Source organism: Salvelinus fontinalis, chromosome 14 (assembly GCF_029448725.1).
Source record: "Salvelinus fontinalis isolate EN_2023a chromosome 14, ASM2944872v1, whole genome shotgun sequence".
NCBI lineage: Eukaryota > Metazoa > Chordata > Actinopteri > Salmoniformes > Salmonidae > Salvelinus > Salvelinus fontinalis.
Genome location: NC_074678.1, coordinates 44,551,272 through 44,673,167, shown reverse-complemented (window position 1 = coordinate 44,673,167; position 121,896 = coordinate 44,551,272). Strand labels below are relative to the sequence as shown.

The 121,896-nt window shown below is 42.3% G+C and overlaps 3 protein-coding genes across 6 annotated transcripts; all 3 read right to left on the bottom strand.

Annotated features, from left to right (window-relative positions):
* Positions 1 to 1,012: 1,012 nt before the first annotated feature.
* wdr18 (WD repeat domain 18) lies at positions 1,013 to 98,040 on the bottom strand. Its single transcript, XM_055861993.1, has 10 exons — positions 97,790 to 98,040; positions 96,495 to 96,605; positions 94,221 to 94,354; positions 78,692 to 78,833; positions 60,924 to 61,067; positions 53,492 to 53,556; positions 52,269 to 52,393; positions 25,584 to 25,750; positions 15,157 to 15,225; positions 1,013 to 3,341 (listed from the first exon to the last, which is right to left on the bottom strand). Exons 1-10 carry the CDS (start codon positions 97,997 to 97,999, stop codon positions 3,213 to 3,215), a joined length of 1,296 nt encoding a protein of 431 aa, XP_055717968.1. The 5' UTR covers positions 98,000 to 98,040; the 3' UTR covers positions 1,013 to 3,212.
* Positions 98,041 to 98,502: 462 nt separating this feature from the next.
* Positions 98,503 to 107,787, bottom strand: LOC129810958 (PWWP domain-containing DNA repair factor 3A-like). Of its 4 annotated transcripts, none has more exons than XM_055861991.1 (16): positions 107,390 to 107,787; positions 106,960 to 107,039; positions 106,680 to 106,750; positions 106,508 to 106,602; positions 105,401 to 105,609; positions 104,772 to 104,853; positions 102,988 to 103,056; positions 102,792 to 102,862; positions 102,579 to 102,658; positions 102,208 to 102,268; positions 101,215 to 101,290; positions 100,993 to 101,043; positions 100,404 to 100,654; positions 100,105 to 100,305; positions 99,781 to 99,869; positions 98,503 to 99,681 (listed from the first exon to the last, which is right to left on the bottom strand). In XM_055861991.1, the coding sequence occupies exons 2-16, from the start codon at positions 107,014 to 107,016 to the stop codon at positions 99,609 to 99,611; spliced, it is 1,536 nt and encodes a 511-aa protein (XP_055717966.1). In that variant the 5' UTR covers positions 107,017 to 107,039; positions 107,390 to 107,787; the 3' UTR covers positions 98,503 to 99,608. The 4 variants fall into 4 exon arrangements, with proteins under 4 accessions (XP_055717966.1, XP_055717964.1, XP_055717965.1 ...); XM_055861989.1 differs by having other exon boundaries at positions 102,988 to 103,125; positions 107,390 to 107,786; XM_055861990.1 differs by having other exon boundaries at positions 102,988 to 103,125; positions 106,508 to 106,578; positions 107,390 to 107,786.
* A 1,791-nt stretch (positions 107,788 to 109,578) lies between these two features.
* Positions 109,579 to 115,577, bottom strand: si:ch211-1a19.3 (uncharacterized). Its single transcript, XM_055861994.1, has 5 exons — positions 114,929 to 115,577; positions 113,849 to 113,945; positions 110,599 to 110,752; positions 110,314 to 110,435; positions 109,579 to 110,092 (listed from the first exon to the last, which is right to left on the bottom strand). Coding segments are annotated over exons 1-5 (699 nt in total). The 5' UTR covers positions 115,253 to 115,577; the 3' UTR covers positions 109,579 to 110,090.
* Positions 115,578 to 121,896: the final 6,319 nt, after the last annotated feature.

Here is a 121,896-nt window from a genome sequence, read left to right as displayed (position 1 = left end):
GTTTTTTCCTATCACATCCATTAAACTCTGTAACTGTTTTAAAGTCACCATTGGCCTCATGGTGAAATCCCTGAGCGGTTTCCTTCCTCTCCGGCAACTGAGAAAGGAAGAACGCCTGTATCTTTGTAGTGACTGGGTGTATGGATACACCATCCAAAGTGTAATTAATAACTTCACCACCCTCAAAGGGATATTCAATGTCTGCTTTTTACATTTTTATTTCTACCCATCTACCAATAGGTCCCCTTCTTAGCTCCCTGGTCTTTGTGTTTGAAATGCCATGTGCAATTGATGGACTTTATAGATAATTGTATGTGTACAGAGCTGAGGTAATCATTAAAAAAGCATGTTAAACACTATTATGGCACAGATTCATGCAAGTTATGTGACTTGTTAAGCAAATGTTTACTTCTGAACTTATTAGGCTTGCCATTACAAAGGGGTTGAATACTTATTGACTCAAGACATTTCAGTTTTAAATGTATTAATTTGTCAAATATATATAATTCCACTGACATTATGGGGTATTGTGTGTAGGCCAGTGACACAAAATCTGGAAAGGGGTGTGAGTACTTTCTGAAGGCACTATAGGTATGGAACTAGGAGTGAATGTATTAAGTCTCATCTCTAATCTTGAGGTAATTTGTTTACTGGCTTTCTTTACTGCTGTGTTAAGTGTCCATTCTCCACTGGGAGTGTCAGGTACTCATAACATTCTGAAGGATGCTTATAGAATTAAGGTAAAAGCCTTCATTTGCAAGAGGAAGGACAAAATACCCTTTTCTTTTAAATGGGGTTCTTTCTTCAGCGAGACGGTTTTCCATTCGATTTTTCTATGCACTTGACAAAAATGTATGTTCTTCCATTTTGATGAAAATAAATTATATTCAATGATTTAATTTTAGCACAAGGCTATTTCCATAGTTGTGTCCTTGTATTAAGCATACAGGAGTAATAGTTTACCAATCTTTCACAGCGGGTCAATTGCAAAAAAGGGCCAAGAAACAACAAATGTGCATATTTTGTTTTTATTTCCCATGATTTCAGAAAGGTAAAAAAACACTTGTGGTGAATACAGAACACATGCTTACAAAAACACAAAAAAAGTACAAATCCAGTTGGTCTGTTTGTCTTTATTAGAGGAACAAAACAATTAATCCCCCACACTGAACACTTCACTCTTTCAACCCTCAGAAGCACCATCTAACTGGCCTGACCCCCCCCCCCCCCTCCCCCCCATCCCCCAACAGTGAGTTAATTGGGTTCAATGTTGGGTTTCGTGTAAGTCGCTCTCCTCTGTGAACAGAGGCAGAAGTTCTAAAGCAGGGATGGGCAACTGATGGGGGTGGGGGCCCCCAAAAAATCTGAACTCACCATGAGAGGCCGCAGTGGCTCGTGGGTCTGTGTACCCACATCCATACCTACACATGCAGTCAGAGCCGGCCCTAGCCTTTTGGGAGCCCTAAGTGGAATTGTGTTCAGGGTCCCTGCGTACCTTGCAATCAAAATATTTAAGCAGGCCCCCCTTGACAGCGGAGACAAAACATTGAAGTTTTAGAGTTAATTTCCTGCAATTCTACCATGGGGCGTAGCAATTATTTCCCAATGTTATGCAATTCTATCAATTTTTCCATGGAGCGGAGCAAAATTGGCAGTTTTACATCTGATTGCCTGCAATTCTACACGTTGCCATGGTTGCTATACAAATGTTCGGAGTTTATAATATGATATCCGAGTTAGAATGACTAACAAAATCAAAGGGGGGCCCCCCGGTTGTTAAATCAACTATGATCAGAACACGTTTATATAGCTGGCTGGACTAATTTACCAATCTGAAAAATGTTAGCTGACATAGGATAATTGTGTGACTGTCAGTGACTGATATAACAAGAGGAAAACTGCTGATGCAAAACCACATTTTGAAATTGCACTTTATGTATGTTCTACTATTCTGACTCTTACCAGTAAATTGAGACCTCAACTGAGATTATTTTTTACAACTACGGGCCTACAAAAGGAGAGTTGCCAATCCCTGTTCTAAAGCCATGGCTCTCTCTGCACAAGAGGGCTGCTGTCCTTATCAGTTCCCTCTTCTCTATCGAAGAGGCACACACATTCTCCTGATCTCATCAAAGCGGGCGAATGAGAAAAAGACGAAAATCAACCACTATTTCTTTGTCGCTGCCTCTAACTTAGTGCCCCAGGTGGAGAATTAGCAGTGATGAGAGGAAGAGCGATTTCTGGAGGATTCTGAAAACAACTGATTCTGCAGTTGTATAGCGTTGCTGGGCACTGCACAAACAAATCCATGTTTGCTACAGGCACGGAAAAACTGTACAGTCTTCAGGCTAGTTCCTCAGGGTTAATCAAACATATTCCTCTACTCTTCCGTATTGTTTTTTTAACACCACCATTTTCTTTGAGATATTCCTGCCTTGAGCTGTTTTTAGCCAAACAGGTTAACACAGAATATGTGCATATTGCTAATGGGAAAACAATTTTGCTTGACAGAAGGTGAAGGGGACCTATGAACCATGGTGGTAATACCTATTTTGCGCCTGAAATTAACACCAGCCTCATCAATGCTAAGCCAAACACACCTGGGTGCACATCATGTCCTTGTTGCACACATTCTTCTACTCTATTAACTGGTTGAATGCTATAGAACGTAGCCAAGCCGAGGTAAAAAAAAGAAAACAAAGGAGAGGATAATGCAGGAATCTGAGGAGGTTAGCCAGATTACAAAAAGGATGAAAGGTCAGAGGGCAATAACTGGATCCTGTTACACCGATTTTTGGCTGATTGAATTTTTGGTGTGAAGGAACGGGGCTGTGAGTTGAGGAGGTCAAGGGACGTCAATATAGCGCTCAATCTGGCTGCACTAGACTACTGCAAGTAGCCTGTGGCTAACATTGAACAAGTCGCACAAACAAGGTGAGCACGTTTTCTTCATGTTAAATTAACTCCTTTATCCAAAATATGGTGAGGGATCATGATACAAGCAATACGGTCCATGGTATAACTTTTACACCCAAAGTCCTGCTGAACATACACTCTCCCTTACAAAACAAACACTATGAATGACACACACTAACTTATATTTCCCTAGCCTACCGGTCTGTAGTGGGGGGGGCTTGCAGTGTCTTCCCTCCCCCTAGTAGGGTCCCTGCTGGTGGGATGGGGGAGCCGTGGCCAGGGGTGGTGGCTCTTCTCTAGCTGGGCTTGGTGAGGAGCTGTGTAGAGAAGTCGTACAGGTCCTTGTTAACCTTCTTCAGCGTTCTCACTTCCTCCTCCAGCTCCGACACGCGCACCTTGGTGTTCTCACCATCACCAAACACACTCTGTAGTTTTAACAGTAAACAGAGAAAGAAGAGAGATGGGGAACAAGAGAGAGAAGGAAAGTGAGAGTGTAAAATTATAGATACATCGGGGTTAAGCAAACACATTTGTAGACACAGAACATTTCAATCTACCACCTCAGGTATCAGGTCCCAGCGGATTCTAAAACGGGGGACATATTTGCTTTTCTCTCATAGACCCACTCATCAAAATCGACAAAAGGATGAAACCTCTCCAATATTTATGGTAATGTAATGTAATGTATTTGGAGTTTAAGGCTCCATAGTGTGCAAATAAGCGGGGGAATTAATTTTCAGTGATGGTACAATCTGGCAAAGAATAAACCTAGCTCCCCAAGGAAAGCCCACTGTCCGTTTCGGGAGTTGGGTTCCGGGGCGGTGGGTCGGCTTGGGGTGAGGAACATCAAATCTCGTTTGAAAAACCTCCCTAATTTCGCAGAGTCAAATATTGACATTTCCCATTGTGTCCAAATTCGCAGCGCAGGCAGCCGTTGGATGACAGCGGTCCATATTTGTCATACTTCCTCCCAAGATTAAAGAGTGGAGAACTATTGGCCGTATTCAGCTTATTTATTAGTTTGCCTGCCTTCTTGGGTATAGATGTACCGGGCTGGGTGCTTTGGTCTTGCCTGTGGGAGCAAGCGAGGGCTGTTCTCCCTTTTTGGATGGAGTAAGACTAATCCACTTAACCATATCAGTACCGAGACCCCAACAAAAATCAGCTTTTCATTTATCTGACTTCCATTTATCTGCATGTCCAGCCCTTATATTTAGCCCCACAATGAAGTGTTTTACCATTTTCTTTTCAAGACAACCAGGGCTACAAGTAAAACATGAAACATGTGACATAAACAGTTGCATTAATGAGTTTTATTGACAAATGTCCACACAAAAAAACAATATTTATATGAATGCTGCAAGTACAGACATTGTTTGCTCAGTTGGAAATTAATATCAAACTAGTCAGTGACAACAGTGTGGAGTTTGTGACAGCGACTATGTGAGCTTATTACAGTATTATAGACACCATGAGAGTCTCAGTTTTCATAGATGGCTTTTAATAGTTTGAAGCTCAAACCATACGGACTCGACAGAGCATTTTGTAGAAAGTCTTGTCCCCGGGCCCCTTCGGGATCCTCACCTTGTCTAACACACACAGCTCTAGTTCAGCCCAAGTTAATCACACAGAGTAATGTTTGGTACCAATGGATGTAGAAGAAACGTATCCAAATGGTACAACCCAAAAGTCTGTAGCTTAAAGACACCGTTTAAAATAGGTTAAGGGCACTAATTTGGTTAAGGGCACTTGGGGGGGAGTCGTCAGCGGCTCACTGAGCCCAGGGATAAGATGCCTCTGGTGACGGCCTCGTCTAGTTAGCAGACAAATCCCTCTGCGAAAAAAACACCAACCTGCTCCTTCCTGGCACACACAATTACACACATGCAAGACCGCACACTGCATCCACATGCTGGTCGAGTGGATGCAGTGACACAGAGGTGCAGAGGTTCCGTGCTGATTCATTGGACTTATTTAGAGTAATAATAACAGATTGAAGTAATATAGCGCCTTTCAATAGGTTCCAAAGTGAATTACATTGTTTAGGGGTAACTCGCCCTGTCCACTGTGTAAAACCCACCTGCGTGATGCATGGAAGCCATTTTGTGCCAGAATGTTCTCCAAACATAGGCTAAAATTACATGGCCATAATAGTGAGTGGGTAGTTTTGAATCCTATACATTTGGGGCCATCCATGTTTTTTTATTAGCTTTAGAACTGGGTTGGACCTCCCAGTGCTGGATCTAGTAGAGGCAGAATCAATCCCAGAGGAGAATCAGGCAAGCAATCCACCATCACCAGCCACAGGCCCATTAAATGAAGGGCCTTGAAGGCAAGGATAAGAGAGGAATGCTGGAGAGCCCAAGGTGGAGCAGGGGGCCCAGAAGGGAGCGGTTGGATAGTGCCCATGATTGGACGGGAAAAGCAGCTGCTGTTGCTGCTGCCACCAGGACAGGGATATACTGAGATCTAATCATAACCAACATACAGTCCCAGAAGAGTAGACCCTGGCTTTAAAAGGCACAATCTGTTATTTGAATTTCCACTCAAAAGTTGCACTTAGTTGCACATGGTGGGGGTGGGTCTTTGCAAAAGTAACCGTTACCAAGTCATTTAAACATGGTTCAACATCAACAAAATGGCCCGCTGGCCCAGGGCCAGTGAAAACATGCGTCGGGCCAGTGGATCTCATCAATGCAGAGCATTTGGCTTGAAAGTTCGACATTTACATGCTCTGTCGCAGTCTGCCATAAGAAAACGGATTGTGCCGCGTCGCAGTCAGCACTGCATTGTTTATATTGGCCGTTCATTTAAGCATCCACCACAATCCCCGCAAGTCATAACTTCTTGACCACCACATGAGTAATCTATACTGACTTCTAGTAATGACTTACATTGAAAAATTATATTACACAGCTTTTTAAACACAGACTACCGGTCAAAAGGTTTAGAACACCTACTCATTCAAGGGTTTTTCTTTATTTTTTATTTTATACAATTTTATACATTGTAGAATAATAGTGAAGACATCAAAACTATGAAATAACACATATGGAATCATGTTGTAACCAAAAAAAGTGTCAAAATATATTTTACATTTGAGATTTTTCAAAGTAGACCACCCTTTGCCTTGACAGCTTTGCACTCTTGGCATTCTCTCAACCAGCTTCACCTGGAATGCTTTTCCAACAGTCTTGAAGGAGTTTCCACATATGCTCAGCACTTGTTGGCTACTTTTCCTTCACTCTGCAGTCCAACTTACCCCAAACCATCTAAATTGGGTTGAGGTCGGGTGATTGTGGAGGCCAGGTCATCTGATGCAGCACTCCATCACTCTCCTACTTGGTAAAGTAGCCCTAACACAGCCTGGAGATGTTGGGTCATTGTCCTGTTGAAAAACAAATGACAGTCCCACTAAGCCCAAACCAGATGGGCTGGCGAATAGCTGCAGAATGCTGTGCTAGCCATGCTGGTTAAGTGTGCCTTGAAATCTAAATAAATCACAGACAGTGTAACCAGCAAAGCACCCCCACACCATAACCTCCTCCTCCATGCTTTATGGTGAGAAATACACATGCAGAGATCATCCGCTCACCCACAACACATCTCACAAAGACATAGCGGTTGGAACCAAAAAATCTCAAATTTGGACTCCAGACCAAAGGACAAACTTCCACCGGTCTAATGTCCATTTCTTGTGTTTCTTGGCCCAAGCAATTCTCTTCTTATTGGTGTCCTTTAGTAGTGGTTTCTTTGCAGCAATTCGCCCATGAAGGCCTGCTTCACACAGTCTCCTCTGAACAGTTGATGTTGAGATGTGTCTGTTACTTGAAACTCAGAAGAATTTATTTGGGCTGCAATTTCTGAGGCTGGTAACTCTAATGAACGTATCCTCTGCAGCAGAGGTAACTCTGGCTCTTCCATTCCTGTTGCGGTCCTCTTGAGAGCCAGTTTCATCATAGCGCTTGATGGTTTTTGCAACTGCACTTGAAGAAACTTTCAAAGTTGAAATTTTCCAAATTGACCGACCTTCATGTCTTAAAGTAATGATGGACTGTCGTTTCTATTTGCTCATTTGAGCTGTTCTTGCCATAATATGGACTTGGTCTTTTACCAAATAGGGCCATTTTGTGTATTTTATTTATTTAACTAGGCAGGTAAGAACAAGTCAGGTAAGAACAATTTCTTATTTACACTGACGGCCTACACCGGCCAAAACCCGGACGACGCTGGGCCAATTATGCGCCGCCCTATGGGACTCCCAATCACGGCCGGTTGTGATACAGCCTGGATTCGAACCAGTGTGTCTGTAGTGACGCCTCTAGCACTGAGATGGATCCCCCCCCTTGTCACAACACAACGGATTGGCTCAAACGCATTAAGAAAATAAATTCCACAAATTAACTTAAGGCAAACCTGTTAATTGAAATGCATTCCAGGTGACTACCTCATGAAGTTGGTTGAGAGAATGCCAAGAGTGTGCAAAGCTGTCATCAAAGCAAAGGGTGTCTATTTGAAGAATCTCAAATATATTTTGATTTGTTTAACACTTTTTTGGTTAATACAAGATTCCATGTGTCATTTAATAGTTTTGATGTCTTCACTATTATTCTACAATGTAGAAAATATAAAAAATAAAAACCCTTGAATGAGTAGGTGTTCTAAAACTTTTGACTGGCAGTGTATATACAACATTATGTGGACAACCATTCAAATGAGTGGATTCCGCTATTTCAGCCACACCCGTTGCTGACAGGAGTATAAAATCAAGCACACAGCCATGCAATCTCCACATTCAAACATTAGCAGTAAAATGGCTTTATTGAAGAGCTCAGTGACTTTCAACGTGGCACCGTAATAGGATGCCACCTTTACAATAAGTCAGTTCGTCAAATTTCTGCCCTGCTAAAGCTGCCCCAGTCAACTGTAAGTGCTGTTATTGTGAAGTTGGAACGTCTAGGAGCAACAATGGCTCAGCCGCAAAGTGGTAGGCCACACAAGCTCACAGAACAATGGCGTCCTCGGTTGCAACACTCACTACTGAGTTCCAAACTGCCTCTGGAAGCAACTTCAGCACAAGAACTGTTCGTCGGGAGCTTCCATGGCTGAGCAGCCACACACAAACCTAAGATCGCTTGGCATTGCGCATGGCGTCGGCTGCAGTGGTGTAAAGCTCGCCGCCATTGGACTCTAGAGCAGTGGAAATGCATTCTCTGGAGCGATGAATCACACTTCACCATTTGGCAGTTCGACGGACGAATTTGGGTTTGGCGGATGCCAGGAGAACGCTCCAAAGCATATGGTAACTGTAAAGTTTGGTGGAGGAGGATTAATAGTCTGGAGCTGTTTTTCATAGTTTGGGCTAGGGCCCCTTAGTTCCAGTGAAGGGAAATGTTAATACTACAGCATAGAATGACATTCTAGACGATTCAGTGCTTCCAACTTTGTGGCAACAGTTTGCGAAGGGCCTTTCCTGTTTCAGGATGACAATGCCCCCATGAACAAAGTGAGGTCCATACAGAAATGGTTTTTCGAGATCAGTGTGGAAGAACTTTACTGGCCTGCAGAGAGCCATGGCCTCAACCTTTGGGATGAATTGGAACACCGACCGCGGACCAGGTCAAATCGCCCAACGTCACTAATGCTCTTGTGGCTGAATGGAAGCAAGTCCCCACAGCAATGTTCCAACATCTAGAGAAAGCCTTCCCAGAAGAGTGGAGGCTGTTATAAAAGCAAAGGGGGGACCAAATCCATATTAATGCCCATGAAGCACCAGTGACTCAGTCTACAAAAAAGTGGTCAGATGAAGCAGATGCTAAACTACAGGACTGTTTTGCTAGCACAGACTGGAATATGTTCCGGGATTCTTCCGATGGCATTGAGGGGTACACCACATCAGTCACTGGCTTCATCAATAAGTCAATCGAAAACGTTGTCCCCACAGTGAGTGTACATACATACATACATACATACATACATACATACATACATACCCCAACCAGAAGCCATGGATTACAGGCAACATTTGCACTGAGCTAAAGGGTAGAGCTGCCACTTTCAGGGAGTAGGACTCCAACCCGGCAGCTTACAAGAAATCCCGCTATGCCCTCCGACGAACCATCAAACAGGCAAAGCACCAATACAGGACTAATATTCGAATCGTACTACACCGACTCCGATGCTCGTCAGATGTGGCAGGGCTTGCAAACTATTACAGACTAGAAAGGGAAGCACAGCCAAGAACTGCCCAGTGACAAGCCTACCAGACAAGCTAAATATGCTCGCTTCGAGGAAAGTAACAAACATGCATGAGAGCATCAGCTGTTCCAGAAAACTGTGTGATCACGCTCTCTGCAGCCGATGTGAGTAAGACCTTTAAACAGGTCAACATTCACAAGGCCGCAGGGCCAGACGAATTACCAGGACTTGTACCAGCTTTGAAAGGCTGGTCATGGCTAAAATCAACACCATTATCCCAGAAACCCTAGACTCACTTCAATTTCCATACCGCACCGACAGATCCACAGAGATGCAATCTCTACTGCACTCCACTCTGCCCTTTCACACCTGGACAAAAGGAACACCTACGTGAGAATGTTATTCATTGACTACAGCTCAGCGTTCAACACCATAGTGCCCTCAAAGCTCATCACTAAGCTAAGGACCATGGGACTAAACACCTCCCATACAACTGGATCCTGGACTTCCTGACGGGCCACCCCCAGTTGGTAAGGGTAGCTAAGAACACATCGCCCACGCTGATCCTCAACACGGGGGCCTCTCAGGGGTGCATGCTCAGTACCCTCCTGTTCACCCATGACTGCACAGCCAGGCACGACTCCAACACCATCATTAAGTTTGCTGACGGACACAACAGTGGTAGGCCTGACTACCGACAACGATGACAGCATATAGGGAGGAGGTCAGAGACCTGTCCGTGTGGTTCAAGGACAACAACCTCTCCCTCAACGTGATCAAGACAAAGGAGATGATTGTGGACTACAGGAAAAGGAGGACCAAGCACGCCCCCATTCTCATCAACGGGGCTGTAGTGGAGCAGGTTGAGAGCTTCAAGTTCCGTGGCGTCCACATCACCAACAAATTAACATGGTCCAAAGCACACCAAGACAGTCGTGAAGAAAGCAAAGAAGATTTGGCATGGGTCCTCAGATCCTCAAAAGATTTTACAGCTGCACCATCGAGAGCATCCTGGCGGGTTGCATCACTGCCTGGTATGGCAACTGCTCGGCCTCCGACTGCAAGGCACTACAGAGTGTAGTGTGTACATCACCGGGGCCAAGCTTCCTGCCATCCAGGATCTCTATAACAGGCGGTGTCAGGCCCTAACGGGCCCTAAAAATTGTCAAAGACTCCAGCCACCCTAATCATAGACGGTTCTCTCTGCTACCGCACACCAAGCGGAAACGGAGCGCCAAGTCTATGTCCAAAAGGCTTTGAAACAGCTTCTACCCCCAAGCCATAAGACTCCTGAACAGCTGATCAAAGGGCTACCCAGACTATTTGCATATTGACCTTTGCTGACGCCATAGCCGGTAGGGTCTCTCCTCTCTTACAGTCAGTACGTTGACGCACTGTGGTGTAAGTACGTATGAGCTGGCAAGTAGTAGCTACAGCTGTATTTTCTTATCGTGGCCTTTGTAGATGTCTGAGAGTAAAGTGCAAGTAACGCTGTGAGGAGTTAAAGGGGCATAATGAAGAGTCTTCTGCTGAGCCTTCTGGCAAGGAGCCTGTAAAAATGTTAACCTGCTGTGACTAGTGTCTTAAAAATGTATTCATATACCCTAGACTTATTCCACATTTGATGTGGTACAGCCTGAATTAAAAATTGATGAATTTTATTTTTTATTTTATTCTTCACACCGCGTGGCCGCCGCCACCCTAACCTGGTGGTCCCAGCGCGCACGACCCACGTGGAGTTCCAGGTCTCCGGTAGCCTCTGGAACTGCCGATCTGCGGCCAACAAGGCAGAGTTCATCTCAGCCTATGCTTCCCTCCAGTCCCTCGACTTCCTGGCACTGACGGAAACATGGCTCACCACAGATAACACTGCTACTCCTACTGCTCTCTCTTCGTCTGCCCACGTGTTCTCGCACACCCCGAGAGCTTCTGGTCAGCGGGGTGGTGGCACCGGGATCCTCATCTCTCCCAAGTGGTCATTCTCTCTTTCTCCCCTTACCCATCTGTCTATCGCCTCCTTTGAATTCCATGCTGTCACAGTTACCAGCCCTTTCAAGCTTAACATCCTTATCATTTATCGCCCTCCAGGTTCCCTCGGAGAGTTCATCAATGAGCTTGATGCCTTGATAAGCTCCTTTCCTGAGGACGGCTCACCTCTCACAGTTCTGGGTGACTTTAACCTCCCCACGTCTACCTTTGACCCATTCCTCTCTGCCTCCTTCTTTCCACTCCTCTCCTCTTTTGACCTCACCCTCTCACCTTCCCCCCCTACTCACAAGGCAGGCAATACGCTTGACCTCATCTTTACTAGATGCTGTTCTTCCACTAACCTCATTGCAACTCCCCTCCAAGTCTCCGACCACTACCTTGTATCCTTTTCCCTCTCGCTCTCATCCAACACTTCCCACACTGCCCCTACTCGGATGGTATCGCGCCGTCCCAACCTTCGCTCTCTCTCCCCCGCTACTCTCTCCTCTTCCATCCTATCATCTCTTCCCTCTGCTCAAACCTTCTCCAACCTATCTCCTGATTCTGCCTCCTCAACCCTCCTCTCCTCCCTTTCTGCATCCTGTGACTCTCTATGTCCCCTATCCTCCAGGCCGGCTCGGTCCTCCCCTCCCGCTCCGTGGCTCGACGACTCATTGCGAGCTCACAGAACAGGGCTCCGGGCAGCCGAGCGGAAATGGAGTAAAACTCGCCTCCCTGCGGACCTGGCATCCTTTCACTCCCTCCTCTCTACATTTTCCTCTTCTGTCTCTGCTGCTAAAGCCACTTTCTACCACTCTAAATTCCAAGCATCTGCCTCTAACCCTAGGAAGCTCTTTGCCACCTTCTCCTCCCTCCTGAATCCTTCCCCCCCCCCCACTCTCCGCAGACGACTTCGTCAACCATTTCGAAAAGAAGGTCGACGACATCCGATCCTCGTTTGCTAAGTCAAACGACACCGCTGTTTCTGCTCACACTGCCCTACCCTGTGCTCTGACCTCTTTCTCCCCTCTCTCTCCAGATGAAATCTCGCGTCTTGTGACGGCCGGCCGCCCAACAACCTGCCCGCTTGACCCTATCCTCTCCTCTCTTCTCCAGACCATTTCCGGAGACCTTCTCCCTTACCTCACCTCGCTCATCAACACATCCTTGACCGCTGGCTACGTCCCTTCCGTCTTCAAGAGAGCGAGAGTTGCACCCCTTCTGAAAAAACCTACACTCGATCCCTCCGATGTCAACAACTACAGACCAGTATCCCTTCTTTCTTTTCTCTCCAAAACTCTTGAACGTGCCGTCCTTGGCCAGCTCTCCTGCTATCTCTCTCAGAATGACCTTCTTGATCCAAATCAGTCAGGTTTCAAGACTAGTCATTCAACTGAGACTGCTCTTCTCTGAAGGAGGCGCTCCGCACTGCTAAAGCTAACTCTCTCTCATCTGCTCTCATCCTTCTAGACCTATCGGCTGCCTTCGATACTGTGAACCATCAGATCCTCCTCTCCACCCTCTCCGAGTTGGGCATCTCCGGCGCGGCCCACGCTTGGATTGCGTCCTACCTGACAGGTCGCTCCTACCAGGTGGCGTGGCGAGAATCTGTCTCCTCACCACGCGCTCTCACCACTGGTGTCCCCCAGGGCTCTGTTCTAGGCCCTCTCCTATTCTCGCTATACACCAAGTCACTTGGCTCTGTCATAACCTCACATGGTCTCTCCTATCATTGCTATGCAGACGACACACAATTAATCTTCTCCTTTCCCCCTTCTGATGACCAGGTGGCGAATCGCATCTCTGCATGTCTGGCAGACATATCAGTGTGGATGACGGATCACCACCTCAAGCTGAACCTCGGCAAGACGGAGCTGCTCTTCCTCCCGGGGAAGGACTGCCCGTTCCATGATCTCGCCATCACGGTTGACAACTCCATTGTGTCCTCCTCCCAGAGCGCTAAGAACCTTGGCGTGATCCTGGACAACACCCTGTCGTTCTCAACTAACATCAAGGCGGTGGCCCGTTCCTGTAGGTTCATGCTCTACAACATCCGCAGAGTACGACCCTGCCTCACACAGGAAGCGGCGCAGGTGCTAATCCAGGCACTTGTCATCTCCCGTCTGGATTACTGCAACTCGCTGTTGGCTGGGCTCCCTGCCTGTGCCATTAAACCCCTACAACTCATCCAGAACGCCGCAGCCCGTCTGGTGTTCAACCTTCCCAAGTTCTCTCACGTCACCCCGCTCCTCCGCTCTCTCCACTGGCTTCCAGTTGAAGCTCGCATACAAGACCATGGTGCTTGCCTACGGAGCTGTGAGGGGAACGGCACCTCAGTACCTTCAGGCTCTGATCAGGCCCTACACTCAAACAAGGGCACTGCGTTCATCCACCTCTGGCCTGCTCGCCTCCCTACCACCGAGGAAGTACAGTTCCCGCTCAGCCCAGTCAAAACTGTTCGCTGCTCTGGCACCCCAATGGTGGAACAAACTCCCTCACGACGCCAGGACAGCGGAGTCAATCACCACCTTCCGGAGACACCTGAAACCCCACCTCTTTAAGGAATACCTAGGATAGGATAAAGCAATCCTTCTGACACACCCCCCACCTTAAAAGATTTAGATGCACTATTGTAAAGTGGCTGTTCCACTGGATGTCATAAGGTGAATGCAACAATTTGTAAGTCGCTCTGGATAAGAGCGTCTGCTAAATGACTTAAATGTAAATGTAAATCTCACCCATCTACACACAATACCCCATAATGACAAGGTGAAAATATGTCTTTAGAATTGTAAAAAAAAAAAAAGATAATTAAATAAAGAAATCACATTTACATAAGTATTCCAACCCGAGTCAATACTTTGTAGCACCACCATTGACAGCGATTACAGCGGTTAGTCTTTCTGGGTAAGTCTCTAAGAGCTTTCCACACCTGGATTGTGCAACATTTGCCCATTATTCTAGTCAAAATTCTTCAAGCTCTTTCAAATCGATTGTTGATCATTGATAGACAACCATTTTCAGGTCTTGCCGTAGATTTATGTAAAAACTGTAACTCAGCCATTCAGAAACATTCACTGAGGGGGCTTGTAGCAAACAGGACGCATGTTTTGGAATATTTCTATTTTGTACAGGATTCCTTCTTTTCACTCTGTCAATTAGGTTCATATTGTGGGGTAACTACAATGGTGTTTATCCATCAGTTTTACCCTATCACATCCATTAAACTCTAACTGTTTTAATGTCACCATTGGCCTCATGGTGAAATCCCTGAGAGGTTTCCTTCCTCTTAAACAACTGAGTTAGGAAGGAGGCCTGTATCTTTGTAGTGACTGGGTGTATTGATACACCATCCAAAGTGTAATTAATAACTTCACCGTGCACAAAGAGATATTCAATGTCTGCTTTTTTTATTTCACCCATCTACCAATAAGTGCCCTTCTTTGAGAGGCATTGGTAAACCTCCCTGGTCTTTGCGGTTGAATCTGTGTTTGCAATTCACTGCTCAACTGAGGGACTTTACAGATAATTGTATGTGTGGTGTACAGAGATGAGGTAGTCCTTCAAAAAATCACATTAAACACTATTTCACACACTGAGTCCATGCAACGTATTATACGACTCAAGCACATGTTTTACTCCTTAACGATTTTAGGCTTGCCATAACAAAGGGGTTGAGTACTTATTCACCAAAGATATTGCAGCTTTTATTTTGTAATTTATTTGGGGGGGAAATACTCTAAAAACAAAATTCAACTTTGATATGGGGTATTGTGTGTAGGCCAGTGACAAAAAAATCTAAATAGTATGCATTTTTTAATTTAGGCTCTAACAGCAAAATGTGGAAAAAGTCAACGGTGTGAACACTTTCTGAAAGCACTGTACATAGCATTTACATACATCTAACACCCTTAGAACATGATGCGGTGTAGAATGCTGAGTCACACGGCCCCCTGAGATGATGTTGACTTGCTCACTAACCTTATGTCGACAAAGACACAGATATTTGAAATAACATCTATGTGGAATTGTATTGTGTAATGATGTGCATTTTGCATTGACCTGCCCACTTACCTTGTCTGTTACGGCACTCATGACGGAGTAGAGTTTGTCTGCTTTCTCCAAATAGGTCTCCTTCTGGGCCTAAAAGAGAGAGAACATACAGTCAAACAAGGTGCACAGGCCATGTCCAAAGTCAAATCCAGAAGTCAATAGTGGCGTGAGTGTGTGACAATGCCAACAAAGGGCCGACAATGACAATACCAGAAAATAACAACAAGGGGCGTGATCCCGCTTCCCAGATTCACAGAGTGGATCACAATTGCAATGTACCGCCCCGTCCGCTGACCCCCAACTGTGTGGGAGTGCTGACTTTATTTTACGGGGCGAGTCAATAAATGCGGATGGACAATATGTTGAAATGGAGGTGGGAATGGTTCAGGTGCGAAGACTACACGCCCACGAGTAGGAGTTATGCATGGCGGTGTAGAGAAGTGGTTCCCGACTCTGGTCTCGGGAGAGCTATCTTGTGGGGAGGTCTTCAGAGGTAGCTAACTACCATAAAAAAAAACAGGCTCGTAAAATTGAGGGAGCATGGGAATAAACAGGCCAGAATACAACAATCATTAAGTCTCAAAGAAAATAATCACCTCATCTAAAAAGACTAACACCTACTGAAACCTATAGTGACCAAATATCTACTGCATCAGTCTTTGAAAAGTGCTGGGGGGGCGTTACACAGGTCAAGCGGCATACCACCACGCATCCCACTGCTGGCTTGCTTCTGAAACTAAGCAGGGTTGGTCCTGGTCTGTCCCTGGATGGGAGAACAGATGCTGCTGAAAGTGGTGTTGGAGGGCCAGTAGGAGGTCATCTTTCCTCTGGTCTAAAGAACAAACAATCCAATGCCCCTGGGCAGTGATTGGGCCGTTAAACGGGTGTCCTGACGCTCTATGGTCACTAAAGATCCCATGGCACTAATCGTAAGAGTAGGGGTGTTGACCCAGGTGTCCTAGCTAAATTCTCAATCTGGCCCTCAAACCATCATGCCCACTTAATTATCCCCAGCATACATTTGGCTCATTCATTCCCCCTCTAACTATTCCCCAGGTAAATGCTGTAAAATGTGTTCTGAGTTAAATAATCCTAAAAAAATGTTTTACAATTGAAAAGTGGCATCCTATTGAACTCAAATAACACAAATTGTGACATGAAGTTAGACCAGACATACCCAGTTCTTCATCAGTCCTTTATTAAATGCTGAGTAACCTGTCCTGTAGCAGCTGGAGCATGTTACAAGGGTAGGACTTTGAATGCCACTGCAGCAAATCAGACTAATTAGAGCTGTGGTGAAGGACTGCAGTTGACATACACCACACTGATGAAATCCTAAAACATCAAATGAGTCCACATACGCGTCACTCCCTTGCAACAGGATCAACTTCATTTGAACAGAAAATGCATGGAACGCTATACATTCTCGATCGATAAAATGTATATTTGTATAATTTAAGTGAAGCAAAGCAGATGAGCCATAGCACATGAATAACATTAACTGTCTCAACCTTGAATGGAACTCATTTACACAGAATCGGGATAAACAATGCAAGATTGTCATCAAACTACAGTGCCTTTAGTTTCTTCATGTGCACTGCTCTGTTTTAGTTAGTCTCAACTGAATAAAAATGATCTATATAAAAGGTCAAAGCAGCAGCTCCGTATCTTACTTACCAAATTATTTGGCATTCATAATTCCAGGCTGTTCTAGATTTAACCATTTTATAAATGAAAATCACAACTTTGTTTAATTTTCGTGCCTTTTAAATTGGGGCCATGAAAAAAGAAATAGTAAATTATAGGTGTTCAATACATTTTTATTTAATAGATTAAATTCTAATTGGAATTTTCAAATAGGTCATGCATTTTAAAGCTTTAACATTTCATAAATGTTGTGATACTGTGATGAAGTTATCCCTATATAGATTGTGTTTCATCCATTATAAAATAAGGGCTTTATACTGTATCTCAGGTCAATGATACTCAGTCGTCTTCAGCCTCCCCTAAGACGGAGAGTTAGGAAAACGTTGCTGTCCTTTTTGATGTCATAGTGTTTTCAGTGTCTTGTCATCTTCAAGCTGCCTACCCCCAAAGAGCAATATCTGTTGGTCCACAGGGACCTGCTCCACATGCTAGACCTTGATCTTGAACTGGGACACGGTCTCAGCCGGCATCACATCGTAGGGTTTCACATTATTCAGGGAAATCTGAATCGTAGCAGGCTTTGTAATCAGCACAGACACATTGGATCCTGTACTGCAGACCATAGTAGCGCAAAGTTTTTGAATCGGCACTGATATCCTGCCCATTACTTTTTAGCTTCTGCGTGGCAATTGGCACTTCAAAATGTTGGTTGATGAGACTTCTGAGATCCGCCACTGTGGTTCCTGTATGCACACTCAGGGAGTGGTTTTCCCCATTTAACAATGTGATGGTGAGGTACATGATAGAGATTGTATAACCTGAAAATGAATTAAAACGGAACATTTATTTGATGGCCCTTATAATATCACAAGTAAATCGGTGCCCAACAATAACGTAATTGTAATAACTATGAATTAACATGGCATTTTATATTATTTAGGCCTACCTGATAGGCATGATTTCTAGCGCAAAATCATTCAATAGGGAATAGCAAAAATATTTTGCTTTTCATTTAATATTGTCCTAAAAGAAAGCCTTTGTTGTTATTTTGCCTGAATAGTTTTGATAAGTCCGTTAATCTACAAGTATTTCAACCAGTTAACGATGACAGCTCTGTCCTCGTTTAGAGCGGAGCAGGTATTATAACAGCTGAGTGCCCCGCCCCTCAAATTAAGATTCGTTCTATCCTTGATTCACCACTTATTTTCCATTCTCAGTTTCCATTCTGCTGCTGGGTACAGAAAGTTGAGCGCAATAAATTGTTTATTTCAAGGATAGACTTTGACCAGAGTTCTAATTATGGAAGGAATAAAATAACCATTTAGAGTAATTTAATTGCACCTAATTTGACTGGGGCAAATTAGTGCACAACATTCCACACAGTAGGCCTATACTTTACCTAGGTGTACCAGACAATAAATGAAAGTAAAACCTAGGGCTACGGTGTCTGGGGAAAAAACATGTGATACAAAGGACAGGAATTCCATGTAGTTGTGCTACGTCAGACACATAGTGGGGTCTGAAATTATTGCCACTCTTGATAAAGATGAGGAAATTCCTCATCAATGGGATTCGATGAGTTTTAGCCTTGGTGTGTTTGGACCATGTTAGTTTGTTGGTGATGTGGACACCAAGGAACTTCCACTACAGCCCCGTTGATGAGAATGGGGGCGTGTTCCGTCCTCCTTTTCTGTAGTCCAGAATCATTTCCTTTGTCTCGATCACGTTGAGGGAGAGGTTGTTATCCTGGCACCACACTTCCAGGTCTCTAACCTCCTCCCTATATGCTGTCTCATTGTTGTCAGTGATCAGAGTTTTTTCTCTCTCTGGTTGTAACATGCTGGAAGAAATGAGGCAAAACGGATTTAAGTTTCCCTGCATTAACCTCTACCGAGCACCTACCCCGGGTCCGGGAGCAACCCCTACCCCCCCCACACTGATTAGCATCGCTAGCATAGCGTCACAATTAAATAGTAGCATCTAAATATCATTAAATCACAAGTCCAAGACACCTAATGAAAGATACAGATCCTGTGAATAAAGCCACCATTTCAGATTTTTATAATGTTTTACAGGGAAGACACAATATGTAAATCTATTAGCTAAACACGTTAGCAAAAGACACAATTTTTTTACTCCAACAGTTTTTTCCTGCGTCAGTAGCTATCACTAATTCGACTAAATAAAAATATATATAGCCACTAACCAAGAAACAACTTCATAAGATGACAGTCTGATAACATATTTATGGTATAGCATAGTTTTTCTTTGAAAAATGTGAATTTTTCAGGTATAAATCACAGTTCTACATTGCAGCTGCAATCTGAAATAGTGCCGACGCAGCCAGAACAATTACAGAGACCAACGTCATATAACTAATTACTTGTCTTAAAACATTTCAGAAAAAATACACAGCGTACAGATATTGAAAGCCCAACATCTGGTGAATCCAAACAATATTTCTGATTTATTAAATGTTTTATAGCGAAAACAAAATGTAGCGCTAAATTAGCATAGCCACGCCAGCCAGAACCAGCTGGGCGCCCCCGACCAGTTCACATGCACGACAGATATATGAAATAACATCGTAAATTGGGTCTTACTATTGCTGATCTTTCATCAGAATGTTGATCAAGGTGTCCTTAGTCCTGATGAGTCGTTCAATCCATTCATAATGGCAACTTTCCCTCTTCATTTAGCATATGTACTGGTCGACTGGCCAAAGTAAAAAAAAGTCACAGAACGGAACACGGCAAAACTCCCGAAAAAATAAAAATAATCTGATTAAACTATATTGAAAAAACATACATTAAGATGATATGGTCACATGTATCAAACAAACTTCGAGACGGAGATAGTTTTCATCCGTAACGGCAGCAAAACAGTAGACAATCGCACCTACAAATCGCGCGATTCAGAGAACCGGAAGTTGTCGGTCACGCCAAAGAAATAGGTCTTATTTCACATCAGTACAAGATAAACAAAAAATTTCTCCTCTGACGTCCTCTTGACACCCAGAGGAAGACGAATGAAGTGTGTTTCGGGTCATAGGTGGCGTGACCATATATAGGCAGAGCGTTGAAGCGAGCATACACATCTTGCATTCTTCTTCTTGGTCAGGGAAAGTGCTGTCAAATGACTTCTGTTTCACTCAGAGACAAAATTGAAACGGTTTTAGAAACTATAGATTGTTTTCTATCCAATGGTATTAATTATATGCATATAGTAAGAGCAATAATTGAATAAGAGGCAGTTTAATCTGTAGAGGAAATTATGCTAATGCGAAAACAGCACCCCCTGTATTTTCAAGAAGTTAAAGTCCATGACCACTAGGGGTGCCGCCTCTACAGGAGCATTTTCTTGTTTGCTTATGGCCTTATACAGCTCATTGAGTGCCGTCTTAGTGCCAGCATCAATTTGTGGTTGTCAAAAGACAGCTACGAATAATATAGATAAACTCTTGATAGTGTGGTCTACAGCTTATCATGAGATTCTCTACCTCAGGCGAGCAAAACCTTGAGACTTCCTTAACATTAGATTTTGTGCACCAGCTGTTATTTACAAAAACACAGACCGCCACCCCTTGTCTTACCGGAGGCAGCTGTTCGATCTTGCCGATGGAACGAAAACCCAGCCAGCTGTATGTTATCCATGTCGTCGCTCGGCCACGACTCGGTGAAACACAAGATATTGCAGTTTTTATGTTCCGTTGGTAGGATAGTCTTGATCGGAGCCCATCCATTTTGTTATCCAATGTTTGCATGTTGGCTAATAGGACTGATGGTAGAGGGGGATTACTCACTTGCCGTCAGATCCGTACAAAGCACCCCGGGCCTTGCCGGGTGTCTGAAGTAAATCTTTCGCGTCCGACTCATTAAAGAAAAAATCTTTGTCCAGTACGAGGTGAGTGATCTCTGTCCTAATATCAAGAACCTATTTTCGGTCATAGGAGACGGTGGCAGAAAGATTATGAATAAAATTAGTTATAAATAACGTGAAAAAATACACAATTGGTTAGGAGCCTATAAAATGGCAGCCATCTCCTCCAGCGCAATGGACGTAAAAATAAATAATAAAATAAAGACGACACTGGCGAGGCCACCTCCAAGGCGATGATGGACATCTTCAACACCAACGGTTCTCCTCAGGTCCATCTTGAGTGACCGAGGTCATGAACGCTGGAACAAGGTACGGGTGTTATAGGTTATATTCTGTCACCAATGGTTTGTTTTATTTATTTTTTGTTTTTTCATGTTACATAATCAGATATATTTCAATATCTTACATTGTCAATAGATATCCCTTTCCTACCCCTTCCTCCAGGTTTGGATAAATGGACCAACCAGACACTCAAGACTGCCATGGGCAAGTCCCTTGACGGGTACCAGGAACAGTAGGAGAACAACCTGAAGGAAATTGTCTTTGCACACAACAGCAGCGTCCAGGCCCCCGAGATTGGACGGGAGCCGCAGCTGTTGACTAGGTAAACAATGCAATTAAATATTCAATTATTGCATATACTGTAGTCTTTCAAATGTGATTGACTTAGTGTTATTGTTTGCCTATTGCTATTTTTGTATCACTTAACCCCCCCCCCCCCCAAGAGGTATCCCATCCACCATAGCGAGAAAGCTCGGATCAATCCGATTTGCTCTGAGTCAGAGGGGGACCAGCTTATAGGCTATACCTTCCAAAACTGTTGAAAAGTACATATCTCTACATCAAATTGTCCCACAGTAAAGTTTAACCTGTGTGTTTACAACACTGTCTCCTACCCTGTTCCCTTAAACTCTGCTCCTGTTCTCCAGGACCTAGGGGTTCTGCCCAACACACTGACGTGGATCCACCGGATGTTCTCCAATACCAACCACCCACCACCTTTTCATTACATCATCTACGGCTACTGTTGTTGTCATGTCATTATCTGCTGAGAACCTTTTTCCTGCTCCATCATACCGGGCACATGTTATGTGAGATACACAGATGAACTGAAAACACTAGCACTGCAAACACTCAGAACAAAGAGAGCAGCAGTGCCTGGACTTTGCAGTCTCCCTCTTCAAGTCCCCCTTCCTGAAGTGACAGGCAGAACATCCCACCCACACAGGTGGTTACCCCCTCTACATTCCAAACACACAAATTCAATCTTTTTGGATATAATTGCAATGTGAGTATACAATCAAAATCTGTGAAAATAAATGAATGACACAACTTTTCCAAAAAAAAAGACCAGTTTATATATTATAATCTTCAATATTTCCAGGTTGGTTTTCACAGCTGTTTCACAAGGTGTTCATTATTTTAAGTTGTAAGCTATCCTTTGATGGTATTTATAAATTCCTAGGACCTACAACAGATACATATATATTCAACCACAATGGTCCACTGAGTCATAATAGAGGACTACTGAAATAATAGCATTTCAGTGTAGGGAAGGGCAGGTTAAAATAAAAACATGCCAGCCGGACATACCAGCGTAAGAATCGAAATGATTTGCATATGAATGGAGTGGAAATGAACGGACTTCGTGATCTGTAAGGTAAGTAACAATGTGCCAAGCAGATTACACGGTTTCTTTGCTATTTCCCAGAAAAGTAGCCACGTTTAAGACATTGATTTCATGCTGTTGTAATCTTAACAAGGTACCCAAAAGTCGTTTGAAGTAATGTTTTCCATTCTATTAGCTAAACAAAACTTGTTTAAACAGCATAATTCCTGCGGAGATCAGCCTCGTTTGCATAGCGGAGATGAAAAGAAGGTCATTTATCAACACCGTTGATATAGAAATGCACGTTAATAGTTTATCGAATCCCACTGTGAAGCAGGGGACACACACACACACTTTTTAATATAAGTTCCCTATATTTTTGAGCATACAATATAGCTCAGTATTTTTATTACTTATTTTATACAGTCAGTTTTGCTCATCTTTATCAAAAGGTGTCAATGAATTCAGACCCGACTGTACATGTGAGCAGCTGGGAGTTCACAGGTAAGCGTAGAGGTAGTTTATTTTGATTATGCTGACCCACAGCGGTCTAGGTCACTGCGGAAACATGCAGATAGCAGGGTTTCTTTCAAAGATGAGTAATTAACGGTGAATGCACTGGAAATTAAAGTGTGTACAGGGGAAACAACATATTTAAATATAACAGTTTGTGGAAGGCCCTTTCCTGTTTCAGCATAACACCCCTGTGCACAAAGCGAGGTCCATACAGAAATGGTTTGTTGAGATCGGTGTAGAAGAACTTGACTGCCCGTCCTCACAAATGATCGTGGCTGAATGGAAGCAAGTCCCTGCAGAAATGTTCCAACATCTAGTGGAAAACCTTCCCAGAAGAGTGGAGGCTGTTATAGCAGCAAAGGGGGGACCAACTCCATATTAATGCCCATGATTTTAGAATGAGATGTTCGAAGTGCATTGTCCACATACTTTTGGTCATGTAGTGTAGGTCAATACCATGCTCCCCGACACAACAGCGTCCCACACACAGTCTCAGCTCCTTCCCACACCCATCAGCTGTTCCTCAATGAGAGGAGATAAAACCCTTCCTATCGCCATTTGTGTTATCTACCCGTTAAATTAATCTTATCCTTGAACGCAGTACTCTGCCCCCACCCCAGAGGAACTGTCCAATTAGCCTTACATGGAGATACCCCCAACCCTGCCCTCCACAGGGAACCACCCCAGCCTCTGTTCCAGAAGAACCCCCCTGGAGAGTGACTGTCCCCCAGCATGGCTTTATCTCCTCTCCCTGACCCTTCACCCCAGGCAGCCAGCTCGCTAATGGGTTCTCTTGCTCCTTCTCTTCTCTGGACCTGGGCCAGACCGGCCTCTGCTTCATCTGAGGGCAAGCCACCGGTACCCACACAGTTTGTGACGATTAGTGCTGAGCATTTAGTGTTTTTTGAGGTCGGTTCGCTTTCGGTTTGATTATGAAAAAAACAATCATGGTTTTCAATGTCTAATAGTTATATATTTTTTACAATAAATGCACTCTGCATTATGTGGCTAACCATGATTTATTCACATTACTCTCCCTCAAAGTTTTTCAATTGTGTATATTACATTTGTTTTATTATTTCATTCCAAGTCATCATCTCATCTCTGTAGAGCTGCTAGCTATGCTGTCTGATAAAATCACAAGTAGTAGTTCTTCAAAGTAAATATGGCATACTTTTATGACTGCTGAATACCAACTATCAATCACTTAGATAATGTATTTTTAGGTAGAGATACCTCGCGAAGCAACTGCTCTCTATCCTGCATTCTTCTCTGTGCTTTTAATTGAACCTTTATTTAACTAGGCCAGTCAGAACAAATTATTACTTACAATGACGGCCTACCCCAGCCAAACCCGGACGATGCTGGGCCAAATTGTGCACCGCTCTATGGGACTCCCAATCACGGCCGGATGTGATGCAGCCTGGATTCGAACCAGATATTGCAGTGACACCTCTTGCACTAAGATGCAGTGTCTTGCGCCACTCGGGAGGTTAGTTTGCCCCACACTAACCTAACGTAGAAGAAACACACAGACGGGACAAGTACTCACGCAATGGATTATGATCATTGTAGTTAGTTCAACGCAGAAAACGTGGTCATTATGTAGAATATTGGCCGGTTGGAAACTACAACTCCCTTTTACATCGCACAGTTCAGGCTTGATCTGATCTATCTCTATAGAAACTGCGCAATGTGCGCACAGTAAAAAAAACTAAATGGAATTTAAATAATTGAACCTGTTGGTCAATTAGTTGTTTAACAACAGAAAAATAACAGAAATTTCAGTTAATCACTCAGCACTTGTGACAGTAGAATGACTTCTCCACTTACTGCAGTGTAGCAGCACATTCGCACAGAAATTCATGTGTAGGCACTCGCGTGCACACATACAAACACACCCACAGACCCATGTACACACGCCAGAAGAAAGCAAAAGAGAAAAACTAAAAAGTAATAATTTGGAATTGTTTGCGGTGTAATTTGCACGCAGCACGGTGCACGATCAGAAAGAGTGTGTTGTGATGACGGGCATGCCCCGGGGGCACGACGGCAATATCGTTTTTTGGAAATCCTATTAGTATTAATATATTTTTTCTAATAATTCTCTGTGTTTCTTTGGCTTTCGGAGCACGGGTGAAAAGCTCATTTCTCGACAGCGACAGTTATAAACCCAGCAGCTCCGAGATTAGCCATTATGGAAATAAGCGACCTATGAGAAAGCGAGGGAAGGGGGGAGAGAGAGAGAAAGAGGGAGAGAGAGAGTGCGATAGGAGGGAAAAAACTGGGCCAGCACAGTGGTAAGCGAAGGGTAGAAACCCTGAGTGGGCAGGTGGTAGGTAATTCAAAGACCCCTCCATTACCATTTCATACAGCCTTGTGTAATGGATTTTGACACTGCCAGGATTACGTGTGCCACTAACAGCTGTCTCGTCACCACATTGCAGCAATTCATTTAGAGTGGGTGGTTAAGGGGAGAAGTAAAGTTACCTACAGTAAGCAAAAACAGATGCTTACTATACATATGCTTAAATTCTAATCCCCTCAAGGCATGGATTCATTGCAAGAGTTATTGACACCAGGTATGTAAATAAACTGCCAGGTCGTGCTCATGATTGTCCTGTGATATCAGTGATGGGACAGCTGCTTATAACTGACAAACATCGAACAAATTCAGATTAAATACCTTACCTTCTCATTCCCTTTTAAAATCATAGCACCGACGATTTAGCCACGGCGGCCCACCGCTACTAAAGAAATATAGGGGAAACACTGATGATAAACCAAAAATTATGACCTGGGTGTGGGGGGCCAGGCGCAGGCACACTCCTCCGGTCTCCACGCCCTCGCCCTGTTCTGAGGGGTTGAGGTGGCGGCTGAAGCGGGGCAGGGGGATGCCCGGGCGGCTGTCAGGCAGGAACATGTTGGCAGGGGCAGGGATGATGAGGGCATTTGTGACTGGACCTGTGAGGGAGAGAGGAGTAAGAGTAAGGAGAGAGAAGGGCACAGGCAGAACTGGCGAAAGGAGGGAGAGCAGGAAAGAAAAAGAGATGAACATGAACACCCTCAGCCCCCCCCCCTTGTAATTATCTAAGTGTGGGAGACGTTTTCTTTATGTGCTCCATCATTCCCTCCCTCCCCCCACCGTGTTCACATCCGCCATAACTGGGGCATGGTCAGAGTTTTACAAGAGACTTTGAACAGTGTCATTGATGCGGAGCGTAACGAGATACCCGGAAAACACGGCTCTCGTTTCCCATTAAAAAGCTTAAGAGAACACTCTCCCACTCTCCGCTTTGAGGAGTTGATTATTTTGTATTTTTTTTAAACGCACCAAGGTCGAGGAGCACCCAGGCTTCTTACAGTGATTGGGCGAAATAGATCCAAGCTTCTGTACGTCCTTTTGATGAGTGTGTGCTGTCAAGCGCTTTGGAAAGCAAGCATGAGCTGTCGTTTTCTACTACGTCCATACAAACAGCAAGCCATCTACATCGTGAACCTTTACATGAAAGTGGAAGTGCTTCTAAGGAATCGAAGCGGCACGCCGCCAACCTGCAAACCTCACTTGCCTGAAGGGAATGAGGAAAGAGGAAAGTGGAGAGGGGGGAATCGAGGACTTGAACTACAAATCTCCACTCGGCCCACAACCCTTCGACTGGCCTTCCTTAAGGCAGAGCTTTGCTTTCTAAAACGGAAATAATAACTTTCTGACAAAGCCCACTTCCTGTCAATATTTTTTTTTACGATGCCAACACTTACATGAGCTTTAGTGCTCTTAAACTCAAACAGACAATCTTTTATATGCCTATTACTGTCAGTCTTCCACAAGCGGCCATCAAATCATCCGAATTGCCCATCTGTCCGCCAGGATAGAAACATCTTCCCCAGGGTATTGGCGGCTAGACGGGGAGGGGGGTTTTCAGCAGGGGCATCCAGGTATCTTCTGCATGCCCCGAATCGAGCGCTAGTTCACAAGAAACGAACGGAGAGAATATAAATTCGATGGGGGCTCTGACACAGACTAATTCCAACTGATGGCCTTAGGTGAGAGCCACCTCAGCACAGAGAGGACCATAATCACAAATCATTGCGCCACTGAGCTCATATGGTGACTCCTTTTTCACATTACCAAAAGAGAAAAAAAGGCCCAGGCTAAAATAGAGTTGCAATACACTATGTCAGAATGGATCTAAATGTATGATAAACCTAGGCTGGGTTTATCTATTATCAAACACAACAGCTACGTTTTAACTTAGAAATAGGCAGGTCTGAAGCCGAAAAAGGACATTAACATGAGCCCCACAAGGCCTACTTCATTCATGCTCTACCAAGGTTTTCCAGCACACAACTTTGACCTACTACAGTAGCTATGTTGGTGTACTGTACTTCAAACTATGTGTAGGCAGGTTGCTTAGGATTCAAACCTTTTCAAACATCCTAATTCATACTCTTAGAGGTGCTCCCACAATAATGTGATTTATACCACATACAATATAGAGCTGGGCGATATGGATAAAAATCAAAATCTTGATAAATTGCCTGAATTGATGGGATAACGATAAATAGAACGATACGTTTATAACATTGTGCACAAGTTTTTTAAATTTAGTATCCTTTTAACTAGTCCTACAATTTTGATGGTTGCAGCCATCAATGGTCCCATTAACAATCACCCATATTAGCAAACTTATTTAATTAGAAATTTCACATTGCTTTAGTATAGGCTACTTATCGTAATGAACAACTTCAGCAAAATGCTTGCGATAAGTGAGGTCGGTGTCTATAATTTTTGGTTTATCATCAGTGTTTCCCCTATATTTATTTAGTAGCGGTGGGCCGGCGCACATTTTTTTTTAAATAAAAAAAAATTGGGATGGTAAACTTAAACGACTAAAGCCAGATATAAAGTACGTAGAAAAGATAATGGAGCTATATCTTCTCTAAATAAGATCATCTTTGAGAACTAACAAGCACCAAAATAAAACCCTTTTGTTGCTTGAGTCACTCAGATGGCATAAGAACACAGCATAAGTCATGTCAAAATGTGAAGAATTGCAGGAAATTTTCTTTAAAACAGCAACATTTTATCTCAGAGGAGGGCATTTCATATTTTAGATCGGAGACCGCACCATTGGCCATGCCCACTACAACGGTATGATACATCAGGTATGATATGGCAGACATACTTGCTGTCTTGTAACCTTAATACATTTTTATAATAGCATAAAGAACATGTGAATTTGATATTAAGCCGAACTTTAAAATCCCAGTTTAAAAGGAAAACACAACTCAGACCAAACTGATAAATAAATAGATCTGAGTTTCGTATATACAGTAGTAGTCCATGTTACTCAATAACACTATAATATTCAGAGCGACTTACAGAAAATGCTTCACCCTGTAGGGTCGGGGATTCGAACCAGCGAGCTTTTGGCTACTGGCCCAACGCTCTAACCACTAGGCTACTTGACTGGTCCTTGAAGGCATAGATATCTTTCTTATATCTCGTCCGTCCTAGCTGGCTGGAGGCCAGCATTCATTAGTCGAGATTAGTAATTTCACAACGTTTGTTTTTCATTAGGTCATCAACATCCATTTGGAACATCCCTCATCTCACTATTAGGTTGACATTAACCAGCTCTGTATCGCACAGTGGAGTACGCTCTACGCACATCCATTTTGTCTCCTGTGCATCGTAAGAGAAGGTAATCAGGGTAATCTGTCAAGTTACGTGAATAAGTCTTTGGGTGTTGTAGCCCAGGAGTAAATCATACTTGACTTGAGTGAAAATGGTCAAAACATTGTTAGCCATTCTAACTTTATGCGAAGACTTGACTTTTTGGCAGCATTAAATCAGTCTGCAGCTATCCATCCTACATCACATTCTCATGTAATTCCCGGAGGCTAGAGAGAGGGGCAGTGAAAGAAAGAGTGTGTCAGAGATCGAAAAGAAAAATGGAATCATTCAAATGAACGTAGGATATAGCATCAAACGTCATTGCATATGCAAACGCGAATTAACTTCCTGTCTCTTGAGACGCTAAACACAGACCCAAAAAGTGCCGACTGGAACAAATTGCCAGTTGTGCGTTGGCGTAGTTGGCTGAGCTTCACTGTAAAATGGTTGCAGTCAAGAAGACAAATACCTCAATAAAAACAAAAGGTTCCCTCAGTGCGCCCATGCAATCTAATTAACTGGCCCCGCTTAGTTAGCATCATAGACTGAAAAATAAACACCAGTGGAAAAGAGAAAGTATTCATGAGTAGAATATGGACATCTTGAGGGAGCGTGTACTGCACACAAGCTGCCACTGTAATTCTATCGAGGGCAGATAAAACACCCAATGGAAAGCGCTCCAGGATTAATGCTACTCCTTAAAGGGTGTATGACACATTTTAACAGGGCAAACTGTTACAAAACTCAACCACACAGTAACCTATTCACAACCAATAGCAATCTCATTTCACCTCATTTTAAAAACACCTCATGTGCATTTTTAGAGACATTCTGAAACAATTTCTCTGTGACATAACTCTCGGGGAACCACTAAGTGCACTTGCCATAGAACATATCGGTGTCATCTCTATGGCACTGGCACTGCAAAAATTGCACACATGTTCAGCATTTTAGACAGTGTAGCTATCCTATGACATTATTTTGCAACAAAATGTTCTGACAAACAAATTACACGCCACAACATTTTCGATAGCGTGATAAATAGACAAGGTGATTTGCAAGGTATTGGCCTATACATCACAGCTGTAATATCATAATAATAACCAGCAGTATGTAACGTAAAACATGAGGCAGGGATGGATTGATGAGTGCTTGTTCATTCAACATACAACCCGTTAGCTGTCAAACTCAATGCCTATCCAGGGGAGTAGCCTACCTAGGGCTGTGGCAGTCATGCAAATAACTGCCAGTCTAAATGGTGATTGACCGTTATTTCAAATAAATATGTTCAGCATCTCCGGCATCCACGCATTGCCTACAAGCCACTGATGTGGACATTTGGAACATATACATTTTGAAAAGTAGAATAAATCCATTTAATATAGCCTATGCCATCACAAACAAAATCAATAATTTATTTTAGGCAGGTCTAAAGAAACATGAGGTGAAGAATATGTAGCCTATTTGAGAAGAACAGAATAGCATATTCTGAGTCCTTATGTTATACCCTGATCTGGCTATGCCATATGGCTGTGGGCTACACTAGTTCATTTAGCAGGCAAGATTTGCTTATAATTCCTGTGGTATTATTTTATAGTAAGACAATTTAACATAGCTGAATAAAATAGAAAGGATATTTTTATCAAACGATTTCAGAGGGAATGCGCACATGCGGGTATTCTGTGTTAATAATATTCAAAACTCTATTTATATATATATATATATTTTTTTACATGTGATTGCGCAATGACTGGGCTTCTGAGAACACATTTCACTAGGCTCTCTGTAGACTATGGGCTCTCCAACCGTGTTCCAGGGGTCTTGGGCTTATAGGCTACGTTACGAGTTATTTGGCCAGTTACCAAACCATATATGGGCTAGGTGACATGATGCATGCGAATACGATAAAATAAAAGAATGCATGCGCCGATTCATGCCTTGGTCTACACACTCTGGACAACATTCACATTCAACATTCATTCAAGTGATAATATTTTCACCCATCAGACTATTCTGAATTTAAACTTGTTTTTACATATACTAAATAATGTGTAATTTAGAATGGTCCATTATCATGTAAACAAAAGCCTCATCCGTATGCACTTGAACTTCCAGTGATTCATTTTCATGCCAGCCAGGTAGGCTGCGCCAGTTGTAAAGGGAAGCAATGTGCTTAATATTAGGAAAGTTGAGAAATAAATATAGTAAGCCTATAGAAAGCTGATGGGATCCTCCTCTTTTTAATAAAGGCCATCAAAACTCTTTTCTCACAAAATTACATAGCCTATAGAAATGTTGTGCAACATGGGCTTATAGGAACACATTTCATTCCATGCATCAACCAGCTATGAGGAGTTGGCTCTTGTTTTACAACAGGTGATCCCTATCCCGCTCAAACTCAATGCCAGGGCTCTCATGAATTGTTTGATTTGATTGCATTTGCATTGACGTGATGGTAATGTGGTCATCGTAACAGCCCTAAGCCTTCTCATACGTCCAAAAGATTACTGACTGGGAGATTACTGACTGGGAGATTACTGACTGGCCTCATCTTAAAAAACAACATGGTCTCTGCCTAGAAAACTCCTCGGACCAGTTAGCCTATTATTCGAGCTATTATTGGAGGGACAGCACAGCACACAAACAAGGCAGAGAGAGAGAGAGAGAGAGAGGGGTTAACAGCCCACGGGATCACTGGGCACCGGGGCTATAGCTGCGCACATTTTCCACCTTTCAAAACGTAGGCTACTTCTAATAAAGTTAACAAAGCACTCGCCAGTCAAGCTAGCTAGCTAGTGTAATGAATAGCCAGATGCTGATATGTCAATAACAAAAAATGTGCCATGGTGGGGGACATGGAAATCAAATGCGCCATTCTCCTGACTGAAGGACCGGGCACCACTTATAAGATGTGAGTGCCCTCGTCTCTACATTTTAATGCCACAGAAAACTTCCAGTAACTAGGGTTACTGTAGACTAGGCTAATTACTGTACTGTGGTCACAGTATTGACAACAGAAATGCTACAATAATTTCAATGAATCAATAAAGAAGTTAAAGGGAAAAGCTACCTTTGGCTGGCTGTCACGTTCCAATAGGCCTAAATAGGGCTGGGCGATAAGGCCTAATAATCATATTTGTACAATTTTCTACATTGTAGAATAATAGCGAAGACATCAACACTATGAAATAACACATATGGAACCATGTAGTAACCAAACAAAAAAAGTGTTAAACAAACCAAAATTCATTTTTGATTTTTCAAAGTAGCCACCCTTTGCCTTGATGACAGCTTTGCACACTCTTGGCATTCTCTCAACCAGCTTCATGAGGTAGTCACCTTCATGAGGTAGTCACCATAAAGGGTGGCTACTTTCAAGAATCTCAATAGATTTTGATTTGTTTAACACCTTTTTGGTTACTACATGATTCCATATGTTTTATTTAATAGTTTTGATGTCTTCACTATTATTATACAATGTAGAAAAAAGTCAAAATATAGAACTACTTTGGACTGGTACTGTACATACATTGTATTGTTTTATTCGGTGAATTTGGCAGAAATATATCATTATAACACTAAAGAATGTCAACTTTGATTGCATTTACACATTTGGAGCCTTCGTACCAATATCTCTGCCCCAGAATGTCAGATCCTCACAAGGTAAAGGGTGTATTGTTCACAAGAGTGGAACTACACTGTCTAAGAAAGGTATTTCAGTTCGCTAATGCCCAAGTTTCACCAAAATGATGGAAAATATGCTTTTTCTGTGTATATGCATGACTTAAACAACTATAAATATGTTTATTCTATAATCCAAATATGTGTATGATTGAAAAGCATACAGTAGTTCAAAAGTCTGTTTATATTGATATGTTCAGTAAATTTGATCACAATCTGACTTTCCTATTTGGCTGCTCATACAGGGTGGCAGGTAGCTTAGTGGTTAGAGCGTTGGACTAGTAACCGAAAGGTTGCAAGATCGAATCCCCGAGCTGACAAGGTAAAAATCTGTTGTTCTGCCCTTGAACAAGGCAGTTAAACCCACTGTTCCTAGGCCATCATTGAAAATAAGAATTTGTTCTTAACTGACTTGCCTAGTTAAATAAAGGTTAAAAAAAAAAAGTTTCAATATCTCTTGCTCAGAGATTCACCATTTTACGAGGTAAAGTTTTCCTGGTTGAGTGGGGTCTCCCTCAGTATTGTCAGATGGTCTATGTCATCTGAGAAAAGTCTTTGGTGGCGCTACAGGTCAGAACTGTAGCTGAGAAATGAATTGTCATATTTTCTGTATATTTGCATGTCTTAAACCATTCCTGTATAAAAACAAAATCCATTACGCCCATTTTCACCATATTTGACCTTTAATTCTTTGAAAATGGCCTTACAAATCCTAATTTAACATGACATCCAGACAAACTTCATCCCATCATTGTTTGATCTAGCACGGACGACCACCTGTAACAAGCAACAACAAAAAAGGCAAGCAGTTTTTCTAGGTTGGCTGGTCTACTATCCTGAAATCTGTTGTGTTACGATGTTCCAGTAGAGGAAAAGTGATAAAATTATATTTGGTTCAGGATAAAGGGTCATCAAAATAAATAACCTGAACGAATGAGAAAGTGTTGGAAAAGAAGGTAGGGAAATGGAGTGAATGGGCAGAGAAGGAGAGGGGGTGGGGGATCGAGAGTATGTTTGCCAGTTCAGCCAGGCTTGTAGGACAAACATGTGGCAGTGAGACAGAGACACCCCTTTGTTCAAGCTACATGATTGAAAATACATTGAAGAAAGTCGCCAAAGGAATTAGAGTGGGTACAGTAAATCTTTTAGATTCCTGCCTTTGACAAAACGGCTTGCAATACTGCCCTGTACCCACCAGTACAACCCAGGTAAACATAATACCACAAACATGTCCCAGTAACTCTCAGTTTTGATATTAGACCTATGCAATTCACAAATAGCCTACTACACACCGCATTGACGTAACACTGAAAGCAGTGACGTAACACATTTATAGCAGTGTTTAGTTATTATACAACTTACATTTTCCTTCACCAAAAACTATAGCGTGCTTACAATAGTGGAAGCAGGCCTTGGCAACCTCTGTCATCTCAGCTTATCAGGGTGGACACAGGAAGACAAAAAGGTGGAAAGTCACCAATTTGTCAAAGCATTAATCTTCGCTCCCACTTTAAATCTTTACATCAGCAGCTAAATTGACAAAGGGAGGGAGGGAAGCTGTAATTCCTCATCAGCGCACCCAGATTGCTGCCAGAGTCATTTCACGCCAGGGGAGGGAGGTTAAAAAGGAAAAGAACATGGTGGGTGTTGATTTATCGCTCCCCGACGTATGCACAGAGCAGGCAACCTTCAACTGTTAAATCGCTTGGCATACCAAATCCCCTCTCAAAAGGAGAGTTTTGCTTAGGAAATGCACAGCCATATAGACTCGGCAACTCTGCCTGGCATTTCACTCTGAAAGTGGAGACCCAAAACTATTCAGTTGAGCGCGTTTGTTTGACTCGGCCTGCTCCCCTCGTCTTTGGCCTGTCACTTTGAGGAGTTGCATTCAGACACTTCTCCCTGGGCTCCTGAGATTAAATTCCATTGGCTAACCTCAGGAGGTCAATCTCAGAGGCTGCATTACCGATTCGCTGATTGACAAACCACTTGGGATACATAAGAATTTGTTTCTATTTACGATTGAAGAGGCATCGCATCCCTGATATTGAGGGTGAAACTGACAAAACGTCAATGTAATTAAAAAGCAGTGTCCTCCTTTGCAAAGTGTAACCAAAACAAACATTACTGAGCAGAATTAGTAAGGTACTGGGAGTGAAATGTAAAGTCAAAGACTTGAGACACGGCATCCATTGGTTAACAATCATAACTAGGCCTACAAAAAGCTTGGACGGATATCTTCTTGGTAGTCGGTTACATTTGTTGAATAATTTCTGTTTAAATTAACATAAGATTGAGCGAGAGGGGCCGGCCAGAGTCTAAACCGACTGGAGTCTAAATCCATTTTAAGAAATTCTGACATGGTTGACTCAATTCTCTTGGCCGAGAACCACCTTTTTGTGACAGATTTTGCCTGGGATTTTCTGCTGCTTATTAGTTTTTTTTATCGCTCTGGTGCAAATGTTACAATTATGTGGAACATTTTCAAAAATCTCTATAAAACTCAAAATCATTTCATCAAAAAGGCAGTTGTTTCAAAACACTAAGCACATTTTCAATTGACTAAGTACATAAAAGAAAATCAGTGTTTCATCTAGAAATACATGTTTCACATGTTCATATAAAAAGTTATTGCCTTTCACAATGCAATGCGCACATTGCTTTTGATATGATTCTCCTCTTTTGTTAAAGAAAGAAACGCAGCTAAGTTCCATCTGTTTGTCAACTAAGCTAGCTAGTAGAGCTAGCTAGCAGGGAAGCTACGTTGGATAAATCAGCTTATCAAGTCACCGGCAAGTGGCTACATGCATGAGTGCTTTTTTTGTTCTGGAGTACAGAGATACTGTTTTGTTTTTCCAACTTTCTCACTATCTATTACCGGAGTGTGCGTCTGTCTGGCACTGTTTCATAGCGAATCACATTACAAAATAAGTTGTGGCCGGACACAAGAGGCTCGTGAATGGGTTTTTGAATTTTGGAATATTTTCAAGTGGCAAGTGTGCATCATCTCAATTGAATTCTCATTTTGCCTAAAACAATGGCAGACTCAAGTGATCACTGTCAAACATATCAGCAAGTGTCTACTTGACAAAAGGGCTGAGGGGCCATGTGTTCTTTAAACATAACATTGGCGATGTGTTGTCTTATGTAAACAAGTTAGAGGTGCTGCACAATGGGCAGGTCTGTGTCACAGTCTAGGTTGATTCTGCTGCTACGATTGGATAGAGTGCAATCAGCCCAGCTGTTTTTCTGTGCATGACAATTCTCCCTAGCCCCGTTCCCATTCCGTGTTCATGGGCATGACAATTCTCCCTAGCCCCGTTCCCATTCCGTGTTCATGGGCATGACAATTCTCCCTAGCCCCGTTCCCATTCCGTGTTCATGGGCATGACAATTCTCCCTAGCCCCGTTCCCATTCCGTGTTCATGGGCATGACAATTCTCCCTAGCCCCGTTCCCATTCCGTGTTCATGGGCATGATTGAAATCAAGAGCCAACAGTCAAAGATCTAGGAACATCCCAGTTTCTCGAAATCTCACAAAAATCAGATTTGGAAGATACTGACCTTATGACCAAAATTATGCTATTTACAATTTTTGTGCATTTTGACATTAGAATAAATTATTGACTTATATCGATGCTACACAGGCCATTTTCAACTAGAGTTGGTGCTTGAGTTTAACTCCTCTTTAAAGTAAAAATGTAAAACACCTGCATGAGACAGGAAACCAAACTGCTTTCTCAACTAAATTGCCAGTGGGTAGGTATCTCCTTGTTCTGTCTTATCTGAGATTCAGCATCAACATTTCTGCTGGATCATTATTTACCTTGTCATGATGTTCAGCAGAAAATAAGATTAATCTACGAGAGAATGAATTTGTATTACCAGAAGTCACTTGGACAGGCTCAGCCTTCTGCTATACAAGCTTTAACATTTGATGTGGTGTGCTAAATTGCCATGCTCATTGAGCATGAAAGCCCAGATAAAAATAAAAAAAATTAAACTGCGGCTCTACTTTCATGTTTGGAAGGAGCACAGCTTTATGTCCCAATTTTTGTTAGTCTTTCAGCCAACAAGGTAATTGAATAATGCATTTGCATCATGGGAAATCTCAAGTGGGGAAGAAAGACAAACAGACAGACAAAGACAGAAAGAGAAAAAAGAGAGATGGCGAGACGGCGAGAGAGGGGGGGAGCGAGAGGGGGGTAGAAACGGCGAGGGAGAGAGACGGCGAAAACGAGCGAAATGGCGAGAACGAGCGAAATGGCGAGAGTGAGACGCGAGAGCAAAACGGCGGGAGATGGAGCAAAACGGCGAGAGACGGAGAGCGAAGCGGCAAGAGACAGAGAGCGAAGCGGCAAGAGACAGAGAGCGAAGCGGCGAGAGACGCAGAGCGAAGCGGCGAGAGACGCAGAGCGAAGCGGCGAGAGACGGAGAGCGAAGCGGCGAGAGACGGAGAGCGAAGCGGCGAGAGACGCAGAGCGAAGCGGCGAGAGACGGAGAGCAAAGCGGCAAGAGACGGCGAGCAAAGCGGCAAGAGACGGAGAGCGAAGCGGCAAGAGACGGAGAGCGAAGCGGCAAGAGACGGAGAGCGAAGCGGCAAGAGACGGAGAGCGAGACTAGACGGCGAGAGAGACGGCGAGAGAGGAATGTCAAAAAAGGAAAAAGAGGGAGGAAGAAAAAGAGAGACAGAAACCATGCAAGCAATCAAGAGATTGAGTGGGTGTGCCAGAGAGAGAGGAGAACGAGAGAGAATCATATTTGCATAACAAGAGTTTACGTTATTTGAAATATCCTATTTTAATAGTTCTTGTTGGATTGTGAGTGTTTCTCATTTTGAAGGTAAAAGAAAAGTTATGAAATCTTTTTACGTTGCATGTTGGAATTTACAAGGCTTGAAGTCCTTTTCAGGAGACTGAAAAGACTTCTACAGCTGCACCATCGAGAGCATCCTGACTGGTTGCGTCACTGCCTGGTATGGCAACTGTTCGGCCTCTGACCGCAAGTAACTACAGAGGGTAGTGCATATGGCCCAGTAAATCACTGGGGCCAAGCTTCCTGCCATCCAGGATCTCTATACCAGGCGGTGTCAGAGGAAGGCCCTAAAAATTGTTTGCTACCACACGGCAAGCGGTACCGGAGCCAAGTCGAGGTCCAAAAGGCTTCTTAACAGCTTCTACGCACAAGCTATAAGACTCCAGAATAGCTCAAAGGGCTACACAGACCCCTCTTTTACGGTGCTGCTACTCTCTGTTTATTATCTATGCATGGTCACTTTAACTCTACCTACATGTACATATTACCTCGACTAACCGGTGCCCCCACACATTGACTCTATACCGGTACCACCTGTATATAGCCTCGCTTGTTATTTTACTGCTGCTGTTTAATTGTTTGTTACTTTTATTTCTTCTTTTTTTTTTACTTAACACTTATTGTAAAGTATTGTTGGTTAACTTCAGGCCAGGGTCCTTTTTTCCTCAATTTCCACCTGACTGACGTGCCCAAAGTAAACTGCCTGTTACTCAGGCCCAGAAGCCAGGATAGGATTGGTACAATTGGATAGAAAACACTTTGAAGTCTGTAGAAATGTTAAAATAATGTATGAGACTATAACACAATAGATATGGTAGGAGAAAATCCAACCGGGAATTTTTTTTTGAGAGCCCATGCTCTTACAATGGAAAGTATAGGGGCATATCAAAATCCAGCTCCCAGATAGCAATTCCTATGGCTTCCAATAGATGTCAACAGTCTTTGTTCAAGGTTTCAGGCTTGTTTCTTACAAAACGAAGAAGAATTATAAGTTATAGTACTGTGACTCAGAGTTGGAAATCAGTCTGTGCGCGTGCGACGAAGAGGACGCACACCTGCTAATATCGTTTTCCGATTGAACATACTTCTTTCCGTATGAAATATTAGTTGAATTACATTTTAGGGTACCTGAGGATTAAATAGAAACGTGTTTTGACTTGTTTTAACAAAGTTTAGCAGTAGCTTTTCGGATTACTTTCTCTGCATGTTGAACGAGCGGATTACTCAAATCGATGGCGCCAACTAAACAGACTTTTTGGGATATAAAGAAGGATTTTATCTAACAAAACAACACTACATGTTGTAGCTGGGACCCTTTGGACTGCAAATCAGAGGAAGATTTTCAAAAAGTGAACATTTAAAAATCGGTATTTGTGATTTTATCAAACCTGTGCCGGTGGAAAAATGAAATGGAAATAGGGCTCCGCCCTCAAACAATCGCATGGCATGCTTTTGATGTAAAGCCTATAGTAAATCGGACAGTGCAGTTAGATTAACAATAATTGAAGCTTTTAACCGATATAAGACGCTTGTATGTAACTAAATGTTTAATATCCATAATTTTTATGATTATTTATTTGAATTGCGCGCCCTCCAATTTCACCGGAAGTTGTCGGGACGCCTTGCCCTAAGTTAAGGGCTTGTAAGTAAGCATTTTGCTGTAAGGTCAACACCTGTTGTATTCGGCGCATGTGACAAATACAATTTGATTTGATTTGGCTTTTGGGCTAAAGAGCAGAAACCCAGACTTCCTGAAAGAAATTTATGTTGATATTGTAGTACTACAGGAAACATGGTGCAGAGGTGATGTTTCCACTGGCTGTGCACTAGGTTATAGGGAGATAATCATACCATCCACCAAAATAAAAAAGAATCACACAGGGCAGAGACTCAGGGGGAATGCTAATATGGTATAAATCTGAACTAACTAATTCAATCGAATTGATCAAAACAAGAGAATTCTTTATCTGGTAAAAAATCAACAAGGAGGCTATCTTAACAGATAAAAACGTCTTCCTTTTTGCCACATGCATTTCCCCCTCAAAGTCACCCTACTTAATTTTTATTTATTTAACATTATTTAACTAGGCAAGTCAGTTAAATTCTTATTTACAATGATGGCCTACGCCGGCCAAAAACAGAAGACGCTGGGCCAATTGTGCCCCACCCTATGGGACTCCCAATCACAGCCGGATGTGATACAGCCTGGATTCGAACCAGGGACTGTAGTGACACCTCTGGCACCGAGATGCAGTGCCTTAGACCGCTGCACCACTCAGGAGCCCAGAAGTTTCTCCATTCTTGAGGGGGAGATAAGTCACTTTCAGGCCCAAGGCAACGTACTGGTCTGTGGAGACCTGAATGCTAGAACAGCATAAGACCAGACACTATTAACAGTCTACCGGGAAGCAACCCCCCTCCCCCCGAAACAACTATGACAAAGTGAAAAAAAAATGGAGTACAGCTCCTGAAGCTCTGTCGAACACTGGGTCTGTACATAGTCAATGGTAGGCTAAGAGGGGACTCTTTTGGTAGGTACACCTATAGCTCATCCTTTGGCAGTAGTACTGTAGACTACTTCATCACCGACCTCAACCTAGAGTCTCTCGGAGCCTTCACAGTCAGCCCACTAACACTTCTCTCACACCACAGCAAAATCATAGTACATCTAAGAGCGGAACCCAACCATGAAGCAGCACGGTCCAATAACTTATATGGTACTAAACATGCCTATAAATGGAATGCAAACAGTACAGAAATCTACCCAAAAGTAATTCGAAGCTAAAAAATAGAATCTCTCATGGACAACTTTTTAGCCTTAACATTCTCCTGCAGCAATGAAGATGTCAATTTGGCCATTTGGAGCAAACGTTATATTTGACAAATTACCTTCCTTGGCTAATCTAAAGAAAAATAAGAGCAAACCAAAAATGGATAATGAAAAATGGTTTGATAATGATTGAAAAAATCTAAGAAAGTCATTGAGAAATAGATCTAATCAAAAACAGAGACCCAGACAACAAAAATATACGCCTTCAATACGGGGGAAAACTGCAATACAAACACACCCTAAGAACAAAAAAGGAACAGCACATTAGAAATCAGCTGGATGTAATTGAGGAATCCATAGAATCAGACAACTTCTGTGATAATTGGAATAATTTAAAACAAACTTCGTGATGAGGAATTGGCTATCCAAAATGCAGTCTAAGACAATCAGAATCCTGTGGCTACCCCAATTACAGAAGAAGAATTATTGGATAAACTATGCACTCTCCAACCCAAAAAGGCCTGTGGTGCTGATGGTATTTTAAATGAAATGATCAAATATACAGACAACAAATTCAAATTGGCTATACTCAAACGCTTCAACATTATTGTCACTGCCAGTATTTTCCCCGATATTTGGAACCAAGACTGATCACACCAATCTATAAAAATGGAGACAAATTTCACAAAATAAGAGGAATTTGCCTTAATAGCAAATTGGGGAAATTCTCTGCAGTATCATAAATAGCAGACTACATCATTTCCTTGATGAAGCAAACAGACGTGGAGTGAAACAGGGCTGCTCAATAAGTCCAACATTATTTAACATCTACATTAATGAATTGGAAAAACAGTATAATCAGCAGCACCTGGTCTCACCCTACACAACACTGAAATTAAGCGTCTGCTGTACACAGTTGACTTGGTGCTGCTGTCTCCCACTAAGGAGGAGTTAGAGCAGCACCTAGATCATCTGCACAGGTTCTGTCAAACCTGGGATATAATGACGAATATAATGATAATCCTAAAAAAGTCCGGAAATCAGGATGACAAATATAAAATCTATTTGGACACAGTTCCATTAGAACACACCAGAAACTACATGTACAGTTGAAGTTGGAAGTTTAAATGTATTTGGCTACGGTGTACATAAACTCAGTTTTTCACAACTCCTGACATTTAATCCGAGTCAAAATTCCCTCCTAGGTCAATTAGGATCCCCACTTTATAGAGAAAATTATTTATTTCAGATTTTATTTCTTTCATCACATTCCCAGTGGTTCAGAAGTTTACAGACACTCAATTAGTATTCGGTAGCATTGCCTTTAAATTGTTTAACCTCTCTTGGGTACGTGAGACGTTAGCGTCCCACCTCTTCAACAGCCAGTGAAACTGCTGGGCGCCAAATTCAAATACAGAAATACTCATTATAGAATTTTTGAAAACAGAACATATTTTACATAGGTTTAAAGATTAACTTCTTGTGAATCCAACCATGGCTTCAGATTTTAAAAATGCTTTACGGCGAAAGCATACCTTACGATTATTTGAGAACATAGCCCACTAGACAATTCATTACAAACAGTAACCAGCCAAGTAGAACAGTTACACAAGTCAGAAATAGAGATAAAATTAATCCCTTAACTTTGATGATCTTCATATGGTTGCACTCAGCAGACATTCATTTACTCAATAAATGTTCCTTTTGTTCAGTAAAGTCTCTTTATATCTCAAAACCTCCGTTTTGTTCGCAAGTTTTCTTCAGTAGTCCACAGGCTCAAACGCAGTCAAAACAGGAAGACAAAAAAATCCAACTTGTATCCGTAAAGTTCATAGAAACATGTCAAACAATTTTTATATTCAATCCTCAGGTTGTTTTTAGCCTAAATAATAGCTAATATTTCAAACGGACAATAACGTTGTCAATTTAAAAAGGTAAAGAAGAAAGGCACTCTCAGTTTCGCGCATGAAAAAGCTCTGACACTTTAGGGTCCACTAATTCAGACTGCTCTTACCTCCTCATTTTTCAGAATACAAGCCTCAAACAATTTCTAAAAGACTGTTGACATCTGGTGGAAGGCATAGAAACTGCAATTTGATTCCTAAGTCAATGGATACTGTAATGGCATTGAATAGAAAACTCCAAACCCCCCCAAAAAATACTTCCTGAATGGATTTTTCTCAGGTTTTCGCATGCCAAATAAGTTATGTTATACTCACAGACACTATTTTAACAGTTTTGGAAACTTTAGAGTGTTTTCTATCCGAATCTACCAGTTATATGCATATCATATCTTCTGGGCCCGAGAAGCAGGCAGTTTAATTTGGGCATGCATTTCATCCAAAATTCCGAATGCTGCCCCCTACCCTAGAGAAGTTAACTTGGGTCAAACATTTCAGGTAGCCTTCCACAAGCTTCCCACAATAACTGGGGTGAATTTTGGCCCATTCCTCCTGACAGAGCTGGTGTAACTGAGTAAGGTTTGTAGGCCTCCTTGCACGCACACGCCTTTTCAGTTCTGCCCACACATTTTTTATGTGATTGAGGTCAGGGCTTTGTGATGGCCACTCCAATACCTTGACTTTGTTGTCCTTAAGCCATTTTGCCACAACTTTGGAAGTATGCTTGGGGTCATTGTCAATTTGGAAGATCCATTTGCGACCAAGCTTTAACTTCCTGACTGATGTCTTGAGATGTTGCTTCAATATATACACATAATTTTTTCCCCCCATGATGCCATCTATTTTGCAAAGTGGACCAGTCCCTCCTGCAGCAAAGCACCCCCACAACACAATGCTGCCACCCCCGATCTTCACGGTTGGGATGGTGTTCTTCGGCTTGCAAGCCTCCCCCTTTTTCCTCCAAACATAAGATGGCCATTATGGCCAAACAGTTCCATTTTTGTTTTGTCAGACCAGAGGACATTTCTCCAAAATGTACAATCTTTGTCCCCATGTGCAGTTGCAAACCATAGTCTGGCTTTTTCTAATGGCGGTTTTGTTGCAGTGGCTTCTTCCTTGCTGAGCGGCCTTTCAGGTTATGTCTATATAGGACTCGTTTTACTGTGGATATAGATACTTTTGTACCCGTTTCCTCCAGCATCTTCACAAGGTCCTTCGCTGTTGTTCTGGGATTGATTTGCACTTTTCACACCAAAGTATGTTCATCTCCAGGAGACAGAACACATCTCCTTCCTGAGCGGTATGACAGCTGCGTGGTCCCATGGGGTTTATACTTGCGTACTATTGTTTGTACAGATGAATGTGGTACCTTCAGGCGTTTGGAAATTGCTTCCAAGGATGAACCAGACTTGTGGAGGTCTACCATATTTTTTTCTGAGGTCTTGGCTGATTTCCGCATGATGTCAAGCAAAGAGGCACTGAGTTTGAAGGTAGGCCTTGAAATACATCCACAGGTACACCTCCAATTGACTCAAATTATGTAAATTAGCCTATCAGAAGCTTCTAAAGCCATGACATCAATATCTGGAATTTTCCAAGCTGTTTAAAGTCACAGTCAATTTAGTTTATGTAAACTTCAGACCCACTGGAATTGTGATACACTGAATTATAAGTGAAATAATCTGTCTGTAAACAATTGTTGGAAAAATGACTTGTGTCATGCACTAAGTAGATGTAGTAACCGACTTAACAATAAATTTATGGAGTGATGAGTTTTAATGACTCCAACCTAAGTATGTAAACTTCCGACTTCAACTGTACCTAGGACTAAATATCAGCAACACAGGTAGCTTCCACAGGGCTGTGAATGAGCTGAGAAACAAAGCAAGAAGAGCATTCTATGACATTAAAAGGATCATCAAAAAAATATATCTAATTAGAATCTGGCTCCAAATTTTCCAATCAGTTATAGAACCAATTGCTCTATATGGCAGCTAAGTATGGGGTCTGCTCTCTAATAATGAATTTACCAAATGGGACAAACATCCAATCGAAATACCGCATGCAGGGCTTTGCAATACTTGTTCTTTGCAACACACTCCAAATAACACATGTAGAGCAGAATTGGGCCAATACCCCATCTTTATTCAAATAGAAAAAAAGAGCAATCCACTTTTACAAACATCTAAAAACAAGTGAACCCAAAACATTCCGTCACATAGCTCTGCAATATCAAGAGATGAAACAAGAGAAGAGTCCCCTCAGCCAGATGGTTGTGAGGCTCAGCCCACTAACCCAAACCAACTCCATAGAGCCTCAAGACATCACTCAGAAAATCTGGCCCAACCAAATCATCACAAAGCAAAAAGAAAAATATATCACCTATTGGAAAGACACCACAAAAGATCTAAGTAAACGTCAATGCTATTTGGCTCTAAACAGTCTGCCACCATGTACTATCTGACCACCGTGACTGATAGAAAACTGAAGAAAACACTGACTAGGTACAGACTCAGTGAGCACAGTATGGCTATAGAGACTGGTCGTCACAGGCAAACCGGTCTGCCCAGAGAGGGCAGGCTGTGCTCACTCTGCTCCAGGGGAGAGGTAGACACAGAGCTGCATTTCTTATTACACTGTGACAAATATTCAGACCTAAAATAATATTTATTTCCAAAAAATTATAATTCAGTACAAAGAATGTTAAACTATAAATGACTAAGTAATGTGCAGTTTTGGCAGCCAAATATGTATCCTCCTGCCACAACCATTGAAAAGTACAATGTAATGTCAATAATATTTCCCATTTAGTTTTGTTTCGTCATGTGGCTTCTCAGTTATGTTGAGGCTAGTTTACTATTGCTGTAATGTGTTAGTCATTAATATGGTTTTTGCTGTTAATGGTCATCCCATTTCCACGACTACTATTATAATTTCTGTTGGTCCCACCATTTATGTTTCATGTATACTTTGACAATGTAAGTCATTTAACTTGCCATGTCAATAAAGTCTATTGAATTGAGTGTGAGGGAGCGAGAGAGAGAGAGAGAGAGAGGGGAGGGGGAGGGAACAGACCTACTTGTACATTAATACGGGGATTGGGCCAATAAAAGCAACAGGTTGCTGTTCATTTATCAGCACAAATATACAATCCAAAGTCTAACAAAGCAAAGTAGATAATGAATAATAAAGGTCAGTGGAGGGAGGGGAAGACTAGGGCAACGTTGTGCCTAATAAGGACGGCGATAAACCTGCGTAAATAGGAAGTAGATTTGCTCTCCTCCTGCCTTATTCCCTCCCATCAACATTATGTTAATGCATATATTATGCACAGCTACAGCAGCACTCGTGGTAACCAGAGTATATCAGTGCAATCCCAATCAACAGGTTTTTAATGTGGTTCCAGGGAGATTGTGCAATTTTCCTTTTCAAGCGACAACCCATGGAGGAAGAACGGGGAAAAGGAAGCAAGTGAGCTACACGAGACGTACCTGTATTTCACAACATCTCAGCATTGGGGACCGTTTAAAATGTAGTTTGTGTATAGGGTAACTGAGGAGAGTATATTTATTCCTTGTTGTGGTAATAAGGGCTGGCTAATTATCTCCCACTCAATTACAGATATCGATCCCCGGGACTTGGCTCCCACTTGGAATTACACTAATGGTCCGGGCCCCTCCTACACATGCTCATAAATTATGCCTGCTGCCAAGCAGGGTCACGGTAGCAGGGGCGCAGCGACACGGGGAGGGGAGTGCGCGGATCGAGCCCTGCCAAAACACTGCAGATACTCTGACGTGCATAATATCTAATCGATGCCCGTGGCGGAAACCATACAATTAGGGTCCGGGCGATTATGTAGATAATATTAACAATTATCATGAAAGCGATATGGAGATTGGATTGTGTGTTGCACTTGCTTTAGGTCAAATCCCTGTCGTAGCGCATTCACTTGAAACCGTTTGCTCAAGTTTAGAGTACTTTTTTTGCTCAGTGTGAACCTGCTTTCATCTGTGAAGAGCACAGGGCGCCAGTGGCGAATTTGCCAATCTTGGTGTTCTCTGGCAAATGCCAAACGTCCTGCACGGTGTTGGGCTGTAAGCACAACCCCCACCTGTGGACGTCGGGCCCTCATACCACCCTCATGGAGTCTGTTTCTGACCGTTTGAGCAGACACATGCACATTTGTGGGATGCTGGAGGTCATTTTGCAGGGCTCTGGCAGTGCTCCTCCTTGCACAAAGGCGGAGGTAGCGGTCCTGCTGCTGGGTTGTTGCCCTCCTACGGCCTCCTCCACGTCTCCTGATGTACTGGCCTGTCTCCTGGTAGCGCATCCATGCTCTGGACACTACGCTGACAGACACAGCAAACCTTTTTGCCACAGCTCGCATTGATGTGCCATCCTGGATGAACTGCACTACCTGAGCCACTTGTGTGGGTTGTAGACTCCGTCTCATGCTACCACTAGAGTGAAAGCACCGCCAGCATTCAAAAGTGACCAAAACATCAGCCAGGAAGCATAGGAACTGAGAAGTGGTCTGTGGTCATCACCTGCAGAACCATTCCTTTATTGGGGGTGTCTTACTAATTGCCTATAATTTCCACCTTTTGTCTATTCCATTTGCACAACAGCATGTGAAATTTATTGTCAATCAGTGTTGCTTCCTAAGTGGACAGTTTATTTCACAGAAGTGTGATTGACTTGGAGTTACATTGTGTTGTTTAGGTGTTCCCTTAATTTTTTTGAGCAGTGTACAATAGCCAAGCAAGTCTGCAACCACCAAACTAAACAAAGAAAATCCTGATGGGATGATATCAGAATTTCATAGACCAATTTATCCTGCCCTTTAAAGGTTCACAGAGAGGATATTCAGCCACTCTTGGGAACAATGGAAGTTGATTTAAGAAAATGCTCCTTTATTATTAAAACCAATGCATTTTGGCATGTTGCCTTCTTCAAAACCCTGTTTTGTTTGTCCAGTGTATTCAACTGTGGCTAAATCTGGCCTCCTGAGTGGCGCAGCGGTCTAAGGCACTGCATCGCTGTGTTGCACTTTGTGACATCGGCTGATGTAAAAGGGGCTTTATAAATACATTTGATTGATTGATTACGGCGTCACTAGAGCCTGGGGTTCGATCCCAGACTATGTCAATACAGGCTGTGACCGGGAGTCCCATAGGTCGGTGCACAATTTGCCCAGCGTCGTCCAGGTTGGGGGAGGGTTTGGCCTGGGGGCGCTTTACTTGGCTCATCGCGCTCTAGCGATTCCTTGTGGCGGGCCGGGCGCCTGCCGGCTGACTTCAGCCGTCAGATGAACAGTGTTTCCTCTGACATTGGTGCAGCTGGCTTCCGGGTTAAGCGAGAGGGTGTTAAGGGTGGTTTGTCCATTTCACCTCTCAGGAAACATGTTCAGTAACATGATTTTAACTCTTTGGTTAAAAGAGACATTTTGTGTTTCCTGATACAAACCATGCAGTAAGAGAAGAATTCCTTTCATAACCATCTAAACTTGTGTCAATGAACTTTGGGGTGTCCTCATTGTAATGCCAGGTCAGTATCATATGATTGCTGAGTTAGTGGTTCAGGGCAGTCTACACTGCCAGACAATTACTTCGACACAAGGCTCTTGTCCACTTCCATGTGGGATCTCCCACTCTGGCACAAACTTGAGGTGCCAATCTCAATCACTCTTTAAGCGGCATGTAACAAGAGCTGAGAAGGAAAGTGCAGAAGATTATGCCAAGGCCGTCTGTGGGAAAGTGGCAGGGGGATGTGAGAGGAGTACATCACCGATTTTCTCTACAGGTCCTTGGCCCGAAAGACCTTGTTAATGCACACTAGCAGTCACTCTAGTTTTCTACCCTAGAGCCATTGTTGAGCAGTTGAGGTAGATCCTAATCTCTTTGGCATCTGATTTGGAGCTCCAGAATACTTTCTAGAAGTTTTCAAGTAAACAGCGCATAACTTGAGGCCATTTGATTGGACTGCCATGAGTAAAGGATATCACTCTCTTGGCTTTGTTAACGTCGATGTCTTGATGATAGCCACGTTGTTGCTGTGCTATTCACCTTTCAGCAGCAGTAGTGCTTTAGAACTGCAAAGTGACATTTGCTGCAGCAGTGCCTACAGTTTGTAGTCTGTCCCTCCCCAAAAAAGGTTAAAACATTGTGAGGAACTTGTGACTCATACAATTACTCAGTGTTGATGATAAAATATTGTCAAAGAGCTTCCAAACAGACCCAAAACTCACTTGGCTACCATAATGGACCAAGAATAAGATCAAATATTTTGTTGATAGATTGGTGGGCTATTCTTGTCCATTCCCTTGAGGTCTTCAAGTCTGCCCGGTTCACCACTTTTCCAGCCCACTCCTTTCTTGATCAATGGTGGTTGCAGAAGGAATAATAGATATTAGTCAGAGACAACAGCAGGCCAGTAATACTGAGCTCACAGAGACACTAAGGATTAGTGAAGTTGGCAGTTTAATCCACACAGGAGGAACAGTGCAGACAGCAGTGGGAGGGGGGGGGGGGGGTCGTTTGAAGTCTAAATACTGTCTCAATCAGCGGTTCGCCTTAGACGCATAGCAACAGACGTTGGATTAAGTTAATTACGATGCAGAGAATGCCAATCACGATCACCTGTCTGTCTGTGGTGGTGAGGGCGGCGATGGGAGTGGGGTGTGTGCATGTGTGCATGCTATGTAAGTTCCCTTATTATTCATGAGATGTGAACAAAAAAATATTCATGAGAGTCAGATTTCTAGGCCAAGTCTGACATGGAGAGACCCTTCGCCTCAAGCTTACGTTCTGATTGAACATTTATGTACAGGGTTAAGAACCTAGGAAGTAAGTCATTATCTCTCAAGTAGATTAATGATTTTTATTGCCTCGCTTACAAATAGGTCTAAACATTTGACCCATTCCTTATTTCCCCTGCTAGGTATGATGTAAGTCAGTTTAAAGATACCATACTGCACTCTGACTCAGACAGGAGATTAGAAAGAGCACGCAATGGTAGCCTACATCCTGTCCGTTGGCCACTCATACAGAGTCTATCTTTTCCACCCAATGGTGCCACCATCAGACTAAAACTTTTAAAATCGGGGACTGGTATGATCTCTCGAATAAGCCAAATGCTAAATAACTTCAACGGAAGTTAGTTTTATGAACATTGACCATACACCTAATTTCCAAAGCCACCATTCCAAAAACTTCCGGTCGCTTGTGAGCAGCTCAGATTTTCCGCCACTACTCGTCTGATTTGTGCCGGTCGAGCTGCGGAGCTTAGTGAAGATGGATAGTATGAGGGAGGGCGACGGGCCTAGGAAAGGTTTTTCTAATTGCCTTCAGGATCACGCATGCCTTCAGAGAGGGCCAATAACCGCCTTTGCTTTCCCAGAACAGAGTTGGGGAAACCGGGCTAGAGCTCGGGAGATTTACAGTGGATGTGGAGGCCGGGACCTTCTGACAACTCAATTACAGGCTGAACTCACCCTCTACGCTGCTCCTTGTGGAAGACGAGGTGGGGGGGATAGGAAGATGGCTGGAGACCGGTTGAGAGCCTCAGATATAATGCAGCCCTTGGAGCATAGACACAGTCAGGGGAGACACAGCGTTGACATACATCAATAAATTTGGGCAAGGCAGTTGTGTTCACAGTTCATAGTTGACTGGTGCAAGTGTATATTACGGGCTGTTTATTTACTGCACGCAAATAGACCGTAATCTAAAGTGTGTGGTTTTCTTTCTTGTTTTGCTACTGGGTTGTTGAATGGTCAAATTATTGTCACAATCTGATTATGTCATTAAAGATCATTTTCAATGTCTAATTGTAATATTTAATCACGGAGTGAAATGACTGAAGAACCGCATAACAAATGACAGAAAAGAAAAAGGGTTGTTTAACTTTGTCATCTAAATTATGGCTTCGTCATTGATCAGCGTTGGACCAACACTGCCAAAGACAGACCACAACAAAAATATCTAACCATTATAATCTTAGTGGTAAATCTTTGAAGCAACATATATTGACAACAATGTTAGCTTACTACTACGTAGAAGTGATTGTATTGTCTTCGTATTAATTCAACTTGGGGGGACAGTGTGAAGCACATAAGCACTGCATTATTGCTTAACAAATACATTTGTCGTTTAATAGCGAAGCCTGTATTGAACACCCTCACAATGGCGGGCTAAAGCCCAATCCATTACCCTGATTCTCACATTCCAATACACGCCTGCTGCTTCTTGACTTGACATATTGCTTGAAGAGCTTTTCAGTGAAGAATATTCTACCTGAAAATAGGCCACTGAGATAGAGGAGTTTTCAGACAGCCCAATAATGTCAGCGGCAGAGCAGTGTTGATCAGCTCGGAGGCTTTGCAGACGGTGGTCAGCAGTGGGGAGTGTGCATTTTCCGGCTCTGCGAGCGAAATGTGAGTTTCTGAGCGCGTAATAAATAAACCCTGTCAAGTCAACCGTTGGTCAAGACACAGTATGATCCTCTCAGCCTTCTCTTTAGAAAGTCAGATGACTGCAGAGTAAGCGCGGGCGGTATACCGTATAATTTGGAAATAGCCACGGGATGGTTTTTCAATAACATCAATACCATTGAAACTATTTCTTTGACGTTTTTTAAGAAATGTGAATATTTGTAGCTACTTTATGTAAATACCTGCAGTTAGTACGTTAGGAGATAAAGATACAGTTCTTAATTTTATCCATCACCATTTATTTTATTTTATTAAGCTTACCAGTAGTCCCCAGTCACATGGTGTTTGTTTACACACAACTGCTAGACAGGAGCCTTGTGAGTCACTCATTAGGTGCAGCACACGCCAGGTGATCTAGTTAAAGTACGGAATTCACAACGAAATGTTTGCCAGCTAGATATCTATTACTTAACTACTTAACTATAAATGTGCTAAACGCTCTGCAGTTGGCTTGCTAATTTAGTAGCTAGTTAGCTATCTTTAGTAGCTAGTTAGCCATGTTACCGAATATCCCAGTATGGCACAAGGTTGGTATGAAGGTAGGACAATCTGGATACTGCCCAAGTCTGAGGCCTTATAATGCCCCCTACAAACTCGACAGTGCTAAACAACACCAAGCTGTAACGCTGAAAACAAGATTGCAGTCTCCCAAAAGGTCTGGCAAGGCCACGGTGCGATGCTTACTTCTCCCACAGCCAGAAGACATTTCAATACAAGTGCCGTTGAACATCATTACATCCTCCATCCGGCCAAAACTGATAGACAGCTAACCAGTCACAGTGGCTGAATAAACAACAGAAACATCCTATTAAAACAAAATGAGTTCGCAACCTGCCCAGTGACGCAAATCAAATCCCAGTTCTCTAAAAGCACTTAACGAAAGGGACTCTACCGTCGCACTGAGTGAGTGGGTGCTGTGGCCCATAGAAAAGGTGACAGATGCCTCAATGTGATAGGAACAACTCTATATTCTGAGAGCTCAGCTCTCTCATAAGTTATTAACTCTATCTTACATATCATGAACCCATAATTATATTTTCAGAAGATGATCAATGATACTACTTGCATTGGCACTTTCTAACGCAGCGATTATATTCTCAATATGTTAGTTATTATTCTTCATATAACATATTCTCTATGAGCTGCCTTGGATACGTACACTGAGTATACCAAACATTAGGAACACCTTCCTAATATTGAGTTGCACCCCCCCCCCCCACACACATTTTGCCCTCAGAACATCTCAATTCGTCAGGGCATGGACTCTACAAAGGTGTCAAAAGTGTTCCACAGGGATGCTGGCCCATTGTCACTCCAATGCTTTCCACAGTTATGTCAAGTTGGCTGGATAACCTTTGGGTGGTGGAACATTCTTGAGATACACGGGAGACTGTTGCGTCAAAAACCCAGCGGCGTTGAAGTTCTTGACACACTCAAACCAGGGCACTGGAACCTACTACCATACCCTGTTCAAAGGCACTTACAGTAAATGTTCTGGCCCATTTACCCTCTGAACAGCACATAAACAATCCTCGTCTCAGCTGTCTCAAAGCTTAAAAATCCTTCTTCAACCTGTCTCCACCCCGTCATTTACACGTATTGAAGTGGAATTTACAAGTGACATCAATAAGGGATCATAACTTCCACCTGGATTCACCTGGTCAGTCTGTCATGGAAAGAGGAGGTCTTATTGTTTTGTACACTCAGTGCATATCTGACACACAAACTAACATATAGAGCAAAGGTAAATTAAACGCATCAGCTTGTCTTTACAGATCAACCGGTCTTGAACCGAACGCCCAGCGCAAGACGGGCATTACGTTTGCCGTCTGCTGTTAACTCCCAGTCAACTGATCACGTCACAGGAAACAACAGTAACAGAGAACAAACAAAATTGCACCTGGAGTATACTACAGACCAAAAGGCATGCATGTCAAACCATACACTCCATGACCTCAAAGGAAGGGCAAGCGTGGAAGTGTTTTCTAACACGGTCCGGAGGCAGGGTGATGGATGACTCGGGGCGTTCTGGGAGAAATCAATGTCTCAGCGCGGCATTTGCTATGCCAGCGGCTGAACTGAAGAGATGGGTTTGGGCCACTGAGGTGAGACTTTGGTTAGGTGAGGCGGTCATTCAAGCTCACCTTTGTGGTTGATGCTGCGGATGCTCTGCTTGCTCTGGATGTCCCACAGTCGTATGGTCTCATCGTGGGAGCCCGAAAGGAGGAGAGTGCCATCCATAGAGACAGACAGACATGTCACTAGGTTCCTGTGGAGGGATGAGTGCAAAGGGAGATCACCACCTGGCTGATAAAATAGGGTTCTCAAACAACAAATGTTTGCGGATCAACATTCATATCTCAGCTTTTCCTTTATTACCTAAGTAAATAACGGAAGTAATCTAGTCACACAACATCTCAATTTCAGAAAGTACATTTGTGAGATTCCTTTTTTTCTTCTAAACTAAATTGTTCTCCTGATTTCTTAAATGCTGTCATCAGTTTCTTTACAAAATCACCAGAAAACACATTCATGCTTCTCCAGTCACACCACACGGGAGGCCAAAAGGCATTGCTAAAAAATAAACCACATTCCTTACTAAGCCTGATTTCTTACAGCAGAGTTTCAACATTGTTATCTTGCTTGTTTCTGTTCACATGTTACAGGCAACCTAATTACCATATATGTGCCTTCCAGGAATGGTAACAGCAACATTTTCAGTACCAAACGAGTCAAGGGGAAAGAATTCAGATAGTGTACGCTCCTTCTGCCCCCTGCTCTGCAGCTACAAAAAGCCACTCAAAAGTCTTCTAGTCTGGTTCTGCACACCTACTGTGTGCCTGTCCCATCAGTATGGTGGTGGCATGCACCTTGGCAGTCTCGGATACCATACGGTGAGAGAGATTAGGACGCCTGAACTTCTCTGGCCACTGGGACTTGGTTCGGCACAAAGAGATTCCACAAGGATATCATGGGGTATTAAAGCCACACGAAACAACCCGTCAGTCACCACACAGCCGTTACAGCATCAAAGCCCCTCATCCAGAACATTCCCTCTCTCCAACCCCCCCCCCCCCTCACCCACCTCTCAGACCCCGTTCAAAGGCACTTACATTTTTCTGCCTTGCTCATTCACCCACTAAATGGCACACATACACAATCCATGTCAAGGTTTAAAAATCCTTCTTTAACCGGTCTCCTCCTCTTCATCTGCACTGATTGGAGTGAATTTAACAGGTGACATCAATAAGGGATCATAGCGTTCAGCTGGATTCACCTGGTCAGTTGACCATGTAAAGAGCAGGTGTTCCTAATGTTTTCTACCCTCAGTGTATTTTACATAGACCAGACCTTGAAGGCAGCCCACCTGTGTCCTTTAAAAACCTGGTTGCCCTCGTTGTCCGACTGGAACGTCTTATCCCGACTTAAGCTCTGCAGATCAGAAGAAGAAGAAAAAAGTTAAAAGTTGATCAGAGTAAGCAATCCTCAGACAGTTTTTTTTTTAAATACTCAGAGCCAATGAGCTTGTGTCTCAGGTACTTAAATAGGTAGGTGAGAATGCAGTTCATTGACTACAGAACGGCGTTCAATACCATAGTACCCTCCAAGTTCATCATTAAGCTAAGGACCCTGGGACTAAACCCCTCCCTCTGCAACTGGATCCTGGACTTCCTGACTGGACACCCCCCAGGTGGTAAGGGTAGATAACACATCCGCCACTCTGACCCTCAACATGGGGGCCCCTCAGGGGTGCGTGCTTAGTCCCCCCCTGTACTCCCTGTTCACCCACGACTGCATCGCCGCGGACGACTTCAACACCATCATTAAGTTTTCCAACAACACAACGGTTCTATTTTAATAGTTCTTGTTGGATTGTGAGTGTTTCTCGTTTTGAAGGTAAAAAAAACAGTTGCATGTTGGAATTTACAAGGCTTGAAGTCCTTTTCAGGAGACTGAAAAGAGTTCTACAGCTGCACCATCGAGAGCATCCTGAATGGTTGTGTCACTGTATGGCAACTGCTTGGCCTCTGACCGCAAGGCGCTACCAAGGGTAGTGCATACGGCCCAGTTCGTCACTGGAGCCGAGCTCCCTGCCATCCAGGGTCTCTATAGCAGGCGGTGTCAGAGGAATTGTCAAAGACTCCAGCCACCCAAGTCATAGACTGTTCTCTCTGCTATCGCACGGCAAGTGGTACCGATGCACCAAGTCTGGAACCAACAGGACCCTGAACAACTTCTACCCCGAAGCCATAAGACTACTAAATAGTTAACCGGACTATCAGCATTGACCCTTTTTGCACTAACCCCTTTGACTCATCACATACACTGCTGCTACTGTTTACTATGACACAGTATTCCTAGTTATATATACACAAAGCTACCTCTAACTCGTACCCCTGCATATGGACTCGGTACTGGTACCCTCGTATATATAATTACACATTGTGTATCTATTATTACGTGTTTTACTTTTCTATTATTTCTCAATTTTCTTTCTCTGCATTGTTGGGAAGTAAGAATTTCACTGTTAGTCCACATCGATTGTTTATAAACTATGAGACAAATACAATAAGAGTAATATGTCTCTCTCATCTATTAAGTTGGCTGGATATTTCTGGCACTCGTCAGCCTCTAAGTGTTTTGATCGATTTACTTAATTGCATTAATTAGGGATGGGGTTGCGTCAGACATGCAAGGGAGGGAGGACGCCACAGGATTTTACTATGACACACTAATCATTGCATCACGTCTATACGGCCGGTCTTGAGAGCACTCAATTAAACATGAAAAGTGGACTCGAAAAGGGATTTAATTGAAGCCGTGGCTATTAATTCTATCGATGTGTGTACAAGCCTGGCTTGGGCTGGAGACTCAGCTGTACAATTGATCAGATGACTGAAATGCAAATCATTAAGGGAAGGTTTGAGGGAAGCATCATGTCTCATTTCACACCACCACATTAACTAAAATGTTGGAGGTGGAGTGAAAAAACTCCTTCACCACGATGAAGGACAGATCATTTTTTGTCTAACATTAGCCTGTTAAACTGTTCAAATCAAGTGCTTAAATCAGTGAGGGATGTCCGGAACCATTTAGCAAGACAATTTTATTTTTTATGGCAAAAACTTCTTGGCAGAATGACATTTCTAAACCTTCACACTGAAGAAAAAGGAAACGGCTAGCTGCTGCCTCGCGTGAGGAAGGGAACGGTCTGATTTTCTGTCTGCCTCTTTATCCAAATGTGAAAATTCTGGGCTCACGGTCTCATCTCCTGCTGAACAATTTAAACAAGGGGAACGAAACAGCACAACAAACGCAGCTCTCTCGGAATGCAACGCTCATATCCCCACTGGCAGAGTTAATGCCCGCCATGCATTGAAACACTCATCACATAGAAACGTCTGCCCAGCTACGGTACGAAATCCCCTTTATTAAACAATGATCCACGGGCACATTCAGAGTTAAGCTGTTTAGGAAATGAATAACTCCCCAAATCGGGTAAACAGCACAATTAGAGGAGCAGAAAGACACATGCTAGCAGAGAGTTAATGCCTTTTAGATGCTGACTGTAGAGATGGCAGAGTTCCGATATTATACTCAGAAAATGTTTAAGCTGAATCATGAGAACAAAAAATGTGGTTGTTCCTATAGGGAAATTATGGTTAACTTATGGGGTTGATGCAAGGTCCAAATACAGTATACAGGTAGCTTCAATACAAAGGGATATCACTCTGTGTTAAAAATAAACCACAATATGTTCCGATATGCAGCAACCCTATTGGATTCTAACAAATTATGTAAAAATGAATACATTTTTGAAAATATTTTTTTAATATATATATATAAAACATTTGTAATGGAAGCCAGTTGGCCCAAAGCAACAAAATATCCATTCTCAATCACAACGAGGACAAATGAGTAACAGATTATCTGCAAACCCTTTCGTATGAATGACAGAGAATGTAGCATAATGAGACGGATCATTATACTTTGATAGCTAGGGGGAAGCCAGAGGGAAGAGGAAATGATGCAGGATTAAAAAGCTGTGATTTCACTCAGCAGCAAGTTCCAGCATCTATGGAGGAATGATGCAACAACGCAAGGCCTGGCATTAAAACATTGTTTAATCAAATACCTGTTATAACAAACGACGTGTTCCTCTCTTTAAACAGAAGATAATCATTATTAGTTGTACTCAAATCCAGGGCTATAAAAGCTTTTTTTCTCTCCTATTACCTTAATTAACCAATTGATCTTTAAGATGACATGCTTAACTAATTAAGCGTCTAAAGACTGCGGATGGAAGTCAAAAGGCGTACGAGTCAATGGGGCAGCGGCAGCTTGGCTTTGAAAATCTTTGAAAGGCAAGCATTAAAGATGTGGGGGAAAAAATGAAAAAAATACATGAGGAAAGTTAGCACATTAATAACCTATGATTCCAGATACAGGACCAAGGTGAAAGGGGTCGGTAGGCATTAATAAGAAGCTGAGAAACTTGGTTACCCAAACCGGGTCTTGACTTGAGGAATTCTCAATAATTGCAAAAGGTCTTTTCAGTACACATGAAACACACTTCAATATGAATAAATGAAATGATAAGCTCCCTCAGAAATCTTTTATCTTTCAAATCAATTACTATTTTATAACTGAGCCATTCTTCCTGAGGTCAAGTCACTCCACTACAACATTTAAAGCAATTATTGCGATACTTTCATGTCAAAAAAGTGAACATAAAAGGGTTGCAGAATCCCCTGACCAATAGTAGAATGATATTAGACACAGTAATCTGTACCACAGCCAAACATCTCTAAAAACAATTATACCAACTAAAAGGACCAGTCTATATGACCGTTTCTGTTAATAATCTCATGTAATCATTGTGCCACCAATAGATCCCCCTGTCCCTTATTGACTAACATTCACGTTTTGGTTGTATTAATATTCAGTGAGAGGACTGGAACAATAACCATGTGTCAATGAGAGGGGGCATGGAAATGGAGAGGACATAAATAAGCTCTTGGTTGGAGAAGAGATCTGTTGAAAAAAATGACAGTCCTTGCAGAGATACACCACATGACCACATGCTCGTCGAAGATCTCAGTCCAAAATCATGGGCATTAATATGGAGTTGGTTCCCCCTTTGCTGCTATAACAGCCTCCACTCTTCTGGGAAGGCTTTCCATTAGATGTTGGAACATTGGAAGCAAGTCACCGCAGCATTCAGCCACAAGAACAGTAGTGAGGTCGGGCACTGATGTTGGGCAATTAGGCCTGGCTCGCAGTCGGCGTTCCAATTCATCCCAAAGATGTTCGATGGGGTTGAAGTCAGGGCAAGTTCTTCCACACCGATCTTGACAAACCATTTCTGTATGGACCTTGCTTTATGGACGGGGGCATTTTCATGCGGAAACAAGAAAGGGCCTTCCCCAAACTGTCGCCACAAAGTTTGAAGCACAGAATCGGCTAGAATGGCATTGTATGCTGTAGCATTAAGATTTCCCTTAATTCCAGTTAAGGGGTCTAGCCAGAACCATGAAAAACAGCCGCATACTTCCAACAAACTTTACAGTTGGCACTATGCATTGGGGCAGGTGGCGTTCTCCTGGAATCCGCCAAATCCAGATTAGTCCATCGAACTGCCAGATGGTGAAGCATAATTCATCACTCCAGAGAGCGCATTTCCACTGTTCCAGAGTCCAATGGCGGCGAGCTTTACACCCATCCAGGCATTGCGCATGGTGATCTTAGGCTTGTGTGCGGCTGCTTGGCCATGGAAAACCATTTCATGAAGCTCCCGAGAGGCAGTTTGGAACTCTGTAGAGTGTTCCAACCGAGGATAGACAATTTTTACACACTACAGCACTCGGCGGTCTCGTTCTGTGAGCTTGTGTGGCCCAAAAGTCCCGCGGCTGAGCCGTTGTTGCTCCTAGACGTTTCCACTTCACAATAACAGCACTTATAGTTGACTGGGGCAGCTCTAGCAGGGCAGAAATTTGACAAACTGACTTGCTGGAAAGGTGGCATCCTATGACGGTGGCACGTTGAAAGTCACTAAGTTCTAAAGTAAGGTCATTCTGCTGCCAATGTTTGTCTATGGAGATTGCATGGCTGTGTGCTCGATTTTACACACCGGTCAGCGAGTGTGGCTGAAATAGCCAAGTGCACTAATTTAAATGGGTGTCCACATACTTGTGTATATATAGTGTATTTGTTATCCATCTGCAGCCGTCCATCAGCAGCCGTCCATCAGCAGCCGTCCATCAGCAGCCGTCCATCAGCAGCCGTCCATCAGCAGCCGTCCATCAGCAGCCGTCCATCAGCAGCCGTCCATCAGCAGCCATCCATCAGCAGCCATCCATCAGCAGCCGTCCATCAGCAGCCGTCCATCAGCAGCCATCCATCAGCAGCCATCCATCAGCAGCCATCCATCAGCAGCACTCTTTCACAGATGCAGACTTTTCTCCACTCAAACCTGATGCCTCTGGGATATCACTTATTTGGCCATACATGCAAGAGCCACCCACAACATTTCCAGTGGTGCTGATGGATTTGGGAGAGGCTTTCACAATTAAAACTAAAAAGAGATATCGAGTAAGGAGGTTGAAAAACCGAAATGTGAGAGTTTAATTATGGATACATAAATGTAGTAAATAAATGGAGCAGTGAGCGATCTGCCTTTACTCAGACAGTGATTCTCAAGCCATGGAAGTAAGCATTGTGAAGCACTCCCATTTAAACTTACTTCAGGAGAGAGAGGAAGAGAAAAAGACAGGATTTGTCTATCATGGGGGGTGATGCCTATGGGCAATGCACAGTGAGTGACTCGCACACAATTTTGTGTGACTGCAAGAGCCAGGATAAGGGAAATTAGGTTTTAAATAGAAGTGGGGTGGTCTAACAAGAGGAGGGGGATCCTTTCTTGTGCTAAAATGTGCACATTCATTTCTGTCATGTTTAATTGAGCCTTTTATACAAGTTTCTTTGTGGTACCTGACATGAAACTCATGACGAGTAGAAAGGAGGAGAGGACAAAGCTTGAAACTCAAATTGAACCACATCCATTAATGTCTTCTCTGATCTAGTTGGTTACATCAGTTACATACAATATTTGGATTAATTCTCTGCAGCTCGACAAAGCCATTTTTCTGCATTGAAATGTGACTTTAAAAGGGGCACAAAATGAGCCTATCCAGCAAACAAACCATCAATCATGCCAAATACAGAAGTCCATCTTGTGTTTAAGCCAAGGAAGACGCAGGAAGCTCTTGATTAGCACGTTGCAGTAAGACTAGATTCACTTAGCCAGAAGGGCTGGCAGACATAACTCTGAACCTGACGTGTCTCCTTTTCTCCTTGAAAGAGAGCGGTCAGAAAGTATCCCACTAGACGAGACTGATGGGAATGTATAGAAACTGTGATATATGGGGGCAACCAAGAGCACCGTAGGGGGGGGGGGGGGGGGGGAGAAGTCCCTTATGAGGCATGGTATCGGGCAATAATAGCAATGAAAGACCCCAGGCAATTTAAACCCAAAACACAGGCCTTGCCGGTGTACCCCCTCCTCCCCTTTCCCCCATTCCATCACCTCTCCATCTTTCAGGCCAACAGCGTGGGGATTCACCCGTACAAGGATGGTGCAATGTTAGAAAGTTCATGGAAAAGCAACAGAGGAGTACCTTTAGAGAATTCCCCGATACATGTACAGAATTACAAATTGTGGCAGATGGTAGACTTCAGGTTTTATTAATATTTTCCCTTTGAACTGAAGAATTCTTTCTCAGTGGCTTAAGCTGGAAAAACTGGGGTGAGCCCAAGCGAAGATTCTGTAGGATGCTTTAGAGTAGTGTTCCAGAAATGCCCCCCAATCTCCCACTAGACAAAGCTTTGTGTAAGTGTAACCTGCCTTGACCTTCCCTGTGCACCAGAGAGACGTGGGCTGGTCCAAACATCACTCACATTCCCCTCTTCATTAACAAACTTTAGCAGCCAAGTTCCAGGCCAGCAGTGTGGAGACACATCAAGGCCCTGTCAGCTGATCAGAGGGCCCCTCTTACGAAGTGTACTGTATTTTGGTGCTTCACTGGAAAATGTACAGGACTAACTCAAAAAGGGAATTCAGTCAAAGCTGTATTATGCGTCAATTGACAGGTGGAGGGAGATCCTTTTCTTTGTAATGTTCTCAATTTATTAAGTTGTCAGTTGTGTGTACTTGGTGACGTGTTTCCGCCTTCACTTGTGGAAATTAAATTGTCTCACTTTCAAATAATTAATAATCGGGTAACGGGTTTGATGACAGTATATGCAATTCTAAGGTTATTTTCAAGGGCTTGACATTAATGTGCTTATTTGCCTCAGGCTGTTCATCTGCAGTCTCCAAAGTTCTATGAACTGGCGATGGTTTTACAGATGACTGTCAGTTCAAAGTCTCTCTCGATTACGTCACTTGCCCTTGCGGCGTCGCCAGACTGTGGCCCATTGTGCCTGCTGTATATCTGCTTTCCAATTTGCCGTCACCCGGCTGAGCTCACCCCTGTCCAGACACTTCTCTCTGTGGGTACTGTCCACAACGGGTTGGTTATATATAGTAGGGCAACCCGTTTATAATGTACAGGGCAGCCATTGATGAACCCTTGATGTTATGAAACAAAAAACCCATGTTTGCGTGGGCAAGGTTGTGCTTGACGGATGCTCCATTAAGAGAGACCCACAGGTTGTAATTCAAACGCGTTGTGAAGTTAATCGATGAAAGCTCAGGGTTAAACAGCGAGGGTGGTGAAGACAAAAACAATATAGCTTACCTGGCTACAGAGGGACACCTGAAATATACCGCCGTCACTGCCACCGCAGAAGAGGTAGTACTCGCAGGGGTCAAGGGTCACTGACATGATGCCCACGTCAAAAAGAACAGACAGGAGCATCTCGCCAGAGGATAGCTCCCATAGCTAGAGAGTTTGAGAGAGAGAGCAAAAGACAAAAAAAGGAGGAGAGTTTTATGGTTAATTTGATCTGAGTTGTGGACATTGTTTAACTTCAGCTTTAAAAGATACTGTATAACGTCACATTATCAGTATGAGCTCACACTGCAGGGCTGTTAGTCTGACCCTGTCTGTCTTAGAGGAGTGGGCCGTTTAAGAGTGCAAGACACTAAAATACATCTTAGTCTGCAAATTTCTGTTCCAACCGCAACTTAATGACTTGGATAGATCAAATCATTTAGTGCCTATGACACTTACATTGTGCCAAGATCTTGATGGCCATTCATTGAGCTAATCCATTATTACAGCTAGCAGAGAAATGAAGGGAAAAAAACTGCTGAGGAACAGATTTTGGAACTGGAAAGTACAGTGGCTTGCGAAAGTATTCACCCCCCTTGGCATTTTTCCTATTTTGTTGCCTTCCATTTTAATTTCAGGTTGTATTTTTTGGGGGGTTTGTATCATTTGATTTACACAACATGCCTTCCACTTTGAAGATGCAAAATATTTTTTGTGAAACAAACAAGAAATAATACAAAAAAAACTGAAAACTTGAGCGTGCATAACTATTCACCCCCCCAAAGTCAATACTTTGTAGAGCCACCTTTTGCAGCAATTACAGCTGCAATTCTCTTGGGGTATGTCTTTATTAGCTTGGCACATCTAGCCACTGGGATTTTTGCCCATTCCTCAAGGCAAAACTGCTCCAGCTCATGTTGGATGGGTTCCACTGGTGTACAGCAATCTTTGAGTCATACAACAGATTCTCAATTGGATTGAGGTCTGGGCTTTGTCTAGGCCATTTCAAGACATTTCAATGTTTCGCCTTAAACAACTCAAATGTTACTTTAGCAGTAGGCTTAGGGTCATAGTCCTGCTGGAAGGTGAACCTCGGTCCCAGTCTCAAATCTCTGGAAGACAAACAGGCAGAATTTACCTGTGTTTAGCGCCATCCATCGTTCCTTCAATTCTGACTAGTGTCCCAGTCCCTGCCAATGAAAAACATACCCACAGCATGATGCTGCCACCACCATGCTTCACTGCGGGGATGGCGTTCTCTGGGTGATGAGGTGTTGGGGTTTGTGCCAGATAGTGTTTTCCTTGATGGCCAAAAAGCCACATTTTAGTCTAATCTAACCAGAATAGCTTCTTCCATATGTTTGGAGAATCTCCCATATGCCTTTTGGCAAACACCAAACGTGTTTGCTTATTTTTTATTTAAGCAATGGCTTTTTTTCTGGCCACTCTTCCATAAAGCCCAGCTCTGTGGAGTGTACGGCTTAAAGTGGTCCTATGGACATATACTCCAATCTCCGCTGTGGAGCTTTGCAGCTCCTTCAGGGTTATCTTTGGTCTCTTTGTTGCCTCTGATTAATGCACTCCTTGCCTGGTCCGTGAGTTTTGGTGGGCGGCCGTCTCTTGGCAGTTTTGTTGGTGCCATATTCTTTCAACTTCTTAATAATGGATTTAAATGGTACTCCGTGGGATGTTCAAAGTTTCGGGAAAAAAAAAAAAATTATGACCCAACCCTGATCTGTACTTCTCCACAACTTTGTCCCTGACCTGTTTGGAGAGCTCCTTGGTCTTTGTTACGTTACAGCCTTATTATTAAATTGAATACAATGTTTTACTCCCTCAATCTACACACAATAACCCATAATGACAAAGCAAAAATGGGTTTAGACATTTTTGCAAATGTATAAGAAATTGAAATATTACATTTACATAATTATTCACACCCTTTACTGAGTACTTTGTTGAAGCACCTTTGGCAGCGATTACAGCCTCACGTCTTCTTGGGTCTGACGCTACAAGCTTGGCACACCTGTATTTGGGGAGTTTCTTCCATTCGTCTTTGTAGATCCTCTCAAGCTCGGTCTCGATCTCTCCAGAGACGTTAGATCGGGTTCAAGTACGGGCTCTAGCTGGGCCACTCAAGGACATGCAGAGACTTGTCCCGAAGCCACTCCTGCGTTGTCTTGGCTGTGTGCTTAGGATCATTGTCCTGTTGGAAGGTGAACCGTTGCCACAGTCGGAGGTCTTGAGTGCTTCATCAAGGATCTCTCTGTACTTTGCTCCGTTCATCTTTCCCTCAAACCTGACTAGTCTCCCAGTCCCTGCCGCCGAAAAACATCCCCACAGCATGATGCTGCCACCACCATGCTTCACTGTAGGGATGGTGCCAGGTTTCCTCCAGATGTGAAGTTTGGCATTCAGTCCAAAGAGTTCGATCTTGGATTCATCAAACCAGAGAATCTTGTTTCTCATGGTCAGAGTCTTTAGGTGCCTTTTGGCAAACTCTAAGTGGGCTGACATGTGCCTTTTACTGAGAAGTCTGGCCACACTACCATTAAGGCCTGATTGGTGGAGTGCTGCAGAGATGGTTGTCCTTCTGGAAGGCTCTCCCATCTCCACAGAGGAACTCTGGAGACCTGTCAGTGACCATCGGATTCTTGGTCACCTCCCTGACCAAGACCCTTCTCCCCCGGTTGGCAGCCAGCTCTAGGAAGAGTCTTGGTGGTTCCAAATTTCTTTCATTTAAGGCCACTGTGTTCTTGAGGAACTTCAATGCTGCACACATTATTTGGTACCCTTCCCCAGATCTGTGCCTCGACAGAATCCTGTCTCGGAGCTCTACAGACAATACCTTCGACCTCATGGCTTAGCTTTTGCTCTGACATTCACTGTCAACTGTGGGACCTTATATAGACTGGTGTGTGCCTTTACGAATCATGTCCAATCAATTGAATTTACCACGGTGGACCCCAATCAAATTGTAGAAACATCTCAAAGATGATCAATGGAAACAGGATACACCTGAGCTCAATTTCGAGTCTCATAGCAAAGGGCCTGAATACTTATTTTTTTTTATAAATTAGCAAACATTTTTAAAACCTGGTTTTCGCTTTGTCATGAGGTAATGTGTGTGAATTGATAACAATAATAACAATCAATTTTAGAATAAGGCTGTAATGTAACCAAATGTGGAAAAAGGGGTCTGAATACTTTCCGAACGCACTAATTTAGTTCTGATATGGATGGAGGGACATGATTGCAACAGGTGTGACCATATAGCCCATATTTGTTCTTGTTTTTTTAAATAAGAAATCTAGCAGACTCCAAGCCTGGTAAAAATAAAGTGATGAAAAAGACAGATTACTAATGACATGAAAAGTATATGCGCTCCCTTTGGTAGCACCATAATCAAATTGATTTTGATCGCACCATTTATCAAAAGCAAACTTTGCTAACAGCTTGAAAGCAAACCCTGATGGCTCTTGGGAGAGAAAAACTTTAAGAGCCAGGCCTGAACAAAGCCAACTTCTAGACAACCCAGTCATGGAATTACAAAAACAAGAGTACACCAAACATTAAAAAACACAAAATAAGATACAAAATCATTCAAAAACACCCCATCTCTCCTCCAAGACACTACTCTGCTGAGTCTGAGTATACTAGAGGGAATGGTGGGGCTCAACTATTTAGAGCCTGTCATAGCCGTGGGAGGGAGGGGGGCTAGTGAAAGTTATCTGTAGCCCAACCTGCCTTGTCCTAACAAGCCCTGTTCTCTGGCAAGCCGTCTGCTTCTCCTTCAGCCAACACGATCACTCCCCATCATCGGACAGGGGAAATTATTTGTCTGTGGAGACTGACAGCCTGGAATCTATAGAGCAGCTGATGATATTGAACATGACACTACGAGCCGCTGACAAATTTAGTATGCAGTGAAGACGTATTAGAAATTAGCAAAAGAGAGCCCGACATGGCATCCTGCACAATGAGACTCAATATAAGTGAGGTAGAATTTGAGTAGCATTATGTGCGTGCATATTGTCTGATTTCAAGTTATATATTTGAATGAAACACGTGTATGAAGGATATTCTCATCTGTTGAGAGGCTTGAAAGTTGAGTATTTTAAAGTTGTTTCTTGTGTTTCTTGTGCTAAGTTGATTTACTGCAAATGGTAGAAATGATGAAAAGTAGTCCATTTGAATTATATAACCCAATGGATGGTGTAGGAATAGCGTTAAAGTTAAGCACGAGTAAGACTAAAGTGAATGTTCTGGATTTACAATTTACTTACGCATGTATCCTAATGGAAATAGTTTGCCAGCTATTCGTCATGAAGGGACGCTATTGACTTAGCCAAAACATGCTACAATAAATCAAACTTTAGAATTATAGATGGAAAATGATAAGTAGGGCTCTGTGTTACATTGACCCATGCAGAAACTCTTAAGTATGAAAATGTTTGGTGAACCTAAATATGAAGTCGAAAATATTAGCCTAATAAAAAAAAAAGTGTGTTAGCCTACATCTTAAACATGTTCTGAAGCTGGTGGGCTGTTCCAACTGTCACAAGGAACATGAGACTTTCAAGATGAAAGAAGAAGAGAGATGGAAGAGACAACCCACGCCTGTCAATTAAATATAAACCACTGGGGAGGAAAGGTGAGTCAGAATTATCAGAGCTCCACTCTGTAATTTATCAAACTATATCTATACAATATGGGCTAAATCACGTCACACTAATTCCTTTCAAACTATGGAATATAATGGATTGATCGACAACTTGCATGTTAAACAACTACGATGATTCTTGTTAAAAGAGCTGCAATTGCGTCACTTGAAAACATTTGAAAGAGGTAGTATTTCCATTTTGATTTGCTGGACATTTGTTTTGCTATTGGACATGAGCCAGAAGCATATTCTTCATTAGATTGCATGTGACCCAACTGCTGAATAAAGTACTGTACATCCTGTAAACAAATACTTTGAACAAGTGTGTGGTCCCGTGTGGCTCAGTTGGTAGAGCATGGCGCTTGCAACGCCAGGGTTGTGGGTTCATTCCCCACGGGGGGACCAGGATGAATATGTATGAACTTTCCAATTTGTAAGTCGCTCTGGATAAGAGCGTCTGCTAAATGACTTAAATGTAAATGTAAGTCATGGGCAGGGACATTGTTCAAAATGATTTCCAGCTCAGAACAGGTCCCTGATGATGTTCACAGATCATTTGTAACACGACTCTTCTTCTTGGAGATACAGCACCTTTGGAAAGTATTCCGACCCCCTTGACTTTTTTCCACATTTTGTTACGTTACAGCCTTATACTAAAATGTATAAAATAGTTTACCCCCCCCTCAACAATCTACACACAATACCCCATAATGAAAAAGCAACAGCGGGTTTAGAAAATGTTGTAATATATTTAAAAAACTATGTTTAACCTTAAATATCACATTTACATAAGTATTCAGACCCTTCACTCAGTACTTTGTTCAAGGACCTTGGCAGTGATTACAGCCTCGAGTCTTCTTGGGTCTGACGCTACAAGCTTGGCACACCTGTAATTGGGGAGTTTCTCTCAAGCTCTGCCAGGCTGGATGGGGTGTGTCGCTGCACAGCTATTTTCAGGTCTCTCCAGAGATGTTAGAACGGGTTCAAATCCAGGTTCTGGCAGGGCCACTCAAGGACATTGAGACTTGTCCCAAAGCCACTCCTGCGTTGTCTTGTCTGTGCTTAGGGTCGTTGTTCTGTCGGAAGTTGAACCTTCAAGGATCTCTCTGTACTTTGCTCTGTTCACCTTTCCCTCAATCCTGACTAGTCTCCCAGTCCATGCCGCTGAAAAACATCCCCACAGCATGATACTGCCACCACCATGCTTCACCATAGGGATGGTGCCAGGTTTCCTCCAGACGCGACGCTTGGCATTTAGGCCAAATAGTTAATCAGATCAGAGAATCTTGTTTCTCATGTTCTGAGAGTCCTTAGGTGCCTTTTGGCAAACTAAGCTGACTGTCATGTGTCTTTTACTGAGGACTGGCTTCCGTCTGGCAACTCTACCATAAAGGCCTGATTGTTGGGAGTGTTGCAGAGATGTGTCCTTCTGGAAGGTTCTCCCATCTCCACAGAGGAACTCTGAAGCTCAGGCAGTGTGACCATTGGGTTCTTGGTCACCTCCCTGACCAAGGCCCTTCTCCCCCAATTGCTTAGTTTTGCTGGGCAGCCAGCTCTAGGAAGAGTCTTGGTGGTTCCAAACTTCTCCATTTAAGAATGATGGAGGCCACAGTGTTCTTGGGAACCTTTAAAATGCTGCCCAATTGTTTTTGTACCCTTTCCCAGATTTGTGCCTCGACACAATCCTGTCTCGGAGCTGTACAGACAATTCCTTCGACCTCATGGCTTGGTTTTTGCTCCAACATGCAATGTCAACTGTGGGACCTTATATAGACTGGTGTGTGCAATTCCAAATCATGTCCAATAAATTGAATTTACCGCAGGTGGACTCCAATCAAGTTGTAGAAAAACCTCAAGGGTGATCCATGGAAACAGGATGCACCTGAGCTCAGTTTCGAGTCTCAAAGCAAAGGGTCTGAATACTTAAATAAGGTAATTCTGTTTTTTTTTTTTTTATATAATATTAGCAAAAATTTGTAAAAACCTGTTTTCATTGTGTCATGCTGTGTTGTGTGTAGATTGACTTTTATTTAATCAATTTTAGAATAAGGCTGTAATGTAACATGTGGAAAAAGGGGACTGAATACTTTCCAAATGCACTGTAGAACAGCATGGACTATGTGAACTCAGTACCCCCATCTCAGTATATTAGGATCAAATCTCATTGAATGGTGGGGGGCTCAGTCAGAAGAAATACCTTACAGACAGGTAAATATAGTGGACATTTTCACTGTACTGATCGTTGACACAATGTGTCTGATACTAATAGTAATTAAGTCACTACAGAATGCATATTGAGTTTAACACAGTGCTGTGTGGCTTTAAAAAAAATGGAGGTTGTTTGTATACATTTCCCAATGCATTGAATGTATATCATCTTAATTGGATTTTGAGAGAGGTTGACCTAATTTAACAGGAATGCATTCCAGAGATGAGAATACATGATTCCCATCCAAGTCTGCATGCCATCATAACTGCAACCATATCTTCATACCTTAGCAAAAGATCACGTGTTCGTGCAAGGCTGTGCAATGGAATAAGTGCAGCAATAACATATCAGCAATCCCAATTATACCTATAGCGTGTGAAGTCGGTGCAAAAGCCAATCGATGTTTTGGTCAACCAAAGCACTAGCTCTCGGCTTACTTCCTGGCTGCATGGTGAGAATGCTGAGAATTCAGATGGTTTATTAATCAACATAACTTTGAGATTTTATTTGTTTTGATTTATTAAAACATTGAGAATGCTTACTCAAAATGCCAACTCAACTGCCTCTTACTTTTGGCCATAAAAATAGACTCCAAAACCCTGTAACTAGAGATGTGCATTAAAACTGATTAAGGCACATATTAGTTATTCTTTTGATTACATAAAGATAAGGCATAGCTGTGACCGTGGTCCTAAATATTGTATATTAATATAATCTAGCCTACAGTAGATTAGATTAAAGCAGTAATAGACAGGAGGGTGGGTATGAGTTACCTGACGTGATGCGGAGGCTAGGTATGAGGCTTTAGCAGAGAGCTCAAGTAAGCACCACAAACACATGGGAGAAATACCCTGCGGGAGCATGACTGATTAATCATATTGATCAGGGTATAGATATGACATCTTCTTAATTAAATTCATAACCCAGTGGCATTCATTATTGATGCCTGGGTGAGGGGCTGATCATTTTAACAGGTTGATTTCCATTGTGGCTATATTGTCTTCCATTGTATTAGTGCCCACTTCAAAACCAGGAGCCTCAAGAATTGTGGACTTATTTATAGTACGCGCCAATGCAATATATTGTCTAGAGTAATTCTATGACCTCTACAAACAGATTTTTTTTTCTATATTTGCAAAGATGGCTTGCCGTTACAAATCAATAGGAACACTGGCTGGCTGGCTAAATAAAAGCCTGGGAGTGATTTCTCAATGAGCCGCTGGATGTCAGTCAGTCACTCGGCACAGGAGTCAAAAAGCTAATCAGAGTAGTTGATGCCCTGCGTCGGACACACACACACACACACACACACACGCTCCAGTAGCTCATCCACACATTGGGGGATGAAGGGAGAGGGGAGAGAGACGAACATCAAACACACGGAGCACCAGGGCCTGTGTTGCCTTGCTCCCTATACATAGCTCAGTTCATCACTTAATATTTGCATTCCGGTATGCCTTTACTACCGGGGCAAACTGCAGGTGGCAGTTTGGTTTTCTCAATTCACTTCAGACAAAAGATGACATTAACAAACCACATTTCTATGATGGAGAGAAACGAGATGAATAATTATTTTGTACAGAAGAAAATTGTTTGTGTTTATACCATAGTATTGTTGAATACTTGATTCTGATTGGTTAGAAGGGCATTCTAAAGCGGCCATTAAACACGGAAGCCAAAACGTGGAAACTATTGATATATCTTCCTCCGTGCTCCAGCATTCTCATAATTCATATGCGTGCCCCTAGAAATCCATGCATTAGCATGTTTCTGTTAGCAGATACAACCTGAAAGAAATACACCATATTACTGGCCTGCTAATGTGCATGGACCTTGTAGGCTAAACTGCCGAGAAAAAACACATTACTGGTCCAAATGGCTGCCCAATCAGGCAGGCTAGATGCAGTTGTGTATGTTTCATGATTAACGACTTATGGTGTAATTGTAACAACATACAGGAAATCAAGTCCTTTTGTTCACCTGACCTAGAATTCCTCACAATCAAACGCCGACCGTATTATCTCCCAAGAGAATTCTCTTTGGTTATTATCACAGCCGTGTACATCTCCCCTCAAGCCGATACCATGACAGCCTTCAAGGAACTTCACAGGACTTTAGGCAAACTGGAAACCATATATCCTGAGGCTGCATTTATTATAGCTGGGGATTTTAACAAAGCAAATTTGAGAACAAGGCTACCTAAATTCTATCACCATATTGACTATAGCACTCATGCTGGCAAAACACTAGATTACTGCTACTCTAAACTTCCGCAATGCATACAAGGCCCTCCCCCGCCCTCCTTTCAGGAAATCTGACCACGACTCTATTTTGCTCCTCCCTTCCTATAGGCAGAAACTCAAACAGGATGTACCCGTGACAAGGACTATTCAACGCTGGTCTGACCAATCGGAATCCACACTTCAAGATTGTTTTGATCACGCGGACTGGGATATGTTCCGGCTAGCCTCGATTTATACGATATCGATTTATACGCTGATTCGGTGAGTGAGTTTTATAAGGAAGTGTGTCGGAGATGTTATACACACTAACTATTAAAACTTACCCAAACCAGAAACTGTGGATAGATGGCGGCATTCGCGCGAAATTGAAAGTGCGAACCACAGCATTCAACCATAGAAAGGTGACTGGGAATATGGCTGAATACAAACAGTGTAGTTATTCCCTCCAGAAGGCAATCAAACAAGCAACATGTCAGTAGAGACAAAGTGGAGTCGCAATTCAAAGGATCAGACACGAGACGTATGTGGCAGAGTCTACAGACTAAACACCTTCTCTGTCTGCTTTGAGGATAAAACAGTAACACCGACGCGGCCCGCTACCAAAGACTATGGGCTCACTCAGGTTGACCACGGAGAAGGAAAGACATTTAAACGTGTTAACCCTCAAGGCTGCCGGCTCAGACGGCATTTCTAGACGCAATCCTCAGACCATGTGCAGACCGGCTGGCTGCTGTGTTCACGGACATATTCAATCTCCCCCTATCCCAGTCTGCTGTCCCCACATGCTTCAAGATGGCCACCATTGTTCCTGTACCCAAGAAGGCAAAGGTAACTGAACTAAATGACTATCGCCCCATAGCACTCACTTCTGTCATCAAGTGCTTTGAGAGACTAGTCAAGGATCATATCGCCTCCACCTTACCTGACACACTAGACCCACTTCAATTTGTAAACCGCCCCAATAGGTCCACAGACGATGCAATCGCCATCACACTAAACACTACCCTATTCCATCTGGACAAGAGGAATAACCTACGTAAGAATGCTGTTCATTGACTACAGCTCAGTAACCATAGTACCCTCCAAGCTCATCATTAAGCTTGAGGCCCTGGGTCTCAACTGCGCCCTGTGCAACTGGGTCCTGGACTTCCTGACGGGCCGCCCCCAGGTGGTGAAGGTAGGAAACAACATCTCCACTTCGCTGATCCTCAACACTGGGGCCCCACAAGGGTGCGTGCTCAGCCCACTCCTGTACTCCCTGTTCACCCATGACAGTGTGGCCATGCACGCCTCCAACTCAATCATCAAGTTTGCAGATGACAACAGTAGCAGGCTTCATTACCAACAACAACGAGACAGCCTACAGGGAGGATGTGAGGGCACTCAGTGTGGTGTCAGAAAAGTAACCGCTCACTTAACGTCAACAAAACAAAATAATTGTGGACTTCAGAAAACAGCAGAGGGAGCACCCCCCCCATCCACATCGATGGGACAGCAGTGGATAAGGTGGAAGGTTTTAAGTTCCTCGACGTACACATCACGGACGAACTGAAATGGTCCACCCACACATACAGTGTGGTGAAGAAGGCGCAACAGCACTCTTCAGCCTCGGGAGCCTGAAGGAATGTGGCTTGTCAGCTGAAATCCTCACAAACTTTTACAGATGCACAATTGAAAGCATCCTGTCGGGCTATATCACCGCCTGGTACGGCAACTGCACCTCCCACAACAGCAGGAATCGACTGAAGAGTTTCAGAAGAAAGGTCTTTGTTTCTGCCCATTTTGAGCCTGTAATCGAACCCACAAATGCTGATGCTCCAGATACTCAACTAGTCTAAAGAAGGGCGTTTTAAAGCTTCTTTAAATCAGTACAAGTTTTCTGCTGTGCTAACATAATTGCAAAAGGGTTTTCTAATGATCAACTAGCCTTTTAAAATGATAAACTTGGATTAGCTAACAACGTGCCATTGGAACAAAGGAGTGATGGTTGCTCATAAATGGGCCTCTGTACGCCTATGTAGATATGCCATAAAATATATTTTTGTATTATTATTTTTTAATCAGCTGTTTCCAGCTACAATAGTCATTTACAACATTAACACTGCATCCTGGAGTCGCCTCTTTGCTGTTGACTTTGAGACTGGTGTTTTGCGGGTACTATTTAAATAAAATTGGCGCCCATTGCATATCCCATTGTGAAATAATGTTTTTTTACCATATTGATTAATGTAAATACCAGTTCACTGGTCATGCTTATCGGTCTATAGGGATAATTTGCATAATTTAATGGAATTAAATTGGCTCGTGTGTTCAGTATATTTGTTATGCTTCTTATTTATCCCACATATAGCATACAGATACAGAGCCTTTGAGTGGAAAATCGATCAGACAGCGCAAGAGCTGCAGTGTCTTGTGGTGCTTTCAAGACAACTGGGAACTCTGGAAAATATATGAGGTCAAATCATGATCTTTAGGTTGGAAAGTCGGAGCTATAGAAAGAGGCCAGAATTGGAATTCCAAGTTGAAGGACCGTTCAAAACTATTTTTCCCGTCTGAGTTGGATATTTCCGAGTTCCCAGTTGTTTTGAACGCGGCATCAAATGCAACGAAAGGCAGGCTTCATCAGTGCGTCAGATACCACTATGCAATGAGTTGGTGATAGTTTGAAATCTCTATACATACGCATATTAGATCTCCTCTTTCTAAATTTCGAATGGATATTTTCATTTCTGTCACATGAAACCGCTCGCATGTGCTGTGCCCGTTTGACAATGGTGTTTTCATGCTAATTGGATTATAGAACAAATATTCATGTGTAGCCTGCTGCCATGTGGGCATTGCTGTGCTTATAATGTGAAGAAATAATAGTTCATCAACATTTTAAGCGAAACGTTACGATCGGTTGCATCAGACTCATTGCTTTTTTTTTTTTTAATGTAGCCTACGACTGGTTGTATGAATTTGGGATCGATCGTCCCACAACTGTCCCCAGAATATGCCATTTCTTTCTCGACAAACTGACCAAAAGAATAGGTAGCCTAAACTTTCCTACAGTAGTAGGTTGACATAGGCCAGTGATCTTGCTGTTGGTTACTTGTCTTGTTGGCTGAGGAAAAGTAAATGAGGACAGTTATTCTAAGCTGTTCAAAGTGCACATCAGAATTCGGTAAGGACAGCACATCGTTGCATACTCGACTTGCATGTTCTGTTAACTACCATATTGTAAATGTGATTTCTGTCATTCTGAACACCGTGGGTGGACGCCCTAGTCAGGTTATGCACCCAATGCATATGGGTCAGGTAGATTTCTCAAATGTCTGGTAAATTAAAGAGTTGCCGGTCAAATGTCCGGCGCCACATTTACCAAAACAGGCTGACTACACCGCTCGTGTCGCGTGCACGAGCGTCGCAAAATAAATTTAGAAATCTATATTATTCAATTATTGCGCCAACGAGCGTCTGCGTTGCCAAGGGCTAAAATAGAAGTCAGTTCTATTTGTGACGCAGATAGGCTGCAAGTCCTGCCTCTCCCATCTCCTCATTGGATTATAGAAGCAGGTACCCATGTGCCATCTCCTCATTGGTTATACCCACGTGGGTGACTGAAAGACGAACAATGTCAGTGGCGGTAATGCACCTAATTTATGAAAGTTGCCAATCGCAAAATTCTTCAAGAGAAAAAAAAACCTGGAAGGAAGCGAAATGACTAGAAACGATTCGGTTGACCGTTTTATGTGTGGAATAATTGGCGGAGTAGAAGAAAATGTGCATTTCAGGTAAAATAACAACTCAATGTTTATATCCCAGGACAAATTAGCTAGCAACAGCAAGCTAGCTAAATAGGACAAATTAGCTAGCAAGTGCAAGCTAACTAGCTAAATTGCAATAAATGTTTAATGCTTTTCGACCTGTCCCCAAATTAATATAATTGGTTCAGAGTTTGTTTAGATATAATAACCTGAGTGTCGTCATCACGTTTGGTGTGGGGGGACAAAATACATTTATGCATGATGGCGCGCGGCCGGTTTGGGTTCCGTGTAACGGAAACCTTAGCACACACGATCTGGTACAACACAGGCCTGCAACCCGTCAAATCAGGCTCCCTTGTTCGATTGGCTTGTCAACCGTCAGCTCATCCAATAGGGTCCTCACAGAGCTACAGTAGCCATCAAACGCCACCAGCCCTTGGATCTGTCATGTAACCATTCGCATTTTACAAGCCTGATTGCTTCAAATCCTGTCAGTGCAAATTCAAACGGAGAAGAAAAAAAGATTGTTACACTGCGTCATTGAAGTGTTGCTCGACAATGTCAGAATGGTGTTGTTCAAGGTAAGAATGACAGGCAGAACTGTTTGAAGGAAATTAAGCAATCACAGGACTCACGAGCATCAATGACTGATATGGGGGTTCATTGATGTTGAATCCAGACAAGTCGGGTGTTATTCAGTTCCTTGGATAATCCCCCTTGTAGTTTTTCCTTCTGACTTTGCCCCTCTTTGCGCAACACTGCTGTGACCTTCAAACATGGCTTAACAATTTTCACAACCGCCAGTGTGATATTGATTTTGTTTCTCTAGTTCAGGTACTCCCAGGGGTACACGCAATGTCGTGGGGGGTACATCAAATAAAATTTTTTCACATTTATAAAAAATATATATATTTTCTTCAATTTCAAACAGTACATTTATAGTTTCCAACGGGGCTATACATTTGGGTGAGGTTTTTTCTCACCTGAGAAGCCGCCTTTCACTGCCAAAAATAAAATTAAACCATCTAGTGTTTAGCAAAATAACAATGTCAAATACAGGTAGCCTAGACAAATAATTAACATTCAATCACATTAACCGTTACTCTCTCGTGGGAAACCTTCACTCGTGCCGACATTTAGAAACGAGACATGACAATTTGAAAAATAAGCCACGGGAACTTTTTTGAGCGGGAATGAAGATGACTGTCGAGTAGTAAAGACATGTATAAAAGCGGCAGAAACAATTAATAAGAAGGAGTTAGAAGCCTCTTTTATGGTGTGCTACCGAGTGGCTAGAACAGGCAAGCCCCAAACTATTGTGGAGGACTTCATTCTTCCTGCTGCCGCGGATATGACTGGGACAATGCTGGGGGAAAAGGCCCCAAAAAATATACAGACAATGCCTTTATCAAACAACACTGTTTCACGACGCATCAGTGACATGGCAGGAGATGTTTTCAAACAATTACTGCTTCGCATACAAGCCAGTGAATTATATGCCTTACAGCTGGATGAGTCAGACGTGGCGGGACTGGCACAGCTCCTGGTATATGTCCATTATGTTTATGGGGGGGGGGGGGGATCAATTAAGGAAGACATCCTCTTCCGCAAACCACTGGAAACCAGGACCACAGGAGAGGATATTTTTTAAAGTACTGGAGAGCTTTGTAACATCAAATAGACTTTGCTGGTCAAGATGTGTTGGTATCTCTACTGATGGCGCAAAATCCATAACAGGGAGAGAGTGGTAAAAAGTTGCTCCCGCGCCACTTGTGGACACTGCAGCATCCACCCAGAGGCTCTTGCTGCCAAGGGAATGCCTGATAGCTTGAAAAAAGTTTGACACTACAGTGAAAATGGTTAACTTTGTTAAAGAAAGGCCCCTGAACTCTCGTGTATTTTCTGCATTATGCAATGATAATGGGCAGCGACCATGTAACGCTTTTACAACATACAGAAGTGCGCTGGTTATCAAGGGGCAAAGTATTGACACGTTTTTTTATTTTTTATTGAGTGACGAGCTTAAAGTTCTTTACTGACCATCATTTTCACTTGTCTGACCGCTTGCATGATGACGAGTTTCTCACGCGACTGGCCTATCTGGGTGATGTTTTTTGAATGATCTGAATCTAGGATTACAGGGACTCTCTGCCACTATATTCAATGTGCGGGACAAAATTGAGGCTATGATTAAGAAGTTGGAGCTCTTCTCTGTCTGGATTAACAAGGACAACACACAGGTCTTTCCATCATTGTACGCTTTTTGTGTGCAAATGAACAAGCTTACGGAAAATGTCAAATGTGATATAGCGAAGCACCTGAGTGAGCTGGGTGCACAAATACACAGGAACCTTCCCCAAACTGACGACAGAAACAACTGGATTCGTTATCCCTTTCATGTCCTGCATCCAGTCCACTTACCGATATCTGAACAAGAGAGCCTCATTGAAATTGCAACAAGCGGTTCTGTGAAAATGGAATTTAAATCAGAAGCCGTTGACACATTTCTGGATTGGGCTACGCTCGGAGTATCCTGCCTTGGCAAATCGCGCTGTTAAGACACTGATGCCCTTTGCAACCACGTACCTATGTGAAAGTGGATTCTCGGTCCTCACTAGGATGAAAATGAAATACACGCACAGACTGTGTGTGGAAAATGATTGAAGACTGAGACTCTCTTCAATACGACCCAACATTGCAGAGTTATGTGCATCCTTTCAAGCACACCCGTGGTGAGTTATTCTCAATTTTTTATGAACAAATAAGGTTTTCTATGTACGATGGCTAAATAAAAGAGCAAAATGATTGATTGTTATATTATTGTTTGTGCCCTGGTCCTATAAAAGCTCTGTCGCTTACCACAAGCCGGGTTGTGACAAAGACTCACAGTCATTCTCATGTTTAATAAATGTATCGTATAGTGTGTGTGTGGCAGGCTTAAAATTCTGGCCAAAAAAATAACATTTGAGAGTGCGCTGACCCTGGTGCTAGAGGGGATACGCAGCTGGAGGTTGAATGTTTGAAGGGGTACGGGACTATAAAAAGTTTGGATAAAGGTGGGAATAAAGGTGGGAAGATATGGAGACTAATGCTACAACCTCACGACACGTTCCCTTCTGGTAATATTTGTTATCATTTTTACCCTGGCCTGTGGAGGAGAGAAATGTGCTATACATGGAATCTGTGCTACCCAAGCAGTGTGAATCCTTCCACTGTGGTGTTTGTTTCACAATGCCAGGTCTAAATAGTGTGGTCCTACCTGTGACTACCATTACACTCCAAAAGAGATTGTACTGTACATAGGCATTCCATTTGGAGAGTCCTTGCCTTGATTCACATTTAAAATTCGATCATGGTCTGTTTAATGGTTTCAACAGGGGCCTTAAGATGCTTTATATAAATGAGGTAAATGGAGGAAATATGATTCACTTTAGAGGCCCAATACAAGATTATTATTCTTCGTTTTAAATTGGATAAAACCATTTTATCAATTCATATGATAGTGCAACAGTAAATAAGAAAGGTTTTAGCAATTATCTTTAAAGTCCCAGTGTGGTCAAAATTCCAATTTCCTGTGTTTTGTGTCATATTTGTACTACTGCTGATGAAACTAGCACTTTAAGTGTGAAACAATTTGATCAGTATTATTTCCTGATTGTATTCTTAACCAATAACAATCAACACTGGATCTTCTAAAATCAGCAGGTTTTGCTATTAACAGCTAGTTTTCAGGTTACATGTCTCTCCTATTAGGCCCTTCCAAATAGGTTCCTAACTCAGACCACTCCCAGACAGTCCTAACTAAATTCTTGCTTGACAAATAGATTTTTGCTATTTTAAATTTAAAACTATAACAGTTAGGAACCCAGATATTATTTGATAGTGATATTTAAAAAAATGGCTGCATTGGGCCTTTAACTAATACAATGGAATAGAGTGATTGGCAAATCTTCTGCATGTCAAAAACTGCATATCTTGTTTTGTGTATCTTCATGCAATTAGAGAGAATTGCTTTCCTATTTTGGGACTTGAGCCACGAAACATTAAGGGTTGTTAGCAAGTTAAATGAGTAACAAATCAAATTATACTTAACACCCAAATAAAATTATACTTAAGATCCTATGGGGATTCACGTCTGCGAGGTACCCTTTCATCAATATTCATGTTTTTTCCTCTAACACTGCTTGCGTGGACTAACACAATTTAGCTTCAATATTCCGACTGGTCGATAGGTCTGCAGGCAAATGACCTGTAAACTAGGCTACCACCTCCCACTTCAGTTCCAGTAAACACAAATCCCAACGCTAAGGGTAATGTAGCACATAAAACACCATTGCAAGACAGTTCAAATGACGCTCTGAGACAAAGGCCTAAGGTAATTTTTTAAATCGAAAAAGAGTATCAAATATGTTTGCTAAAACTAATTGAGGTTTTTAATTAAGATTGCACTGGTATAAAAATGTGTCCTCCTGAAGAATTCCGAAAAAATAAAAGAAAAACATTGGTAGGCCCGTAGGTATCCATTTAGAATACAGGTAAATCACATCGCTAGAGTGCACGCCAGAACTTCGTTAGATTAGATGTCTATCAATAAGAATGTTGTGAATAATAAAAATGATGGGTGGAAGACAACATAAAATATGCATTTGTAAGCCCACAATCATTCGCAAACTTCAGATTGCATTGTGCTCTTCCACCTCAACAGCTTGAGGCATGGAAAGATTATTTTTTATCCATTATATTCTCATTGGAAGGAAATGTACCATTAAGAGTTTGTGTTCCTACAATAAAAATAAAGTATAAAAAATGTATTTAAAAAAGCTTTGTGCTACATACACAAGACCAAATTTCATACAGACAGCCTCAGAGGCAGTTCACAATAATTCCCCTTTGGACAAGCATAGTAAGGATGCGCGGAAAAAGCCCACCTTGACTGTCTGGTCCAGGGATGCAGTAGCTACTCGAGCCTGGGGTCCCATCAGGCCACAGTGGATGTCGGTTATGGGGAGAGAGTGACGGGACAGGACATGACGAGGCTCAGGGGTGTGTGACGGGTCCAGCTGCACCACACTGTAACACAGAGGGAGGGTTTAGTCATTTATATAAACTCAGCAAAAAAAATAAATGTCCTCTCACTTTCAACTGCATTTATTTTCAAACTTAACATGTGGAAATATTTGTATGAACATAAGATTTAACTACTAAGACAAACTGAACAAGTTCCACAGACACGTCACTAACAGAAATGGAGTAATGTGTCCCTGAACAAAGGGGGGGGGGCGCAAAATCAAAATTAACAGTCAGTATCTCCTCATGGACTGCACCAGATTTGCCAGTTCTTGCTGTGAGATGTTACCCCATCCCCCTCTTCCACCAAGGCACCTGCAAGTTCCCGAACATTTCTGGGGAGGAATGGCCCTGGCCCTCACCCTCCGATTCAACAGGTCCCAGACATGCTCAATTGGATTGCGATCCGGGCTCTTCGCTGGCCATGGCAGAACACTGACATTCCTGTCTAGCAGGAAACCACGCACAGAATGAGCAGTACGGCTGGCGGCATTGTCATGCTGGAGGGTCATGTCAGGATGAGCCTGCAGGAAGGGTACCACATTAGGGAGGATGTCGTCTTCCCTGTTAATGGACAGCGTTGAGATTGCAGGCAATGACAACAAGCTCAGTCCAATGATGCTGTGACACACCGCCCTAGACCATGATGGACCCTCCACCCCGCTACAGAGTAGAGGCCTCGGTGTAACGCTCATTCCTTCGACGTTAAACGCAAATCCGACCATCACCCCTGGTGAGACAAAACCCCGACTAGTCAGTGAAGAGCACTTTTTGCCAGTCCTATCTGGTCCAGCGACGGTGGGTTTGTGCACATAGGCGACGTTGTTGCCGGTGATGGCTGGTGAGGACCTGCCTTACAACAGGCCTACAAGCCCTCAGTCCAGCCTCTCTCAGCCTATTGCAGACAGTCTAAGCACTGATGGAGGGATTGTGCGTTCCTGGTGTAACTCGGGCAGTTGTTGTTGCCATCCTGTACCCATCCCGCAGGTGTGATGTTCGGATGTACAGATCCTGTGCAGCTGTTGTTACACGTAGTCTGCCACTGCGAGGATGATCAGTTGTCTGTCCTGTCTCCCTGTAGCGCTGTCTTTGGAGTCACACAGTAGGAACATTGCAATTTATTGCCCTGGCCTCCTTGCAGCATGCCTGAGGCACATTCACGCAGATGAGCAGGGACCCTGGGCATCTTTCTTTTGGTGTTTTTCAGTCAGTAGAAAGGCCTCTTTAGTGTCCTAAGTTTTCTTAACTGGGACCTTAATTGCCTACCGTCTGTAAGCTGTTAGTGTCTTAATGACCGTTCCACAGGTGCATGTTCATTAATTGTTTATGGTTCATTGAACAAGCATGGGAAACAGTGTTTAAACCCTTTACAATGAAGATCTGTGAAGTACTTGGATTTTTACGAATTATCTTTGAAAGACAGGGCCCTGAAAAAGGGACGTTTCTTTTTTTTGCTGAGTTTACATCCGCATAAACAAATGGTGGTATTTCATGTTAAGCAATGAATGTGACTAGCATTGATCTCAAACTAACCTCAAAACACCAATACAGAACCATGACAAGAATGTTCAAATCTTTCTACCTCAACCATTTGAAAGTAAACCTTCACATTTTTACCATTTAAAAACTTAAAATCTCACAATTATTTTTTGTGAGATTATTAGTGGGAAAAACAAATATTTTGCTGTATTCTTATAGCCAAGGAATTTGGACCAAAAATGCAATTGTCTGAGTATATACTGTAGCTCTGAACATCACGGGTTCTGGCTCAGTCGAGACAACTTGCCAGAGCAGGACAGGAGAGGAGGCGGCCTATAGGTGGATAAACAGAGCAAGAGGGAAAGAGGGGGAGGATAGAAAGCCTGATTATCTGAGCGGGACCCAGGACCCATTCTGTCAGCAAGAGGTGCTCCTTGGCAGGATCTCAGGGACAACCTGTCTGCAGCAACATCTGTGACAAACATAACCCGTACAGGCACACACACCACAGCATAGGCTACTGCGTGTGCACACAAAAAGGGAGGAGAAGAAGCAGCCTGGGGGCATTTTGAGGAATATCAAACCACTAACAGAATTCCAGTTCCAATACTCCCTTTGAGACAATTTCGGAGCTATTCCAACGATGCTCAGGGTGTATCACGGAGATATTAGTGGGGACTTAAGCCACGTCCGCTCATTAGATCCCTCTGGGATGGGGTCAAAGCAAACCACTTAATGTCGGTGTGTGGGCCCAACCCAGGCCATTCTTCACATGTGAAAGGTGCATTACCCGATGCAGGTCGGTGGCCATTTAAAATTCCTCTCAGACCCATAGCACTCTGTTCTTTATGCTACATTGAGTTTCACATTGTCCCCTCAAAAAGGCGAAGGTCAGAGAAAGTAGCTAACACTGGACTCGTATTCTTCAAACTGTAATTGGGAATTAAAGTCAGTCTGGCGAAGAGAGCGGATGTGTTTGTGGTATATAGTCGAAGCCTCAGTCATGTAAATAAACTGTTGGAGATTAATGATTGTTGGCACTACACACCAATTCTTAAAGAACATGCTGACACATTGATGAAATGGAAAGAATTGACGTGGGAGTAGGGCTGGCACAATTACCATATAACCAAGACCGTCATGAAAAGAAAATAACCGCCATAACCGTTTAAATAAAAAATTACAAATTGTGGAACGAACAGCCGACTGAAGATGGGACGCCAGGCATTTGTGCGGTTGAGTCATGGACGTGATAAAAAAAAAAAATGTTGCACCTTGCTGAAACAAGCAAAGAGTCTTGGGTTGCCTGGGCAACACACCGTACAATGCAGAACTCATAGAAATAGAGTGAATAGATTGGGCTTTCAACCTAACAGTGGCAATATATGCGGTAGAGGTCAATCGAACTCGACCAAAACAATGGAATTGAAGCATCTATTGTCACCAATGATTTCTGAATGCTAGCTATGCTAACCAGCGTACATGAACAGGAGTTAGCATTTAGCACTCACTTCTTATAAACGTGAGAAGGGACAACTTGTAAACATTAAGCAAAAATAAATGAAAAATAAAGCCAAATATCTCAAATCAGACTCTCAAAATGGGAAAGAATTTCACATTTTGTTAAAAGTTACAGCTTTATTCTAAAATGGATGTAAAAAAAATTTGCCTCAATCTACACACCAAACCCCATAATGACAAAGTGAAAACTGTTTTTTAGAAATGCATGTAAACGTATAAAAGTAAAAAACAGAAATACCTTATTTACATAAGTACTCAGACCCTACCCCAAATTTAGCTCAGGTGCATCCTGTTTCCATTGACATTCCTTGAGATGTTTCTACAACTTTGAATCCCCCTGTGGTAAATGTGTGAAATCTCTAGTTTATTTGATATTTATAGGCCTACTTTCTTACTTTAGTTTCGGTGCGTGCTCCGTCTCCCTGGTCTCCGCTCGCCTGCCCGTTGCTCGCCATTTCAGTTAACAGCTAGCTTTGAGTACGTATGTATGTATGTATGTATGTATGTATGTATATACAGTGGCAAGAAAAAGTATGTGAACCCTTTGGAAATACCTGTATTTCTGCATAAATTGGTCAAAATTTGATCTGATCTTCATCTAAGTCACAACAACAGACAAACACAGTGTGCTTAAATTAATAACACACCAATTATTGTATTTTTCTTGTCTATATTGAATACATTTAAACATTCACAGCATATGTTGTAAAAAGTATGTGTACCCCTAGGCTAATGACTTCTCCAAAAGCTAATTGGAGTCCAATCGATGAGACGAGATTGGAGATGTTGGTTAGAGCTGCCCCGCCCTATAAAAAACCTCACAATTTGAGTTTGCTATTCACAAGAAGCCTAGCCTTATGTGAACCATGCTTCGAACAAACGAGATCTCAGAAGACCTAAGATAAAGAATTGTTGACTTGCATAAAGCTGGAAAGGGTTACAAAAGTATCTCTAAAAGCCTTGATGTTCATCAGTCCACAGTAAGACAAATTGAGAGTTGGGTGATTATAAATGGAGAAAGTTCAGCACTGTTACTACTCTCCCTAGGAGTGGCCGTCCTGCAAAGATGACTGCAAGAGCACAGCGCAGAATGCTCAATGAGGTTAAGAAGAATCCTAGAGTGTCAGCTAAAGACTTAGGCATCACTGGAACATGCTAACATCTCTGTTGACGACTCTACGATACGTAAAACACTGAACAAGAATGGTTTCATGAGGACACCACGGAAGAAGCCACTGCTGCCCAAAAAAAACATTGCTGCATGTCTGAAGTTTACAAAAGTGCACCTGGATGTTCCACAGCGCTACTGGAAAAATATTCTGTGGACAGATGAAACTACAGTTGAGGCACAGCACACCAACATCAAAACCTCATCCCAACTGTAAATTATGGTGGAGGAAGCATCACGGTCTGGGGCTGCTTTGCTGCCTCAGGGCTTGGAGCTTGCTATCATCGACAGAAAAATGAATTCCCAAGTTTATCAAGACATTTTGCAGGAGAGTGTTAGACTATCTGTCCGCCAATTGAAGCGCAACAGAAGTTGGGTGATGCAACAGGACAACGACCCAAAACACAGAAGTAAATCAACAACAGAATGGCTTCAACAGAAGAAAATACATCTGCTGGAGTGGCCCAGTCAGAGTCCTGATCTCAACCCGATTGAGATGCTGTGGCATGACCTCAAGAGCAGTTCACACCAGACATCCCAAGAATATTGCTGAACTGAAACAGTTTTGTAAATAGGAATGGTCAAAAAATCTTCCTGACCGTTGTGCAGGTCTGATCCGCAACTACAGAAAACATTTGGTTGAGGTTCTTGCTGCCAAAAGAGGGTCAACCAGTTATTAAATCCAAGGGTTTACATACTTTGTCCACCCAGCACTGTGAATGTTAACATGTGTGTTCAATAAAGACATAAAAACAATATCATTGTTTGTGTGTTATTAGTTTAAGCAGACTGTGTTTGTCTATTGTTGTGATCTAGATGAAGATCAGATGAACAATTTATGCAGAAATCCAGGTATTTCCAAAGGGTTCACATACTTTTTCTTTCCACTGTACACTACCGTTCAAAAGTTTGGGGTCACTTAGAAATGTCCTTGTTTTTGAAAAAAAGCACATTTTTGTCCATTAAAAGTGCAAATTGATCAGAAATACAGTGTCGACATTGTTAATGTTGTAAATGACTATTGTAGCTGGAAACGGATTATTTATTATGGAATATCTACATAGGCGCACAGCTGAAAACTTGTACTGATTAAAGAAGCAGTAAAACTGGCCTTCTTTAGACTAGTTGACTATCTGGAGTATCAGCATTTATGGGGTCAATTACAGGCTCCAAATGGCCAGAAACAAAGACATTTCTTCTGAAACTCATTAGTCTAGGGGAGAAATTGCCAAGAAAGAAAGAAAAGAAGAAACTGAAGATCTCGCACAATGCTGTGTACTACTCCCTTCACAGAACATGTCAAACTGGCTCTAAACAGAATAGAATGAGTGCGAGGCCCCGGTGCACAACTGAGCAAGAGGACAAGTACATTAGTGTCTAGTTTGAGAAACAGACACCTCACAAGTCCTCAACTTGGCAGCTTCATTAAATAGTACCAGCAAAACACCAGTCTTAACGTCAACAGTGACGAGGCGACTCCGGGATGCTGGCCTTCTAAACAGAGTTGCAAGGAAAAAGCCATCTCTCAGACTTGCCAATAAAATAAAAATATTAAGATGGGCAAAAGAACACAGACACTGGACAGAGGAACTCTGCCTAGAAGGCCAGCGTCCCAGTCACCTCTTCACTGTTTACGTTGAGACTGGTGTTTTGCGGGTCACTATTCTAGTGACATGATTACATATGCGTTATTTCATTGTTGATGTCAGTCTCTTCGGAAAGTATTCAGACCCCTTGACCGTTTACACATTTTGTTACATTACAGCCTTATTCTAAAATTGATTAAATAAAACAAAATCCTCAGCAATCTACAAACAATACCCCAAAATGACAAAGCAAAAACAGTTTAACTTTTTAAAATTTTTATTACAAAATAAAACCTGAAATAGCTTACTTACTTACTTATTCACTGTTCACTCATGACTGCATGGCCAGGCATGACTCCAACATCAAGTTTGCCGATGACACAACCGTGGTAGGCCTGATCACCAACAACGATGAGACAGCCTATAGGGAGGAGGTCAGAGACCTGGCCGTGTGGTGCCAGGACAACAACCTCTCCCTCAACGTGATCAAGACAAAAGGAGAGGATTGTGGACTACAGGAAAAGGAGGACCGAGCACGCCCCCATTCTCATCGACGGGGCTGCAGTGGAGCAGGTTGAGAGCTTCAAGTTAAGGTGTCCACATCACCAACAAACTATTATGGTCCAAACACACCAAGACAGTCATGAACTGGGCACGACAAAGCCTATTCCCCATCAGGAGACTGAAAAGATTTGGCATGCGTCCTCAGATCCTCAAAAAGGTTCTACAGCTGCGCCATCGAGAGCATCCCGACTGGTTGCATCACTGCCTGATATGGTAACTGCTCGGACTCTGACCGCAAGGCACGACAGAGGGTAGTACGTATGGCCCAGTACATCACTGGGTCCAAGCTTCCCGCCATGCAGGACTACTATACCAGGTGGTGTCAGAGGAAGGCCCTAAAAATTGCGAAAGACTCCAGCCACCCAAGTCAGACTGTTCTCTCTACCACACGGCAAGCGGTACCGGCCAAGTCTAGGTCCAAAAGGCTCCTTAACAACTTCTACCCCAAAGCTATAAGACTCCTGAACACCTAATCAAAAGGGCTACCCAAACCCCTCTTTTTACGCTTCTGCTACTCTGTTTATAATCTATGTATAGTCACTTTAACTCTACCTACATGTAACCTCAATGACCTCGACTAACTGGTGCCCCCACACATTGACTCTGTACTGTACCCCCTGTATATAGACTCGCTACTGCTATTTTATTACTGCCGTTTAAGTATGTTACTTTTATTTTAAATGTTTTACTTAAGAAAAACGTGTTAACTTCTTAAAGCATTGTTGGTTAAGGGCTTGTAAGTAAGCATTTCAATGTACACCTGTTGTATTCGGCGCATGTGACAAATACAATTTGATTTGATTTATTCAGCCCCTTTGCTTTGAGACTTTAAGACTTTCAAATTTAACTCAGGTGCATCCTGTTTCCATTGATCATCCCTGAGATGTTTCTACAACGCATTGGAGTCCACCTGTGCTAAATTCAATTGATTGGACATGATTTGGAAAGACACACACACCTGCCTATATAACAAAGGTCCCACAGTTGACAGTGCATGTCAGCGCAAACCTCAAGCCATGAGGTTGAAGGAATTGTCCGTAGAGCTGAGAGCCAGGACTGTGTCGAGGCACAGATCTGGGGAACGTTACCAAAAAATGTCTGCAGCATTGAAGGTCCCCAAAAACACAGTGGCCTCCATCATTCTTAAATGGAAGATGTTTGGAACCACTCTTAGAGCTGGCAGCCCGGCCAAACTGAGCAATCGGGGGAGAAGGGCCTTGGTCAGGGAGGTGACCAGACGGAAACCACATGACAGCCTGCTTGGAGTTAGCCAAAAGGCACCTTGTCTGTTGAAACCATGATTTTACTCTAGGAAACTTGGCACTATCCTTACGGTGAAGCATGGGTGGAAGCATCATACTGTGGGGTTGTTGTTGTTTTTTTACTCCCTTTATCTCCCGAATTTCGTGGTATCCAATTGGTAGTTAGTCTTGTCCCGTCGCTGCAAGAGGCGAAGGTCGAGAGCCATGCGTCCTCAAACACGACCCCACCAAGCCGCACTGCTTCTTGACACAATGCCAGCTTAATCCGGAAGCTAGCCGCACCAATGTGTCAGAGGAAATACCGTACGCCTGGTGACCGTGTCAGCGTGGATGCACCCGGCCCGCCACAGGAGTCGCTAGAGCGCGATGGGACAAGGACATCCCGGCCGGCCAAACCCTCCCCTAACCCGGACGATGCTGGGCCAATTGTACGCCGCCTCATGGGTCACCCGGTCGCGGCCGGCTGCAACACAGCCTGGAATTGAACCAGGATCTGTAGTGACACAACTAGCACTGGAATGCAGTGCCTTGCACCACTCGGGAGATGCTTTTCAGCAGCAGGGACTGGGAGACTAGTCAGCATCGAGGCAAAGATGAACAGAGCAAAGTACAGAGAGATCCTTGATGAAAACCTTCTCCAAAGCTCTCAGACTGGGGCAAAGGATCACCTTCCAACAGAACAACGATCCTAAGCACACAGCCAAGACAACGCAGGAGAGGCTTCGGGACAAGTCTCTGAATGTCCACGAGTGGCCCAGCCAGAGCCCGGACTTGAACCCGATCTAACATCTCTGGAGAGAGCTGAAAAAAGCTGTGCAGCAACGCTCCCCATCCAACCTGACAGAGCTTGAGAGGATCTGCAGAGAAGAATGGGAGAAAATCCCCAAATGCAGGTGTGCCATGAAGACTCGATGCTGTAATCACTGCTAAAGGTGCTTCAATAAAGTACTGAGTAAAGGGTCTGAAAACATATATATATATGTGATATTTCAATTTTTATTATCAAGTGTTTCTAAAAACCTGTTTTTGCTTTGTCATTATGGGATATTGTGGGGTTATATTTGAAAAAAACAACATCTAGGAGATTGAGAAAGTTGCTTTGGCAGCAGCTAATGGGGTTCCGTAATAAATACAAATACATACTTCAGAATACACAAGATCAAGCACACACAAAATAAAAAGTGTTATTTTATTTTGAAAGTCATCTTTAAATTTGCAAGCTATAACTGAATTATTGATGACTAGAACTGGAAACATCAGATGGCTTCCACAACATGTGAACAATATCAGACAAAAAAATAATAATTGACAGACTTCACTAGAAATGGCAGATGTTTTGGTAAGTTGTCAGGTGTAAACACATGACGTTTCCAATTTTCCCTAAACCTTTCCAAAGTGGCATGTGTCGGTAAATTGGAGCGGCAGGCAGCCTATTGGTTAGAGCGTTGGGCCAGTAACCGACAGGTTGCCAGATCGAATACCGAGCTGACAAGGTAAAAATCTGTCATTCTGCCCCTGAACAAGGCAGTTAACCCATTGTTCCTAGGTCGTCATTGTAAATAATGTGTTCTTAAATGACTTGCCTAGTTAAATAAAGTTTATTTTTTTTTTTTAAGTAATTCCAGTGCTATTACATATTTGCAATCCCTAAATGCTATTTGTTCAGTATAAAAACACAATTTCAACCACATCAACCGCACCCAAACATTGTAGTGGTGTTATGGGGGTATCCAGGTGTCCTTTCAACCTCTCCAAAGTGTCCGAATGTGGTAATTGCACTGTTTTTACACACTGGATGTGCTTAAAAGTTATTGTTCACTATAAAAAAAAAAAAATCTACAACACCAACATCTTTCAAACATTGTGGTGGTGTCGGAGGACATACAGGCCTACAGCGCATTAGCAGGCAACATATTTGATGCGCAAGGATAGTCACTTGGTGGGCATTGGATGTTTCCATTAAGTCATACATCAGATAACATTGGTAGGAACAAATCTAGCCAATTGCCAATCTAAGGATTAATTTGATACTCCCCATGCAGCTTTACCTCAAACACAGACCAAATTGAAGCTTACCTTGTAAGTGGTTCGCTGTTTGTTGAAAACTTAAAATATATATTTTTTTTATACTCTTGGGGCTGGTGATCAATAATGGTTGGTCACAGTCATACAAATAAGATATCCTAATGATCTGCGGAGCCCCGAATTTCGGTGTGTATCAATGTATTCTGTGTTTTTTTCCATTTATACTTCACAGTGCTAACTGGAATGTAGGTAGCAGGCATCTTGAAATGAGGTCATTGCCATTGTAAATTTGTATGCCCATATATATATGGCAGTAAGTCATACCAAAGATTTGAAGGCACTGATCAATAGCCAAGATACTCAGCTTTCCCAGATAGTGGCTACTGTTCTCATAACAGACGGATTTTTTTTTATCACATAGGGTCCCCAAACATAGGCACTTCACATTTAAGAGATTTTAATGAGTGGATTAAACACACTTGGTGTGGGGCTACATCATTTGTTTGTCATTACAGGAGCAGACCTGCAAGGGCGAAATAACAGTTAAAACAATGATAAATTTTCAACTGCAAGTACAGCTTCAGGACTCTTGATTATACACCACAAAGCCTCTGCTTTGAGGGGGAAATGGTTGCAACAAAAGGTAGTGCGTTGTAAGAGGAGGACCTTTTAAGAACTTTGATACATCGAAAGCTATTTGGAATTGAGATGTCAAAAGCTCCGCCTGATGTTGACTATTGATATAGGTAATTAGGTAACGGCAAGTCTCATTTCAAACTGTATACTGGGCCATACGGTTGACATTATTTCTTTAGTAGAATTTACTTTTTTTGCTGCTTCCCTTGAGGATATGCATTGGCAATATAATAACATGCTCTACTAGAAAAAGAGAAGGTATTACTTTGGAAAGCAGACTGTCATACATTCATAGTAAATTCAAAGCAATCCCTTATTTTTTTTCACTGCCAGGTAGTTCGACAGCCTTCCTCAGCCTAAATTTTACCAATTCCATTTAAAAAATAGGAAACTTAATTTCTGAGGGAAAGGGAAAATATTACAACAGGTTTACATTTGCCATCTTGTTTACCACAACCTGTATATTTCCATTCCCCTTTTCCATTCCCCTTTAGTGCTGGCAGGCACTGGTAATGGAAGTCTTTCACTGCCACCTACTGGAGAAGAGTTAGGCCTACTTCAGTACCATTCAACCCCAGAGGAAATTGAATGAAAATAGCGAATCACTGAGTTCCCTGACTGATCGACATTTTTTTTTCTTCAATGCAAGGTGATTTGTAGATCAGTCTGTCTATGCTGTCAGTATGATCAGTATAGATGTTCTCCAACTCTGCCAAAACATAGGTTGGACATTGGTCCAGTGCTTGAATTGAAAAGGAATATCCGTTCCCTGTAAACATTTTTATTCTAGGTTTGATTAACATCATTCAATGCCATCTTTATTCACCAACTAATTAAAATAAGATCATAAGCAATTGAAAGAGGTTGAGCATTACAGTTTTAGCACAATTCAACTCACATCCAGTCTGTACAATTTGTTCTCAAAATAGTTAAGCCTTTTATTCCTCCGATAACAATCCATTACAAAAATGTAAATAAGAGAGGAGTAGCTGTCAGTGTTTCATAGCTCTACACGTCTTCTTGATTAAATACTCAAACTCAGTAAACCAGTTTATTGCTCTCCCTGCCAATTATCAAAGAACTAATCCAATTTTTCACTGAGATTAAGAGATCAGAAGCTCCTTAAATATTCAGATCCTAAGGATGGGCTTGTGATAAAAATTACAATTGGGTTTTTGTCCCCTTTTTGTTGAAAGTCCAGAGAAAGCAGTGGAACCTATTTAATGGTCTCTCGATTTGGCAAGCACAAAATGTGTTTATGTCGCACTGGATACCATAGCTTGAAATACAGCAGTGTAACAGTGTCAATAGTATAAGCCTAACCAAACGTCACCTGTCACTTCAAAGCCAGGTGCGTCCAACCGTGAGTCAGTAATGTAAAAACCACATTGAGAGAACAATTCCATTTGCCCCCAGTTACATGATGACAAGCGACAGAGGTAAGAAAGGATTTCTGGCAGCTGATTTAACAAAACAAAAACAAACAAAAAAATGATTCTGCCGAGAAGTTGCTTTTAAGATAAGAGTGACAAGTTACACATTTTACTCAGATTCTCAGACTGTCCAAGGTAACTAATTAGCTAGCTTTGTAATCCTGTGTAGACAACCCTAATAATAGATGTGTAGTATGTAATATTTCTTAACTAAGATACGCTAAATCATTTTAGAGGTTAATAGCTGGGACCCTTTAGATGACAAATCAGGGGAAGATTTTCAAATAGTAAGTGAATATTTAATCGCTATTTGTGAATTTATGAAACAGTTGCCAGTGGAAAAATATTTTGATGTGGGGCGCCGTCCTCAAACAATCGCATTGCATGCTTTCGCTGTAATAGCTAATGTAAACCGGACAGTGCAGTTAGATTAACAAGAATTTAAGCTTTCAACCGATATAAGACACTTGTACATACCTAAATGTTTAAATCCATACTTTTTATGATTATTTATTTGAATTGCGCGCCCTCCAATTTCACCGGAAGTTGTTCGGCTAGCGGAAAATGGTCTTAGATGAAGATCAGATCAAATTTTAAGTCACAACAATAGACAAACAGTGTGCTTAAACTAATAACACACCAATTATTGTATTTTTCTTGTCTATATTGACTACATAATTTAAACATTCACAGTGTAGGTTGGAAAAAGTAATTGAACCCCTAGGCTAATGACTTCTCCAAAAGCTAATTGGAGTCCAATCAATAAGACGAGATTGGAGATGTTGGTTAGAGCTGCCCTGCCCTATAAAAAACCTCACAATTTGAGTTTGCTATTCACAAGAAGCATTGCCTGATATGAACCATGCTTCGAACAAACGAGATCTCAGAAGACCTAAGACTAAGAATTGTTGACTTGCATAAAGCTGGAAAGGGTTACAAAAGTATCTCTAAAAGCCTTGATGTTCATCAGTCCAGGGTAAGAAAAATTGTCTAGAAATGGAGAAATTTCAGCACTGGTGCTACTCTCCCTAGGAGTCACCGTCCTGCAAAGATGACTGCAATAGCATAGCACAGAATGTTCAATGAGGTTAAGAAGAATCCTAGAGTGTCAGCTAAAGACATCTCTGGAACATGCTAACATCTGTTAACGAGTCTACGATAAGTAAAACACTAAACAAGAATGGTGTTCATGAGAGGATGCCACGGAAGAAGACACTGCTGTCCAAAGAAAACATTGCTGCGTGTCTGAAGATCGCAAAAGAGCACCTGGATGTTCCAGTAGATATTAGTAGATAAAATATTCTGTGGACAGATGAAACTACAGTTGAGTTATTTGGAAGGAACAAAAACTGTGTGTGGAGAAAAAAAAGCACAGCACACCAACATTAAAACCTCATCCCAACTGTAAATTATGGTGGAGGGAGCATCATGGTTTAGGCTGCTTTGCTGCCTCAGGGCCTGGACCGCTTGCTATCAACCCCAGAAAAATTAATTCAAGTTTATCAATACATTTTGCAGGAGCTCACATTGAAGCTCAGATGCAGGACAACAACAAATGGCTTCAACAGAAGAAAATACGCCTTCCTGACCTCAACCCGATTAAGATGCTGTGGCATGACCTCAAGAGAGGGGTTCACACCAGACATCCCAAGAATATTGCTGAACTGAAACATTTTTGTAAAGAGGAATGTTCAAAAATTCCTCCTGACCGTTGTGCAGGTCTGATCCGCAACTACAGAAAACGTTTGGTTGAGGTTCTTGCTGCCAAAGGAGGGTCAACCAGTTATTAAATCCAAGGGTTCGCATACTTTTTCCAACGTGCACTGTGAATGTTTACATGCTGTGTTCAATAAAGATATCAAAACTTATAATTGTGTTATTAGTTTAAGTGTTTTAAGTATCTATTGTTGTGACTTAGATGAAGATCAGATCAAACTATGACCAATTAGGGCCTCCCGGGTGGCGCAGTGGTCTAGGGCACTGCATCGCAGTGCTAACTGCGCCACCAGAGTCTCTGGGTTCGCCCCCAGGCTCTGTCGCAGCCGGCCACGACCGGGAGGTCCGTGGGGCGACGCACAATTGGGCCAGCGTCGTCCGGGTTCCTTGTCTCATCGCGCTCCAGCGACTCCAGTGGCGGGCTGGGCGCAGTGCGCGCTAACCAAGGGGGGCCAGGTGCACGGTGTTTCCTCCGACACATTGGTGCGGCTGGCTTCCGGGTTGGAGGCGCGCTGTGTTAAGAAGCAGTGCGGCTTGGTTGGGTTGTGCTTCGGAGGACGCATAGCTTTCGACCTTCGTCTCTCCCGAGCCCGTACGGGAGTTGTAGCGATGAGACAAGATAGTAATTACTAGCGATTGGATACCACGAAAATTGGGGAGAAAAGGGGATCAAATTTATAAAAATAAAAAACTATGACCAATTACAGAAATCCGGGTAATTGCAAAAGGGTTCAAACTTTTTCTTGCCACTGTAGATGTGCATCAGCTGCCAAACACTTCAAGACGGGTGGAGTCTTCCTGGGGAGATGTTTTTTTTGTTGTTGAACGACTGTGAGAAGATAACTTCTGGTGACTTTTTTTAAAGGACATTCTACTCCAAAATGCATGAATTTTATTATGTTCTCTTCCTTTAAAACTCATCTGAAAATCGAGGACAGTTGAATTTTATTTCTTGGTCTCAATGACATATTAGGCCAATTTTATATTAACCCCTAAAATTATTTAGCTAGCGTATCTTAGTTAAGAAATATTACATACTACTGCACATCTTACCTCTGCCACTTGTCATCAAGTAACCGTGGTTCCCCCCAGCAGTGGGATGGTTTTTCAATACCATCAAATCGATTTCTTTAAAGTTTTTTAAATAAATGTGAATATTTGTAACTACTTTAAGTATATACCTGCAGTCAACTTGTACAATACGTTAGGAGATGAAGAACATTTTACATTTGTCATTTAGCAGACACTCTTATCCAGAGCGACTTACATTTTCGTACTTTTCATTCATTGCGTTCTTAATTTCACCGGTCACATTAGGAATATTACGGTAGTCCCCAGTCACATCATGTGGTGTTTGTTTACAGGCACACAACGATGAGAAACAGGAACCATGTGAGTCCCTCACTGTTGTGCAGCATGCGCCAGGTGATCTAATTACAGTACGGAATTCACAACTAAATGTTTGCCAGCTAGATATCTTATAACTAACTACTAAGTTAACAGTCTAAAATGTGCTAAATGCTCTACAGTTGTGCATCTGGTTTGCTAATGTAGTAGCTAGTAAGCTATCTGGCAAAGTGGTTAGCTTCTTCCAAATCAAGCATTTGCTTGGCAACAGCAAAGAATCCCCTCCTGGATCAAGAGCCTCGCTGGCTGATATTTGTTTTGTGTGTGCAGCAAACTGTGAGTAACATTTTTTTAGTTGTATAGTTTAGGTCATAAACGACAAAATGTGTTAGCATTTAGTTAGCATTGTCTATGGGATTTTACATGTACTTGTTAGCATTGCTAACCTTCAGATTAATCACAGTATCAGTGGGGTTTCAAACAGCGCCCCTTGTGTTCAGAGCTGGTATTAATGAATATCCAGGTATGGCACAAGTTCATTATGAAAGTATGACAATCTGGACACCGTCCAAGCCTACTCAACAGCGTTTGGAGAAAACGGTTTAAACAGTGTTGGCGTAATTAACACACTCCAGTGTAAGAGCTGTTTGTACCTGGCTAGACTCCAGACCAGTGCCAGGTTGTCTTTCCCTCCTGAGATGAAATGGCTGCTGTCGTCACTGAAGCGCAGGCAGGTCAGATCTTGGTAATGGCGGCTCAAGATGGCCAGCAAATTCCCAGAGGAAACCTAGAATGACAATTTCATTAACATCAAATGCCACTTAGCCTAGAGATAAGTTAATTGTATCACTGTATGAACATCTATTTCACTGACCAATGGAGTATCGCCTTATGAGAGTCATGCTGTTACAATCAACTTTTAGATAATGAGATACCCCACTTTCACTTTGGAAAGCTGAAAAAAACCTACAACTTGTGTTTACTGATGCATCAAACACAGATGGTGAGGAAATCAAACAGCAAATTAAGGATTTACAGTCACTAAATATGTGATTAAAATTACATTTCATGAGTAATCTTCTCGCATCTCATTAAAAAAACAGTCTACGGTGAGGACATAAAGTAGTTTGAAACTGGTGAGGCAAAGGTGATCTTTTTGCTGATACTAACAGCAGCTCCTTAGGTCAAACGTTAGGCCTAGCTGTAGCTTCCTCACAACTTCAGTCAGGACCGATAATGTTATCCTCAAAGTAGTACAGAGACATTGAGGAGAAGAGTATACATGTCAGCCATAGCGTAGTCATTCCATACACATTACACAACTTAAAGTCAAATGTGAATTTGAATAACTATGACATGCCTTTTGCTGGTGTTTTATATGTGACTCGTTTCAGGAAACTAGGCGTATGTCACGTCACTACTTCACAGGAGGCATTTGCGGGGAGATGAGTTTGGATTGGTCTGCCATGTAGCATGCTTCTGTTTATAACGTGAGCTTGTCAGTATGCGTTGATAGTCCTTTCTACCACAGCGTTTTTTAAATATATAACAACCATCGAGAACTACAAAAGTTTGGCAAATTTTCTCAACATTGATACCCTGAATTTAGCAGGCACTATCGACAGATCAGTTGGAAAAAGTGATTTTCTACCTTCTGCACACACCACGGTCAGTGTGAACCAGAGTGACTTGACAAAACACTGGTCAAACAAGATGTAGCTACATTCAAAACGGAATTAAACGGTTCAGTCTGCCGTGAAGCATTCATCCATTTATACGTGTAAGAGTCTAGCTACATTTTCAGATATATACAAGTCTTTTCAGAAAGTCGTTTTCATTGCAAGTTAAAGCGGACTGTTCGCTAGCTTGCTGGCTCGCTAGCTAACGTTACGTGTATGCTCTGTGTAGTAATATTATTAGAATCAGAAATCCATTTGCATTCTTAGTTATAGCCTAATGTTAGCTAGCAAACATTGAACCTGGTTGGTTAGCTTTAGCTACCTGCAGATTCATACTACAGCTATGACAATGTTTGTATTGGTTGGTAGTAGTAGGAGTTGGGATTATGCTGGTTCATTGTTTAGCTAGCTAGCTACTAGTACATGTCTAAACAAAAGAAAAAAGACTGCATGTCTACAAACACTTCACCAGATGAATACATGACCCATCAAGTTAGCCAGGTGTGTCTTGGGATGATTATGGCCATCTATAGTATTTCATGAATATGTGTACATTTCTAGACAATAGTGACCCATCCATTAACTAAATGTGTCTGGGGGGTAGTTATAGCATTTCCTTCACATGACCCATCAATTTAGTGTCGGGTAAGCATCATCTAATAATTATAAAATATTTGTATCTGGACACTATCCGTTTTTGATATTGCTACTATGCAAGTTACCATTTCACCTTCTGTATCCTGTGAATGTGACAACTCAACTTTATATAGTGTGTGTTTACCAGACGGTAACGTGAAGAACATGATCTGCACCAAAGTCAGATTAGGATATAGGCCAAGGACCAGATCAAGTGTATTTTTACTTGGTGTTTTTCCTTATTGTAGGCTACTACTGTCACCACTTTTAGTCTTGAAATCTTCGGCTGTTGAGTAATCACTCTGTTTAGCAAATGACCTCATGTGAATCCTTAAAGAGATGGGTGGGGCTAAGGCTTAAGAGGGTGTGAATGATGCTGAATGGGTGTAGACAACAAATAGCTCTCCAGTAGGTGTACCAAAACATTCATGGGCCATTTTCTCAAAAGTGGAGTTACAAGTTTATCAACTTTAAAGCAGAATTACTTCAATTGTTCTTCAACTGCAGTGTATGATATACCACTTTCTAGCTGAGTCTCTACTTTTATCCAATGTAAAAACCACAAACGTTGCTACATAAGACCGAATCGAGGCGGTCGGTTATATGTCTCACCTCCCATAAGTAGATGGCATCAGCAATGCCTGCCACCAAGTACAGGCCATTGGGGGATGCAGTCAGGCATGTCACAATCCCAGGGCACACAATTTTCTGCTGCAGCTGATCCTGAAATAAAAAAGATGTACATGTTTGATGCCTGTCAGCCTACATCGGAATGGGATATTCAGTTCCATCAGCTTTGTAGCCAATGCCGGTATTTGCATCTAATTCTATAGATATTCATTCATTCAGGCAACCTTTGAGACTATTGCCACAAAAACATGTTTGCTTTATTCCACAGATAAAACGAATGTCAGCATTTTAATATGACCCCCACATCTTGTTCACCCACTGGAACAATACAGTTCACATAAAAGTAATGTGTTATACATAATTCCACACCCTGAATGTACAGGTGTCTGCCAAAATAAAGGAACCAACTTAAATTGGGTCTTATATTCACCACGGGCCACCACAACAGTTTCAAATGCTGTCTTGGGTGCTACTACATAATCTTCCATAAGTGTTCAATTGGGTTGAGACCTGGTGATTGACACACACACAGCCTTTAAAGCCCCTATACTTCTTTGAGACCCCTCTTTCAGTCACAGATATCTTATTCTAGCCATGGTAGACATAATAATGGGCAGCTATGCATGTTTTATACATGACCCTAAGAATGATGAGATGTTAATTGCTTAATTAAGTCAGGAGCAAGACCTGTGTGGAAGCACCAGTTTTCAATGTACTTTGTAGCCCTCATTTACTTAAGTTTTTCCTTTATTTTGACAGTCAACTGTATTATCATTATAGTACTATGGAGTGTACCATCACTGCCCCAATATTCTTCAAGCCCGGAGACCCCCATAGTGTGCAGAATAATGTTCCAGTCCTAATGCACCTGATAAACTGTTGATTAGGTGAATGAGGTGTGTTAGTGCTGGACTAGAACAAAGCCAAAGGCCTGTATACCTTGTGATTCAGGACTAGAATTGAACACTACTGGTCATCTCTATGACTGATTAAGTGACACGCCATGTGTCCTTCATAAAAAAAAATCGTGCATTCATCCCATGTGTAACAGTTAGGCCCATCTTCTATCCGTATCTAGCTAACGACAGAAAACACGTTTCACAATGAATAACCTTAGCCACCTTGCTAAACTAGCTAACCGGACAGACATACGATCAAACAAGCTAGCCACATGTAACGTTAGCTAACTATGTCCAAAGACCTTTCAGTGCATTATCTCCAGATAGCTATAAACAGCGCTCGCGCCCCTAGCAAGCTAGCCAACGTTACCTAGCTACCTTTCTCTGGATTTCCCACACGTTGATGAAGTTTTTCCCGAGTTGGGCTCCGAGGATGTACTCTCCATTCAAAACTGTGAGTGACCTCGAAGAAGTATTGCCACCTCGATAGGTCAAGAGATTTGTACCCGAATGGAGTTCCAAAACGGCACAGTTCCATAGCTGTCCAGCCGAATCGGCACTCAAAACTATTTCCATAGGCGCGGACATCTTGGTACAGCACGCGTGTTGTTTTGGAAGTAAAGGAACTCAACGCATGCGCATTCACGTCATTTCCTGATTGAAGGTATGGATTCTGGGTTATGTAGGTTTATTACGTTTACCTTTATTTAACTATGCATGTCAGTTAAGAACAAATTGTTATTTACAACGACGGCCTACACCGGCCAAACCCTAACTCGCACCAATTGTGCGCGGTTATATGGGACTCGCAATCACGGTCGTCTTGGCAACAGAGAATATATGCAGCAAACATACTTGTGTAAAAACAACGTAATTTTATTGCTTTCATCCCGATATCCGTTTTGTGCTTTGGCGATACAAACATACCTCACACAGAATAATAGCAACAAGTTCAAGAAAATAATTGTAAAGATAAATACATTGAAGAAACAAACCATCACCGTTATAGCTATTTCAATGTGTACATATATCTCTACCCATCACACAAGATGATCAATCATGCCAAATAACTAGACCGCGTGACAAATTACCTGATTTCACTTTCATTTATTGGAATTTTACTTTTTCAAGAGCTCTACTTTTGCATCTCTATCACCAATTATGGCAGGAAGTTGAGTAACATACTGAGTATGCAATTGTGGACTCCATTCACTGTAGCTCCAGAAAATAATTGTAGGGAGGGGGGGGGCATGGAAAATAAACAAACCACCACCGTTATAGCTACACCAATGTACACTGCACAAACATATAAATGCAACATGTAAAGTCTTGGTCCCATGTTTCATTAACTGAAATAAGAGAATTTAATGTTAATTTCTCTGCCTCACAACAACCGCAGAACACGTGTATGGCGTCATGTAGGTGAGCGGTTTGCTGATGCCAACGTTGTGAATAGAGTGGTGTGGTAGTGGTGGGATTATGGTATGGGCAGGCATAAGCTATGGACAACAAACACAATTACATTTCATCAATGGCAATTTGAATGCACAGACACACTGTGACAAGATCCTGGGCCCATTGTCATGCCGTTCATCTGCCGCCATCACCTCATGTTTCAGCATAATAATGCACAGGCCTCATGTCGCAAGGATCTGTACACAATTCCTGGAAAATGTCCCAGTTCTTCCATGGCCTGCATACTCACCAGAAATTGAGTATGTTTGGGGTGCGCTGGATCGTGTAAGCGTGTTCCAGTTTCCGCCAATATCCAGCAACTTCACACAGCCATTGAAAAGGAGTTCCACAGACCACAATCAACAGCCTAATCAACTTTATGTGAAGATGTGTCACGCTGCTTGAGGCAAATGGTGGTCACACTAGATACTGATCCACACCCCTACCAATTTTATAAACGGTATCTGTGGCCAACAGATACATATCTGTATTCCCAGTCATGTGAAATCCATAGATTAGGGCCTAATTCATTTATTTCAATTGACTGATTTGCTTATAGGAACTGTAACTCAGTAAAATCTTTGAAATTGTTGCATATTGCGTGTATATTTTTGTTCAGTATACAAATGATTGTATTGAAAAATAAAAAGAGTATGTAACCTATAAACACATAACCTATGAACAATATAAAACACTAGTGGCATTAGCCAATGCAAACCCGAAACAGAACACACAATCCTTCTTATTCTTTATCTTTTCTGCAGTGCCTTTTCTTCATCTGCTGCACAATCATAAGGTCAAACTCCTCTCGCTCTCTGAAATGATTAAAGGGAAATACTATCAGCAAAATAAAAACAAGCTACAGTCCATGAAATCACAAAAAATAACAGACAAATACAGAGTCAACCTCTCACCTATTACTGATGCCAGGCCCTTGTGAGTATTTCTCTTCGGCCTTAACCAGGGATATGTTTTCGACCTCCGAGATTCCATGAATGATAGCCTGAAAATATCAAACTTGTGAGATGGAATGAATGAAAGGACAGTTGGAGAGCATAGGATACAAAAACACATTTGAATTACATATAGTTCTGTATTTGCATACTACTGCTAGAACAGTAGCCTGGTCGCATTTGAATGCGCTTCACTGTAATCGCTAACTCACAATTGTTGTCATGCCATTTGTGCATGTACAAATCTAGGACCAATCTGCAACAACACTCAAGACATTGAGTCACCTCTGGTAAGAGCACTTCGAGGATGAAGCGGATCTGATCCAACTCTGGCAGACTTGGCAAGGCGTCCTCCATGATGCTCCTGAGGTAAGTGAAAACCTGCTCCACCTGCTGGTCCGTCTCAAAGTAGGGGTCCACTGCTTGACCACTGGCCTTGCGGAAGGCCTTCAGCCACTTGGACGCCACCTGACCGCTGATAATAGCCTATGATATGGAGAAAAGAGAAGAAAAGGTGCCTAACTATTGCCCAGGGATAAGCTATGTTTTACTCTCTTCTTCCCTCAGCTTACTAACTCTCTGACCTGCAAGTGCCTTTCCACGCCTCTTTTATCGACGATGAACTGCAGTAGTTTGTCGTTGGCCCGGTCCCGTGCAGCCTTGGCACGGTCAGGTAGCAGTCTCTTGGAGACCTGTGGCTCCTGGTCACTGCCCTCGGTGGTCGCATGTTCTTCCGGAGTCCCCTGGTAACTTCTCTGGTCCTCCATGTCTTGACTTGGCGAGGCCAGGTAACTGTCAGACGGGCCGAGAAGGTACAGCTTTCTCATAGGAATGCCTGGAGGGCAGGAGCACAAAAAGGAGTAATACATTGGAATTGGCAATAATTATTATACAGTGAAAATCTGACAATGTTAAACAAAAGTGTTAAACTTTCACAATGGTTCATAGAAAAGAATGCCCAATTGTTATCAACCAGAGTATGCAGGTTCCTGTCAAGAAACGTTGCTCCATATCCTCATTCTACTATCGCCTCCTTGGCACATGGTTTGTTTTGATAGTTGTTCCTGCCAGTCTGTGGAAGCACCGGACTTGCTTGCACCTAGGAATTGGCATTAAATAGCAATGAAATAGGTACAAAAAATGACTTTGAACACAGGCCATTTCAAAACTTACTGATGTCATCAGCAACATACTCAACGAGGGAACCGGAAAATGAACCACAACCTGGGGGAACAAATGCATAAACATTTGATTCACTGGTCATTCAATTATATGCAGGCTTAGAACCTAAATTGATTGAAACACTAGCTACAAAACATTGTGTACTGCATATCCAACTGAAGACATTGGACAAAGAGTCAAATCCTAACCTCCTATGTTTGAAGGTTCTCTTACCAAGGCGAATTCTATAGTCCCCAATAAGCTTCAGGCAATAGTGGATGGCAGTACCATATTTCTCCTTGGCTTTGTCCTGTGAGAGATACCCACATTTCACCTCACATTCTCCATACATACATCAACTGAAGTAACATATAGACAGTAAGTAAATAAGTAATAAGTAAAAAATTGTAATTTCAATAGCTAGGTTTCCATCCAATTGGTGACTAATTTTCATGTGAATAATCTAAAAACTGTAGAAAAACAATATGGGCATTTTCCCACGAGAGATGCGTTTCTATCAAATTGACTTGTTGCGGATAAAAAGCAGTGCGTGATGACGTAGTGCACATAAAAATAACTGGGTTTCCATCACATTTTCAACTCTACTGATGGTTTTGTCACAAAAAATTTTGCGTTATATAGCGAATGTACCCACTGGTCTTGGCACATGCGCCCTAGCCAACAGCTCGCAGATACAGTGCGGGTATAGCTTACATCACAGGATTATTTTGGACAATAGAGCAATATTATTTGTATTTGTCAAACGGCAGACAAGCATCGATTATCATGTCATCAGAATAAGATCCTCAACATTTATTGGAAAGGAGCATCAAGCTCATCAAGGTGCACTGTCACCACCCTGTGACTTATTTTGTCTGTAGCCTAATAAACTGCATGCTTTCCCGAGTCATAATGGAAGGACAACCCGTCATCGCATGACTCCACGTTTACTTCGATATGATGGTTATCATCTCAATATTTCTCGCATAATACAATTTATAGACATGAAAAGATCACCTTGTCTAGCATGTTTGATTTTGTCGACATTTGGAACGTTTGATCTTCTATCAGATCTGTCGTGGCATTTTTACCTAACATGTACTTCACTTGCATAAAAAGGTTGAATGGAAAACTGGATCTACATGTCAATATTTGGAAGTCAACCATGGCACATTAATGACATTATATGATAAATATTCTTTAAGTGCAAGTAAAGCAAAATCTCACCACCAACTCATTTGACTCCTCACAGTCAAAGGGCTTGATATTCTTTAAGGAGACCTTGACACTAAAGAAGGGTAAAATAAAATGTTTATTCATCCTTCAAAGTCGTGTCACTAAATAAATATGTGACTTACCTTGGAGCCACAGTAGGGCAGAACTATGCGAATGATTCATGTTTCCTTCCTGCATTCTTTCGTAAAGACCAAATTCCTTCAGGTTACAGCCATAAACATACATATTTGTCTTGTTTACATAGAGATCATTGGTTACAGCTAATAACAGCAAATTAAAACTGCATCCCAGCATAAATGATGTCTGAAAACATCTACACTTTCATATCTACAATCATTATTAGTATTACTGAAGATGCTCACCCCTTCCTCTTCTGTGTGAAAAGAAATGTGTTGATGAACACGACGCTGGCTTTCTTCTCTTTGCGGGAAACATACATGACCTGACGATGAAATGAGAAGCAAACATGTCATACATGCAAGTGTAAGTCCAGTCCCATTCCAAATCACTAATGATAGAAGAAAGCATACTAGGAATGAGTAGGAGTCAAAATCAATTGGACTAATGAAAATTACCATAGCAGGCCAGAAGGGGCAACGTCGATATTTACACCAGACACAAGCTCCCTTTGTGATGGATAGGGGTTCTGGGGGGGGGGGGGCACAAAAAGAAAAGCATCCAATCTTTCATAACACAGTAAACCAATGAAACAATATCATATAAACTTCACGTGAGACATGCAGTTTAGAGAGCAGTGTAAAACTTGCTTACTCTTCGGTGAAGTGAAACTGGGTAGGTCATCATCCTCCAGACTACTGTCCTTCTGTTCGTCGAAGGACACTTGGAGCGGTTGCAGTGGGGATGAAGAAGGTGGAGTAAGGCTAAAATCACTTGACACATCGGCCACACCTATGCAGTGACACAAATTTCACACGTACCAACTTTTTACAATCTACAATCTTCAAATGGAATATTCAAGTGTTCCTGCTTACATTGAATGGCATACAGTACATTCAGAAATTATTCAGACCCCTCGACTTTTCCCACATTTTGTTACGTTACAGGCTTATTCTAAAATGGATCAAATAAATGTTTTCCCTCATTCATTTACACACAATACCCCATAATGACAAAGTGAAAACAGGTTTTTAGAAATTGTAGCAAATGTATAAAAAAATGTTTTTAAACTTATTTACATAAGTATTCAGAACCTTTGCTATGACTCGAAATTGAGCTCAGGTGCATCCTGTTTCCATTGATCCTCCTTGAGATGTTTCTACAATGTGATTGGAGTCCCCCTGTGGTAAATGTAATTGATTGAACAGGATTTGGCACACACCTGTCTATATATAAGGTCCCACAGATGACATTGCATGTCAGAGCAAAAACCAAGCCATGATGTCGAAGGAATTGTCCGTAGAGCTCTGAGACAGGATTATCGAGGCACAGATCTGGGAAAGGGTACCAAAAAATAATTGCCGCATTGAAGGTCCCCAAGAACACATTTTAGAATAAGGCTGTAACGTAACAAAATGTGTAACACATTTTATTTGTCCCATGCACCTACACCTGTTGTATTCGGCGCATGGGACAAATAAAATTTGTTACACATTTTGTTACGTTACAGCCTTATTCTAAAATGTATTAAATAGTGTTTTCCCCTCATCAATCTACACACAACACCCCATAATGCCAAAGCAAAAACAGGTTTTGACATTTTTACAAATTAAACAAATATAAAAAACAGATCACATTTACATAATTATTCAGACCCTTTACCCAGTACTTTGTATGACGCCAGAAGCTTGGCACGCCTGTATTTGGGGACTTTCTTTCATTCTTCGCTGCAGATCCTCTCAAGCTCTGTCAGGTTGGATGGGGAGCGTCGGTTTGAGGCTATTTTAAGGTCTCTCCAGAGATGTTTGATCAGGTTCAAGTCTGGGCTCTGGCTGGGCCACTCACATTGAGACTTGTCCCGAAGCCACTCCTGCATTGTCTTGGCTGTGTGCTTAGGGTCGTTGTCTTGTTGGAAGGTGACCCTTCGTCCCAGTCTGAAGTCCTGAGCGCTCTGGAGCAGGTTTTCATCAAGGATCTCGGTACTTTGCTCCATCCATCTTTCCTTTGAGCCTGACTAGTCTCCCAGTCCCAGTTTCCTCCAGACGTGATGCTTGGCATTCAGGCCAAAGAGTTCAATCTTGGTTTCATCAAACCAGAGAATCTTCTTTCTCATAGTCTGAGAGTAGACCTTAACGTGAAATGCTTACTTACAAGCCCTTAAACAACAATGCACTTCAAGAAATAGAGTTAAGAAAATATTTACTAAATTAACAATAAAATAACTAACGAGGCTATATACAGGGGGTACCGTTACCGAGTAAGAGACGGTAGCACCAACATTATGAACAAAATAAGTTACAAACAATGCAAAAAAAACACAAAATACCACAGGTGGTTAGGAGCCCGTAAAACGGCAGCTATCCCCTCCGGCACCAAAAGTCAAGGGGTCTGGATACTTTCCGAATGCACTGTATGCACTTAGAATCTATTTGGCTTACTGTGAACAGTGACATTCTCTTGAGCTGCACCCGGACTTGTTTTCTGAGAGGCACAATCGTTGTTTTCCTCAGACTGAGGCTCCTGTGGAGACATAAACAACAGCATGACATGGTTGTTATGATGGCATTATAAACTCAACTGGCATCAAAAGTAGTGGAGAGCAATGTTAAAGCATTAAATCAGTTGCAGTGGTGACTGACTAGTTCTCGTGAATTAAAATTGTCTGTGTGACATTTGTGTCTAGTGTCAAGTTTGCAGCGCAGAAGTACCTGTGTCTCAGCGTGCCTATACATAAGTCTGAACTTGGCTGCCCTTTGCTTAGGTGTCTCACAGCCATAGGCATCCCATAACTTGGGACTGGAATGGCCTGATGTGTTCTCTGGTGATGTATTGAGAGTTGGACTCTGTCTGGCCTGCTTTGGTGGACTGGTATCCTCATTCTCACTCAAATTCCTAGAATTCCACAGGCTGGACCACTGGGCTTGTTGGGTCCGCCGTCTCTGACTATTGCAAAACTTCCTTCTAATCTTATGGCCTTGTGAGGACCTCGTTTGAGCGCACTTCAGTATCTACTACTGTCTCTAAGTTTTGTGCTTTCCTGGTCTGCTTCTGTATCACTTGGCCTCACATTTGCTCGGATGACGCGTCTTGCTCTCGTTTCTTGCTCTTCAGGCGCCGATGGCAACTGTTGGTCTCTTCCCTTTTCGGATGTTCTGGGGTCTCCTAACACCAGAGTGCTGCTCGTCTCTCCTGGGGGGAACATATCCAATGCCAAGCGCAGTGCTCTCCGGTATTTCAATTCTCTTATTGGGTCCCTCCTTTTGGAAGCATGATCACCTGCGCGAGGATGAAAGATACTATTGTTGTTCAGTCTTCACGAGTTTGGGATAAGAGTGATGTGGGAGATCTAAGTGACATTGTATGCAAGCACACATGATCATATTGTAACCAACGATCACATAATAGCAAACAAGGCATTGTAGTAGACATGTATAATCTCATTTGAACATGTAGGACTATGTTAGCATCTTTACTCTTATCTGATCTCTTATCTGATCCCATGATGTCCAAAATATCTGCCCTTTACACTAGATTATCAATCATGCTAAATAACTAGGCTGCGTGACAAATTAAATAATTTCACTATAACTGGTCAGGTTTTTATTGTTTTGCAAAATCAAGAAATCTGCTGTTGCATCAGTATCACCAAATATGGCAGTAAGTTGAGTAACATATCGAGTATGCAAATGTGGATTCCACTCAACTGTACAACACTTTGTTCAACAAGTACTCACTAACTCAAGGGCCTACTTATGGGAAGTCACTCCCTAATCTGAAATGGTATCGGAATTAAATTATGTAAATGTTTTGACAACTGCTGAAAGTGAGCCAGGTTTATAATGACAAAATGTTTATCATCTCAACGGGACAAATTGAAGTGGAACCGAATGTTGACTAGAGAAACACCAACACACAAAGGCCTAGGCAGCTACAAGGAAAGACTCCCTGCTTCAGATGGCTTGTAGGTGATATGGGAGATGAAGTTGGACAGTATAAAGGTGTCAAACTCTGCATATCTGAAAAGGAAATGAGGCTCATTGTACACGAACAGAGCCACTTCCAATGCCTCTAGTCATGTGACATAAGATAACTTGTGGTTAGGAGGAAGAATTGACTGGCACTGGTTAATAAATTAAGGTACTGTATGTTGACAGAGAAGTGTTGTGGGACTTACTCAGATGTCCAGAGATGCCCTCGATGCATTCTTGGGTCAGGGCTTGCGTTTCCTTCTGCTGCACCCACACTCTGCAAAACAAAATACACACTCCTCTAATGGTTATTGATGAATGTATCCATGTCAGAGCGAGAGAAGAGTGCTGAGTTTGTCCATAACAAGAGGGGCCTACCTGTGACCTTCTCCCAACATTTCCACTTCCATATCCTTCTTCCTCCTGGAATTGCACACCCTTCTCAAAACCTTGTACAAGTGAAACAATAGCTGCATGTGAAACGGATGCCAAATACTGCACCCCTTCCCTCCAAAATACTGTACTGGAGAGAGCTTTTGAGAACATGTGTACAGATTCCACGTGTTTACAATTCCATCTGATACTGACAGGGATGTGTGGTCATTTGTGTATGTGCACGTATCCAAAGGATGTTAGCCTAGTAATGTCTTTGTCTTACCTTAGCTGGCCAGTGGTGGCCTTTCCACTTGCATAGGAGATATTCAGATGCTTCCATGTAACTAGCTAGCTAGCCAGAATCTGCAGGGCGACAATCTCAATGTGGTGAGCATAGAATTAAGAATGAATATTATCATTCTTATTACTATGGCTGTGAGGCTATCGTCTAGCTATGACGTTTTAAAAATATTACTGGCAGACATGGCTGATATTTGATAGCTCAAAAAAAAAAAATCCTGCTACTATTTCCTAAATGTTCCTTAAGTAACTGTAGTTGATGGGTTTACTGTTCCTTCGTATCAAAACAAATCCTAACCACTTTAGCATTTGCAGTGGGCCAGCAAACTACTGTAGTCGTCATTATGAGCAACAAAAAACAATGAATATCCCCTGACATACCACGCAAATACTTTGCAGTATATGTTACTCACTCAGTTGATTGAGGTGTGACAATAATTCGTTTATTCAGTCACCACACCAGCTAGGCTACAATTTGGTAGAAATTATAAGAGTACTGTAGCTAGTTGCGTCATTATGAGCAACAAAAAACAATGAATATCCCCTGACATACCACGCAAATACTTTGCAGTATATGTTACTCACTCAGTTGATTGAGGTGTGACAATAATTCGTTTATTCAGTCACCACACCAGCTAGGCTACAATTTGGTAGAAATTATAAGAGTACTGTAGCTAGTTGCTACAGTAGTAACGTTAGCTAGCTACTGTCCGTGATAGCTCCGAATGAAACTTTACCACATGCATAACATAAAGTCCCCCCATATTCAACTCTCGTCTCGTGGCCAGCCGCGTCATACGCTGCGCACGCAAGCAGATTTGAATTGGGGAAGGGGCAGGCTACGCGTAGGTACAGTGTGTTAATCAAAATGTTATACGATAACAATTACATGGCGTATACAGAATTTACTTTTCGTAGCAGGTTAGGACAATTTACACGTTTACATTTTAGCAGACATTCTTATCCAGAGTGATTTACTGGAGCAATTAGGGCTAAGTGCCTTGCTCATGGGAACATTTTTCACCCTAGTCCATTCAGGCGACCTTTCAGTTACTGGCCCAACGCTCTAAACCGCTAGGCTTCGTGCCACCCTACACAGCAGGTTATCATAAATAGCATAGCAGGTTAGGACAATTAGGTCACGGTTAGGGTTAGTTAAAATGCAAAAAATCACTCAGAAACAACTAAACATTTTAAATTTCGGCTATTTATGCATCACTTCCGTCCGTAGCTGTAGCCAATCTAGTCACAACCTAGTTTAACTATTGCCACCACAATCACAGACTGAGGCTAATATAATATTTCCAGGCTGCATGTTTAGCGAGAGAGGTGTTATTTCAACAAAGTGTGTGCTGTAAGGCAAGCCTGCATTAGCATACACTTGTCGGTGCATCTTTCCAGTAAGCCTCTGGCTGCTACCAGACGCCCTTGTGTGAGGGTCTGTAGGGGGCACTCCTTGCTCTGATACAGGACATTCCAAAGCCCTAGACCAGTAATTTATATGGTCGCACGCCAGGGCAGTGATGAAAACAGCTTTAAAACAGCAAATATTTCTCTCAGCCTCATGGCAAAATGTGTGTTTAGCTAATTCATAACAGTAGTCAATCGAAGGTGTAAATTAATTTGCCTAACTACTCAAACTGAATTCTTCCGCTGCTCTATGTTCGCTACATACTTGAGTCTGAGACTGCCATCTTTGAAGTTGTTTGTGGTGAAGTCAAAATGAGGGATGTTGTACAAAACAAAGTCAACAGCGATTGGATCATCTCTAACCAATCAGAGAATCAAAGCCAATGACAAATGTTCTACACGTCGCTTTGCCCACATGTTTTCTGGCTCTGGCCCAACCCAAAATGTGTAGAATTACAGGACATTTGCTTTAAAACGTCAAAATTTGCTCTCAGCCTCATGACAAAATGTGTAGAATAGCATTATAAAACCGCATTTTTTTCCTGACAATTTTGTTGTTGTTTTTGGGGGGGTTGGTGGTCCCTTGGAGGGAGGTGGCCCAAATGCATTATTCTGGCCATGGTGAACAGTCATCGCAGATCATCTCTAGTACATGTAGCCAGTGTAGGTTCATTCCGGTGTCATGGCCAAATTCCCAACCTAGGCTTGGCTCCTCACATTATCATTCCCAGCTCACTGTGAACCCCTCTCCTTTCCACTACATTCAACAGGTCGTTGTTGTATTATGAATGTTCTTCTCAACAACAACTCCCAACCTGTTCTTATTTTTCCCATTTAAAATATTGGTAGAAGAGAACAGAAATTAAAATGACAAATGAATGGCCAGCTCCAAAATAATTGGACACACTTTATTTTATGAATTCCCCCTCCAGGACAATTTTGTTTGTAATTTAAAACATGGTGCAAATTAATCATATATGAAATATATAAAAACCAGTACACCAGGCACAAAATATTATCTATCTAGTGTCTTCTTTATACCCACTCCCGTCGCGCAACTCCTCCACCTCTTAACCCTCCCCATCCCACCATCCCATGTACATAAAACTGTTTATTATAGGGAAGAAGGTAAACTACAACCAAAACGTAGGAAAGAACTAGTAGGTTAAGAATAAAAAAAAATTGAGGGGGGGGGGGGGGGGGGAGTCAGGACAGGACAAAACAAGAAACGACCAGACAGTACTTATAAAGTACATTCAAACATTTACACACAAATAAATACAGAGACCTTTAACCTAAACGAAAGTGTGCCTTCTTGAAATATCCCAAAACATGGGCATTAACACCCTAAGTATTCAATTCAATTATAGCCTAGGTAAGGGTACGGTTCAACAATAAAATAAGCCAACATATATAAATGTGAGAGTGGTAAATGCAGCTGAAAACCTTACAAAAGCAACAAATAAGTATAACCCTTTTGTCCATGACTAAGTTTTACCATTTTTGTTTAACAATTCTTAAAATATAATTGAAAAATAAACAAAAAACTATCATCATTGACCGTTTCCTCAATTAGTTTCCTAACAGTAAAAGATGTACAGCAGTTATATCCATATAATATCAAGTCCAGGTCCCTCCTATTGTCCTGGAGAACAGTGTTCCCCTTGAATCGTCTTCGCTGACCCCACTGGCTATGCATTATGTTCCTGGAAACCATGTGTAATTCAAATATTTTATCACATTGAGATATGGATTATAGACAGTTGCAGACAGTGTCTATGAATATCGACTCAAACAAACTACGATTTATTATATGCTTGTTATGATCTTTGATTTATTTTCCACACTGCTAACACAGCCACTGCTTATAAGCCTCCATGGCATTGAATAATGATGCTTAGTTAGCACCCTGTGCTATTACACTCACATGTTATCAATTGCAGACTGACGCAGAGGACCACGGCCAAGGCAAGAATGCTAGTCTGGGGTGCGGCAACTCCGTCATCCAAATGCTCGGAGGCATGGCCGCTGTCCCTTTTGCACTTCTGCCTGTAAATACAACCATGGTTCAAGAAACAATATCAACACTCATAAAAGGTAAACCAGCCAGGCTTATTTAGCTGATTCATAACAGTAGTCAATCTGAAGGTGTAAATTCATACCAGCTCAGTGTAAATCTATACCAGCTCAGTGTCACTGGATTGATACTTACAGCTGCTTCTGTAAATACAGCTTGCTGGACTCGCAGGCCTTGGTCTGGCTCTCGGCTGCTATCCGCTGGCTCTCAGCAGCTGAATGCAAAGCCACACAGGACGCCCACTTGTGAGAGGCCTGTGTCAAGTTCTCCTGAAGTAATTCGATGTGCTCTGAAATCATAATAAGGCCTAAATCAGAACATTGAGTGACAGAAATAAAACATGTAATCTGTGTTTACTACAATAAGTTTTGAAGTTCAATGACAGTGACATTTAATACTAAGGCATACTTTGTGTAGTTAAGGCAGTTTTCGATTTCTTTTTTGATAGACAAAAATAGGACATCCCTAGTTCACATAATGCCTTATTAACTTATAAGGTCATGTCTGGCCCTAGGACTGCTTATCAGTATGAGTGGTGTACTGTACATGACTCCATGACGTCTCTTAACTATTTTGGGAATTGTCTGGCAGCAAAGGGGTTTCACTCACATTAGCTGTGTTTTTCAAATTTTCCAATGTAGGCAAGAATGCAGCAATAGATGCTAGCTATGCTGTTTGGCAGGGCTCTCCTAGGCAGCTAAAATGTTGTAAACGTATTTCTCATTAAGACCCTGTTGAAGGCGGGGTGCCAGTGTAACGGATGTGAAATGGCTAGCTAGTTAGCGGGTACGCGCTACTAGCATTTCAATCAGTTATGTCACTTGCTCTGAAACCTAGAAGTAGTGTTGCCCCTTGCTCTGCAAGGGCCGCGGCCTTTGTGGAGCGATGGGTAACGATGGGTAACGACGCTTCGTGGGTGTCAGTTGTTGATGTGTGCAGAGGGTCCCTGGTTCGTGCCCGAGGTCGGGGCGAGGGGACGTACTAAAGTTATACTGTTACACCAGATATTTATCAGAACAGGCATCTCCCCTTTCACACAATGTGTCATTTTCATATCGCCTTTACTCAGGAACTTAGAATTTCCTTCTGTTGTTCAAAGTCAGGAAATCTACTGTAAAAAAAAAAAAGTCACAGCTACCGTATTTATTTACTAGCCCCTTGGTTACAGCTTACTTAGCTCTGGAATACACTTCTTATCCGTAGAGTTTTCAGCATTTAGCGGTTAGCGGTTAGCTCACACCCCTTGAGTTTTGTTGTGTTACAGCCTGAATTTAAAATGGATTCAATTGAGATGTTTTTGTCACTGGCCTACACACATTACCCTATAATGTCAAAGTGGAATTATGTTTTCTGAAATTTTTACTAATTAAAAATTCAAAGCTGAAATGTCTTGAGTCAATAATTATTCAACCCCTTTGTTATGGCAAGCCTAAATACGTGCAGGAGAAAAAATGTGCTTAACAAGTCACATCACTCTGTGTGCAATAATAGTGTTTGACATGATTTATGAATGACTACATTGTCTCTGTACCCCACACATACAATTATTTGTCATGTCCCTCAGTCGAGCAGTGCATTTCAAACACATATTCAACCACAAAGACTAGGGAGGTTTTCCAATGCCTCGTAAAGAAAGGAACCTATTGGTAGATGAGTTATAAAGCAGACATTGAATATGTGTCACGTTCCTGACCTATTTCTGTTAGTTTGTTATATGTGTTAGTTGGTCAGGACGTGAGTTTGGGTGGGCATTCTATGTTTTCTGTTTCTATGTTGGTTTTTGGGTTGCCTGGTATGGCTCTTAATTAGAGGCAGGTGTTTGGCGTTCCTCTAATTAAGAGTCATATTTAGGTAGGCGTTGTCACAGTGTTCGTTGTGGGTGATTGTCTTCCGTGTCTGTGTCTGTACACCACGCGGGACTGTTTACGGTTTGTTCGGTTTGTGTAGCCTATGTTTCCTATTCGTGCGTTCTTCTTGTTTTATGTAAGTTCGTCGTCTAGGTCTGTCTACACCGTTTGTTGTTTTTGTTAGTTTAGTCAAGTTCGTGTTTTCGTTAATAAAATTATGTCATTTCACTACGCTGCGCCTTGGTTCCCTCAATACTCCTCCTCTTCAGGTGAAGAGGAGGAGGACTGCCGTTACAATATGCCTTTGAGCACGGTGAAGTTATTAATTACACTTTGGATGGTGTATCAATACACCCAGTCACTACAAAGATACATGCGTCCTTCCTAACTCAGTTGCTGGAGAGGAAGGAACCACTCAGGGATTTCACTATGAGGGCAAGGAGGACTGGGAAACAGTTACAGAGTTTAATGGCTGTGATACAAGAAACTGAGGATGGATCAACAGCATTGTAATTACTCCACAATACTTACCTAATTGACAGAGTGAAAAGAAGGAAGCCTGTACAGGAAAAAAAGAATCCAAAACATGCATCCTGTTTGCAACAAGGCACTAAAGTAATACTGCAAAACATGTGGCAAAGCAATTAACTTTTTGTCCTGCTAAAAAGTGATATGTTTGTGGCAAATCCAATACAACACATTACTGAGTACCACTCTGTATTTTCAAGCATAGTGGTGGCTGCATCCTGTTATGGGTATGCTTGTCATCGGCTGTTGTTCCTGAGTGGCCTAGTTACAGTTATGACTTAAATCGGCTTGAAAATCTATAGCAAGAATTGAAAATGGCTGTCTAGCAAAAATCAACATCCAACTTGACAGAGCTTGAAGAATCTTTTTTTTTTTAAAGTGCAAATATTGTACAATCCAGGTGTGCAAAGCTCTTAGAGACTTACTCAGAAAGACTCACACATGTGATTCTAACATGTACTGACTCAGGGATGTGAATACTTATTATGTAAGTGAGATATTTCTGTATTTCATTTTTAATACATTTGCAGACATTTCTAAAATCATGTTTTCACTTTGTCATTATGGGGTATTGTGTGTAGATGGGGGGAGATAATCTATTGAATCAATTTTAAATTCATGCTGTAACACAACAAAATGTGGAATAAGTCAAGGAGTATGAATAGTTTTTAATTGCACTGTAGAAGTAGCCTGTGTGACAGCTTTTAAAGAATGGTTAACAGATGGGATGGCTATTGAAGACATTCACTCTGCTAGAACTTGCACTTAAATCCTAATTTGTTATTCGTTTCGAACGTTTGTAATCACAGCCTCAGATGATGTAAACTCATTTTTGAAGGAGCAATATCCAACCAATCATGTGTATTTATTTACCGTAGCTAGGGTGGTTTCTATGGTTACAGGGGAAAATGCTGCTAAGAATAACGTGGCTGAGAAAGTGCTCCTTTCATGGTAGCCAATACCAGAGGCAAGAATTCCATACCCTCCCACCGTGACATCAATTTTCCTACCTTGGTTTAGCATGATTTCTGAAGTGAGGTTTGCCTCGATTTCTTTATGCATCTCGATTTCTTTTTCCAGGACTGTAATGTTTCCACTCAAAATAACCTGCAAAAAAGACAGTGGTGGGCATTGAGTAACTCCTCAGGAATTTCCAGAACTAGTTAATACAACTTCTGTGAACATTGGCACAGTCATCCCAAGGAGTCTCTCCTATCACATATTTGAAATGTTGAGTGAAAGCAGGCTTGTGCCAGAACCAGATTTGGCTATGAGAACAGCCTCTGAAAACATTCCTTTCATCCAGTGTTTTTATATGAAACAACACCAATGAACACATGTACTCTAATACAGTATCTACGAAGAAAAGAGGTGGAAATAATGATCTCATCAAAGACAACGGTGAAAGATTATGACCTTTGTGCTTAAAGAACATGGACTGCTGCCGAAATGGCAGCATTTTCCCTACACACTTCTTGTCAAAAGTAGAGCACTATATAGGGAATAGGGTGCCATTTCAGACACAGACATGGTGTGCCCTATTTCTGTTTTCCCTCTTCTTCCAGGAAGGGTTGATCTTGACCTCCCACCCACTCCCTGGGAAGGACTAGCTGCTTTTAATATTTTTGATTGCTGCATTTGCAGAGTATTTGCATAACTGTCCACATTAAATGGATACTGTCTGTCCATTGTGCCTCTGGTTGATATGTAAAGGCCTAATGTGGATTTTCGGTCTGCCATTTATTTTCACAAGTAATCATTTGGCATGATACATTAACGTGTTTTCACTTAAACTGTTATAAACAGTCAAATGGAAATGGTATAAAAATAAAAAAAAACATGAAATCATAGCCATGACCGTTTAGATTAGGTTTGGATGTCCGATCAATTTAAAAATCAGATCAATCTAAAATGGCACAATGTATAAGGGCATCAGGTACAACGGAGAGGGTAGAAGGAGAGAGGCAGATGATAACTGTTGCAGCTTGAGGGATTGAGCAAGTCAGTTGTAACCTCAGGCCTGCGGGAACCAGAGAGGAGAGTGGGAGAGGAGGGGAGGGAAAGCAAAGCGAGGCAATGCAAACACTCACGTTTTCCTGCCGACAGTCATCCAGGGACATGTTCGTCTGGCCCAGGCGCTCCAGGAGCCTCTCTGTCTCCCTGAGCTGCCGGGTCTGGTTGGCGTGGCCCTCCTCCACCATCTCCTCCAGGGCTGCCTTGTTCTTGGCGTACACCACCCTGGCCCCCTCGTGCTTCTCCGTCAGGGTCTGTAGTTCAGCTCGGCACTGGCTGGCACTCTTCATGTCCGGAGAGGTGGCCCACACCACAATGATGATGAGGGAGATTACCGACCACAGGGCCAGGCAGGCGATCACAATGTTGCGGGTGGTCTGGGATGACTTGGAGCTGGCCATGGTGGACAAGAAGGTTGTGGTGGTGGTGCTGATGATGATGATTGGAAAAAGTTGATCCGGAGTGTTACCTCCCGCAGGACAGGAGTCTTAGTAAAGAGGCAGGAGGTTCCTCTCAGAGTGAGTAACTGACTGAGTCTGTCTAAAGGATGGACTTCCCCTCAAACTCTGCCTCTGCTGGACAGGAAAGGGGTGTGGCCCTGGCTCTCCCCCCACTGTCACCCTCCCTTTCCTCCCACTCTGTTCCCTTCGTGCCCTGTTAGGGGGGGGGGGCAGTAATTAAAAAGGAAATCACAGCATTAGACACGAGAGACAGAGACAGGAGATATGAGCTGTTCCCACACACACTGCGTCGGCTGCAAGGAACACTATGAGGGGAAAATGAAAGCAAAAACTCTAAAGTGCCTGGTGAAAAGCTGTGTTTTTCCCTGAAAGGGTGTGTGTGTGTTTCTGTTTCCATTTCTCAGTCGCAGAGAGAAACCTGGCAGGACTCCCAACTCCACATAGAGCTGGCCTTGAACGCAGCTTCGCGTGGAGAGTTCAGTCACACAGCCTGTTTTGGTTCTTCAGCTATGTCTTATTTTAAACACTTTCACAAGAGCCTGAGTGCAGTGGCTGAGGCAGCGACTCAGTGTTTCCTGAGCTCATTCCAGCAGGGCCCTAAGAGAATCCATGGCACACAGACACACCCCAAACAACTCAGGCAACCCAGTTGCTATGCTCTTAGAAAAAAGGATTTAGGATAACCCTTTTTGGTTCCAGAGAGAACCCTTTTTGTTTCCACAAAGAACCCTCCAACATGGAACCTTAAAGAGTTCTACCTGGAGTCAAAAAGGGTTCTCCTATGGGGACAGCCGAATAACCATTTTAGGTTCTAGATAGACTAGGGGAAAAAAGGTGCTGTCTGCCCCCTTCTTCAACAAATTACGACATAAAACTGAACTCTGCTCCTGTTTGAGTATGTAATCTGTATACCCGTAATAGATAATGATGTAGTTGGATGCATTTTGGTTGTATGTATTATTTTCCTCTGTCACAATCTAAACTGACACCAATGTTATGCCTTTGTCATGCATGTTTGATTTCATTATATTGAATTCCTCTGATCAAATACCCAACCAAGTTCCAGATGAAACATTCCACAGTAGTCTGAGAAAGGAATGACTCACTTTGCTTTTTCAGCTACCCTCCTATGTGACAATAAAAAAAAAAAAAAAAGGGCCTGGAAAGCACAACTTCCTCACTCTTTGTCCTCATGTACCTTTTTGCCAAAACATCCAAAAATGGTAAGGAAAATTAAGAGGATGTGGAAATGAGATGGCTATTGGTTGGATACTGATTGAACAAAACATTAGGATCACCTTCCTAATATTTATTTGCACCCCCTCTCCCTTTTGCCCTCAGAACAGCCTTAATTCGTCAGGGCAGGGACTCTACAAGGTGTCGAAAGCATTCCACAGAGATGCTGGCCATGTTGATTCCAATGCTTCCCACAGTTGTGTCAAGTTGGCTGGATGTCCTTTGGGTGGTGGACCATTCTTGATACACACGGGAGAGTGAAAAACCAAGCAGCATTGCAGTTCAAAGGCACAAATCTTTTGTCTTGCCCATTCACCCTCTGAATGGCACACATAGACAATCCATGTCTCAATTGTCTCAATGTTTAATACTCCTTCTTTAACCTGTCACCTCCCCTTCATCTACACTAATTGAATGGGAGCATAGCTTTCTCCTAGTCAGGCTATTTCATGGAAAGAGGTGTTCCTAATGTTTTGTACACCCCATGTATATAGTATATTACAACACTTCAGGAACTGGCACGGTTCCAGTAGTAAGTTGAGTGAAACGCAAAATACCTTCAAAAATTAGAAGTATTTAGGTATTGGTACAAATTAGGGAAACAGGTTTCAAGCATGTTCTTGGGAATTGTTCCTGAAATGTTCTAGAATTCAGGTGAAATATTTTCAACTTATCAAACAAGAATGTGCCTTGTAAGTTGAGGCAATGGCATATACAGTACTAGTCAAATGTTTGGACCCACCAACTCATTCAAGGGTCTTTCTTTATTTTTACTATTTTCTACATTGTAGAATAATAGTGAAGACATCAAAACTATGAAAAAACACATGGAATCATGTAGTAACCAACAAAGAGTTAAACAAATCAAAATATATTTGATATTCTTCAAAGTAGCCACCATTTGCCTTGATGACAGCTTTGCACACTCTTGGCATTCTCTCAACCAGCTTCAAATGGTTGCACCTGGAATTCATTTCAATTAACAGATGTGCCTTGTTAAAAGTTAATTTGTTGAATTTCTTTCCTTCTTAATGCGTTTGAGCCAATCATTTGTGTTGTGACAAGTTAGGGGTGATAGCCCTATTTGGTAAAAGACCAAGTCCATATTATGGCAAGAACAGCTCAAATAAGGAAAGAAAAATGACAGTCCATCATTACTTTAATACATGTCATACAGTCATTTTAATACAGTCAGTCAATGGGGAAAACCTTTGAGAGTTTCTTCAAGTGCAGTCGCAAAAAACATCAATCACTAGGATGAAACTGGCTTTCTGTCACACCCTGATCTGTTTCATCTGTCTTTGTGCTTGTCTCCACCCCCCTCCAAGTGTCTTCAATCTTCCCCATTATTCCCCGGTGTATTTATACCTGTGTTCTCTGTTTGTCTGTTTCCAGTTTGTTTTGTTTTGTAAAATCTACCAGCGTTTTGCCCCTTGCTCCTGGCTGTTCTAGTTCTGGTTTTCTAGTTTTCCCGGATTTGACCATTCTGCCTGCCCTGAGCCTGCCAGCCGTTCTGTACCTTGCCACACCACACTGGATTATCGAACCCTGCCTGCTCTGACCCTGAGACTGCCTACTGTTCTGGACCTTTTGCACCCTATCTGAATTACTGACCTCTGCCTGCCTTTGACCTGTCGTTTTGCCTGTACAAGTAATAAACTTTTGTTTCTTCCACATTGCCTGCATCTGGGTCTTACCTGAAATGTGATGCTCTCATGAGGACCGCTACAGGAAAGGAAGACACAGAGTTACCCCTGCTGCAGAGGATAAGTTAATTAGAGTTAACTGCACCTCAGATTGCAGCCCAAATAAATGCTTCACAGAGTTCAAGTAACAGACACATCTCAACATCAAATGTTCAGAGGAGAAACAGGCCTTCATGGTCGAATTGCTGCAAAGAAACCACTACTAAAGGACACCAATAAGAAGAAGAGGCTTGCTTGGGCCAAAAACCACGAGCAATGAACATGAGACCAGTGGAAATCTGTCCTTTGGTCTGATGAGTCCAAATGTGAGATTTTTGGTTCCAACCGCCGTGTCTTTGTGAGAAGCAGAGTAGGTGAACAGAGGATTTTCGGGTTGTGTGGTTCCCACCGTAAAGCATGGAGGAGGTGTGATGTTGTGGGGGTGCTTTGCTGGTGACACTGTGATTTATTTAGAATTCAAGGCACACTTAACCAGCATGGCTACTACAGCATTCTGCAGCGATACGCCTTCCCATTTGGTTTGCGCTTAGTGGGACTATCATTTGTTTTTCAACAGGACAATGACCCAAAACACACCTCCAGACTGTGTAAGGGCTATTTGACCAAGAATGAGAGTGATGGAGTGCTGCATCAGATGACCTGGCCTCTACAATCACCTGACCTCAACCCAATTGAAATGGTTTGGGATGAGTTGGACCACAGAGTGAAGGAAAAGCAGCCAACAAGTGCTCGGCATATGTGGGAACTCCTTCAAGACTATTGGAAAATCTTTCCTCATGAAGCTGTTTGAGAGAATGCCAAGAGTGTGCAAAGCTGTCATCATTGATTTGTTTAACACTTTTTTTTTCTTTTTTTTTACTACATGATTCCAAATGTTAATTCATAGTTTTGATGTCTTTACTATTATTCTACAATGTAGAAAATAGGGAAAATTAAGAAAAACCCTTGAATCAGTAGGTGTGTCTCAACTTTTGAATGGTACTGTAGCTGGAAAGACAGTTGATGGTGTGTCACAACAAGATACAGTATATGACAATGAATGGACGACCAACAGACTGGTAGGCTTCATGGGTATCTGGTTCATACAGCGTTTCAATTATCTCCCAAAGCATTTTTGCACTATAAAATACACACTGCTTGAATGTCCCCTTTAGTGACCAAATACTTTGTCATGTTCTTGAAACTGTTTGTCTTAACAAAATAATTATGGGATATATCTGTCTATTTCTTTGGCCAGGCGATTGACAGGAGTGTATGAGGAGAACAGAGGTTGGCCCAAACACAAAGAGAGGAGCTGCCAAGCCAGTGCTGTCAGTCACCAAAGTGCATCTGGCAGCAAGCAAGATGAATGTCCACACTATTGATCACTATTAGAAATGGATCGGTTAAGGGCTTTGTAACACCACTTCAGGATCAGGCAGACACAGGTCATCTGCTTTCAAAGCATTGGTTTGATATGAAGCAACCAACTGTCTTCTTGAGATAGGGAAGGGACACCTTTATGAAAGTGTACTGTATAACACTTCCCCCTTTTTCAGTCTCAAAGTACACTATTTATACAAAAGTATGTGGACATCCCTTCAAATTAGTGGATTCGACTGTTTCAGCCACACTCTACCTTCCCGAATGCATAATGCCAACTTTAAAGTTTGGTGGAGGAGGAATAATGGTCTGGGGCTGTTTTTCATGGTTCAGGCATCGCCCCTTAGTTCCAGTGAAGGGAAATCTTAATGCTACAGCATACAATGACATTCTAGACGATTCTGTGCTTCCAACTTTGTGGCAACCGTTTGGGGAAGGCTCTTTCCTGTTTCAGCATGACAATGCCCCCGTGGATAAAGTGAGGTCCATACAGAAATGGGTTGTCAAGATCGGTGTGGAAGAATTTCACTGGCCTGCACAGACACTGACCTGACCCCAACCCCATCGAACATCTTTGGGATGAATTAGAATGCTGACTGCGAGCCAGGCCTAATCGCCCAGCATCAATGTCTGACCTCTCTAATGCTCTTGTGGCTGAATGGAAGCAATTAGAAGCAAGGTTCCAACATCTAGTGGAAAGCTTTTCCAGAATAGTGGAGGCTGTTTTAGCAGCAAATATGGGACCAAGTCTATATTAATGCCCATGATTTTGGAATTAGATGTTTAACAAGCAGGTCACCATACACTTTTGGTCATGTGATGTAGCTAGCGGGAGAGAAGGGGGAGGTCGGAAGCATTCTATTCTATTGATTAGTAAAATGTACATGAGAATTTTCAAAAAGAGCAATACACAAAGTCAAAGTTTTACTGTCATGTTGACATTTTGTGTCACAGTGACATTTTTGAAGTCTCGATAAAGATCCAATTCAATGAAGTCACTACTAAGCTGTATGTATTATTTTCCTCTGAGTCACAATCTAGACACTATGGCTTTGTCATACATGTTTGATTTCATTATATTGAATTCCTATTTTCCTATTGGAGATATGAGTTATGCGTTGGTAGGGTGGTGTTTGCGTTTCACCCATGGAGCTCTTGCCTTGCAGCGATGTCATTTGAAAGAGGCCCCAAAATAATATAGTCCCACACTGTTTTGGGGCAGAGTGCTTTTTGTGTTCATCCCTTCAAGGACAGGGAACCACACCGCAATACACAGTAGATCAATGTTATGTGTCACCTGTCCTTGAAGGGACATAGTAATGGTGTCTAAGAGAAGTCAAAGCTGAGTTGTAATATGAAATGTTACCATTACTGCTTGTCATGCTGTAGTATAGGCCACTAAATACAGGCAAGACATGGCAACAGAAAGCAGTTTACAGTATTTGCAACATATTTGAAAAATGAGACTGAGATGTGTTATGTTGTACAGTGTAGAAGTAGCATGAAGACACAATACTATAATGTTCAACAAATGTAACTTTAATGGGCAGCTTATACAGCAGCAGCACATACTCTCCTCTTGATCAGCCACTTCTTTTCAGTGTTATGGTGATATACTGCCATCTAGCGATTTAAACTTCAAGGAAGCGTTTGCAAGCCAAATTTAATCCAATAGGACACTTGTACTAAGTTTCAGCTCTATTTTCTTTTTTTGCTGGGGTATGTTCTGGGGAAAGAGGGGTATGAGACTGGCCAAAAACTGAAAACACTATACAGATGTAGGATCTTATTTTGAGCCATTTTGCTACAGCAGGAAAATAATCTTGCAGCAACACGAAATGTAAATTATTCTAATGAATAGGCATTTTCGTAAAGGTTGATACATTTTTCGTTAAGGCAAATTTCAAAGTGGAATTTCAAAGTGGAAATGACATACTTTAGAAGCCTTTTTAAACCTCATACACTACAAGTTCGCACTTGTTGCTGTGCAGGAAAATAAATTCTTAGCAACAAAAGAGTGATCAAATGAAGATCCTACATCTGTAGGATCAGCTAGTATAGAGTGGTGGAGTCTTTAGTTTGATGCAAAGCAACCACTTAACATATGAATGAAACTTAGGCTTTTCACCTATCCCCATGTAATCAGAACAATCACAATGATGTGTGTCACACCCTGATCTGTTTCACCTGTCTTTGGGTTTGTCTCCACCCCCCTCCAATGCTCATCCAGAAGCCGTGCTCCTAGTGGCCGGGGACTTTAATGCAGGCAAACTTAAATCT

Excerpts from the sequence above, each read along its gene's own strand:
- wdr18 (XM_055861993.1), bottom strand. The coding sequence starts at position 97,999 with ATGTCCGCGCCTATGGAAATAGTTTTGAGTGCCGATTCGGCTGGACAG. Across the intron at positions 78,834-94,220 it reads CTGGTCTGGAGTCTAGCCAG|TGTGGTGCAGCTGGACCCGT; the intron begins GTACAAACAGCT and ends TCTGTGTTACAG. Across the intron at positions 3,342-15,156 it reads TGAGTGCCGTAACAGACAAG|AGTGTGTTTGGTGATGGTGA; the intron begins GTAAGTGGGCAG and ends TTAAAACTACAG.
- LOC129810958 (XM_055861989.1), bottom strand. The coding sequence starts at position 107,016 with ATGGAAGCATCTGAATATCTCCTATGCAAGTGGAAAGGCCACCACTGG. Across the intron at positions 101,291-102,207 it reads AGGAGTCAAATGAGTTGGTG|GACAAAGCCAAGGAGAAATA; the intron begins GTGAGATTTTGC and ends TATCTCTCACAG. Across the intron at positions 99,682-99,780 it reads GGGCCTGGCATCAGTAATAG|AGAGCGAGAGGAGTTTGACC; the intron begins GTGAGAGGTTGA and ends TAATCATTTCAG.
- si:ch211-1a19.3 (XM_055861994.1), bottom strand. The coding sequence starts at position 115,252 with ATGGCCAGCTCCAAGTCATCCCAGACCACCCGCAACATTGTGATCGCC. Across the intron at positions 110,753-113,848 it reads AGAAATCATGCTAAACCAAG|AGCACATCGAATTACTTCAG; the intron begins GTAGGAAAATTG and ends TTATGATTTCAG. Across the intron at positions 110,436-110,598 it reads CTGTATTTACAGAAGCAGCT|GCAGAAGTGCAAAAGGGACA; the intron begins GTAAGTATCAAT and ends TTGTATTTACAG.